Consider the following 144,179-nt stretch of genomic DNA (forward strand, 5'->3'; position numbering starts at 1 on the left):
TTCATTTATGGATTTTCAGATAATTTCTGGGATTACAACAATGAGCCTTGAGAGACATCATGAGTGACGTCATTCACTGACAAATATCTTTTTAACTTTTCAAATTTATTTTACTCTTTTAGCTCGCTTTAACGTGGAAGCTTGTTTCCACCACTGAAAGGAAGAACTCAAATGAATAAATCAAAATTATCTTTGTTGTTTTCTTCAAATTTGGAGTTACTAAGTTGCAGTTAGGTGTACCAATCAGGAAGCTCCGTGAATAACATCATTTCTTTAGTACCTGGAAACAGATGGTTCAGATACAGGCGCTCAAAATCAAATAGTGATGGCATTAGTAAACTAGCAATATAAACATGAAGAAGTTGCTGTTGTGCTAATAACGCCATGCGATTTAGCTAGTAACACAAGGATTACATTATTTTTTAAAACCAGTTTGCTCATTCATGACCAGCAGCTGTAGCACTGATAGCTGATGACTTGCACCTTCTGCTCCTGTGTAACAAGGAAAAGACATACCATGACAAAGCTTCCTGATTGGCAGAGCCATCTCAAAACTTTGACTTTATAACTTTGAAATTTTCTTTTTTTCTGGAAATTATCTTACACTGAACAAAAATATAAACGCAACACCTTTGTTACTGCTCCCATTCCCCATGGGATGGACGTAGAGACCTAAAATTCATTCCAGATACACAATATAACCATCCCTCCCAAACAGTGGTCACAAATCAGTCCAAATGTGTGGTAGTGGGCACATCTGCCATATTGAGATAATCCATCCCACCTCACAGGTGTGCCACATCAGGATGCTGATCTGACATCATGAGTAGTGCACAGGTGTACCTCAGACTGCCCACAACAAAAGGCCACCCTGGAATGTGCAGTTTTTTGCGCTATTGGGGGTCTGGGGACCCAGAACCGGTCAGTATCTGGTGTGACCACCATTTGCCTCATGCAGTGCAACACATCGTCGCATGGAGTCTATCAGATTGTCAATTGTGGCCTGTGGAATGTTGGTCCACTTCACTTCAATGGCTGTGCGAGGTTGTTGGATATTCGTGGGAACTGGTACACGCTGTCGTATACGCCGGTCAAGCACATCCCGAACATGCTCAATGGGTGACATGTCCAGTGAGTATGCTGGCCATGCAAGAACTGGGACATTCTCAGCTGCCATCTGCCCTGAACAATGTGAATCATGATTCATCCGTAAAGCGCACACCTCTCCAACGTGCCAGACGCCATCGAATGTGAGCATTTGCCCACACAAGTCTGTTACGGCGACGAGCTGGAGTCAGGTAAAGACCCCGATGAGGACGACGGGCATGCAGTTGAGCGTCCCTGAGACGGTTTCTGACAGTTTGTGCAGAAATTGTTTGGTTGTGCAAACCAATTGTTCCAGCAGCTGTCTGGGTGGCTGGTCTCAGACGATCTTGGAGGTGAACCTGCTGGATGTGGAGGTCCTGGGCTGGTGTGGTTACACGAGGTCTGCGGTTGTGAGGCCGGTTGGATGTGCTGCCATATTCTCTGAAACGCCTGTGGAGACGGGTTATGGTTGAGAAATGAACATTCAATGCACGGGCGACAGATCTGGTTGACATTCCTGCTGTCAGCATGCCAATTGCACGCTCCCTCATTGCTTGTGGCATCTGTGGCATTTTGCTGTGAGACAAAACTGCACATTCCAGGGTGGCCTTTTGTTGTGGGCAGTCTGAGGTACACCTGTGCACTACTCATGATGTCAGATCAGCATCCTGATGTGGCACACCTGTGAGGTGGGATGGATTATCTCAATATGGCAGATGTGCCCACTACCACACATTTGGACTGATTTGTGACCACTGTTTGGGAGGGATGGTTATATTGTGTATCTGGAATGAATTTTAGGTCTCTACGTCCATCCCATGGGGAATGGGAGCAAAAACAAAAGTGTTGCGTTTATATTTTTGTTCAGTGTAATATATTTAAGATGTAAATTAATCCAATGATTATATTTGAATTTCAGTTAAAAAAAATGTCTGTTCCAGTTTGAGCAAATGCCCTCCGCTCTATTCCTCTGTTCCAGGTTGTAAACGCCTTCAAACGTTAACATTAAAACATCAGAATCAAGCACAATGATGTTCATTTATGAAAAAGAAACTTTATTCCATATTTTGTGGTCCTCAGTAGTAATGCACATTTTAGATATAAAAAGAACCGTGGGTATGAAAATAGCATGAGCATCGGAAATGGACTGTAGATGCAGTGGAGCCAAAGGAGCAAAAACAACAACCCAACAAAAGAACCCAACTCACAGGACACCACGCTGCAGAGGAGTACAGTCTCAACACTTGCACTTGACTATACCACTGAGTAATGAAACATCTATTGTATGTCACACTTGAGCCACAAATCTGAAAACCTAAAGCAGGAGAAAAGTGTACAGTTCAATTTGTGTTAAATAGGAGAGACGACCAAAATATGAAACCACTGCTGAAAAAAATCACTGGCGAGAGCAAAAACGTGGCTGTAAATGAAAGCTTGTGGTAGAAAAAACACTGTGTACATCAGCAGAGACTGAAGCCTCTTCAGCAATTACAGAAGCTGTTAGTGGGGTTTCTGCTGCAAATCATACAGCTGTGGACAAACTGGAAAAAAGACACAGACCACCTCAGAGCATTTATAGGCTAATTATTACTGTTACACTCATAGATTTCATTCCAATGACACTTCACTGTACTGCACTGAGCACATGGAAAGCATTTATCAAAAAAGAAAAAAAAAAGTCCAGCTTCCTTGAGCATTATTTCAGCCGTCGGAGAAGAATATGAAACAGAAATGTCTTTGGCTTGTTTGTCGCAACAATACTCCGAATGTGGCTTTGAGTAAGTTCGGTGGTTTGATATACTTCAGCTCATCAAAGCTGCGCCGATACTGCAAAGATTTTGACACAGCTTTCTTTGCAAGAGCTTTCCCAGCACATTGGTGACGGATACGTTTCCTGTCTGTCACCAGCTCAGCCTCCCCATCTGCCTGAGACCTGCTCATCCTCAGATGACACAGAGCCCAGAGCTGGTTCACCGGTTCAGTGTGGAGTCACACACATGCCAGTACTGGCCCAGCATCAAATCACAGCCTGTAGCTCTCCCTGTGTTTACCCCTTTCCTTTCCAGCAGGCTCAAAAGTTAATACCAAATAATTTGGGCTGTCCATGGAAAACTAGAAAATATGACATTGATGGTAGAAATTAGAATTTTTCAAATGCCACTGGAGAGAGCACACGGTAGAGTCAGTGGAAAATGACGTCTCAATTTAAAAGGGCACACTATCCGGTCGTTAAGTGATGACGTGACGAATCCTACTTCCGGGCCTAAAGTAGTCTGCGTTTAATATGGCTTTTGTGTTAACATGTTTAATGTTTTTATTACCGCTAATCATTTATTTAAGCTCAGTTTTTAAAACCTTAGGATGTAGCTACAGCCCAGCCCATGCAGCAGTATATGAATGACTAACTTCGTATTGTGGATGGATTATCTCAGTTGTTCTCCTGGCTGACGTTTGGTCCTTTTACAGCATCCTGCCATGCGATTACATTTGTTCCTGACCCCCGAGAACACTCAAGTTAACTTTTATCGAGTGGAAAAAAAGTTAGCGTGTGTATATTATGCTAACATAGCTGTGTCGCTAGCGGTCACGTAGCACATCATTATATACCAGCTAGCCAAACTTCAGTAACCCTACAAACATCACTGCTTAGTTTTCTGTCTTCATTTATGTTGGAAGTGATAACAGAGCTGTACGTTTTAATTTGTTTCCAAAACCCCGCAGTCAGGACATGCTATATTGTATTTAGATAGAAGCTACCGAGCAAACTTCCTGCTAACTTCTAACTCCGTTAAATGTCATAAATTCCGTTTTCATGGATGCCTGGATGTTAAACTCAATTGTTACACCTGGTAGAGCAGAACGCTGATCATTTTATTAAAGATGAAAGACTTTAGACAGTTTTTCAACTCTCAGTAATGCCATAGTGATCGTTTGATATATGGACCTGCAGCGGAGTTTAGGCCCAGACACGGCTAGTGACGTCAGACTTAACGACCGGATATTAGTTTTCATTATGCTCAATAAAATCATAGCTTTGTGCCTCATGGAGACTCATAAGTGTTTTATCATGTATATCATGAAAAAAAAAAGAATTTCTTGATGGTAGACAATTCTTCAGAAGTGAAGCCAAAATATCTCAATTATCTTAGTGGTGACACGGCCAGCTGGAGTTTAATTCATACATGAGCCAAACAACATGTTTTCTGTCATATTCTTCATTTTTCCACATGAGGTTTGTTTTGGGCAGCTTTGCTGCAGAAATAAACGTGTTTACAGCCAGCCTGGCTTAAGCAGCTGCTATTGTTCCATAATAATTGCAGTGGAGTTGTTCTTGTTTTTTTAATTAAGGCTTGAAGTTGTACATTATTAGGTGTGTGGCTGCTTTGAGTGGCTGGTGATTGCTGATTTTGCCACTAGATATCTGCTAGATTTCACCTCAGCCAATTTTGGCCACTGAGTTAGACCTCTATAGCATGTTTGTGCGTTTTTAAGGCAAATATCAAAGAGATTGCCCAAAATGTCTGCGCTCCCGATTTGGTAAGTAAAATTGTAGTATTTTATAGTGTTAACTGATAACTCTGCAAGTTTAACATTTTCACAAATACAACAAAAATTTTGTAAATTAAGGTACACATTAGAGTCAAAAGGGCCAAAAAACTATTTATATTTTAATGTGACAATTTATCATTTGCCTGTAACTGTAAATGTCTGACTTTTGACATCTGCTATTTAAAAAAAAAGAAGCTTCGATCGAGGCTTCACTATCCAATGGGTGATGGCAGACATACGAGCTCATACGTTCATACATTGAAGGTTAACTAAGTTACTGTTAATATTATACCTAGTGACCTAAGAGCTCAGTGACTCAATGCAGCCAGAAACTTACGTCCTAAAAATATTTTTCACTAGAAATGATAAAAATATGAAATATTCTGTGTTAATTGCAAACTGTCATGTTTTCCAGACCCAGGTCATTACTGCACAGTTACAAATGATCAGTACAAGATGGCTCTGCCAGTATTTTGGCTTCACATTTACAGTTTAAAGAACATCTTCCATTTTTATGTAAAGTCCAGAGATGAGCTCTGACATAAGTAGCAATACACAACCCCTACAGAAACGTCCGAACATCATACAGAGCCAAGCTCACAGTAACGTTTGACCTGTTAGTGAGTTAAATGATACCACTTCCATGTCTGTTTCTGTTGTTTTAGTTTCTGTTGCCTGATAATACAAAGCGTGGAGAGTCCATGAACAGGCAGATCTCATCTGGCAGGTTAAACTGACCGACTGGTGAATCCTGGTGATTCTGCCGGTGAAACAGAACTAGCGTGAGATCCCCTTTACATGTCCGCCTTTTTTTCAATCACCTGTTTGACAAAAGCAAAGCGAGGCCTCCAAGAAGCAAGAACTGAAGCATGTGTTTGTTTGTTTTTCATCTTTACATGATAATGTAGTGTAAGAGTGTAAGGTAGAGCACCACTCAGAAAATCTTATTGCATCGCCCTTCATGTGTCAGCAGAAGGGAGTCGGGGCACTGTCACATCTGGGCAGCTCCGCTAACACAAACATGGATCATAAAAGTACATTTTTGCCCCCAAATTAGGACAGAGAAAATGATACGTGGCTGTTCAAGTTGAGAAATAAAAAGATCAAAAGAACTGCTTTCAGCATTTTGTGTTTGTTGAAGAAACACATTGAGCACGCAAACCAACATTTTCATTTTCATTCATTTTAGCTGCTGGCATAGTGGGCGGCACTTTACACCATTCTTGACATAGTTTACCCTTTTTCTGTGTGGAAATCCTGAAAATGTTCTTTCAATATTCTTTTGCAAGTTGACATTTCCCATTTAAGATGTCATTTAATTAAACTGATGCAAATAAAGAAATAAGAAAAGCTCTGAATTCATTATTCACGTATGCGTTCCTGTACCATAACTCAGTGTCAACGCCGGTAGAGTGTTTTTCCAGCATACCACACCGTGCTGTTTCCTCAGTATTAAAACATTAAAATAACCATTTTAGGGTTGCTCAGGCGTGTCTGAATAAACAAATGAGAGGGCACCTGTGTGAAATATTTGGCACAAACATAGCAAATATAATTAAAAGAAAAAAGCTGAAAAAGGGATATAAAAAGTTCCGACTTGGTTTACTGCCAAAAGCAAAGGAGTAACCGTTGCTGAAGTGAGGTCTTCACCACGCTGAGGTTATTTATCAGAGGTAAATACGTCTTTCTGGTGTTCGTCTCAGCTCAGGGTGGGCTACACTAAGGCAATTCAACGGTCGCTAATGCCAGGTGGAAACACGGAAATCAAATTATGATACAAACAGTCCATATTAAAACTATAACTCTATTTCTAACATAGCCTCTTCAGCGTAATTGTAACTGTTTATTGCATGCAAACAGAGATTGGTGATTGTAATAAGCAGGATTATTGTATTTGTGCCTACAATTATGTACCAGTGACACCCATTATATTGAACCTAGGCATTAGTTAAACAGCAGAACAAACACTATTCTTTGCCTAGTTACTTTATCTAGTGTGCGCTAAGAAGTGGCTGCTGTGTGACGCCAATACACGGTGTGAATATGCTCATGTAGAAAAAGAACACTTCCATTATAAGCATGGCTGCCTCGGCTCCCAGGGTGTTTCATCTCAAAGGAGCCCAATCTGTGACAATCCAGCTGGTAGACATAAACAGTTTTGTTGCGCCTGCTGCCTGTAAATACATTTAACCCCAAAATTTTCCACCTCCAAAGCCTCCACATCTTACTGCAAATGTAAAAGAAAACTTCAGGTTCATTCCATATGTGTGACTCACATTGATCAACAACAACTCACTGCTAAGGTTTCTTTTAAAGGAAAAATTACACATTCTAGAATATTTTGCCTCCGTGTCCAGAGTTAGATGATTGATTGAAGCAGGTTCTGGGTTTCGTTTGGCCTGTTATAACCTGACCTGCTGTATTATTTAAGCTCTTTCATGTTATTGTTATATGCTTTATGCTACTGTTTGGTAGGTTGCAGTCTTGTATATTTTGTCTGTGCTGTCTCTGGGTTTTTATTAGATAAGAGGGAAGCTGGTTTTTATTGTTTTGGTGGGAACTTAAAATGAGTCTAGGTCAGGCCTAGCATCCCTGGATATTATAAATGTTATTTGTGTTAATAACTGCATATTATTAATCTGGAGCTGGCATAGCTTTATTAGATCCTTCTTGCATTAAAAGTTGATGAAGTTTTACTTTTTTATGACATACTTTATTTTGTACCAGGAATATGTATTTAAATTCAACCTTAGAACACGAGTGTTGGGTGATTTTAACTCACACAATGAATAAATATCATTTAGTGGTAATGTCCAATAGAATTTTTATGGTAAAAAAAAAAAAATATTAAGCAGATCATTTTCTCCTCTCAGAATAAGTGCTTTTGTGTTTCTCTCGCTCACTGTTTTCTGTAATGCAGGGAGACTGTGCCTTCACCAGACAAGGCTCACATGTCTCAGGACTGGGTGGACCGAAAAACAAGCTCCCAGTTCCATTATTTGTATTTTTTGTTATTCATTTTTTTTAATGATTCCTAAATTTTTGACTTATTCTAGAGCCGTTTTATTTCATTAGATCATAGGGGAAATAAAGGAAGAGTACTTCAATTTGTTATGTATTGTTGTACTTTAATATATTTTGATGGAAAGTATGTTTTATACTTAAATATAATGTTACAAAACTGCACATTAGTGTTCTAGAGTTAAATGGGATAATTTTAACTGAAGCCACATCTTTGTCATGTTCCTACAGATTTATTGGTGTGACTGATGTTGGTCCTGCCAAACTAAGTGAAGCAGAGTAGACTTATTCTCGTATGTGCAAAAACCAAATTGCAGGGAGGAAAAATTCATAAACTCCAAGACGATAGTCTTTATGCTAACCTAAACGATCCAGCTGTGAGCTCTAAATTCATATATAGGTCCTGGAAGAAGTCTTCTTATCTAATACAAGGAATTCAACAGGTGTATTTCGCAGAATATAGTAAAAGCACGTCTTTCAAATGAAAGTATTTTTTTCATAAGCGCATACATGTGGTTGTTGATCTCTGTTGGCTGGTCTTTTGTGCCAAAGACAGACTTTTCTTCAGTAATTTAATTTTCCTCTCCCCTCTGGGTTTAGAATAAGTAAAACCCACAGTTTGACTTGTTACTATAGTAACACAAACAGTATAAAGAACCATTGAAAGAATTGGTTTAACACCATAAAATGTATTAAAAATATACCAGTAAAGCACACGCTGTTATCTTGGCTGTCAAGTTCATTTGAATCGTCCTTTTACCAGCCTGATCTTTATAACATACAGAGAACTCAAAGTGTTGTGACGAAGGAGGGATGAGCCATGTCTAGTGGCTGAAAGTCATAATGAAGTGATAAGAATCTAATAATCCTTTGTGTTTTCCAAGAAATGGCCATTTTTTAAATGGGGTTCTGAATGAGAATAGCCATAATCAGTCAAAGCCAGGCTCTTCTATTTTTCTTAATAAATCATTATTCCCTGATTATTGTAGCAGATAGTATCTACCCCTCCAGAGGAAGGCACTATGAGTGGTTTGAACATCCTTGGATTTTCATCATCTGGATCTGACTGATGACTGGATAAAAGCATTCCCTACAACACAAGCCATCCTCCTGACTGAGGAGTCTGGGACACATTTTCTTCTTCGTCTTCAAGTCGTCGTTAGTGCACTGTCCATCCTGACATCCCTCTGTGTACAGCATATGAAGAGAGTCACTATTGTGATGTATTCTCATACCTGAAGCCACTGAGGCTGAAATCTCTGCCAGGCACAGGGCTGCACACACACACACAGACACAGACACACACACACACACACACACACCACAAACACACAGTCCTCCTGACTGTGTTTTCATCTCCAGGTAACTTCTTCAGGGTCCACAGGAAAGAGTTTATTTGGTGTTACCTTTTATTCAGATTGAATTACCTCTGTTAAGCTGCACTGTCCATCTCCTGAAACCAAGCAGGCACCCTCAGTGTGCTAAAGGTAGAGATAGCCTACCCAGTAGACGATGTTGAAGAGTAAGAAGGAGGTGGGGAAAAAAACGCGGGAGTATGCGTCCAGTTCATGTACATCTATGTGGACGCGGCCTCTCCTCCAACCGCCTTCTTTACACTCCTCGAAACAGCAGAAGAAGCTCTGGCAGTCTTTTCCGTCCAGACACTCGTAGACACAAGGGTCTTCAAATTCCTGCCAGTACATGGAGTTGTTTAAAGCGATGACTGTGTGTGGAGGAGGTCTCACATCGAGGACTGAGTAGTTCTGAAAATACAAGAAGTCTTTTGAGTACCAAATGCTTTCCCCCCATCACATTAGAAGGTTTTTTTTTCTTAAAGCAGAACATTGTCCAGAAAGTTTGATGGTTACAGATCTGAGGTCCAATTTGTAGCCATTTAGTCTCAGTAAGATTAAAGTATTCTGAGGGAGAATAACTTACGTCTTTATATCCATTGATTATGTTTTTCAACTGTGTGTTTTTGTACCCTTGTTAGGGCAGCTCAGTCTGGACAAACTCTTAACATGTCTAATATCTACATGTTCTCCAGACATGAGGGAAATAGTGAGTGCAGCAGTGGCAGTAAATCATTTTTGCCATAACACGGGCAGTAGCCTCTTAAAGTCCGAATTAAAATGTCTTTATATCTATTTTTTAAATAATCGTTCATAATAACCTCCCCTGTAAGGAAACTTTGAGGCAAAATGAAAGAGTAAAATTCAACAGCTTTCCACCTGTTGATTAATCTGCAAGCTGTCAGAAATGATGTCTAAAAATCTGACAGGGAACGTTTTCACACTGCAATCATGATGCTGATAAAAGAAGCTGAAAGATACTTTGTAGATACTTTGCTGACATGAGTGGACGAACTAAAAGAACATCTGAGTCTGTTGTGTGTCCACTAACAGTGTCTGGAAACATTTTCATGTGCGACACTAAGTGTAAGATGAGAGCACAGGACATGAGGTAGACTCTGTTCTCGCTGTATTTGATGGCCCGCCTGTCCTGTAAAATAGTGATGGTCCCATCAAAGCGCGTAGATAAGGCACCATCACATCATCTCATCTCTGAGCACTTTTCTTACTTCAATCCTTTGATAACAGAACTGAAGCACTATCAGAAAAAAACTACTTTTCTAACATGTGACAATAATCCTGTGCATACATTTTACCGTTTTTTTCCTCAGAGTTCACCGACCTAACTCAGTGAGACTATTTAACACATCTGTTTGAAATGCACAAACTAGCTCACCAGTCTTTTCGGTTCCATGTAGCTGGGTCTTCGAACGCTGTACGAGTAGTAATTTAACGTAGCGTACTCCATCAGAGCAGCAAAGACAAACAGGAAGCAGACGGTGACAAAAAGGTCCATGGCGGTGACATAAGACACTCTGGGCAGTGATGTCCTGGCCACAGTACTGAGAGTGGTCATGGTCAGAACTGTGGTTATACCTGAAGGACAAACAAAAGTCGTCTCAGTCAAACACAAGTTTTTTGGATCTGTTTCCACTTGGAATGTGACTTTGGTCCAAACTGAGTTTTGTTGTTTGCGCTTGCTAACCACATCACTATAAAGTGACACAATGCCGACATTAAAATCTCTACAGACACTTGAGCTGGTGATGCAGAATTATAACAATAACTGTGGAAAAACAACTCAAAAAAGCATTGCGTGTTCAGTGTCTCAGACAGTCCGGCAAAAGCCAGGCAGGACGAGGATTACACAACCGAGAGATTCTCATCGACATAAATATCGACACATCTGTGAGGTGATTGCCTCGAGATCCTTTATGATCACATTAGACGCTGAGACGCAAGAGAACACTGATGGTTTCATTTCAATGAAAGTGCAGCACTGAAAACACCGATGAGTACACAAAGACAAGGTAGTCGCAGTGAAGAGATCAGTGATACTGTTGCTTTAAACACAACAGATCACCACAAGCAAAGAACCCATTTACCCATTCGTTAAAGTTGCCTTTCAGTGCTGATCACCAGCTCCACATATTTAGTTTTGGACTCTAGAGTAGCTGTGCGTGTTCAAAACAGGCCTCTCAGTTCATCCTCTGTTTTAGTTCTATATATTTTCCTAGCTCCATCTCGATTTATGGGGTGTAAGGCAGGTGTGGGTGGGTTGGAGCTGGAGCGTATCCCAGCTGTCACCAGGTGAGAGGTGTACAACCCGTTTACCAGTCTATCTATCACAAGGTTAACAAAGGGACAATGAGAACCATTCATATCCAATTCAGAATCACCAATTTATCTAACATGCATGTCTTTGGCCTGTGGGAGGACGCCAGGAGAACGTGCAGACTGCACATGGAGAGTTCCAACTCAGGAACCTCGTGTTGTGAGGAGACTGTCCTAACTCCTGTACCTCCTCTGTATTATAAATAATAATAATCATGAGCAATCATACTAATAGCACGTAAAAACAAAAAAAGTGACAAAGTAGGTGACTGAATCACTCGAATGTTTTTGATTAACATATCCTTTGTCAGCACCAACAACAACACTTGTGTTTGGGGTTTGATGCGACTGATGGGCATGAAGAGTGATAATGAGCAACACGTGTGGGAATTCATCCCATGTAAAAATTACAGAAGCGTATTTACGTGCAGTCCTCCAAACACACAGTTATTTCTTATGTTGTATTAATTCATATTTTCCTATTAATTGTCGTGGCTCGCTCTGTATTAAATTAGTTACAGTAGGCCTTTATTTTATTTTGCTTGTGCTATTTAGTCGTGTTAGAAGCCAAATGTGTCATTTATGTGACAAACGATGAATTAATTAGATATAATGAAGACCTCTATCCCTCCAGCATCTCTGAATAATTTCATTTCTTCGCTCGCCAATCTCGCTCCTCTGTGAGCTTTAAAGAGATGCCTTTAAAGGAAAAAAAAAAACATCCGTTACTGTTTCACTGAGGTTCCTATGGTAACAGGCTGGCCCCATCTATTTTAGGCGGACATCTCGCACTTTTCCTTTAGCCTCTGCTTGCCACAGTGATTACTCTTACCTGACTTCTGCTGTTGCTGTGACACAGAGTTTTTCCTCTAAACAACAGCATGAAAAGCAGGCTGGATGAGAGGAACGTCTCGGAGGCATTTTACTTTTTACTGACAGCTTAAAGTGTGAAACTATGAGGTTCTGTAAAGAAATGTTCATAGAGTATAAGCATGCTACTAAACAAAGTTAGAAGTGTAAGTGTTTAAGTCAGCTGAAAGGTTTTCTGACCTTGACTGAGTCCTAAAGGGGCTTTATCTTTACTCCCACACTGGCCTGGCTTGCCAGATACATTTACAATCAGCTTACATCTAAGATCCATTCATTATCTTCATTCTTCTTCCCGACTTGCAAGCGATTGATCGGCATGCTTTAGAGCAAAGATGACAGATTAAAAGCACTCGTTCATTTTCTAACTCTGTGTGAGCGAACAGTATCGAACACGGTGATGGTGGGCGATACAGGGAGCCTTGTGACACCGAGCTGTAGCATTTTCCTTTTTAGCTCCAATAACAGCACATTCATCAGCAAAAATATAATTTCACACAACAGTGGTAAAAACAGCTTACACAGCTACATTTAGAGGGCTTATAAATTTGAAATTTTAGTGGTTAAACTCAGCATTTTATCCAATCCTTTAACTCAAGGCTGGGTCAATATTTCCTCACTCAGATGTGAATAATGGAGAAAAAGAGAGCAAATAAAAATTGTTACCTTCACAAAAAATGTTCCACAGGACTGCACAACAACAGAAAGCATGCACGAAAGAGAAAAACACAAAAGAGCAGACAGATGGAGTGATTTTAGTGACAAATATCTGAGAAGCACATAAAGATGAATCCTCAAAAACACATAACCAAAAAGTGCAAACTTAAATCTTGTAAGTGGGATGTTGAAGTAATGCTTCCTGTATTATTTCCATGTATTTAATGCGGTGCAGTACTGTTCCTTTAAAGACAGACCCTCAGGTGTCATCAGTTCACTGTACCTAAAGCTGTTCTGGCTGGAGTGGCATCTTTTTTAATCCAGAAGGACACCCAGGACAAAACCACAGTGAGGATGCAGGGGATGTATGTCTGGATGGTGAAGTAGCCCATTCTTCTGCTCAGGTCAAAGTACACGGTCATCACCACGTAGTCGCCTGTGTGTGAAAATAACAACCATGTGAAACTTCTGGATGGTTCAATCAGTTGTTCTGATCATGTAAAAAATTCCACACAATGGGGTGGTTCTTTTCATTTCGATATTAAGTGCAAAAAATAAGACATGTTAAATACTGGTGCAATTAACCATTAACTACATATCGCAAACCTTTGGTAAATAAGTTTACAAGCTTTATTTAAATATTCTCCCCCCTATATGTTGCGACTTCAGAAGGAATTTCATGCAACAGGGTCAGTTGTGAAACTGTGACTTCCCATACACTCTGTAAATAGAAAACACTTTTTTTATGCCAAACCCAGTTTGTGCCGGGGCAGGGCATTAGTAAATCTGGCCAAAGAATGCAAGCTGAAACAAAGATTGTGGAAAAGTCCACAAATGTCTTCTTCTTCTTTCTTTTTTTTTTGTTGCAATCCCTGCATTGTTACCATTTAAATAAGTACATAAATGGCGATCGTGGCTCAAGAGTTGGCAGTTCGTCTTGTAATCGGAAGGTTGCCGGTTTGAGCCCCGGCTCCGACAGTCTTGGTCGTTGTGTCCTTGGGCAAGACACTTCACCGGTTGCCTACTGGTGGTGGTCAGAGGGCCCGGTGGCGCCAGTGTCCGGCAGCCTCGCCTCTGTCAGTGCGCCCTAGGGTGGCTGTGGCTACAATGTAGCTGCCATCACCAGTGTGTGAATGTGTGTGTGAATGGGTGAATGACTGAACGTGTAAAGCACTTTGGGGTTCTTAGGGACTAGTAAAGCACTATACAAATACAGGCCATTTGCCATAAATGTCCCAAACAAACCAACAAACAGCAGTGAGTGACAACAGCTCGCTGTGAAGCAGCTAAAAAGATTAATAAAATAACCTTTAAGGTCACTTATCATACACGAGTTACACAAGTTCCGTTTAAATGTGCAAACAGTTTTTCAACTGCATTAAAAAAAAATGGTCTAAAAAGTATATCAAAAGTGCCCTAAACATGCATTTATTTTAAAGGCCACCAGAGGGGCGTGATCCGTTGTTGCAAAAATACTTTCTTTTTCTGTATAAATAAATACGTACTGTTTCTGGTTTATGGGCTCAGTAACTTATATCAGGTAATGCTGATTAAAACATCAAGTTCATTTTGTACATTTCGGTCATTCCAAGAGGAAGATTATCCAGGGTATGCTCACTGGCTAATGACTTCCCGCTTTCCCCTTCCCCTTATCACATCTGGTTTAAAAGCGCAAAGATGGCAATGGCTAAAAAGCTGCTATCGAGGCTTCATAACAAGACTTGATATACAAGCCAATATGTGATTTCTTGTATGCTGTCTGTGGTTTTACTTCAGTCCTTTAGATTTGGTGCAGTAATACATTATTTGTATATGATTTTAACATAAATTTCTAATTAGGATTAGGATTCAACTTTGTCATTACACATGTATAAATACAGGGTAACGAAATACAGTTTGCATCTAATCAGAAGTGCAAGAGCAGAAAATGCTATAAGAGTAGATTATATACAGATAAGGGTAGTATAAATTGTGGAATAGTTATGAACAGATTATGTAAAAATAAGTTAAGTATACAGATGTTTATATTGCTATAGCATTAAATACTGGTTTTACAGTTTGGCTGCCTAATCTGTCCAATTATGGCCCAGTATAGAATGGATGAAAACCAGTGGTGGCTCTCCAACACAAATCCTGTAGGATTAATATTGACTACTTGACCAAAAACCAGTGTGTGACGATGAGCAACGTAGTCTGCATTTCTACCTGCACATCAGATTAATCACTTTGAAGTGTTTTTTTGGCTTATTCATTTATATATTTATTTGTGTGTGTGTAGTTTATACTGTTAATGAGTAATTATGTGATAATGACATTTCAGGCCATGTTACAGAATAATAACTAATAATAATTAATTTATTATTAAATAATAATTCCAATAAAGTAACAAGTATTAACTTTTCTTTTCTTTTTTTTTTTTTAAACATGGCAAATGAAAAGATACTGTTGCACATGTAGCCAGGTGGAACTGTGAGTTAGGGTAACACGAGAACTACAGACCAGAATCATAATCATCACTTTGTTTTCCACCTGGCTGACAATCACATGTCTTTAAAGACAGCAGGCAGGCAGCGGGGAGTAACATGTAATCTGTCAGCCATTAAAAAACAAGATCAGGTAATTCTACTGTTGAATCTAATAAAGGCAGCACTGTGCAGTGAGCCTCTATTTCCCAGCATCACAGTCAGTGTACTTGCCCTTGCCCTCAATGGGCAGTATCACTGTGAACATGTATAAGGATATTTAGATACGTGACAGTTAATGGAAGTCTGGTCATATAAAATGCAACAGTTCCAGTTAAAATTTCTTCATTGATGGTTTTTGCCATTAATTTATTTTCATTAAAGTTTAATGTTCTGAGAGATTGTTACTAATTATCAAATTTATGTTGGCACATATATAGATGAATTATAAATTGCTTCGTTCGGATGATAAATGAACGCCTCCAGAGGAAATCTGATAAGCGAATATTGAGAATTTATTTTTCCTTTCAGGTATTTCTACAGTGAGTAATGAAACTTTCCTCAGTTTGCCTTTGAAAAGAGTCTCACAGCTGCTTGTGAATTATTTGCCTGCACACAGACCCCTGAATACAACACCACAGAGTCGAACATAGATTACATATGGATTACACAAAGACACAAAACACGGAGACTAAATCCACGGAACAGCTGCAGAAAGTTCCACAAGATGCTTGGAACAAATGACCTGCCTCATTTTATTTCTGCTTACTGCATGTTGTATGAAGTATCTTTACTTTTGGAAGAGTTTTTACTTAATTTTAAGAGCCAAAAACCTCTGAACAGTACTGTATAGCATTTCTAAAAATACAAGAGCTGAGTCAGCCTTATGCAGATCACATACAGCTTCCTGTGAATGCGGGCCCTTATAAATTATTTCTCTCTACAGCCGATGTTTAATATTACTGAGAGGAACACTGAAATACATTAGAAAAAGTTATGCTTTCAGTCAGTGATAATCCATGAAGTTAACTACTTACACCCTAAAAGAAATTTGCTGACATAACATCAGAACCCGTTTTCGATACTACATATACATCATTGTCATTTCTTTTTTTTTGTAAAACCTTTTCATCCGTTTACACTCTGTAATTGCTTTTCTGTATTTTAGTATCAGCGTCTGTGGTAAAGTAATTCCAAACGTTTTCATTTACTGTCATGTTAGTGACATCAGCCTCATCTCCCAACCACACAGGCAGTGAGAAGTGTGAGTGGTGTAAATGCTGGGCTTCATCGAATATGTCAAAAAAAAAAAAAAAAAAAAAAAAAAAAGATAAAAAACTGTTTGTGGACACAGACGTTCACTATTCCTACAGTAACTGGCAACATTAATGAAGGCAAGTAGGGCTGAAATTAAATATATAAGAATATATATAAGAATTTTATGAATATGAAAAAAATAAGTTTTTTTTACTGCCATTATGTCAGCAGACTGTAACAAATCTTAAAAGATGAGAGCGTCCTCAACGCCTCTGAAAGCCTGTGAATGCGTTTCAGCATGAATGCTGTTTTCTGTGGTACTGATGCACAACAGCAGTTGCCCCTTGACTCTTTATTTTAGTTAAAAAAAAGTTATGGAAGTTTAACACATGTTATGGAAATTGATTTTTTTCCAGTGGAAATCCAAACACTCTCAAGTACCGAGTCCACCAAGTCAGCAGGTGACAACACAAACTGCACACAAGACAAAAAGTAATAGTGACGTGGCTTCGAAAGCGTTGGCAATAAAGCACACTAACATTAATAAGCTGCTACAGTAGCTAGTTTGCCATACTTTGAAACCTTCTAGATGCAAGTGTGATAATGGTGTCCTGGACCTCATGCTGATGAAGCATTACTTCATCCTCATGGAACATCCTGCGCGTTCTTCTTTTTATTGATTGCTGTTATCTATAGTTTGCAAGATGATGCCAATTAGTCTGCAAACACTTGCCAACTAACCACCAACTGGTTGTGAAAGAAAACCAAAAATCAAACCAGAAACGGAAAAAGTGCCTTTGAAACCAACATGTTTCAAAAGGTGTCGATTTTAGTTTGAAGGTGAAGGGCCTCTATTTCCTGCTAGACTTTTCAGTTTCTTTACCACTTCACGAGGAGTTGATGAGTATATGTATTATATACTTATACATAATATTATATATTTTTCCTATGGTCATCTTCACCCACTTTGGGAACCACTGGGCAAAAACGCGTTCAGTGAACTGTATTTAATGACAGATGGAGAAATAAAGAGCTGTATTTTGGGGACCTTTACTGTTTGTAATCTCAGTGTAAACAAAAAGATAACAGTAAGTGGTCTAACTAATGAATATGTATTTATCTTAGTAGGGACCTCCCAGGGACAGCAAGAGTTTGACTTTGCAGTTTAAACAGAAAGAAGTCATTTTTCATTGACAAACTGGATGAAATCCCGCAGTGGGAGTGGAAGGCAGTGAAAGTCCTGTGAATATTTTATCTGTTGTTTCTTGCCAGATTTTCTTATTATTGTTGCCGTTTCTTTTCTGAGCATGATAGTCATCTAATATCCCAAATTAGTCTCCAAACAGTTTGGCTAAACATGATTTTGTAACACAAATCGTTGCACAATAAAAGAATGAAGGAGTGGAAATGAAGCGGCACTGTCTCAATGCACGCTGACTCCAAATATCAACCCATTTCCAGCCTGTTAGCAGCAATGTTTACGAATGTTAAACAGATGAATTTGTGCTTCTTTACCTGCTGTAGTCTTTATGACGTCTGTAGTGTTCCTCAGGCCCATAAAATCAAACTGGTACAGACGCCAGGACTTTTGGTCAGCCGCCTCCACAGAGTTCTTCCTCCACTTGTAAATCATTTCATCTTGTGGGTATCCATCTGCAATTACACAGAGCATATGTGTGTGTGACCCTTGGCACTACATGTCACATCCTAATGATGGATACCCTGTGCAGACAGACCTAGGGCCACCCGGAGCAACATTTGTCTTAAGGTGGATGCTGGCTAATGAAAAGACTGGGATGAGGCAGAGGCAAAAATAAAGCAGATTAAATGAAAGCTTTGGTTCAATAAGGTAGTGAGTCCATCTAAATGTTACGTCTGACCTTCACGAGCTGCACACAGAGCCTGGAAGCGCTTTTACAATTGATCATGTGAGGTTAACGATGGGTTAATGATTCCATTTCTGCTCTGGTGTCATGCTAGCCTGAATCTTTAACACACACATAATCATTTTAAGTAGAAAGGCTAACAAAATTATGATCCTGCCTGACAGCAATTTGATTTAATAGGGTTTCAATTAACAAAAAACATTAACCGTGAGGGAACTGCTAATTGTTTTCAAACATGCTTGATGAATGACTTCTATTAACATTTTCCACAAGTCTTCCATTCGCCATTAATGCTGTCATTAAATATTTACCAAACCCTTCGTAAAACTAAAAATGTATAGAATACAACATCTGTTGAGAGCACCGTTTTACCCAAACTAACTTCATTCATGGCCTCCTACACTGGATTTGCATAAAGCATTAGTAATGGCTCGAAGATACGTAATGCATCTGCAAGGGAACAAAATCCATATAATGCACATCAGCAAGAAAGGTTACAATAGTTAGCTAAAAGTATATCATAACAATGTAAAGCATAATATAATTCAACATAAAACAGGCTGATTAAAAGCTTGACTCTATAAAAATATCTTCAGCTGCTTCTTTAAAAGAGGAAGTAGAGTCTGTGCTGTGTAGAGAGAGCAGAAGAGAATTCTACAACCTTGGTAAAACTGCCTGAAAAGTCCGATCCCCACAGGTTTTAGAGCTGTTAGTGGGGCCAGCAGCAAAAAGTCTGAGGTTTCAGCAGGTCATGATTTACTGGGGAGATCCACCATGGAGGTCTTAAAAGTTAAAACTAAAAATTTAAAATTAATTCTAAAATGTTTGGTAAAACATGAAGAGAAGCCAAAACTGGAGTGGTGAGTGATCTTCTGTTGGCACCAGTTAAAAGTTCTGTGACAGGATTCTGCACAGTCTTAAAATCTGAAGTAAAAAGACTGTTACAAAAATTCCAAATACGAAGAGATAAAAGCATGAAAATTCATCTCAAGTTCAGCCTTTGACACCAGCATGATTGAACCGAAAAGTCTGAAGAAGCTGATATGCCATCTAATTTAAAGCAAAAGAATCAGACCCAAAAGAGATCCCTGAGGTACTCCACGAGGCAGAACGGTTGTTTCAGACGTCAGCTGTTTCATACAAACAGTAACAGATTTATCCGAGAGATATGACACGACAAGAACAACAACAAATAAAAATGTGTTTAATTTAAATCTGTGGTTATTTGGTCAAATTAATCCCATAACCAGCAAAAGCAGGTATTGATCCATATGCATGTTTTCAGAGACTGGGATTTCTAGATGACTGTGGGTTCACTGTTCACATTGTAATATATCATCATTAATATCAGTATCAGCAGCCACTTTAATCGGCAGTGTTGGGGAGTAACGGAATACATGTACCGCCGTTACTTATTTAAAATACAAAATATGAGTAACTGTATTCCGTTACAGTTACCGCTTAAAAAGGTGGTATTTAGAATACAGTTACTTTGTTGAAATAAATGGATTACACAGCGATATTTGTTTCATATTGTGGCGGGTCAGGACTGTTTGGGTTTTGTTTGACAGCTATGTTCTGTTACAGTTGCCATGGTTACAGGGTGAGGGTGTGTTTCCTGGGTGAGAGAGCTGTTGTTGTTGTTGTTGTTGTGCTAAGCTAATCCGGTTGTTCAGTGATGACGCGACGAATCCTACTTCCGGGTCTAAAGTAGTCTGCGTTTAATATGGCTTTTGTGTTGTTAACATGTTTAATGTTATGTATTTTCTTCTATTTGATCTCAAAAAGCTCCTAAAACAGTCAGTGATCCCTGTTGACCTCCTCGGCTTTTATTACCGCTAATCATTTATTTAAGCTCAGTTTTTAAAACCTTAGGATGTAACTACAGCCCAGCCCATGCAGCAGTATATGAATGACTAACCTCGTATTGTGGATGGATTATCTCAGTTGTTCTCCTAGCTGAAGTTTGGTCCTTTTACAGCATTCTGCCATGCGATTACATTTGTTTCTGACCACCGAGAACACTCACGTTAACTTTTATTTATGCTGGAAGTGATAACAGAGCTGTACGTTTTAATTTGTTTCCAAAACCCTGCAGTCAGGACATGCTATATTGTATTTAGATAGAAGTTAGCGAGCTAACTCCCTGCTAACTTCTAACTCCGTTAAATGTCATAAATTCCGTTTTCATGGATGCCTGGATGTTAAACTCAATTGTTACACCTGGTAGAGCAGAACGCTGATAATTTTATTAAAGATGAAAGACTTTAGACAGTTTTTCAACTCTCAGTAATGCCATAGTGATCGTTTGATATATGGACCTGCAGCGGAGTTTAGACCCAGACACAGCTAGTGACGTCAGACTGAACAACCGGATAGGCAGAATGCTACAGGCATAGCCCTAAAGAATGTAGCCTCATGGGCAGTGTAGTCCATGCTGCAGGGAGAATGGACTGCCATACACGTTATGTGTCTGTGAGCACGAGGAGGGGGAAAAGGGAGAGTGGAAAAGTAGAGTTGTCATTGAGCAGAAATGGGAGCTGGAAGCATGTAAATATAATAATAATCACAGCAGCCAAGAAGAGTGCCTGACAAGCCCAGTTGTAAGTAAGCTATTAAGACTCGACTGTACACTGTGTTCGTGTTTTCCTCCAAAAACAACAAGTTCCATTGGAGCAGCCTTTCAAAGCCTCTCTCTGTCTCTCGCAAGCAAAGTTGACCCAGACAACAAGGTAAAGCTAGTTTTCGGCTTCGAGCCCAACACGAACCCAACGTATTAGCCAGAGGTCCCTTTACCACGGTTCGGAGCCGCAGACCTTCAGCAATAGTAAGAAACCACACAGCAATAGTACATTCATGTAGTTGTAAAAAGCATGATAATATATTAAGTAATCCAAAGTATTCAGAATACGTTACTCTCATTGAGTAACGTAACGGAATACGTTACAAAATATATTTTGGGGCATGTATTTTGTAATCTGTAGTGGAATACATTTTAAAACTAACCTTCCCAACACTGTTAATCGGTACACCTTGCTAGTAGCGGGTTGGCCCTCTTGTCATCACACAGTTGCTGCAGATTTGTCGACTGCACGTGTATGATGTGAATCTTCTGTGATGACTGTGGAGGCTGTGAGTGTGGGTACAGTCATTCAGTCACTGCTACGTTCAAGAAACCAGTCTGAGATGATTTGAGCTTTGCAACACGGTGTGTTATCTTGCTGGAAGCAGCCATCAGAAGATGGTACACTGGGGTCATAAAAGGATGGATACGGTCAGCAACAATAGTCAGTCAGGCTGTGTGTTTATATGATGCTCAGTTGATACACGAGCAGCAGCCAGAACCTTGGACACAAGGTAGAGCGAATGCTTTCATGATGTTTACACCAAATTCGGACTCTACTGACAGTAGAAGAAATCGAGACTCATCAGACCAAGCAAAATGTTTCCAATTTTTAATGCACCCATGTAAACTGTAAGCTCAGTTTCCTGTTCTTAGCCGACAGCAGTGTAACCCAGTGTGGGATGCTGCTGTAATCCAGCAATCTGGCCTTTCTCCATCTCTCCTCTGACCTCTGACATTGACAAGGCAGAGAACTGCTGCTCTTTACACAGGTGCCTAAAGAACGCAGAGTTACTTCTTTTGGTCAGGTTGGAGACATTTTGGTGGTGGTTACCAGTTCAAGAGCAATGTCTCCAAATTTTCTGAATCATTTCCAGGTTTACATGGAAATATTTATTTGAATTCCTTTTTGGAAATCTGTTAAAATATTGGTTTGGTCTTTAAGAAAAAGAACTTTATTAAAAATAATAAACAAAACCATCAAAGTATTAGTATTTAAAAGTATCAGTGAGGGAATTTTGTCTTTAAAATGCTAGAAATTTGACATGGGAGTGAGGACTCCTATTTGTAAAAGTGTCATGCTCCTTACCAGAGATTAGAGCTGGGCGATAGAACGATAACGATATGTATCGCGATATAACTTTTACTCGATAGAGAAATTAAGCTATCGCGATAGACCTCGTCGCTCTTGTCCTCTTAAAAAAAAAAAAAAAAAAAAAAGATCAGCCAATCCAAATTAAGTAGCGCAGAGCCGAACCAATCACAGCCGCAGCGTCACGTCGCGTGACTTGTTACGTACAGCACAAGTGCCAAGCCGCACGTGTGTTTGTTTGGGAAGCAGCCAGCGGGTAATGGAGCCAGCGCGTAATGGAGGAAATGAGTGTGCCGACTAGAAAAATCAACCGAGCGTGACCGAAGGTTACAGAAGAGAAAACAGATGATGGTTCCAATGCCGGAGAGATTGTCGAACGGAAGAGCCATAGAAGTTCCGTAGTGTGAAGGTATTTCGGCTATTTCAAGTCTGACAAAAAACAGTAGCGTGCACTGTAAATTGTGCCGAAAGCAAGTCTGGAAATACAATAAACTGGTGCATGCGTCACACTGTGCGCCACGTTATTGTTTCGGTGAAATGAATTTCTACAATACTGTTATTGTTAATTCTACTCTCTGCAGTGTTTAAATGCTTACATATACACACAGTTACTGTCCGTCCACACATACGACTCTGTTCTGCTTCTATGCCGCAGCTTTGTTTACTTTTTCCCACCGAGGCTTCTAGACTTCTGATTGGCCAACATTTCTGCACGGTTAGGAATCTAGCGCCACCTGCTGCTTTGGCATGTTCATAGCAGCGTTTTCCTTCATTTCTGCCTTTATGTGTGGACGGGATTATTTTTTAAAACGAAAACGGAAAATCTCCGTTTTCAAAAATACCCGTGTACGTGTGGACGTAGCCTCAGTCTCTGACTGGAAGCGCTAATTCGTCATTCGGCTTTTGTCAGACTAAAGTAACTGTTACAACTGTTTGAAAAGCTCAGCTATACAACAAGGAGAGATCGAGAATTTCCTTTTAGTTCTCAGTTTATTTGATATTGACAAAGGTTAGTCAGTTTTGTCTGTTCTTCTGTAAAACAAACTAAGATTTATTTTTAGAATTAATATTTTGTTTCTAAGTGGAATTGACAATTTAGTCTGTTTCGTTTGTTCTATTTTGAAACTTAAACGCTTTAGCGGCTGCCTTTTGTGTAGTTTGCAATATTTGCCTTTATCTATCTGAAAAAGTCTCATGTTCCTTAAGTACATCTACCCTGTTGAACTTATTATGGGAAATAAATATTTAAATAAAAACAAGCTGCTGATTATTTCACATTTTACTTGTGAGCAACGGCACATTTAAATCTTACAAATATAGTTATTTGGCTTATATCGTGATAGATATCGTTATCGCCTGAAATGAAAAAAACATATCGTGATATGAAAAAATCTCATATCGCCCAGCTCTACCAGAGATTGTATATTTTTTCTATATACAGCCCATGCTCCTGACTGAAAGTGCAGTGTTGTGGTTTTTGCATCTGCTGCAATTGGAGCTGGTATCTCAGTCTCTTCTACAATTGATTTTTCCCCGAGCTCTGGTGTAAAATTGCAAGTGTGCAGATCTATAAAGCTGATTAGCTGACAATGACGAATGAGGTTTGTCATTGGTATTGTTTTTTCTGTTTAATTCTGTTGTAATGAAGCCACAGTAGCTGCACCTGAAGCATCTGGCTGTTTCACAGGTTCCCAAAGGAGAAAAATAGGTCAGTAGCTTTGCGTGATCATTTCTGCAGGAAATCCAGTGAAAAAGAGATTATCAGGATCATACAATAACACTACTCATTTAAAACTGCAGGAAATTGGATAGCTCTCAGTAATGACCTGGAAATGAAGGACTCATCTGAAAACATGTAATATCCTCAGTAAACAGTTTTTATTACCAGGAGTTACAATATTCCCTCCAAAATGTTAATTTCTCACAAAAACATGGAGAAGAACCGAGTGATAAATTCTTTTTTGGAGAGTAATGATCTACAGACACATTTATCAAATAGCTGGTAAACAGAGTGCAGTGGTTAAAAGCATGGCAATGACCAAAAACAGAATAACAACAGAATAAGAGTGAACACTAGTTTCTAATAAGTACATTCGCCGGATGTGTAAGCTCCTTATGGACATGATTTTGGAAGTCAACTAAAAAAGGACAATAAAACAAACTCTTAGGAAAAAAGTGTGAGACTAAACAAATGGAGGAAGTTAATGGTGACTTTAAGGTTGATGAGCAGTTTTCTCTGATAACTTTCTCACCTAATAAATTCAATTCAGTTTTATTTGTATAATGCCAAATCACAACAACAGTTCTTTCAAGGTGCTTTATATTGTAAGACCAAGACCCTACAGTAATTGTGTAGGGTCTTTATTTCAGTAATTAATGAAAATAAAACTATTATATATAGTTGATATATTGCACAAACCAGAAACATTCAAAACATGAATAAAATAAATGAAAACAATATTTTTGGATACAAAGTTTTAGTGTGATAAGAATGCATAACTTCAATCAATCCAGCACGTGTCTATGAGATAGTACTCTTTATACAGCTTTGCAGCTCAAAGTACTTTACAGAACAACATATGCAAAACAGCCCCTAGCATAGTCGCGCGCGCACACACACACACACACACACACACACACACACACACACACACACACACACACACACACAAATAAAAAAAATTAAAAGAACAATAATTGAGAAGATTAAAAAGTACAATAAGTAATTTAAAAAAGGTAAAAAGTGTGAGCAGAATTAATATTAATTCTAATAAAAGTCAGGTCAAAAAGGTCTTTAGGTCTTTAGCTCAGCTTTATGCATTAACATTAATGAACAGTTTCACATTCTAACCTTTCTTACTTTAGAGTAAGTAACTTTCATAACACAGACGGGTAAACCACACCTGCTTAAAATAAGTTATAAGCTGTATTCCTCCTCACATGGGTGGGTAACAGAAACATACACTGGGCTGTTTTTGCTTAAACAAATAGTAAGAAAGCTTAAATTCAAAAACTGTCTCCATCACCCTTAATTCAGCCAGAAAGCACTGATTTATGGATGTACATAAAGTTCAAATTAAGGATGATGACAGCCTGATGTTACTGAACAATTTAGTTACAAAGAGCAGCTAAAAAATATGTTAGATGGGGTGCTATCAAACTCCCTAAAAATATGAAGGTACATCAAAATATTATGACAAAAGTTATGTTAAGTTTGTGTTTCCAGCCAACAGGTATTACACCTGCCCTTCCCTGTGCTCACTATTTACTTCCTCACTGTGTGTCTGCTGTCTGTTTCCACAGGCTGTAAAGAGCAGGAAGTCAGCCTCCTGAGTGCTTGGAAAAAAGGTTGCTGATGGGTCTGAACAAAAATCAGAACAACGAGTTGAAAGACTATAAAACATTCCGTAAAACATCTGTGAAGTTTACATTTAAGTTTAGGATTAAACTTGACATCAGAGGAAACCCCTTGCATGTTTTCTGCTTCTCATTTGCTGAATAGCTACAGAATCTATATCCTGCTCTCTTCATCTGTGTGCACTGCATTGAATCATGTGCCGTGTTGATTATTCTAATCCTCCAGAGGCATGATGGCTTTTAAAATAAGCAAATCTGACTTAATCTAATCTTAAAACTGACACATCGTCATGGAAACCAGCGTAATGTCAGTTGGTAAGAAAGTGGGTTTATTGGATCACAGCAGGATGGGTCCACAGTCGAGACAGATCGGCGAGAATATTTTAAACCCTAATAGGCAACACAGGGCGCAAGGTCTCATCACACCAATTCAATCCTCTAATTTGAGAGGCCACTGAAGGTCCACTGCAAATAACACATCACAGACACCTCAAGCTTCAAGTTAGACACGTTTCTACATTCACTGTGAGCCAGGTTTACTGGATGGTAAGGGAGGAGCGAGCCTGAAATCAAGACGGAAACTGCGATGTAAACATCCACAGCATCATATCATTGTTCCATCTGATGATATCCTTGTGAAGCTGTAATTGTTAGCTGAGGCATGCTAGTCTGGTGAAAGCGGTAATGTTTAAAGATCCTTCAGTTTGGCCTGTGGACAAAACAAGTGGCCAATGACTAGAAGTATAAAACTAGACCGTAACATCTGTACTGGGTGATCTGCTACAAGTAACAGATGTTTAAAAGCCACCAAAAAACACACAAGCACAGACTGTAATAAAATATAGATGTAGCCACTGTGACATCCCCTCTGGCTGCCAGTTTCAAAGCATCGGTTTTAGTATTTTGAGGACAGAAATTACTAAATTATGCTAAATAATCAGCTAACACTGGTTAGCTATGTTCATAAACTGTTGTGTATGGTGACTTGCTCACTTTTAAGCCAGCCTCAAATGGAATCTTGGATGAACTGTTATTTTTGGCCCTGCCATGCTTTATGGCAGGGGTCGGCAACCTACGGCTCTTTAGTCCGTATAGTGCGGCTCCGCGTGGCTTGGGGAAAATAAATTAGAAGTATTTAGCTGAAGTGTATTTTATTTATTTTAGATCTTTTTTAACTTTAACTAATGTGGATCAACAGCTTCCTCTCGGGCCGTAGACAGAGAGTCAGAGTTGGCCATCACACATCCTCAGCCCTGAGTCTCAGCACTGGCTCACCCCAGGGCTGTGTGCTCAGTCCACTGCTCTACTCTCTCTACACACACGACTGCACTCCTCGCCACCACAGCAACATCTTTGTGAAATTTGCAGACGACACCACAGTGGTGGGGCTCATTTCCAAGGGAGACGAGTCTACGTACAGAGACGAGGTGAAGCAGCTGACGTCATGGTGTAAGGCCAATAACCTCCTCCTCAACACTTCAAAAACCAAAGAACTCATAATAGATTATAGAAGGAAAAAGGCAGAGATCCAACCACTATTCATAAATGGGGACTGTGTAGAAAGGGTGGCAAGCTTCCGCTTCCTGGGAGTCAATATAGAGGAGAACCTTTCCTGGAGTGTGAACACCTCCGAGCTGCTGAAAAAGGCCCAACAGAGACTGTACTTCCTGAGAATTCTCAGGAGGAATAACATCACACAGAAACTGCTGGTGTCCTTCTACAGAGCCACCATTGAGAGTGTTCTAACTTACTGCATATGTATTTGGTACACTAGCTGTACAGGGGCTCAGAGGAAAGCACTCCAAGGGATCATTAACACCGCCCAAAAGATCACTGGCTGCCCTCTCCCCACACTGGAAGTTCTACACAATGCCCACTGTTTTAAAAAGGCCCAAAACATCATAAAAGACGTGATTGCGGGTGCCGCTCAGGTACGTCCTCCTAGACCACGCCCCGCCACACACATTAACCAGGTAAAATACATATTTAGGCAGAATTTTGCAAATATCTATTTTTCTTTTTTCAGCAGAAGAGTGCTTTTTTCCCAATTATTTTTTAAAAGCCAGGTCAAGGCTCCAAAAGCCCAAAGGCGATATAAGGGTGGCGGCTCACAACAGTTTTTATTTGCTACATGGATCGTTTTAGTTCAGCTGGGTGTCTTTCCTTTTGTTATATTTCTTTAAGAGTTCAAAATGTGTTAATTACATAAATAAAATGTAATTTTCTCTGTAGCACTTCATGGATTTCATAAGCAACACACCTTAGTTGTTCACACAAAGCATAAAGGTAAAAAACAATATATACAGTGTTATCTTGATTTTAGATGTCAAAAAGTATTTGCGGCTCAGTGTTTTCTTTTGCGTGGAAACCAGGTGCAAATGGCTCTTTGAGTGTTAAAGGTTGCTGACCCCTGCTTTATGGCATGCTTATTTTCTTTAAAATGTCCAGGCACTTCTGTATGAGCTTACCCAAAGAGATGTTGCTCAAATGTTGCCATGACTACTTATAACCACACTGAAATGAAAAGCGGAGGATAAAACCTGCTGCCTCTCAGAAATACCTAATTAAATTAAAGAGTTGTGGTAACCATTTGGACAACAGCACAACAATTCTGGGACATGTGATATGGGTCTTCATACTCTCTTTCACACACATAGAGTAATCAGTTAATACAGTTTTTCCAGGTGGACGAACGCATCTGCTCTGCCAAAGTTTTAAAGCCTTTGTAGAGTCAGGAATGTTCCCACATTCTGGTTCTTATATAATGCCTCTCAAAACACTTTATACAACTTGCCTCACTTACCCATCCACACAAGCTCTTTTTCCTACACCTAAGTGCTTTTTATCTAATACTCACAATTCAATGAAAACATCATTGAATTCAGTTTCTTACCCAACGATACTTTGGCATATAGACTGGAGCTGCCAAGGTTCGAACTACCAAACTAATCGTTTGGTGGTTTTATGGTTCTTCCTTGAAGTATACTACATCCTTTACATTAACTGTAAGAAATAAATGCCCAAAACAAAACTACTAACTGAACAGAACAACTGCTTTTTGGAAACATGATATGTACAGGAAGATTTAACGCAATAGGCCACTGGATGCAGACATGTAAAAGTCTTTGTTATACCTAGGTCATTTTTGGTCTTAATTGTTCTCCGTGTTTGTTCAATTTATGTATTAACACATGTTAATATATCCCAGTATACAAAGCAGGATCATATGGATCCTGTGTGACCCGTATAGCTCTGCTCATGGTGAAACAATGCACATAATTTGAAAATGCAGAGGAGTAAAATACATCCTGTACTTCTCATAAACATGGAAGATACAGGAGAAGATGAACACTGCACTGAACACAGCGTACTCACAGCTGGAGAAGATGAGCGGACATGAATGTTCATCCATTGGAAAGTTGTGCAGCTGCAGCTGGCACTCTGCGTTTATGGTCAACCTGCAAAGAGAACAAGATTTTCTTGTAATGAACCTCTTCTGCTTTGCTCCAGATGGTGTAAATTCATATTCAGGTTTTCAAAGTATGATCTCGATGGAATCGGTGGAATGTGAAAGGAGGAACAATCATTTAGCTATAAAAGCGTCCTCGCAGCTACATATTAGGGATTCAAGTATGATAATCAGCTAGTGTGATGCAGCTTCAAGTGTGAGAAACGTCTAAATCACAAAGCTACTGCACACTCGGGCAAAGAAGCTACTCTTCCATTTCAGTTTCAGCTTGTCCTTTGTAACCCCTGTAAAATGCTTCTTTATGCCCTTCCATGGTCATTTCTACCCAAAGAAAACATTGGCCATGAAACAAAACATCTGTGTAACATAATGTTAATACTGAGGGTTGACTTGATAGAAAGTGAAAGAAGAGAGAAAGTATTTTGTTTCTTCACATACTCATTTAATGATTTACAAAATCTCAAAAATGTGCTCAAATCCTTTTTAGACTCAAGCATATAGAGCACTTCATGTTATGTATTTTATTGGATTTTACTTCCAGTTTGGTTTAGTTTCCTATGAGGTTTCTGGCCCACCTTGTTCAGCTATACAAGCTGAATGCCTCGTTACTCTTTGCAGTTAAGCTTTCCAGCTTTGTTAAAACAGATCTTCAGATTTTCCTTCTGTGTCAATGTTGTCCATTCCTTAAACTCTTGCTTCAGCCTGTGCCTCTGGGAGTCTGATTGCACTGTTTGTTTTGGGGGTGTTTTTTAATTTTATTTGCTCTTTTGCCTGCATATTGCTGGCTTCAGATTAAGCCCAGTAATATAAATTAGAAATTTAGAATAGCCAAAATTATTATTTGATCCAGGGCTGAATCGCTAAGTTTGCTCACTTACAAAGAAACAAACAGACTCTTCTAGTTTGAAAGACAAACAAAAAACTAAAATCAAACAAAAACAAATATTATAAAAGTTGCATATTAATTTGCATGTCATTGAGTGAAATAAGTATTCAATCTCCTAGCAAGACTTTGTACTTGGCGGGTAAACTCTTGTTGGCCCGTTTCTTATTTTCGGTCAGCAGGTTAGCCCACATCTCACTTATGCGTTTCATATCCTGGAAGCGAAGCTCTAACTCTGTTTTGCTGTTGAACTCGCTGACGTATTTCAGTCATTAATTCTTTAAGTTACTTTACAATGAAAAACTTGGAAATTCTGTGATTGCAACTGAGACTGAATAACATCTGAAGATGCCACTCTGGACTCGTTAATCTGTCATTTTGTCTGTTCACCTTTGGGGCAAAGGTCACTGTTTCAGGGTAGACAGCCGATACAATAGACGAAACATTATATTCCTTTCACCAGTCAATGTGTATTAGTGGAGGCAAATTTTAAAATGTAAATTATAAAACCAAGCCCCTATCATCAGCCCTCCACCACCGTGCTGACAGTTGGTACGAGGTGTCAGTGCTAATGCGCTGTTTTGGTTTGTGTGTTCTGGAAGGACATCCCTGTTTTGGTCTCCTCTGTCCAAAGGACGTTGTGCCAGAAGTTTTTCCAAACCTTGCTGTGGTGCCACGTTCTTTTTAGACAAAAGAGACTTCTCCTGCCTCCTTTCAAACAAACCATACTTGTTCAGTCTTTTTCGAATTGTACTGTAATGAACGTTTACATTTAACGTGTTAACCGAAGCCTGTAGAGTCTGAGATGTAGCACTTTTTTTTCCTCCAGTTTCCGAGGATTTCACGGTCTGACCTTGGAGTGAATTTACTGCGACATCCACTGCCTTGGATGTTCTTCATTTATGAATAATCTTTCTCATTGTACTGCTCACTGTTACTGCCCATTCCAGATTAATGGGCAGTAGCACAATAACTGCTCAGGACTGAGATATCTCTCTGAGAATAGTCCATCTACAGTGGGGCAAAAAAGTATTTAGTCAGCCACCGATTGTGCAAGTTCCCCCACCTAAAATGATGACAGAGGTCAGTAATTTGCACCAGAGGTACACTTCAACTGTGAGAGACAGAATGTGAAAAAAAAAATTCATGAATCCACATGGTAGGATTTGTAAAGAATTTATTGGTAAATCAGGGTGGAAAATAAGTATTTGGTCAATAACAAAAATACAACTCAATACTTTGTAACATAACCTTTGTTGGCAATAACAGAGGTCAAACGTTTACTATAGGTCTTTACCAGGTTTGCACACACAGTAGCTGGTATTTTGGCCCATTCCTCCATGCAGATCTTCTCGAGAGCAGCGATGTTTTGGGGCTGTCGCCGAGCAACACAGACTTTCAACTCCCGCCACAGATTTTCTATGGGGTTGAGGTCTGGAGACTGGCTAGGCCACTCCAGGACTTTCAAATGCTTCTTACGGAGCCACGTCTGGCACTGCGGGATTTGATTCCCTGCCGTTGTAGTGTGTTACTGATGGTGACCTTTGTTACTTTGGTCCCAGCTCTCTGCAGGTCATTCACCAGGTCCCCCCGTGTGGTTCTGGGATCTTTGCTCACCGTTCTCATGATCATTTTGACCCCACGGGATGAGATCTTGCGTGGAGCCCCAGATCGAGGGAGATTATCAGTGGTCTTGTATGTCTTCCATTTTCTGATGATTGCTCCCACAGTTGATTTTTTCACACCAAGCTGCTTGCCTATTGTAGATTCACTCTTCCCAGTCTGGTGCAGGTCTACAATACTTTTCCTGGTGTCCTTCGAAAGCTCTTTGGTCTTGGCCATGGCGGAGTTTGGAGTCTGACTGTTTGAGGCTGTGGACAGGTGTCTTTTATACAGATGATGAGTTCAAACAGGTGCCATTCATACAGGTAACGAGTGGGGGACAGAAAAGCTTCTTACAGAAGACGTTACAGGTCTGTGAGACCCAGAGATTTTCCTTGTTTGAGGTGACCAAATACTTATTTTCCACCCTGATTTACGAATAAATTCTTTACAAATCCTACCATGTGAATTCATGGATTTTTTTTTCACATTCTGTCTCTCACAGTTGAAGTGTACCTCTGGTGCAAATTACTGACCTCTGTCATCATTTTAAGTGGGGGAACTTGCACAATCGGTGGCTGACTAAATACTTTTTTGCCCCACTGTAACTCTACTCCATGTTCCATGTTCTAAATGTCCCACTGCCACACATGACAGGACATGATCTTTTTTAGTGACACAAGGTGAATGTGCATAGTTTTATACAGTTTTCATGGCTTTCTCTGGCTGACTGTGCACTTGTGACAGCCTTTATTGTCCTTCAATGGATTTATAAAACTCAAAAGACAGTCATTTAGGTTGCTGTATCCCTCTCCCCAGGTCTATGTGATTGTATGCACTTTGACATAAAATAATAATATAATTAATAATAGAAAGGGGTAAAGCTGTACTGAGATATAATTAAAATAATAATTAAAAAAAAAGACAAAACCAAAAAGAGCAAATGGCATTTCTTATTTCACTGAAAAAAGAGGCTACAGGAAGTGATCAGGATGCCTTGACCTCTTTTTACATAATGGAATTGGTTCTGTTCACACATCAAACCATGTGACTGAGTAATCAACCATTAAAATAAGGAGAAAAAATCTTAAAGGATTATATTGATTATTCCAAAATGGCTTTCCCAATTTAGTTACAGTGAAGTATAAAAGGAATGCTCTGTACGTGTAGATTACATGTGTCACATTAACAAAAAGACGGTAAAAAGCGAAGAACAGCAGAGAGAAGGATCTTTGCAGAGTGACTCTGGTATGATCTTTCAGCCTCATTAAGGCATGGAACTGGGACAATACGATGCATGTGGGAGAGGCATGGATATCACAAAATGTCATCTCTGTTTACTCCAGCCAAGCCAGTGCACAATTAATACCAAATGACATTTCATAGCCTTCTCTCATGCCATCAGCGGATATTACTCCTCAAAGTTTGCACGCTTCTGAATAAAGCTTCATGAGGACCAATCTTTGTTTATGGCTTGACTTGGACACCGAAATGCAGCTACTTCTTTGTTGGATTTACTACTCTGTGTGAATAAAAAAAGTCTGATAGCCTTTAAAGACACTACGTGTGGAATACTTGGCAATACAGTTGCCTCAACAGAAAGTGTCAGTTAAAAAATGTGAAGATGTCAAACATAAGGGCGGCTACAAAAAGACCGAGGACAGTCGAGAGATGCTTATTAGCGAAGGAGCATTTTATTATAAATGTGAAGTGCTGCAATTACAAAGAGTGCTCGAGGGTACGAGGGTAGATGCCTCTGTAAATTGGTCTTATATCTCAAGCAACCAATTTGCACTTACAATAGTTGAAGATAGAGGCTAATTGCTCTTGCACTGCTCTGTTTGGACAATTGTGCTGCCTTCATTTTATTATTAAATAAGGACGCTAAATTTCCTTACAAGATGAAATGAATGGATGTTGCTGGCTCAAAGGTGACACAGCACAGAAAACATCAAGATCCAGAAAAGTAATTACAAAAATCATATGGAAAAAAATGTTGATATGCTATGTACCATAGGAATGATGTCACAGGGTTACAGAAATCCCACGTTTACGCAGAGGATTAATGTGCAGGTTTTATGCAGGCAATTTTCTGGACTGGGGAAAATTTTATGTTCTTGCAAGGAGTTAAAAGCAGACAGAGGACATTTGTTTTGCATTGCTGTTACATGCTGTGCAATAAAATAAAATGCCATCACATACTGAAGATGAAACATCCGATCACTTAACGCCTCTTCCTGCTAACTCAAGCAAAATTAGCAGTAAGAACAGTAACATTATCTTAACAACTGAAAGAATAAAGCCCACACTGCAGCATTTCTTCCTGTAATGAGGGAAGTGATATTTGGTGGCACATCAGTCCCACCTAAAAACACTGAAACTGGCTCAAATTACAGGATAAATGAGCACAGTGAGAATACAAAGACCCTTATAGAGAGCACATGTATCAGAAGCTTAAATGGGGCCGAATGAAACAACATACATTTCAAATTTTATTTATAAGCACAAGTAAATCTATTGTTATACTATGTTCACTATGTTATACTTTAACTATTTGTGTACATAATACTATATTGCCAAATTATGATTATGTGTCCAGTATTAAAACAAACAGAACTAAGAAATAAGCAAATATGGGGACAGACGTAAGAATGTGGGTATGCCATATGCTATTTATGGCACCTCATGCATACTTAGTGGATATACAAGTTTATGCATATACAATTAAGCCATGCTGAGAAGCATAGAGGCAAAAGAACACAAAAGAATGAGAATCTCTGTCCTGGAGTTGCCCAGCAAAAAGCCCAGACTTAAAATGCACCTGAACACTTTGACTCAATGCTTCAACTGCTCTACAAAGTCCAGCAGTAACGGTCTAAATACCTTTCAAAGTTTTCAGTTCAAAACTTCAAAAGGTGGCGGTTGGTACCACCACCTCGCAGCAGCCTAATAATTGGCTGGGTGTGGAGTTTGCATGTTCTCCCTGTGCCTGCATGGGCTAAATGGACTGAGCTTTATACAGTCCTTTTCTACTCTGCTTGAGTACTCAAAGTGCTGAACAGAACATGCCTCAATCACCCATTCACACACATTCATTGAAGCACTTGTTTCTACACCAAAGTGCTTTCTAGCTAACACTCACATAACAGAAAGCAACTTGGGGTACACTATCCTGCCCAAGGATACTTTGGCATGCAGATTGGAGCATCAAACCACTAACCTTTCGATTAGTAGATGATCTACCCTCCTGAGCTATTTATGTAGACACACTGTAGCAAAGTGGCAACCTGTCTGGGATGTACCCCATCTGGACAGCTGGGATATGCTCCACCCCCAAGTTTAATAAGCGGCTACAAAAATTAACTGAAGAATGTATGGATTAAGTACAGGGAGGTTCATCTTTGAATGCATGTAACTGGGGCATGAGTTTCACAGAGGCATTTGCAAGTGAAGAAGCGTCTGTGGTTAGTGATCGCACTAGATTTTTAGGGCATGGTATGTCTGGACACTGAACTGGACTTTGGGGGTCAGGTCAATTCGCAGGATTAAAGGGTTCCTTACACTCTCTGACTGTGTCTCCATATTTGTCCGGGTACGCTGAGGGACAATTCTGCATATCTTCTGACTGTGTTGTATTACAGTAAAACATGAACAGATGTCTGTGTTGAGTTCTGTCTTTACCTTAAGGTATAAAGTATCTTCCCATCGTTCCATATCCTGAGCAGCTGGTTAGGCATTGTAATCCAGTGAGAATCTGCAGTCTTGGAGTTTCTGAAGATGGTGTCAGGTAGCCAAATAAGTCCAACCATGTTGCTGTTCAGAGTCAGTATTTTCATTGTGCTGTTGTATCTGAGGCGACTGTCGGTCCACGTCTGGGCAAAGATGATGTCAATTTGATATTCCTAGAAAAACAAAACCAAACAACGCATCATTTTTTTTGCCATATTATAATCCAAACTATTAAAAAATAAAATACTAATGCTGTTCTGTGGCTATGGGAAGAAAACAGGAGCGATGTCACCTGCTAACCAGGATTATTGAATTTCTGTTTGTGAATGACTCTTTATAGGAGTATTGTGTGTGTCAGAAACACATGAGTCTATACCATCAATCATGTGTCATTTTCACCGGGGTCAGCGTCTATCATTTTATGTATTCACTTGGCCATATGTGACCAGTGATGCTTATTCCATCATTGGTCTGACCTTTCAAAGGCTACATTATTTTTTATCAATTTGTATTTTTTTGAATAAAATGGTAATTTACTACAATTAATGTGAAATATGTAAATGAGAATGAGACAGCTGATGGACAGACCGATGGCACGGCTGTGTTAACCAGCAGACCTGTGAAATGTAAAAAAAAAAAAAAAATCATATTGTTAAACACACTGCTGCTCACTGTATTCATTAAAATACTATATACTCTATTAGTTGTCCTTCATTCAAGCCTGAAGAGTAGGATGGACAGAGCTCTTCATCTGCAGCATCAAGACTCAAGAACAATTTACCACTTCAGCTCCATTTAGCTGACTCTGTGAAGTCTTTAAAAGAAGAACAATTGAATGGCATTCATTTTAAACTACAAAAACCCGTCCATGACTGTCTGTCCATCCATCCATCCAATTCAGGGTCGCAGGGTGGCTGGAGCGTATTCCAGCTGCCATTGAGCAAAAGGTGGGGTAGACTCTGGACAGGTTCCCAGTCTATGTCAGGGCTAACACGGAGAGACAGCCCACCATTCAAACTCACATTCACACATTTTTCTGCATTTTTTTTTTTAACCCTGAGAGTTTCATAAGGTGATATCCACATGAAAAATGAAAAAAAAAAAATCAGGCATGAAAAATGCATTTGAAACTGACTGTTTTCTAATATTTTACTGGAGAAAAGTACAAAAAGTGCATTCTGGGTAAATTGTCAAGGCTCCATATCACCAAGTGCAATAGGTGGCTGCTCAGTACAGGTTAGAGCAAATCACAGGTCTCCTTTTACCTACATTTGATACCACGATCATTTTGTAGCCATTATTTCTTCTTAGTCAAATTATTTTCGAATTTTCATGGTAAAGTGAAAACTGAACCTCTGACATTCTCTCACTTATTTACATTTTTAGTCTTGACTCACTCTACTTCTTATCTAACTCTCAAATACATTATCTGAATCTTATCTCATGTAGGTTTTTAAATTCTCTCCTAATTTTAAAACTACTTACTAACTCTGCCAAGAGTTATTATCAAAAAGCTTATATGCAGGTTACAGTCTTCCATTTAAGCAGGGAGGAAAATTTGAAAATGAATCCAGTAGCATACCACCGAAGAGCCGATGATGCTGTTGATATAAAGTCTTTTTTTTTCAGGATTTAAAACCAAACAAATATACTGTTATGACACTTCCTGGTATTTGTGGTGGTTTTAGCACCTGAAGGTGTAAAGTGGCAGTGAAAAGCCTCCTGCATTTCTCATGAGTAAATATATGTTCTCCATGTACAGTTCGGCCCAGTGTTGCTCTTATAAGCAAGCACGACTTCACTCAGTACGCTGAAATCCTGCACTCTATGGTAGCAGCACTCATGGAGTTGGAGGTTTTCTTGGTCTGCAGATGATGCTTAGACATTCACTCAGTACTTTTTAAAACCTAAGAAAATAAAACTAAAACAAAAAGTTATTTAAGACACAACGTGATTAAAGAACCACATCACTATTACATTAATTGCACATAGGATGCAATTTAATCAAGCTAACAATTGACTGTTATTCAAAAGATACAGTAACTATCCGTGTTGTGACAAGAAAACATATAAATCATGTAGATGAGCAATGATGAGTTGTGCTAGTGCGATCTGCGATATGCCAAGCTAAAATCCTCCTCAGCAACAGCTGAGTTCTTACAGTCCTCTGGTAACAATACAGACAAAGAAGTGAAGCATAATGAAATTAATGATAGCCTGCCCTCCTCCAGCAACCTACATCTTTTTATTCTGCTGCCACCGCCGGAGATGCATTTGACCTTTTACCCAGTCTCTGCACCAGTTTGAATAGCTCACCAATTAGAAGGAAGTCCATAATCAAGAGAACCACTGGGTACTCATGACCTTTAATTGTGTGGTGCTCAGGGGAAAAAAAATGTAAATAATATCCAGCACTTAATGACCAGTGAAAGAACAGAGCTGCAGATCAAACAATGAAACTTAATATGAGCTGAATCACATCTGGAAACAGTCAGCTGCAGGTGGAGGGAGAGACGTAACCCTTACCCATCAGCAATTCTAGCTTTGAGTGTGTTGTATAATTTCACATTAGAGGTAATTTTAACTATTCTGAAGGAGTATCGATCACACTTCCCCTCCCTGCTGCTTGCAGCTGCTTCCAGTCATTACAGCAGGTGTTACTGTGAAGAAAATGGGTCTTTCACCTCAAATGCCTCAGAGGAGCAGCTATATTAAGATTGCTGATGTAGAGATACTGTACATACTCATGTTAAATTTAAAGGTGCTGATGTGCATTACAAATGGACTCCACATGATCATTTCATTCAATATAAAGTACAGAATAAAAGATGTTCATCTTTCACTTTAACCAGCAAGGTTTTGATTTGCTGTCCAGTAAGAAAAAAAGAATAAAACAGCGTTTCCAGCTTTGTGTTGGCAGTTTGGGAAATGGCCCACCTCATTTCGATATGGCAATGTCTCTCTACAAAAAGACAGAGGCATGAAAATAATGATTTTCCCAATTTGGTGTGACCTTCATCCCATTTAACACTATTATGATTAACTGCAATGTCACCTGTGAGCCAGGTGTTATCAATAAACTGGAAGAGTTGGACCTCGTTATTGCTTCTGTGGCTAAATGGGACCAAATCTCTGCGACCAGGCTTGAGCACCTGTGGAAAGACCCCAACTCCCCTCATTGTGTGTGAGTAAACCATTAAATTTCAGTTTTTGGGGAGTGGGGGAGCATGTAGTTCTTTTGTGCCGGCCGACTTCAAATTGGACAAACTTTGACCAATTGTGAACTGTCCCAACAGCTTGTGGCATTCGAGTTCCAGAGAAAATGTTAAACTAATAGGGCAGCACGGTGGCACGGTGGTTAGCACTGTTGCCGCACAGCAAGAAGGTCCTGAGTTCAATTCCAGCATCAGAAAGGCTGGGGTCTTTCTGTGTGGAATTTGCATGTTCTCCCCGTGTTTGCGTGGGTTCCCTCCAGGTACTCCGGCTTCCTCCCACCATCCAAAGACATGCAGCTTGTGGGGATAGGTTAATTGGATAATCCAAATTGTCACTAGGTATGAATGTGAGTGCGAATGGTTGTCTGTCCCTGTGTGTTGGCCCTGCGACAGACTGGCGACCTGTCCAGGGTGTACCCCGCCTCTCGCTCTATGACAGCTGGGATAGGCTCCAGCGACCCTGAAAAGGATAAGCGGATGGATGGATGTTAAACTAATTTCTTCAAGTCAGAGAATGGTGCATATAATTTAATTTTTGCTTGATGCATAAAGTTAAAAGATTAAAACTGATAAAACAAGTTTAAAAAAAAAGAGACTTTTCCATTTGATTACTTTTTGTATGATGGATTATGCAGAAAAAGTAGAATTGGGCTGAAAGATCTATCGCTTTATCACCTATTCAGGTTGTAAATTATGTTTTTTAAAAAGTAACTAAGTAACTAAGTAATTAATTACCTTTGAAAATAAGTAACCAGTAAAGTAACAAGATTACTTTTTTGGGGAAGTAATCAGTAATTAGTTACTGATTACTTTTTTCAAGTAACTTGACCAACACTGGTTACAACTGCTGTCATAATGTTGGCTGATATGCAAATTTGAGTGTGCAGGTGCCTCTCCGTGATTGGTGCATACAGGGGGCGGACAAGAAAACATGTACGGATTGGCTAACTACCTGGAGACAACGTATATGATGACACCGCCATGGACTGCCAGTCATATATCCTCAGCTCACCTTAACCGACCGCTGTTTCTTTATACAGGAGCATGTAGGGGTGGACTGCCTTTTTATTTGATGACCTTTTTCTCATGTTTTTGTTAGTTGGTTTGATTCTTTTCATAGATAAGTTTGGTACATCCTTTAGATAGGCTCCCTTTTGTTTGTTGTTTTGGCGTTAGGTCCACCCCAAAGCTATAGTCCGTTCCTTTTGCTTTGTTAAAATTCACTCACTCTAAATAAATCACCATCAAAATTGTACTCGTTGTGTGATGTGCTGCTTGGGGTCATACGGGGATGGATCACCCTTATGTTATGGTCTGGCCACCCCTAGACGGGCCATAACATTATGCAATGTTTTGGTTTTTTTCATTCAGTGTATAAGAGTTATCACAGATGATGGTGAGTACCTAACTCTTAAGCTTTTGTGTTGTTTGGCTTTTGAAAATTGTTCTCCCTTAGAAACACTGACAAACATCAAAAACTACTAATTTTTCACAAAAGTCCTTTTGTTGTTCTCCAAAAATGTGATTAATTGTGTTTAAAAAGGTTACTATATTCTAAATGTAAAAAGTGCAAGCTACAAGCTATTTAAAAGCATGTGCAGAAGTGCAAACATGAGGTTTTTATAGAGGTTTTTGGTAATTGAAGATAATAAGGGTATTCTGTTCATTTGCAGTTTTGACATGTAGACATGGAAAATGCTTGACAAAATAAGTGTAGGTTCATATGAGGCACCAGTGTAAATTTACTTTTTTAAATACACTGTGGAGAAAGCTAAATATTATCCCATCATTTCTCATTCTGTCCTGTCTGACAGAAGTTAAGTTAGGTCACGCTGACCACATTTACTCTCATAATGGAATAATTCCTCATCAGCTTTTAAATCATGTGGACAAATGGGAATATTACTCCTTATTGAAAACATGCACATGGCTTAATGTCGAGGAATTATTCTGCCACAGTTTACCCGTTGTTTAAAGTGGCCAGAATGCAAATGAGACAGCCACCGGGCTGAATAATGGCTCAGGAATGAATGTACAGCTGAAATGTGAGGCAGGATGACACCTCTGCTCTGAACCGCCTGCAGTGGTTCAGCTGTTCAGGGCCATCTTCCACTAACCTTCCTGTCTTCTTATGTAAATACATCTTTGTTAATGACTTTTTTAGATGCAAAGCAATTTATAGAATAACCTTGTTCTGCACTGTGTCGCCTCAAATGGGTGGGATATGCCTAATCACCACATTCTGCCTATGCAGAGGAATACTTGAAATATAAAACATTAAAATTGCCTCTTTGACCCCTGCATGGAATTATGCATCTATAAGCTCTGCAGTAAGACACGCACACACGAGTTGTTTGATATATTATAATTTGTGGTTACAACTCAATTCCAAAACCGTGGGACACTGTAAATTGTAAATAAAAATGTAAGTAAAGTGAGTAAATTATATTTATATAGCGCTTTTCACAGATAAAAATCACAAAGTGCTTTACAACACAAGAAATGGAAATATAAAACAATGTAACAGTAAATAAAACAGCAATGCAAAACAATAAAAACACCATAAGAGGAAATTAATCAAATGCTTTTTTTTTTTTAATAAAAATGTCTTCAGCTGTTTTTTAAAAGAATCAATGGAGTCCGTGCAGCGTAGAGACAGTGGAAGAGAATTCCACAACCGTGGTGCCACTGCCAGAAAGGCCCGATCACCATGAGTTTTAAAACGAGTGTGTGGTACCACCAGCAGTCTCTGATCTTATGACCTTAAAGCTCGAGACGATGAATGTGGTTTCAGCAGGTCAGATAAATACTGGGGAGCTTGACCATGTAGGGCCCTAAAGGTTAGAACTAAAATTTTAAAATGATACCTAAAACTTAAAGTGAAGGGAGGCTAAAACAGGATTTTCCTTTGCTTCTCTGCTTCCCCTTGAGGAATGCATTTTGGTTTTTGGACTTTACGTTAAGTTTTTCTTTATCCTGCCCAACTGAGTCTGAATTTGGGACCTTCCATTCAAACCCTGACATAGGAATTCATGGTAAATACTTACACTCAGAGTGCAGCCAGAACCTTGTGGATCTGAAACTGAAATTCCTCCACTATTAGTGACGCATTTGCTGCAGGATGGTGATTTAACTACAAAATGGGATATCTGCTTGGTAGTCTCAAATCTAAACAGAAGTATGACAAGAATACAACCAGTTGGCAACCAGATGAGCTGAATCCCCTACTGCAAAAAGACTGGACACAGACGAGTTGTGCTCATTGGTGCAGACTGACTCAGATCGATTGACTGCATTTACAATTTAGATGGCAATTATTTGCAAACCTCTACTAATCTGACTGACAGTGACTGTGTGTGATCAGAACTTGGCTGTTTGGGGTCTTCCACCAGGTGGCCTGTGCAATCACCTCACAGTTAGAAGTGGTTGAGGGTGTGAATAGCAAAAAAAACCCCAATCATCGATAAACACGGTTGACTGAGCCGTAAGAGAGCAGTTAATTTAATCAACACCCAACTGGCATTTCTGTTCAGCTGGTTAGCTTTTGTGTGTAGACCGTGTTTCAAATAAAATAGGGCAACTTAGGTAACATTAGATGAATACATAAATCTTGCTTCTTTGTATACTATTATCAAAAGTTTGAGGTCAGGCCTTATTATGGGAGTTTCTCAGAAAAGGTGAACAAGACTTGACTTTTAACTGGACATTAAAAGGCAGCAGTAGAGCTGGCATGCTGATATGTGCCAACATATGAATATAGAATTGAAAATATAGAATAATGGATAGAATAAAAGAAAAATGAGAGCAAACTGCATTTTCACCCTTGGGTATTCATCGACTTTATTCCAAAGATTGTGGTTGCACTATTGGTGCCCAACTTCAAGTTCTTCAAGGATTATAAAGTCTATATTTTACTTCACATGAACTGAACTGAAGCACTTTCAGAACAAGTATTTCTTCTGAAAATCACAAATAGCTGTATCTTTCATTCTTGCCACATCCTTGTTTTCAACTACCTAGCAATTACCTGCCTGACTAAACATCGTCCTGCTAAAATCTGTAGCCTTTTAGAGTTGTATTGTTAATTTCCAATTCGTAAGTTCAGCGTGGGTCACTGCACCAAGAACGATAAACTAGGGCAAAGTGTACAGCTTCAGCCCTGCAGTGTGAAGCTGGCACTTAATGATTATGCAGAAAAAGGCACAAAGTACATACTGTATCTGTCCTCTGCTTTGAGTCATCTTGGCACTCTCCTTCCCGGCTAAGGGTTTTCTTCTTGTACTTATTAAAGGCAGCAAAAGGTTACATGTAAGAAGGAGGCTAACTTTATCATCCATGTGGTAGGGCCTAGTGCTCAAAGTGCACAGATACAGTAGGTGAAGGCTGAAAACCAAATAATTCACACTTAGATTCAGTTTAGATTCGGGGCACGCGTGATCACAAGCATGTGATAAAACTGACTGCGCATACTGTTCTGGGTTATCTGGTTTTCACCAGATCTTTGCCATTTCTTGTGGTGTTTTCTGGACGTGTTCCCTGTCTCTGTCATCATTTTAACTTGAAGTGTAGTTTCTCATGTGACTTTTGTTTATCAGGTTTTCAGCAAACATCACAAGTTCATTCCCGTGTCTTCATCTGCATTTGGGTCAACCTCAACACATTGACGTGGTATGTAAACCTGTTTCTGCCTCACTCAGTTTTTTTTCTCCCACTGAAAGAGTCTGCTGAACGTAAATGGACTGAGGATGGTTTTAGCATGGATCGCTAGACCACGCAAACAATGGTTGTTGTGGTTTATTTTGGTTATCATTCATGTTTCAGAGTTGAGTTAACTTTATCAGCCCACAAAAAAGCTATCCGGTGTTTCTGTCTTTTAGTCTGCTTCAGCCAATTAAAAAATATATATTTCAAACCTTCTGCTAACACTCAACAGCCTTAAGTCCTCTGAACATTACTGATCATAATGGCCAGCATATCCAGTTAGCAGAGAACTTATCAGATACAGGTGACACTGGTAATGAATTAAGATTTTTAATTTCATCAACTGCCCAGCTACAGCTGATAATTCTGAGACCGCATCCCAGCGCATGCATTCCTCCGGTATTCCTGCATGAAACTACAACCTGCCAACATGTGACTCGTCCCTGAAACTTGGACTAAAACCAGAGAAAAGAGAAAAAGGTGGACCAGTTCTGCTTTTTTTGACCTTTTCTGTTGAGTAGCAATGGTGGCTGCCAGTATTTTTGTTACTTCCTCTTAAATAAGGTAGTTGTTGACACCACACAAATGATCAATGATGAGGTCACTGTATGAACAAATAATTCCTAAGAGACTAAAGCTCAGGTTGCAGACAGCTCAACTTTTTTTTTTCTACTGCCAAATCTGTGTGAAGATGTCTGAGCTGTTCAGACCTTCTGCTTATGACCAATCAGATGAAGTTATGTAGAGAGAGAGAGAGAGAGACATTATTTTATACACAACTCCTATCATTGCACAAATTTGAATGCATGTTAGACATCATGACTGTTAGTGCTAAAAGAATATTTTACTAAAGCTGTTAAAGCGGAATGAGGAATATTAACAAAAGACTGAGTAGCAGACTGATGAAGTTAGCAATGCTGTGTGTCTGAATGGCTTCAGGGTCATTAAAGAAATTGAATATATGCCAATAAAAGGTTTTCTCAAACCTTGATTCTTGTGCTGTTAGTTGAAGTTTCTTTCAGGGGAGAAAAAAAAAAAAAAAACTAAAAGTATGGATGGAAGGCACTTTCTGAAATACAGTAATGTCAAGGACAGAGAGTCACATCACTGGGCCAGAACGAGACCTGGAAAAACTCTAACAGAAGCTGAAAATACCTGCCAAGTAGGGCTGGGGGATATGGCCTAAAATCCATATCGCGATATAATTTGAAGCACGTGCGGTAACAATATATATCGCGATATATTCTTTTCTTCTGTATAACGTATTTTCCACACTATAAGGCACACTTAAAATCCTTTAATTTTCTCAAAAATCGAGAGTGTGCCTTATGTATGAATTCTGGTTGTGCTTACTGACCTCAAACCGATTTTGGTGTGCAGAAATCTGTTAAAAAATGTTTTGATGGATTCTCAGAGTATTACGGCTGCCGTAGTAAGGAGCTTCGTGGAGTAATCTGGGTCCAAAACTCCGTCCGTTTCAGGTCCCAAAGTCAAACGAACGGTCTAAATTCTTTCATCTTTAATAAAATCATCAGCGTTGCTGCTTTAGCAGGTGTAACATTAAGTTTAACATCCATGCATCCATGAAAACAGAATTTATTAGATTTAACGGAGTTAGAAGTTAACAGGAAGTTAGCCTGCTAGTTTCCACCTAAACATTTCATACCATGTTCTGACTGAGATATTTTTGAAACTAATTAAAACGTACAGCTCTGCTACCACTTCCAACATAAATGAAGACAGGAAACTAAACAGCAGTGGCGTTTGCAGGGTTACTGAAGTTCGACTACCTGGTATATAATGTTGTGCTACGTGATTGCTAGCGACATAGCTATGTTAGCATAACATTAGCACAGTGAAGCTGGAGGATGAACGCCAAATTTTTTTCCACTCGATAAAAGTTAACGTGAGGGATTCTGGTGGTTAGGGACAAATGCAATCGCGTAGCAGGATGCTATACACGGGCCAAACTTCAGTCAGGAGAACAACTGGGATTATTCATCCACAATACGAGGTTAGTCATTAATATACTGCAACAACATGGGAACAGAACAGCTGCGAGAGAATTCAACATTAATAAATCAATGTTACGGAAGTGGAGGAAGCGCAGTTTTTGGCTTTCCCCACATTTCAAAAGTGCTTCATCTCTTTGCTATGACTGTCGCCCGCCATAATTTGCAGATGATAATGGTTGTAGCGCTGCGATGCTTTCGACCAAAACAGGCGCAGCTTGATGACATCATCAACATGCGCTATCACGATAGAGCGGTATAGTCAAAATCTCTATCGTTGGCCAATTTATATCGTTTATATCGTATATTGTTTATATCGCCCACCCCTACTGCCAAGCAAGGTTACTAGGTAGTCGCTGACTCTTAGATTACTTAAATAAACTGTGAAGAACAAATATATTAGAAAAAAACCAAGGATTATTTGTCTTTTGATACAGTGGCTGTACATTAACTCCCAAAAACAACACACTGTGACATCCCCAGAGGTGCTCAGACTCTCCCACATAACTGCATCACTGAAACTGATACCTCAGGTTTTGCAGATTTTATCAGACAATCTGCCCTGCAAGAGAACAAACCAAAAACACACTGAATCCTTCCTTCCTACTAGGAAAATTTGCTTCTGTTAACAGTAGGCAAGACAAAGAGGATCCTTTGTACGCACAGGTATCATGAAAATTATGAACACTGCTAAAAACAGAAAAGATATTTCTGAGTTCATTAAATACTAACTGAACCACACGTGAAGAATATTAATATTCCAGAGACCTGTTCTATGTTGTGTTACCGAGAGCCTCATAATTTGATCCTCATGCTGATGGCTTAATTTCCCAAATCTTCAGCCACAAAGTAAAAATAAGAAATGCAACATTCTCTTTGTTCAACTAGACGCTTTGTAACTGTTAAACCATCAGTTACAAAACTGTTCTTTACACCATGGATGAGAAATGATCAAGGTCATTTTGTATTCTAGCAGGTGTGAGCCAAACAGTTACAGTGACTGCAAACTGCAGGGACATTACAAATTAATGTTATGGTGGGAGCTAAAGAAAACCACACGAGCAGGGATGTTGGAGGAGCTCTGCCAGCAGCTTCTTTCTGCAGCAGGAAATGAGCTGGCATAAATACTGTGTTTCTCTGGTCATCCAGTGTATAACAAACAGCTTGTGAGTGGGAAGCTCTCAGTGAGAAAAGCATTGTTGGCTTTTGTTTGGCAGGAATTCCTTGTTTACAGGAGGCTTCCTTGGACACTGCATTCCCAGCAAGTTCTGTATTAACACAACTACTTTATGATTACAAAGATTTGGTCTTCTCTGATTAAGCATATTGTTCACTGCTAACAAAAACATGTCTCAGAGCTTTGCTTTTTCTGATTAGCTCCTTCTTGCTGTGCTTCACTGTCACTATTTTCAAATTAAACAGCTTACTGGAAATCGGTCCCCATTTAGATGCTTTCCTTTTCAACACCTTTTCTCTAAACCACATGACCCTGATTGTTTTACACTCGGCATGGGATCTGTCCTGGTCTGTGTTTTCTGTTGGGTTCTTTGTGCAGTGTTGTACTGCCTGTGCTCGCCTGCATTTGTCTACATGTTCACTGTTATTGGTCTTTGGTTTCTTGTTAGTTTTCTCTTGTGTTGTGGTTAATTTCCCAACTTTAATTAAATATATCACAAGATAACCCTAATCCAAAGGGGAATTTACAAGTGCATAATGTTTAGATGATCTGACTGAACTAATTCTGGCTGCTGGTTAATGTGGTGTGGTGTGATGGTTGTTCTTAACATTAGTCTGAAAATACAATGTACTGAAGTTTATATAATAAACTATGAAATATTTATAGAGCACAAAATTGCAGCAGTTGCCTCAAGGCGCTTTATATTGTAAAGACCCTACCCCTCATAATCTTGATTTATGCACTTCATAAAATGCTGATTTTATTGCATTAAATACCTTACACAAGAAGCACATTTCTTTGGGACTGACATGCAAATACACTAAATTATGACCATAAACCAGCACAAGAGGAACATTTGAGAGATCCAGGTGTATGACACATTGGTGTATGGTATTCTAATTCGGGAGCATCAAACACATGGCCCTGAAAAGTCCAGTCTGATCGACTCTTTCACTTAGGAACACATGGAAATTACCATGTCAGTTTACAGTTTACCTCCGACAAAGTTTTCACTAATGGAAAGACCATTACTTGGACAAAAAAAAAAAAACTGGGGGAGCAAATCAACAGTTTAAAATAAACAACTTATGGAAAAGAAGTCTGCTTATAATTATAGGACAAAGTCCTGGTAACAAGCTGCCAGTGGTTTTTCTGTAATATTAAGTCTTCAATTCTTAAAGTTTAAGCCCCAAAAGCTTTTCTCCTCATGCTGTCTTTAATTCATTTCAGCAGCATTTAGATCATGTAGAAAACCACAGAGGTATTATTGAAATTGTACTTTTTAAATATAAAAGTTTGTTTCTGTTTGAGGTATGGCTGAGTCTTGCTGTAGTGGGCATCGGGGGGATAAAAGCAATTCTAACTGTACTTTTCATCAACTGATTAGCGCCGCTTGGTGATTTCCACCCACCAGGCTCAGGAGAGCAGTTAGGAGCTCATTATATCTTAATACAGCACAGTGAGGTAAAGAAGACACGACAGTCACTTGTTTTCTTTTCAGAAATAATATGATCACCTTTTAATAAAAAAACAAAAAACCTTTCTTTAGTGTATATGCATATATAATATAATATAATACAGTACTCTGAAAAGCATTAACCTTCCCTCTAATTTCTCATTAAACAGATTTTAATATTAGACAAAGATAACCCGAGTGAATACAAAATCTCTTTTTTAAAATCAGTTATTTTATTAAGGAAAAGTGGGTTATCCAAGCCTGCCTACTCGTCTGTGAAAAAAAGAAACATGCACGTGTTGTGCAACCCTTGGCAGCAAGAACTGCAATCAAGTATTTGTGATATCTAGCAACAAGTCTTTCACATGCAGGAATTTTGCCTTTGCAGAATTGTTTTAATTCGGCTACACTGGAGGTTTTTTTTAGCATGACCATGTCACGTCGGTGTGTGGAGAGAGAGAAGAGGGGACCCAAATGCAGGATTCGCAGGCTGATTGAGGATGTGGACGGTGTTTATTATGAAGACAGAATGAACAGAACATGACAGATTGCACTAAACTGAATGACTGGACTGGACTGGAAACACACGGGGAACCAACACTGATGAGACAAGGAACTAAGAGAAACCGAGGGCTTAAATACACTGGATGACGAGAATGATTAGAAACGGGTAAGAACACAGCTGAACTAAATCGAACTAATGAGACAATGGAAGTAGAACTTGGCGTAATGCACACAGACAAAAGGCTAACACAACAAAACAGGAAACATGCATGTAAACTAAATACTGACAAAAGTCCAAACAGAAAACACTGACAGAACAGCCTGTTTAAGGTCACGCCAAAGTATCTCAGTCTGATTTAAATCCAGGCTACTTCACAACCTTCATTCGTTTTTTGTTTTGCTTTTCTTTTTAGGACCTTTTCCTTCACTATTTTCTGGTAGAGAGGGGAATTCTGATGTTCCTTTTCCTGCTGCCGTTACTTGTATGATATGACGGGACTCAAACCTTCCAGAAACTTCAGCTTTTTTCTCATCAGGTCACAGAAGATTTTCCAAAGATCTGTTATTCAGTTTCTTTAGATTGCGGGACGACATGTTGCTTTTTGAGATCTTTTAGCCTACTTCACTTTGTCAGGCAACCTCCGTTTAAGTGATTTTTTTTCCTTTATTCGACAGGTCAGGCAGTAATCAGGTCTGGGTTAATCACAGTTAATTCATGATTTAACAAGAGTGAGCAATTATTTTTCCACACAGTTTCCCCCCTAATTAATTAAATGATTTAAAAACTACATTTTGTATTAATATTTGTTTTCTTTGTCTAATATCAAAATTTGTTTAATCTGAAACATTTAATTTGATAAATATGCAAAAAAAACCAAACAAAATTTAAAATTAGGAAGCAGGCAATAATTAACTTTTTCACAGGAGTGAATATATATAAACTCATTTCCAGCACCTTTGTTTAGCCATTACATTCAGCTTTTAATAATAGCCGGAATACATACAAAAAATGAATAATGATAATAAAAATGTAATAACTTTTAATTTCTCTTCAGATTTTGGTCGAATCTGAATACTCTGTCTTTAAAGTGGACGTGGAATTTTTAGTCCTTATCTCCTGACACAGTCGTGCATGTTTGAAGAGTCTGTTCTTTAGTTATTACAAGTCACTTTTTAAATGAAGTTGTTCAAAGTGGAACTTCATTGTGTTTGCAAGACAGGGTGAACTTTTGGTACTGTAATTAAATCTTACATGTAGAAGTCCTTGTCCTGTCCTCACTTTTTCATAGCAGCTGGGACATGACATGTAATATATTGTCTTTTGTGGACTCGCTTCCTTCTGACAGGTTTAGAAGACAGGCAATTTATCAGGTATACTATTTCCTCAGGAGATTCAATAAACAGCCTACAAAAAGCTGTTTTTACCAGCAACATGAACAAGCTTTTAGTAAGCACACTATTAATCAATGTTAGACAAACATTTAAGTGTTTTCTGTAAAGATGAAAGTTTTTTATCTGTTCTCAGATAAAACTTTAGTGTGAAAATAATGCCACACATTTCACCTGTATTCAGTGTTAACTCATGATGTTCAAGATGATGACAATACCTGATATCTTAGCATTTATGCCAATTAGCATTAAGCATAAAGTCTTTCCAAAATAGAAATACATTGATCAAATTTAGGGATTGTTGTAAGATAAATAATCTTCAAAGACAGTTTTTCAAATTGACCAAATTGACCTCTTGTAAAATTCTGGTTGACTAATTTCTCATAGACTTCATTTTAAGAATAAAAATAAGCGTTAACTGGAAAAATAATAATAAAGTTCAAATCTATACAACTTGGACAATGTCTTTTAATCTGTGCTTGCTGGATTCATGCGTGAAGAAATAAAATTGTGCTGCTTGCTTTGACAGGAGTGACTTTGGTTGGCAAACCTCTGAACGCAGATACAGATACGCACAAACTATGCTTGAATGGAAGAACGTTAGCATCTCGGTATGAATGTTTGAGATTCAGAATGAAGGGTTTCATTTTGTCTCCGGCAGTACTTCGACTTCACGAGTTCTACGTAGGCGCTGCCAGCTTTTCGTCACAGGACTAGGCATAATGTATAAGGGAACAAATGAACACTAATCGGGCCATTGTTAAAAATGTCACCACAGGTGTGCAGAAAAGTCTTTGACATGTGAAAACGGTCTGCTGAGTTTCTTCAGAAAGGAATTAATCACCACCTGTCTCTTGGAGAAGTCATGGCACCCTGAAATAAACGTTGCATTGTAATTAGAACCAATACAAGTATGACAACTGATGTGACCACATGAACTGCTCTGTGACTATACGATTTACAATACTGTAAGCTGGTTGCACAGCAGAGACGGTGCTTTACAGCCTATAGAGCACTTTATAAGCAGTAAAGCTGATTCAAGGACAAATTACATATTTACAAATTAAATACTTATTTGATCCCTTGCTAAATTTGTGCATTTGCTCACTTACAAAGAATCCAAAGATCCAAAAATAAAAATTGAGAAATTTTATGCAACTTTTGCATGTCATTGAGTTGAGAGAAAGTATTTGATCTCCGACAACCCAGTCAGAATTCTGGCTCTCAATCAGTCAATTAATTATAGATGCTCCTGATCATTTCATTATCTGCATGTACGACACCTGTCCATAGAATCAATTTCTTCCATTCAAACTTCTCCACCACTTGGAAAAAGCCCAAAGACTGCCTCACATCAGGAACAAGATTGCAGGCCTGCACATGGGCTACAAGACCATCTGCAAGAAGACTGACAAGAAGGTGATAACTGTTGGTCATTTTATATTTCTCCTATTTCCAAATAATGTAACCATCAGTTACCTTCGGTCTGCAACTCCGTCAAAGATCTTGCCTCTTTGGGTGAAGATAAAAGGCAGTTGATCAGCCCAACACTACACAGCAGTTGAGACTGCAGTCACCAAAAACATCGCTGGTAACAAAGTATGCTGTAATTGAGTGAAATGCTGCAGTGCAAAAGAAGGCGCAAAAGAAAATGAGCGCACCGCACAGCTTTGTATTCAAGCTGTTTGGCGTCAACTTGACCCACTGTGTTGGGAGGAAATGGAAACATTAGGTTTGGGGCTGTTGTGTTTGATAAGGAAACAGGGCGTCTTCACTGCATTGGGGAGACCAATGGACAGGGCCATGTACTGGAAAATCTTGGACGAGAACCTCCTTCACTCAGCCAGAAGACTGAAAATTGGTTGTGGATAGATTTGCCATCATCACAATCACACAAAACATACCACCAAATTTATAAAGGAGTGGCTAAAGAAGAAGTAAATTAAGGTCATGGAGTTGCCTAGCAAGTCTCCAGACCTCAGTTGCCAAGCGGAAGCCAAGAAACTTGAATGATTTAGAGAGTTTCTGTAAAGGGGAGTGAGCCAAATTCTCTCCCAAGATGTATGCAACCCTGGTGACCAACTACAAGAAAAGGCTTACCAACAGGAGTTTCTCCACTAGGTAATAAATCATATTTTGTTTCAGAATCAAATATTTATTTGTAAATGAATTTTTAAGTTTTATGAAATACATTTTTCTGGATTTGTGGTTGACATTCTTTCTCTCGCCAATAAAATGAAAAAACCATAAACTTTAGAAACTGTTCATTTCTTTGTTAGTTAAGCATACTCACAAATTAAGCACAGGGTCAAAAGATATTTCTCCCACTGTCTCAAATATCCCAAATATAAACTTCAAGGCTTGCTTTTCATTTACTGAAGTCAGAACATCAAAGCAACAGTGAAACATTCAGCATGACAAAATGGATCAATACAGGAACAAGTAAGCATGTCACAATGATTCTCCTCTGACAGGAGGATTTGGTTTGTATCTGAACACAAGCAGATCTAATTTATTTCCTGCTTTTCTTCTGGGTCACACAGGTCTGTGCAAGCACTGCACTTTCCTCTTCCAGACACTGTGACAAAAAGTAGCTTTCAGTTTGCACCAACAGCAAAGCTCGAGAGCTGTATCAGGTTTGAGGAAAACGCTGATGTCTGCAGCTACAACGAAATCTTTTTTTCTTTCCTCTTTTTTTTTTTTGTGAAATAAAGTGACTAAAAGCGTCTGTACATTCATCATCTGTGACAAAGTCACTCAAGTGGCAACAGTGATGACAAGGTTAAAGCCCGCGGCTAACCCATGGTGCAACCACAGAGGTGTTTTTGCCTAATTTTGCTGATTAGACTTTGGAAAAACTGTGTGTGGGTGTGTGAAGACTGTTGAACTGACAGCCAGCAGAAAAGTTGATAATGGATGGGTGGAACAGCTTACACATGTATGTTACACATGAGATGGTTTAACCACCCAGAATAACTAAAGACACGTGCTTGTTTTAGAAAACTGAAGCGAGCTAACACTAGCATTTAGCTTTGAGTACATCTGGGCCTGGTTTAGGCTATAGCCGAGACAATACTGGATATGGTTCTATCACAGTAGTTTCATAAACATAGTATTTAGTCTTTCCCAAGCAGGTTTGTCATGGCCACAATTTGCTGCAGGATTTCATCCATCAGCAGCAGTGCATAGCTGGTGGCATGGTGTGTTGGTCCCGGGTTTAACCTCTTCCTGCTGGCATGTAGCAGAGTGTTGTAGTTTTTGTAGAGGACCAAAATATGGAGATGGAGAAGTCCATCCTGTCACTGCTTCAACTCCTCTCCACTTTCACCTTCAGATGAGTCAGAGTTGGATTCTAGATGGTCTGTTTCTACCACTGAGGCCTCCTCCATGTCAGCTTCAGTCCTCAGAGGAGGATGAGGCATCACCTTCACAAATATTTTGCACAAGCATTTCCAGAGCCTCCTGTGTGCTGCAAAGTCTTGCAATCTCCAAACTGACAGCTCTTGCACTACTGACCATACTTTAAGCATGGGTGCAGTGCAAAACACTGTCAAATTTTGTTTTGGTTCTTGCTGCTAAGAGATCTTTAAAGCTCTGACAGGTTACTGATCATTTACTGTTATTGAATTATTTTATAAACCCGAGCGTCACCTTCTAAGAGAAAAAACTTGAAGGTGAACATCTCTCTCTCTCTCTCTCTCTCTCTCTCTCTCTCTCTCACACTCTCACACTCTCACACACACACACACACACACACACACACACACATTTTAGTAGCAAGGCACTCTTGCAGAAAATAGAAAAAGTGTGAAATGTGCATGCTTTGAACGGTAAAAGGTGGAAAAAATAAAAATTAAAAATTGAAGGCAAGTAGTCCAAAATAAAATCTGAACATAAAGGAACGCATTAGTTAATGTCAAAATAAATGTGGGATCATGATTGATAATTTTCAATGGGGCATTTTTGGGCTTTAGGATAAAATTTGGCCGTTTTTGCATAGCTTAGCTATTTTAAGCTAATTTAAGGAACTGAGGCAACAATTCTAAAATGAAAAACAAAAAACAAATCACCTGGAAAAAATTATCTATATTTATTCAGCACAACCAAAACAGCATGAAAACAAAAAAAGAAAATGGAGTGGCACAAAATGTCCCCAGGCTCATCTGAGGTGTAACGGAACTAACCGTGCTCGTAAAGAAGACCATATTTATCTCCATCCATCCATCCATTCACTTCCGCTTATCCTTTTCAGGGTCGCGGGGGGGCGCTGGAGCCTATCCCAGCTGTCATAGGGCGAGAGGCGGGGTACACCCTGGACAGGTCGCCAGTCTGTCGCAAGGCTAACACACAGGGACAAACAACCATTCGCACTCACATTCATTTGCACATTCACACCTAGTGACAATTTGGGTTATCCAATTAACCTATCCCCACAAACTGCATGTCTTTGGACGGTGGGAGGAAGCCGGAGTACCCGGAGGGAACCCACGCAGACACGGGGAGAACATGCAAACTCCACACAGAAAGACCCCGGCCTGATGTTAGAATTGAACTCAGGACCTTCTTGCTGTGCGGCAACAGTGCTAACCACCGTGCCACCGTGCTGCCCTACCCTATTTATCTACTGGGTTATATTCCTTGTCCCTTCTTTATTAATGAAATAAATCAATATTTATTTACATTTAACAAGAGAGCAAAGAGTAGTTTGTGTGAAATAAGTCAGAGATAGACAAAGCTCATGAAAATACATAAAAAGGAGACTGATTGTTAAAGCACTTAATACAACATTAAAAGGGGGAAAGTTAATAAAAAAGGAAGTGATGTGGTTGTGAAGCAGTAAATAAAATGCTGATTGATTGACATATTTTGCTGTATTAAATATTAGCCTATAGCTGGCAACCCGTAGTGTTGGCATCAAATAGCAAACTTTGATGACTGTTTAGGCAGCAAAAGATCGATAATTTGCTTTTCTGCAATCTCATATATGCCAATGCGTTCAAGCAATTGGCTGAATCAGTGTATAAAGAAATTGATAGATTATGTGTTAATCATATCATGTTATCAAAAATGAGAGATTTGGATGGATTTATTGATTGGCACGTGCTGACTGCATTCCTTTTACAATCAGGACTGGAGAGCAGCAGACTGCTGAAACACCAAAGGAGGAGGAAATATGGCGAAGAGGTGAGCCTCCAAAAGACTAAATAGAGGTAACACATTTTTTAAAGGGGCCATTATGGCACAATGGAAGCAGAAGCTCTGAGACCAGGGCTGTGAAAGTTTACAAACCACATAAAATCTCTTGCATGAATGCTTTGTGAGCATCACAATTTAAATAATTTTTTCCTCAAGGTTTTGCTAATGCTGCTTAAAGAACAGTAACAAAGATGAAGAACTAAAATTCCTTATTTCAGTGTCAATCTGTGAACAGACAGCCTAACACACCTGACTAAACCAGTAACAGCAGTAATAGTATGTCATACTGGCATTAGAAAAAAACTACAGTAATTAACCAAACGATGGATTTTATGATGAAGCATTGCAGGCCTTACCTTTGTCCTCACTTACTTCTCTTATTTTACAGACTTAATGCCACACAAACAGAAATGATCCTGTTTTTTGTTTGGCTCAGCAGTTCTTCCTTTTTGGACTAAGCAACTCACATCCCTCAGCTTATCAGACCATCAGTCCTCTCTCTATCTTCTTCAGAAGCCCCTCCCTCATTCTTCACATACACTCTAAGTGTGTTAAAAGTGCCCATCTCTCACCTCTCTTAACAATTTGTATGCTTTCCTCCTCTTCCTACATCCAAACTGATCTCATCCCTCTGATTTGACAGCATTTAAGCCTCTCATGCTGCAGGCTCCTCAGCCTTTGGGAGATGAGGTTTTATTTATTTATTTCATTTTCATTTTTCTGTGCTGATTTCTTGTGATATTTGTATGTTGTCCTTGTACTTTTTCTTTCTTTTCTTCTTTTATATTGAGGATTGGAGGAAACATAAAAGATAACGAGCAAGGCTATGCTTTAAGCAGAATTATGCTGCGCATAATACATGCAGAAATGTAAGGAGAGAATTTAAACTATAAGAAGTGTTACATTTATTTATGCAAGTTTTGGAATAAATGTCAGATTAAATTTTAAAGCCAACATGTTAAAATAAAATATAACCCTTATACTGCACAACAGAGGGGGGGAAAAGTGCTAAATACGGCACTAAATGCTAAAATACTATTATATACTGATTAGATATGTTTGTACATTAAAATCATCAAAGTGGAAAGTTACATATATTCATATGTCGCTGCTTGAAAAGATAACAGTTAGTAAATAACTGTTAAGTAAGTAACTGCTAAATAATAAGTTATGGAAACAGATTTGACAGATAAATGAAGTGGTGATGCTTTAAGATGAAAGATAAAGATGTTGTTCTGCATTTGTTTTGGTACCAGCAGGAGAATTAGACCTATTACGCTCATTTCCCGAGCGCACCGCACAGCTTTGTATGAGCACAGCTCAAAATAATCCTCATTTACTTTATCAGGGACTCGGTCTCTGAAACAAGCTGTCTCCCTTTAAGGTAGCGTTTATCTGATTGGCTGTCCCCTGCAAACCAGCAGGTGACTGGAGCTTATGTACTCGCAGCACTGCCATGCCCTGAGATGACCATATTAGGAATATCCACTCTCTATTATGCCCGACAGATCCATTAGGAGAAAAAAAACAAACTCTCGGAGATAAATATTAATATCATTCAAAATTCATAATGAATTTTGGCCATGCTGTATAAGCTGTTCCAGTGAAATTATCTTATAAATGGTGAGTACCAAAAACAGGTAAACATATTTGTGTTAGGATGGACCTAAAATATCTTTATCTGCACACAGACAGGTAAACTGTTCTGAATTAGTTCAAGTGTCAGTCGCTGACATCCAAAAGTTTGAATCAGCTGCTGCTGCTGAGACACTCTCACCTTTCAACCTGTGTTGTATTCCTCATAAACCCACATGTACATATAATTTCATGTAGATTAATGGAGAAAGGTCTGACTTACCATATTTATTGAAGAAACTGGCCCGATACTGTTCACGTATATATCAACGTCAATGACAGTTGGTTTAACTGCAGGGGAAACAGAAGAAAAAGGGTAAAGAAAATCAGTGCTGATTGAGACATTTAAAAACCATACCTGCCTCTTTGTAAATCAAAGAGAAGCAGAGCGAAGATGCATTAATGAAAATTTACTGTTCAGAATTATTTAAAGAATGAGCAGCTGCTGAGAGAAGCAACCCTCTGGAAGTTCTGGTTGTTAAAAATCTTTAATGCAGCAATTATGCTGCGTTTTCACCAACGGGCCACAGACTGCACCACAGTGCAGCGCAGAATTACACTTTAATTTCAGACAAAGACAACTCCATGTAGAATATCAGAGGAAAATCAGAAGTAGTCCACTGGGTCTTGGTCCCACTTTTCCCTGCAGGTTTTCACCCTCGCCAGCTAATCGTGAGCTGAATTACACCCGAGACACCAGCTAAATGCAATTAAGTGATAAACCATTGGAGCCTCCATCTCTGACTGGACCAGTGGATGTGGACTGATGTTTCTATATCATATGAAGGTAGTAAATGACAAAACAAATTAAAAATGCCAAAATCTGACATGAGGTCATCAGCACAGGTAGCAAGAAGCTAACAGAGCAAAACGGTTAGTTTGTAAGCTACTAATCTAATCACAGCATAATATAATTATTTAACCACAGACTTGAGGAGACACGTCACACAGTTTTACCTTCACAATATTCCTGAACACAGTTTGTTGCTATTTATATACCAGTGACCTACTTAGATTGACTCGACACGGTTCACCACAGTTTTCAGGTTTTTCCATTAGGTACCTGGTACCAGGTACTTTTTTAGTTCCAAGCGATCCGAACAGGTACTAAAATGTGGCGTTGTCAGACTGCATGCCACCGATTGGCTGGTCAGTAGCATCTCTTAATGAGTCATGAGAGTGTCTCCTTCATGAAAATCAAAACCGCCATTTTTGAAACCCGGCAATGGGAAAAATGGCTTCAAAAAATAGTAGGTACTAATGGAAAATAGGCTTAAAAGACTTGTGTTTGTGTGACTGTGGTGACCTTAATTCACAGGTAACATAAAATGTTTCTCAACTTAAGGAAATCATTAATATAATATTATATAATATGATTAATATTACACATGATGAGGGTTATCTATGTAACCACAGCATGTCAGTGACTGTGGCCTGCAAAGAGTATACACTATATGTAAACAAAGCTTAAAACATCCGCCCACTGTGCAAAGAGATGTTGGATTAATGACAGAAATTATTTCAATGTCAAACTTAGGCTCATTTTAGATGGCACTTTTATACTGCTTCTAGGGGCTCTGTAGTCCCATGTTTCCAGAGGGTGGAGGACCTGTTCCCCACCCCCTGGAAACATGGGAAACAGTTATGTGTAAAGGAATGCAGAGTGATGGTCCATAATCAGTGGATGGTTGGTGCGGGCTCTTGATGCTAAAACAAAAGTGAGCAGCTGCACGGTGAATTTGGAGCAGAAATGTCCCCAGCTTCTCACAGGAAGTTTGCACAATGGCTATATCAACAAAGACTATCTAGCAGATTGTGCAAGTGTTTGTGTATGAACTGGACTAACTCTCATACTTTTTGTCGCAACTTCTCTCAGTCTAGCTACTGATCACAACCACAATCTTCATTCATTCTTCACAATAAAACAGGATAACTGTAAAAAATGAACCATATATAATGCAAATGTTCTTTTAAACTTATTTCAACACATTTTAATAAATTACAGTTTGACCTGGTTAAAAACAAATAAGTTGATTAATTTAAATGAATAAACCACAAAATACCCAGTCCAAAGTTCAAATGTTGAACATCATATTGACCTCCAAGTTGGGTCATGCTTGGACGTCCAATTTGTGGACCTAGTTTGGACATTGTATAGATGTCCAGAATTGGTCATGGACTGATGAACCCAATGCACGTCTATCCCACGTCCAGTGTTCAGTGGGTGGTGTTTGTATTTGCTTCTTGTTTTCCAAAATTTACATCCAGTCTAATATTTGATTGATCTATGGATCCACCAAGCCACCTAGAAGGGCTCGTATTAGGTGATATGTATACAGCAACTGATAACTTACTAAATACATGCTAGGCTTTCAAATAAGATGAGATTGGCTGCATCTGTACAATCTGGTAATTATGGCTGTAACACACTGAGCCAACAATTTTCACACCAGGAAGTTGCCTCAGTCTTCATTTTTTTGCAACCACCATCAATATACATCGATACACACATTCCAAACACAACAACTTAAAGGACTTCCTTTCTTCAGAATCAGAATCAGAATCAGAATCAGAATGGGTTTATTGCCAGATGTTGAGGTTTACAACATTAGGAAATTGCTGCGGTGCTTCAGTGCAGACAATAAGAATTAAAGTGCTATGTAGAAAGAAAGATATGTGCATGAGATATACATGAGATATATACATGAGAATAAGAATTATGAGTGCTACGTAGAAAGATATATACATGAGTGCAGGTGGTGATCAGTGCCAGACATGAAATGATGCAGTGACACAGCGTAGGGTCATGTGTTAGTGGCGGGGACAGTCATGTGGTTATTGTTCATGTGTCCAACAGCAGAGGGGAAGAAACTGTTCTTGTGGCGAGAGGTTCTGGTGCGAATGGACCGGAGCCTCCTGCCTGAGGGGAGCAGGTCAAACAGACTGTGTCCAGGGTGAGAAGGGTCAGCTGAGATCCGGGCTGCACGCCGCAGTGTCCTGGAGGTGTACAGGTCCTGCAGAGATGGGAGTCTGCAGCCAATCACCTTCTCAGCAGAGCGCACAACACGCTGCAGTCTCTGTTTGTCCCTGATAGTGGCTCCAGCGTACCACACGGTGATGGAGGAGGTGAGGATGGACTCGATGATTGCAGTGTAGAATTGCATCATCGTCCGTGTTGGCAGGTTGAATTTCTTCAGCTGCCTCAGGAAGTACATCCTCTGCTGGGCTTTCTTGATGACGGAGGTGATGGTGGGCTCCCACTTCAGGTCCTGGGTGATGGTGGTACCCAGGAAGCAGAATGAGTCCACAGAGGTGATGGGGGTGTCAGTCAGGATGATGGGGGGGAGTGGGGCTGTGTGCTTCCTGAAGTCCACAATAATCTCCACTGTCTTCTGGGCATTCAGCACCAGGTTGTTGTGGCTGCACCAGGACACCAGACGTTCAACCTCCCTCCTGTAGGCAGACTCATCCCCGTCAGAGATGAGCCCAATGACGGTGGTGTCATCTGCGAACTTGATTAGCTTGACAGACTGGTGGGTGGAGGTGCAGCAGTTGGTGTACAGGGAGAAGAGCAGAGGAGAAAGAACACAGCCCTGAGGGGAGCCGGTGCTGATGGTCCGGGAGTCCGAGACATTCTTCCCCAGCCTCACGTGCTGCTTCCTGTCCGTCAGGAAGTCAGTGATCCACCGGCAGATGGGATCAGGCACATTCATCTGGGAAAGCTTGCCTCGGAGATGGTCTGGAAGGATGGTGTTGAAGGCAGAGCTGAAGTCCACAAACAGGATCCTGGCGTAGGTTCCTGGGGAGTCCAGATGCTGCAGGATGAAGTGTAGGGCCATGTTGATGGCGTCGTCTACAGACCTGTTGGCTCTATATGCAAACTGCAGGGGGTCCAGGAGGGGGGCCGTGAGGGTCTTGAGATGGGAGAGAACCAGGCGCTCAAATGACTTCATGACCACAGATGTCAGAGCCACGGGTCTGTAGTCATTTAGTCCAGTGATCCTAGGTTTCTTGGGGACAGGGATTATGGTAGAGGACTTGAAGCAGGCAGGCACATGACATGCCTGCAGTGAGGAGTTGAAGATGCCAGAAAACACTGGGGCCAGCTCGTTTGCACAGTGTCTGAGGGTGGCAGGAGACACACCGTCTGGGCCGGGAGCTTTCCGAGCATTCAGATTCTTAAACTGCTTCCTCACATCTGCTTCGTGAATATGAAGAGTTGTGGTCGGAGGAGGTGGTGTGAAATCCTCTTTTGTGTGGGGTGAGGAGGGGGGTGTTGTAGGTGAACAGTTTGAAGGTGGTGATGGCTCTATGGAGGGGGGGAGAGGTGGGGGAATGAGTGTCCAAAGTGCCTCTATTGTTGGGGTCGTTGGAGGTGTGAAGGCTGCCTGATGGCTCGTCAAAACGACAGTAGAAGTCGTTGAGGGTGTTGGCCAAGAGCAAGTCGTCTTTAATTAATTTACACCAGCCTGCCTTATTCATGGAGGGACACCCCTGGCTTTCCCCGCCTCTGCTGCTCTCGGTCATTTCATGGACAGGTGTAAAAGTGTCATTTAAACCTCAAGCTTTAACAGCTAAGTGACAGCTGTGACACACTGCTGCCACGAGTGTTCACATTTGCATAGCAAAGAGCTCTTCCATCATTTTACATTACCTGTCTTTAGAGTCTTCATGTCTCAGCCAATTAAATGCACAGCGAGAATTTTTTACACCTGCCAGTCTCCCTTCCAGCATTCGCTTCACATGCTAACAGATGGCACATGAGAGAACATTTCTGGAGAGCTCCCGCTGAGGCAGCTTTTCAAGGCCACTATATTCATAATGGCACAACACCTGGTGAGCAAACTAAATTGATCTGAGGTAAAATGTAAAAATATCTGGAATATTTGTCCAAAACCTCTCATCATAACTTTTTTTAACACCACCACCACCACATAGGCCAGGCTGCAAGTACTTACACTCCTACAGGTGAAGTGTGTGGAAGCTGTCAGATGATTATGTCAGTGACTGCAACAGGATACGTGCTGGCAGCAGAGCGACCGCCCAGTAATTGGACACAATTAACCCTGATAGTTGGGCAGCAACACACTCGTGCTGCTCGTTTCCTCACCTGTGCTAATCGCTCCTGAACAGCACGCATACATGAGAAACACCGGTCAATTTTCTTTTTCAAAACAAAAAACTCATGAGGTCAGTCTTCAAATAAGGAAGAGTCACACTCTCAGTATTTTATAACAGTCAACAGAGATGGAGACAAGGGTCAAACAAGCAGAAAAACAATGACTTAAAGTGACCCCAAAATTTCCCCTTCTTTTGATTGCACACGTGAGTCATAGTACATCTATCATTATATAAAGGTATACTGCTGTGTAACTGTGCTTTTCTTATGCTTAAATGGATCAGCATGAATCACTGACCTAAAAAGTTCAACAGGAAGTACTGTGATGTCATACTGTGCAATGAAAAGTATGTGGAGGTCGAGGTTTTCAAAGGGCAAGTGAGCATTTTGATTACAAATTAAACCCTCAAATGTCTCGAGCCATTTAGCAACTAAAATGATTGTTATATTTTATAAAAGAATATTGGTTCTCTGTTTGTGCTTCTAATATTTGTAATGTATGAAAGATTCAATACTGTGCTTACTGTCTGACCACTTTTACTCTTCACACAGCCTGAGCTGTCTGAACCATAAATTCCACATTTGGATTCTTCACTTCATCAAACCTGTTGTCACTGATTTCAGTCCAGTTCTTGTGTAACTTGGCATACCACAGCCTTTTTTCGCTGTTTCCCTAAGAATGACTCGTTGACAGCCGATATGTCTTCAGATCAACTGAAGGTCCAAATGCTTCTCTCAGCTCCTGTGTCAGGTCTCTGCTGTTATCTTTCCTATTTCTTAAGTGTAATGATAGTTGCTATTGTTGAAGCTACCCACAGGGGGCGCTCTGTAATCAATGACATATACAGAATAGAAGAAGAAGTTATCGTGGTAGAAAGAATAATAAACAGCTAGCTGAAGCTAGCACCAGGAGCAATTCTTGATGTTTTATTCATAGAGGAATAAGAACATTACATGGTACCAGGAGACGGGTTAAGAAAAAGAAGCAACGCAACAAGATGGATGCAATAAAACCGCCAAGTCCGTTGAAACTGACTGGAAACGTGGACGCAAGTTGGAGGACTTTCAAACAGCAGTTCAAACTGTATATTGCAGCTGTCGGAGTGGATCGACGGGCAGATGAAAGAAAAATAGCCATGCTGCTCACCATCGCCGGCACAGAAGCAATAGAGGTCTTCAACACTTTTGTGTTTGCTCAGCCCGAGGACAAAGATAACTTTGATGAAGTCATGAAGAAATTTGACGAGCACTGTCTGTCAAAGAAAAATGAAACATACGAGAGATACGTCTTTCGCTCACGCTTACAGCATCAGGGTGAGTCATTTGATACTTTTCTCACAGACCTCAAGATCAAAGCTCAGTCCTGCAATTTTGGTGATCTCAGAGACTCTATGATACGAGATCAAATAGTGTTTGGAACTAATGAGAAGAAGCTCCGAGAGAAACTGTTGAGAGAAACAGAACTAACGCTGGAAAGTGCTATAAAGATAAGTCAAGCCAGTGAGCTAGCACGACAACATGTATTGACGTTTAGAGAGCCTGTTCAAGGAGCAGCGCAACAGGAAAATGAGGCAGTGAATGCAGTGTCGATTAAAAGAAAGCCATGGAGTAAATTCAAAAACAATGACAACAAAAACAGAACGTGTGACAATGAAATGTTCACTTGCAAGAGATGTGGAGAGAAACACAGACCAAAACAATGTCCCGCATATGGAAAAAAATGTGCAAAATGTAAAGGACAAAACCATTATGCAAAAATGTGTCTCTCCAAAAACAAGGGACAAAAAGTACACACTGTGCAGGAAGACACAGATGACAGTGATGATCTAAGTGAAACATTTTTCATTAAGATGGTGTCACATGAAGAAGATGTCAATGCACAGTCTTCAAGACATAACACTGGCCAAAGTGTTAGTTCAGTCACAGATGATAAATGGACTGCTCCACTGTTAGTCAATGGGACATTGGTAACATTTAAAATTGACACAGGGGCCAAAGCTAACTTGATCAACGAGAAGGATTTCAAGGCACTGACTGAGAAGCCTAGAAGATTTACAGAGAAAGTCACGCCGCTGAGGGCCTACAATAACCAGCCAATACAAACAAAAGGTGGATGCAGACTTAAAGTGACAGCAAAAGGCAAACAGCATAACATTTTGTTCACCATCGTGCCTGATGGACACGAGTCACTTTTAGGAGATAAAACATCTGAGGATTTGGGACTAGTAAAGAGGATCTATCAGATTAATACTGACACCATGAAAGAAGCCAAACAAGGCAAAAGACAGGAACACCAAGGGCATGAAGGAAGTTCAGACATTATCAGTAAATTTCCTTCAGTCTTCAAAGGACATGGAACATTGCCTTACACCTACAAAATCCAGCTCAAGGATGATGCCGTGCCTGTGGTGCATGCCCCAAGGAGAGTGCCTGCTCCATTACGGACAAGTTTGAAAAAAGAGCTTGAAAGAATGACTCAAATGGGTGTCATTGAACGAGTGGAAGAGCCCACAGACTGGGTGAACTCTATCACTTGTGTCAAGAAAAAGAATACAGGTGCCTTAAGAGTCTGCCTTGATCCCAAAGATCTAAATGAAAATATTAAAAGAGAGCATTATCAGATCCCTAAGAGAGAGGAAATAATGAGTGAAATGGCAGGAGCTAAGTTTTTTAGCAAACTGGATGCATCACATGGATTTTGGCAGCTGAGGCTAGACCCAGAAAGCAGCAGGTACACTACCTTTAACACGCCATTTGGGCGTTACTGTTTCCTGAGGCTCCCATTTGGAATTAAATCAGCACCAGAGATCTTCCACAGGGCAATGGAGTCCCTGATCGAAGGGCTGGAAGGCACCAGAGTCTACATAGATGACCTCGTAGTCTGGGGAAATACAAGGCAACAACATGATGAAAGGCTGGAGAAACTTTTGTGGAGAGTTAACAAGAATGGACTTAAACTGAATAGAGACAAGTGCCTCTGGTGTTTCAGAGATGACCTTCCTGGGAGATAAGGTTACAAGTGAAGGGGTCGAACCTGATCAGTCAAAGGTACAAGCCATATTGGATATGCCAGCACCCACTGACAAAAAAGGTGTCTTGCGAGCAATGGGGATGATCAACTTTCTGGGTAAGTTCATTCCTAATCTTACCTCCAAGACAGCATGCCTAAGGGAGCTGCTACAGCACAACACAGTGTTCGAGTGGACGGCCCGGCATGAGAAAGAGTGGAAAAAATTGAAGGAAACTGTAACTACAGAGCCGGTCTTGACATTCTTTGATCCATCAAAGCCAACAAAAATTTCAACAGATGCCTCAAAAGATGGCTTGGGAGCAGTTCTGCTCCAAAGGAACAAAGACAAGTGGCAACCTGTAGCATATGCGTCCAGATCTATGACAGAAACTGAACAACGCTATGCTCAAATTGAAAAAGAGACTTTGGGCTTAGTGTTTGGGTGTGGAAAATTTCACAGCTATGTATATGGATTACCAACCTTTACAGCAGAGACTGATCACAAACCTCTCATCTCGATCAGAAAAAAGAACCTCAACGACATGTCACCCAGAATTCAGCGCATGATGATGGTGTTGCAGCGCTATGATTTTGAGCTGATCTACACGCCTGGGAAATATATCGTACTTGCGGATGCTTTATCCCGAGCGCCAGCACCAAGTGGTGACAGGTTAGTCAGCGCTACAGCCGAGGAGGCTGAAACACATGTAAACATGGTAACTGCCTCACTCCCAGCATCAGATGTCATGTTGCAGCAAATTGTGCAGGAGACGACAAAAGATCCAGTGCTGCAGAAAGTATCCCACCTTATACAGAATGGGTGGTCAAAAGGAGTCTGTCCAGGGTTCTACTCTGTGCGAGCTGATTTATGCATGGCTAATGGGCTGGTGCTGAGACAAAACCAGATTGTCATACCGCAATCCATGCGGAAAGACATGCTTCAGCGTATCCATGAAGGACATCTTGGAGTGGAGAAATGTAAAAGGAGAGCGAGAGAAGCAGTTTACTGGCCAGGCATCAACAGGGATATTGAAGAGATGATACAGAAATGTGAAACATGTCTCAAACATCACTACAAACAAACAAAAGAGCCAATGCTGGCAGCAGACCTACCCACTGCACCATGGCAAAAGGTAGGCACGGATTTATTTCATCTGGATGGCAAGGACTATGTTTTGGTGATTGACTACTATTCTAATTATCCAGAAGTGGCACAGCTTTCCAGTACATCAGCACAGTCAGTCATCACACACATGAAGGGCTTTTTTGCCAGACATGGAATTCCACAGTGTGTCATCAGTGACAATGGTCCACAATATGACTGTAGAGAATTTAGTGACTTTGCAAAACAATATGGATTTCAACATATCACCTCTAGTCCCTTGTATCCCCAAGCGAATGGACAGGCAGAAAAAGGAGTCCAAATAGTAAAGAGATTGTTCAAAAAAGCAAGAGACAGTAAGACCGACCCTTACCTGGCTCTGCTAAGCTACAGAGCTTCATCCCTGGAGTGTGGGGCATCACCTGCTGAGCTACTCATGCATCGCAAGCTCCGCACCACACTTCCACACATTTCCAAGGAAAATGACAATGCACATGACAACAAGCTGACCGACAAAAGAATGAAACTCAAGCACAGACAGAAAGGGAACTATGACAAAACTGCAAGGCGTCTGGAACCGCTTCAGGAAAGAGATGTTGTGAGGATTGCAGGTCCAGATTTCTGGGACAAAAAAGCAACAGTTCTCAGCGAAGTAGGGCCCAGATCGTTTGCTGTTCAGACAGAGAATGGACAAGTGTTAAGAAGAAACCGGAGAAGTCTGTTAAAGACACAGGATGTTAAACATCAGGACACAGAGACTGGAACTGAACAACGAGGTGCTAACCCTGTTGAGCACCACAGTGAGCCTCCTTCAACTTCCCCAATGTCTGAGATACTGAGAAGGTCTACCAGACCTAAGAAACCTACAGAGAGGCTCATAGAACAAGTGTGAACTGTTGTGGTAAAGAATTGTTAAAAAATAATAATAATAAATCACAAGTAAACAACGGATAATAATTCATTTAGAATAGTAATTGTTCACACTTAATTGATACCTGCTGAGTTATGTGTTATTGACTGTTCAAGCTGTCAAAGGTGAAGAGTTCTAATGTGCTTGAGGGCTGTATGGGATTCATTTGGTTCATTCTGGAAGATGTAAGGTATACATTTGGATTTATTTTGTTTGACTTGTGCTACAATTTTTGGTTATAAAAAAAAAAAAAAAGAATACTACTGAATGTAGCTTGTTGCACAATTTATAACATGTTGAATGTTAGACAAGAATGTTCAGATGTTACCGAGTAACAGTTCTCTTTGGAATTGTGCTTATTATAACACCAACCTGTTTGGAAAGGGGATGTAATGATAGTTGCTATTGTTGAAGCTACCCACAGGGGGCGCTCTGGAATCAATAAGATATACAGAGTAGAAGAAGAAGTTATTGTGGTAGAAAGAATAATAAACAGCTAGCTGAAGCTAGCACCAGGAGCAATTCTTGATGTTTTATTCATAGAGGAATAAGAACATTACATTAAGGACATGACTTTCAGATACTGTTCATCTGCTTTAGATAATTTTTTAGGCCTGCTACTTCTGCTTTTGTCCTCTACTTGTCCAGTTCCTTTATTTATTTTTAAAGGACACGCTGCACACCATGCTGAGACAGGCCAAGTTTTGAGCTAATAGCTCTTTGAGAATCACCTTGTTAGTCCAAAAAAACCTGTCGAGCTGCATTATCTTTGGCATTTTTCAATGATTCAGCTAAAGAAATTAGAAAACTATTTTTTGTGACATACTGCTTGTAACAAAGTCCCTAAAGGTACATTTTTAGAATTGGTTCATACTTGTTTGTTATGTTATGTGGGATTAACAGTGTTTCATTCCTTTTAGGCGCCTTTTTTATGCTTGAATGATTCATAGATCAGTGTAAAATGGGTTAACAAAAATAAAAAAAATAAAAGAAGAAAACATAAAAATCAAGACAATCAGCTACATAATAAAAAGGACACATTATACACAAAAATGAAAAAGAACATGTACCAGAGTTTTTGCAGAATTACAAATACAACCCTCTGAAATGTTTCAGTGAAGGAGATGCAGCTTCATAGTTTTTGTAGCTCAATGCAAGTTCGTTTTAAAAAAGAATCACAGCTGACCTTAAAAATTTCGATCTGTAAGTTCTTTGTTTAAATTCAATCAAGGAGCGGCGGTAAGGAGGCAGTCATTGCAGCAGAGCTTTGTCACTGACAGACATGCAATACATACTCTCTTCGATTTGCTGGGGTTCACCATCCTAGCGAATTGAGATCTGTTTCTATAAAAATATCCTATTTTCAGCTTTAATTGTCTTTTAATATGTTTTTAAAAGTGTATCATCCAGAAAAATCTGAACATACAGGCTGGATAATTGTAGGTGACCTTGTAAATGTCATACTTAGACTTATTTTAAAACTTTGATAAAACTATGTGTGATCAGAGAAAAGCATAAGTCTGTGTGGTTGCAGACCAGGTGCATGTCTTTGGAATAACCATTTCAAAGGCAATGCACACCATCACAATTTTGGTTGTGCCACTATTTTCCCTTGTGTGACTACAAAAACGAGCCAAAACGAGATGCCTAATTATGGAATAATTACCACCAAATTACAACCAAATCAATGATTCTAATGTTTTAAAAAAAAAACATACATATTTTCAGGCAATTTTCCATAATCCTGGAAACCATTAGCCAGACTAACAGGCCAATTCCTGCATGAAAAGAAATATATTCACAAATTCATGGCAGGAAATAGTTATGAAATTTAAAATATTCTAATGGCAAATAAAATGACAGGTCATAAATGGGCCTCCCATGTTTAGTGGGTCATGTCTCCAGTGTAGGTTTGGTTCTGTCTTTATGTTTATTCATCTGTTTCCCAGTTGTGTCTCTTCCATATGTCACAATGTCAAGTCTGCATTTTTGTGCACATCTCTTGGTTCCTGTTTTACTTTAACAGTCTCGCGTCCCGTGTCCCGTGTTTTGAGTTTCCCCTTTGTCTCGTCATATCAGCTGTCTTGTCTTGTCTTGTCAAGTCAAAGGTTCCATCCAGGTCTCAGGTTATCAAGTATTGGTTTTCTGTGTTTAGCTTTCTGCAGTTTATGTTTTTATTAGTCATCCCAGTCTCCTCTTGCCTTTTGCTTTGTAGTATTTTGTGCAGCCAACAATAAAGGCTTCCACCTCTCCGTTGTCTGCATTTGGTTCCACCTCTTTCTCTTCACACAATCTACCCTTGCATATCATGACACAAACAGGTGAATCAGCATTTGTACAACTTAAAAATTTTCCAATTCTAAAACCTTGCTTCACGACTCATCGGCGGAGATTCTTCTGGCAATTTTTCTGATTTTGCATAACCAGTAGGCGCAAGCGACAAGTCTGTCAGTCTTGCCTTATCAAGAAACGGCTAGTTCTCCCAGAAATGAAGAAACCACAGTTTTGAAATAAGAGACATTCACAAAGTCTGCCACTCATATCATTATACACACAGAATTGAGCATAAATGGAAAGTTTTTCTTGTCTTCCACTCCAGCAAGAATAGATCGAACTGAGTGGGCTGTAAGAGACTACAAACAAAATCTAGTTCAGTATTTAATTATGTCTCATTGAAGATGTGTATCTTTGGCAGTGAAGCTGCATTACATTACTTTCTTCATTATGTACAGTATAATTGGGTGGCAGGCTGTAATTCAGCACCTGCATACAGTACCACTTAGCAACAGTTAGGCTGTGACTAGTCAATCAGTAGATGGAGACAGCTCATTAACTTTAGGGAAAGAGATGGCATGAACTAGAAATTAATTAGCATTAGTGTGTAGGTTATTTATCCATGCAGCCATCAGAGAATACTATCTGTGGTTCCATTAAATATGTTGTACTGTTCAGATCAAATACCAACACATTAAAAAGTGTGCGATCAGCTGTGCACTGGTGAACGGGCACTTGGAGACATTTATACGCTCCTCCAATGAAGGGAAGCCTGTTGTGAGATTTATTTGCCATTAGAGTGGGCAGAGCATGATGAACAGGTCTATAGAGACATTAGCTAATCTTGCTTCAGGTTTGCACTGGAGCCTGGCCCTGTCTGTACATGAGCCGGCGGTGACGAGCGGAGACAAACTGCAACCTCGTCTCTGTGTTTGACACACTGACAGTGATATTTACGGCAAACAAAAACGTGTCACCGTAGCTGCATATTTGCCTTTCTGTGGTAAAACAAAATTAGAAATGTCCTTGTCAGGCCGCGCTCGGCTGTCAGCTCTATTCAAAGAGAACGGATTTGAATAAAATAAAAGACAAAGGAATGCCAGGACGGTACTCATCTATAAGTCCATGTTACTTCTCACCTCTCTTTATCTTTTGCTGCTTTAGTCTCCATGAACTGTCAAACGATGACAAACAGCACTGAAAATGCATTTTCATTATCTTTGCTTTCACTGGATGTAACATTCGTAACCATCCGAGTTTATTTAAATAGTCAAACTGATCAGTTCTTCTGACCTCCTGTGTTATTCTGAGGGAATTTGGCTCTACCCACCAAATCCTCTATTGAGTGGCTACCTTCTGTTTTTCAGTAATTTCTCAGGACTTATCACAAAAAGGTATAGAGCAAGAAGTGCGTGCCATGGTTCCCAGGTCTTTGAGAAATGGTTTTTAGTTTTCTGAGTTTTAGTTTCCTTTTGAGATTAAGTATATTTAATGTTTGAGTTGTTTCTTGACTCTTTTGTTATCTGGTGGTTCCAGTTTGCTGTTGTGCTCGCTTTGTTTAGAGCTGTTTTAATACAGTTCTTCATATTATGAGATTTTCAAGTCTAATTAGTTTGTGTTGTCACATTAATATCATTACAAAGTATTTGTTAAACTTTTTAAATACATATATTGCAAAATTCACATCAGTTTTTTCTAATCTTGGTAATTATTGTGTTTCTTTATTTCTAATTCAGTTGGATTCTGATCTACACAGTGATGTCAAAGTGTTATCATAATTATACTATACTTATAAAGACTCATAATGTATAAACCTACCATAAAGTATATAAAACCGAAAAAGTTTGACTATATAAAAATGAACCGTATTTAACTACAGACTTGGTGAATATAAGAACACTGGATATTATGATTTTGATCTAGTTATTAACATTTTATCTTGCAATTAAAATTGTAATTCTGTAGTTAAACAAAATGTTATATCATATAATCTCAAGTGGAAAATGTCTGTCTTAATTTTCTGTCATTTTAAAATTGTGAAATAACTCAAATGTTTAATTTTAAAATTAATCATAGTTTTGAGTATCTCTTTTCAATCTAAGTCACAATGTAACATGAAATATAGTTTTTCTACTAGTCCTCGTACCACAACATTATTACTTATGTTTATAATCCTTTCATTTATCAGACAAAGAAACTTTGATTGAAATATTAAGTTAAAAAAAAAAGATCTTTTAACTTAACGTAAACCGGCTTTAACAACTCATTTACCTTGATGACATAAGTTCACTTAAAAAAACTTCTCTTACAATCTGATTATTTTGTCAAATCAAATGTTTGAATAACTGTTCTATAATCCTGCTTCAGTAAGTCATAATTTTGACTTATGATTATAATAACTGACCAAAAAACTTGTTCAAATTCTGACTATTACCAAGAAACATTTTTACCAACCAATCTTTTTGACTAGATACCTCACACACGTGACTACATAATTTATTAAGTATCTCAAGCTTTAGAAAAATCATTTAAAAATTATTATTATCATTTTTTTCTTGTCCTTCCCCATAGTTGGAGTAGCTACTACCCACTGCTGCATATTTTAGTCTGGTTGTTAATCACATGAGCTAGCAGGAACTCCTGATGACTCCTGGGGGCTCAACCCGGGGTAGCGGTCATGTCCGGTTAGGGGCTCTGTTGGCTCTCAGGTGACTGTTTCCTCGTGGCTGCGTGCAGCGGGACTAGGGGAGGGTCTGTGCTGACGGACGTGGGTTACTGACCTGGTAGCCTGGCTGCCCCTGGGTGGGTCCGGGATGGGCGTGAGGTTCTGGGGGCGCTCTGTCTCTGGGCTGGGGCCCGGGCCGGGCCTCGGGGGCTTGGGTCCTGGTTGGTGTGTTGCCGGGGTTGTGGGCGGGTGGGTGCATGGGGGCCCAGCCCTGGAGCAGGGTGCCGCCGGTGCATCGAGCCACCTGGGGGGCTCTTCAACTGGTGGGGAAGATTGTCACATCTTGCAGGAGCTTTCCTCTCCTCAGGGGCTCTCTCTACAGGAGGGGGAGATACAGGAGAGGTGGAGGAAGATCTCAGCCTGGGTGTTTATTGTCTTATGTAGTCTGGAAGAAGAGTGGATGGTGGGGTGGGTGCAGTTTTCTCTGTGGTGGGGTTGGGTGGACTGTCCTGGGCTCTGTGGGGCCGGGAGGCGCTGCTGCGCTGGGCCCCGGTCTGGATGGGCCTGGGCCCCCTTTCCCTGGCGGGTCGCGGAGTGTGGGAGTGCCTACTGGGGTCAGCGGGGGAGCTGGCCCCAGGGAGGGGTCACTTGCCCCTCCCTTTCTTCCCTCCCCATCTCCAGCTGCCTCCCTCTTCCCGCTCCACCACAACCACCCACACATGCAGGACCTTAGAGTAGGGGTATGTCACCAGGGTGCGGAGGAGGCCACCCCCCCCGTCCCCTTCTGGCTGCCTCTGCCTCAATTTTATCCCACAACTTAGACATTTACATTACTCACACTCTCATTACACATACATATAGGATCTTGGGGGTGGGCACGATACACGGAATCCAAAGTACCATCAGGGTGTACACCCCACCCCTGGCGTCGTTGCCCACCTCTCAATGTTAAATACACGTAGACATTGAGGGCTAGCAGGAGGGACTATGCGCTTACCTGCTGCTCTCTGGCAGGTAGCTCCATGCCCTCCTGGGTTTTAAATGCACCTTAGAACACACATGCATCAACACTACAATGAGCGGGTGGAGGGAGGTTTGGAGTCTTCTCTCACCCCCATTCTCTGCGACCTGCTGGAGCGGGGGGGCTAGGAGGAGGAGTTGGCTGTCCGACTGCGGTCTGGAGTGTGGGGCCTCCCTGCTGCTGCGGAGTCGGGGCGGTCTGCCTCCCCCCACCGCAGGGAAAAGGGTAACACCACCTGGGTCTGGGTGCAGTTCCCCCCCTCCAGGGGCAAGGGTACCTAGACCCGGGGCTTAGAGTACGCTTGGGGAGTGTGATCGTGTGTACAACGTCTCTTTATGTCTGTCTCCACGTTGGTTGAGTGTGGAGTAAGTGTATATGAGAGCATGAGGGTGGGAATGGATGTTTGTATATGTGTGTGCCTGTATTTCTGTGTCTATATGTCAGGTTGGGTGTCAGGCGCCACCTCTCTGGGGACATCTCAGGCCCTCCAAGGTATGGAGGCCTATCTCCCCCTACCACCACTTCCCCTGCCAGTGGCGGACTCCCTCAGACATCGGTGCGTTGGTGGTTCTTTGTGTCCGGGGATGGGCGTCCAGGTACACACCGGCTCACTCCTTGGCGGCCGCTTATCGGGGCCTGGAGCCTGGGGCTTGCTCAGGCCACTTCTCGGCCTGGGGCTCGGTCACTCAGGCACGGCTGGCTGCCGGCGGAGCTCACGGGCGCGTCACTGCAACTCCCCCTGGCTTCTGCTCCGCGGCTGCTGAGTGAGCCCTCATCTGGGACTCTCCTCAGCTCTTTCTGGGACAGTGGCGCGGCTGCCCCTCTGTTGGTCTTCCTTGGTCTCTTGTGTTCTGGGGGCCTCTGGATGTCTGGAGTTTTGATCTCCTCCATACCTGCTTCATGCCCTGGAGGACGGGGCTGTGGCCCCCCCACACCCTCTAGCAGATCATTACATGAAGGAACCTTTTAAAAAACAAAAAAACAAACGCGTCCATGCTCACAGGTGTACACACGGGTGATCACACCCACAAACTACACCCTTTTTGGCTCCTACCTCAAAGCACACTGTGTTCTGTTGATCTTATGTGCTGCACAATAATGTTTAATATTTAGTATTTACTGTCATATTCCCATATATCATTGTGATGTTGTTTATTCTATTACTCTTGTTCTCTTCTGCTTGTTTTCTTTTTTCTTTCTCAGCAGGTGACCCAGGTGATTGATATATGCATTTTTTTTTCTTTTTTTCTTCTTTTTTTTCTTTTTCTGCTCATTCTGTTGGTTTTTGCCCTTCTCCCCCGTCCCTCTTCTCAGCTGTTTCTCTTTCCCTCTTTCTTTCTCCCCTTCTTTCCCCCAGTCAAGTCTGTCCCATATTCAGTAAGTGAAAATAAAATAAACAATAAAAGGTGAATCAAATGGACCATTGTGGCAAGGCTGGGATGGTCAATTTGGTAAAGTAAATCCGTTGGGCATCTTTCTTTGCCTTTAGACAACAATTCTGATGGCAAAAGAGCCAAACGGGACAGGCAAAAAAAAAAAAAAAAAAAAAAAAAAAGGAACTCCTGATGACATAACCACACATGGGATAGTCCCAGCCTCTCGGTTGGCGTCTGCATACTCTAAGCCACAGCATAAGGACTGATGGCATAAAGACTTCTACTCTCACTGTCTGAGCTCATTGCAAGAAGAAATGCCAAGGGCTCTGAAATATTCAAAAAGCAGAACAGATCACCCCCTTCGGGCTAGCTGTACCACGGCTGATCATCTGTCACCCAGTAAGTAGACACCAGAGCCAGTTTAAGGAGGGCCCTTTAACGAAAGTGTGGGAAAATAACTGCAATACAGCTGCAATCAAGGCCAACTTCAATCTAAGAGTTGTACTCACACCTTAGTGCTTTTAGCACTTTTCAGCTGTCTCTTGTTGCACGTATAAAGAGTGCATCACAGATTGTGACCGTTAAATGTATTTCGACAGAGCCCCTGATTTAAATTGAAACAATAAAACCACTGACTTTAAAGTTATGCCTATTAATCATCTTGTTAAAGTGCAAAGTTCTGCTATGAAACCTTGGGTCCTGGTGAGTAGGTTGTTTTGACATGTACCACCCTTGTCATGGTCCGTGGCCCTGTGTCTAAGGAGTGTGTGGGATGCCCCGGTGGCCACACCCCCGGGCTGGACCATCACCATCACACCTGCATCCCATTCCGGGCAATTACCTGGAGGACTATTTAACCCTGCGCTGACGGATGCTCCACGCCAGTCCGTTAGTCACCCCTCAGTGGTAACTGGGCTCCCCGCAAAAGCTTTGTATATATGTGTTACATGAACTACGTCAATTTGTGTCTGCCACCTGCCTGTCCTTCAGCCTGCTCGGATCACTAAGTGCACCATCTGTCCTCATCACTGCCTCCTCGGGTTCGCTTCCCACGGACACACTTCCCCCTTCTGAGCCCCACGGTCCCGCTCTGATCCCTCCCACGGTCCCAATTACGGCCTCCCTGTTTCGTTTGTCTTCGTGGTTTTCTTCAGTTCCACATTTTCGCTAACTTGGTTGTTCAGCTGTTCTTCAGACTCAATACGCATTAGGTGTATTGAGTCTGCTCTTGGATCCCACTTGTGTGCATCCACTGTGGTTCATGACAACCCTCCTCAGCATTTTGAACACCAACTGTGCTGCAACCCACAGGACCTAAAAGATCTGCTGCCAATGACCCCGAGGCAGAGACCACAGGGCACCTGCACAAGTCCCGAGTATATTCCCCTATTGGTCAAGCAAATGGTTTTAATATTGTGGCTTACTGGTGCACATTGCAGTTACTGAAGTAATACTATAAGGCTCTTTATAAATGGCCACATGAATCACCCTGACAGAAAAATCTAAACTTGAATTCTAGGATGCTTTCAACCTTATGTTATAGTTAGAAATATCTGTTCCTTGGATCATGATCAAACTTCCAACCTAATTGCACAAAAATCCTTTAAGCAGTATAAATAAAGATGTTTAAGTCTAAATCCACAAACAACAGTAACAATAACTGGTTGACTTGATTGTGACAGACTGCCCCGCTCATCTCCCACATTATACAAAGGAGGCTTTCTCTTCTTCCCAGACACTGAGACAAATACTCGTGATGTATTAGAGTGAACCAAACGTACAATGTGTAAACTGGATCAATCAATCACTGTCACTGCTTTCAAAGCTGAGTCTGACGCATCCTGACAGGAGCCAAAATAGTTACTAGGTAACAAATGTCTAAACAAATGTCTCCGTCATTTTTCTGTGTGAATGGGCTCCACTTGAAGCTGCACATTTCTTTTGTACTTCTTCCTCTTTTGTCATTTGAAAGCCTCTTATTTTACTGTAGTTGTTAGCTTTAAACCTTTTGTGCACATTAATGAAAGAAAACATTTAAAGTTCATTAGAGGGCTACGTATGTGCGCCTGTTATTATGCAGCACTACTTTTATTCTTTTCATCCATCACCCCATTGTTTTTAAATCGGACAGGGGTTATGTTCCTGCAGATGCAAACTACTGCTGTTTCATGTTTAAAGAAAAAAATAAACGGGGCGCCTTGACTGTGAAGCAGTCACAGAGAACAGTTCATTTGTCATAGATTAGATGACTGCCATCGTTCATCACAATTTGTCACTTCGAGCGGTCTCATTACTGTATAACGTAATTTTTCGTCTGGTAATGGAGCTAGAAAAAGCTGCCTGAGGAAAGTGTGACAACATGTCAATCCAGAGGTGTTGTAAACACAGCTGTTTGGAATTCTTATACAGGAATATGTGCTAAACTTGACCAGTCCTCTTCCATAGACTGGTAAATGGTAAATCGCCTGTATTTGTATAGTGCTTTACTTAGTCCCTATGGACCCCAAAGCGCTTTACACTACATTCAGTCAGCCACCCATTCACACACTGGTGATGGCAAGCTACATTGTAGCCACAGCTGCCCTGGGGCGCACTGACAGAGGCGAGGCTGCCAGACACAGGCGCCACCGGGCCCTCTGACCACCACCAGTAGGCAACGGGTGAAGTGTCTTGCCCAAAGACACAATGACCAAGACTGTCGGAGTTACGGTCCCCTAAACCCTTAAGCTTCAAATGAAACATCACCAACCATAACTATATTTATCTTTCATATACAGTTAAGTGATTTCTTAAAGTGTTTTACGTAAAATTGCCTGTGTTTTAACATCTAAAGTGATAAGTTATTATCATGTGTTTATCATACCTGTACCATTTCCTTTATCTGCATGTGACAGATATTACTAACTATTCAAAAGTCATTAGTTATAGATTTCAAACACTTTTATTTCAGAAGAAGTCAAACACACTCTTTTGTCATTTTAACAACAAAATCTAGATGACCTGGTGACTTCGTAATAAGATGTAGCTGATCAGTGTGGTGTTTGGACAATAATATGGATGAACTTGATTAGATTATTAAGACCAGAAGAGTTCATGGATCGTTGCACTGAGACTGCCTCACTCATCAGCTTTGAGACTTTTCAGGTCGACAGAGACGTAAGAATAAATGTGAAGACTCCACCTGTTATGTCTAAAAGGTACGGGTTCCAGTACCATGTCCTTGTAATATCAGGAATGTTAGTGAAAAAGCCACGTTTTTGGGACCTGAATGCTGAACTGCAAGCTGTTGGAATGTGTCTCTGTTACTCACCGAGGGAATTCATCACTGTTTGAATCAACACCCTGTTTGGATTCCTCAATCAGCTAACTCAGAGGTTACCCAAATGGCTGTGGTTAATGGATGTGGATAATGAATGGATCCCGACCCCCCACCATTTGCTGGAGATGCAGTGGAACACGAAGCTGACACACTGACACAGATGTTAGAGATACCTGCATTTAATTTATACTGAAGCCCCTTATTGTATCATATTGAGATTTTGATTTATTGAGCGCTTTTCTATATTTTCTATTTAACTTTTTCTATTTAAATATTTTAGTGCTTCTTTCTTTAGTGTAATGTATTTGTTTTTCATTTTTTATTTGTTATGTTTTTGGCTGCTGTAACAGTAATTTCACAACTTTCTTCTTCTTCGTATCTTCTTCTTCGTCTTCTTCTTATCATTATTATTATTCATCCTTTATAACTCCCATTCTTGTGTATTAAATTAAATCTGAACAAACATCATGTTGGTGTCAAATTTTTTTTTTTCAGCAGAACAAATCAAAAGCGTCTAGGTTATTTAAAAAAACTGCTCCTTACAAAATGTAATGCCTAATCTAGGGCTGGGCGATATAGCCTAAAATCCATATCGCGATATAATTTGAAGCACGTGCGGTAACGATATATATCACGATATATTCTTTTCTTCTGTATAACCCATTTTCCACACTATAAGGCACACTTAAAATCCTTTAATTTTCTCAAAAATCGAGAGTGTGCCTTATGTATGAATTCTGGTTGTGCTTACTGACCTCAAACCGATTTTGGTGTGCAGAAATCTGTTAAAAATGTTTTAGTACAACTTTGGTAAGCCGCACTGCTTGATGGATTGTCAGAGCATTACGGCTGCCGTAGTGAGGAGCTTCGCGGAGTAATCTGGGTCCAAAACTCCGTCCATTTCAGGTCCCAAAGTCAAACGAACACTGAGAGTTAAAAACGGTCTAAATTCTTTCATCTTTAATGAAATCATCAGCGTTGCTGCTTCAGCAGGTGTAACAATTAAGTTTAACATCCATGCATCCATGAAAACAGAATTTATTAAATTTAACGGAGTTAGAAGTTAACAGGAAGTTAGCTCGCTAGTTTCCACCTAAACATGACATACCATGTTCTGACTGAGATTTCTGAAACTAATTAAAACGTACAGCTCTGCTATCACTTCCAACATAAATGAAGACAGAAAACTAAACAGCAGTGGCGTTTGCAGGGTTACTGAAGTTCGACTACCTGGTATATAATGTTGTGCTACGTGATCGCTAGCGACACAGCTATGTTAGCATAACATTAGCACAGTGAAGCTGGAGGATGAACGCCAAATTTTTTTCCACTCGATAAAAGTTAACGTGAGGGATTCTGTATGAACAAATGCAATCGCATAGCAGGATGCTATACACGGGCCAAACTTCAGTCAGGAGAACAACTGGGATTATTCATCCACAATACAAGGTTAGTTATTAATATACTGCAACAACATGGGAAGAGAACAGCTGCGAGAGAATTCAACATTAATAAATCAATGTTACGGAAGTGGAGGAAGCGCAGTTTTTGGCTTTCCCCATATTTCAAAAGTGCTTCATCTCTTTGCCATGACTGTCGGCATAATTTGCATGGTTGTAGCCGCTGCAATGCTTTCGACCAAAAAGCATTGCGCATGTTGATGACATCATCAACATGCGATAGAGCGGTATAGTCAAAATCTCTATCGTTGGCCAAATTTATATCGTTTCTATCATGTATCGTTTATATCATACGGAGCCCCGCAGGGGACATGGGAGAAAAAAAAAATTAAGACGGACTTTTGCGAGATCTCGCAAAACAAACTCGGGATCTCACAAAAGTTTTGCGAGATCTCGCAAAAGTTTTAGCCGCATTCTTCGATGGCCGCCAGCTCGAAGCCGACCGGGAGGTCGAGGCACAATGTGCCGGGAAAGCGGTGTCCCTCCCGGCTGTAGAAGCTAGCTTCGAGCTAGTGGGTGTCAGATCTCCGAAAACATCGGAGCACTTTTGCAAATATGTGATGTCTTGTAAACCGAGCAGGTATCTGACGTTTACACAACTACATTCACGCCTCAAAATATCTTAAAAGTGTATTTTGTGACCCAGAAAGAGTAATATTACAACTAAGTAGCTGCCGCCATTGTTGGAATTCAACTTTTGCGAGATCTCGCAAAAGTTTTGCGAGATCCCGAGTTTGTTTTGTGAGATCTCGCAAAAGTTTTGCGAGATCCTGAGTTAGTTTTGAGAGATCTCGCAAAAGTCCGTCTTAATTTTTTTTTCTCCCATGTCCCCTGCGGGGCTCCGTAATATCGCCCACCCCTAGCCTAATCACTGAATAATTACCAACAAATTACAATTGAATCCACAAGTCCAAGTCCACAATGTTAAAAACACATATTTCCACACAGCTTTCCATGTTTTAACCTATACCAATGATCAGAAGTTACAGGACAAGTATTCTGGAAAATTAATTATAAGGAGGGTTTTTATGATATTTCACATTACTACAGTACATAAAAATATACAGCTGGGATCACAACTGATGCCACTCAGACAGTTAAAGGTTAAAAAACAATACCAGGTGGGAAAAATATCAAGTTTACTTAAAATTCACCTTTTCTTTATATTTTCCTCCTAAAATCATAACCAGTGAAGTACAATAACAGGAAAAAATGACATTTGGACATTTAAAGTTGACTCTCACTCCACAACATCAACAGAGGCATCATTTTACATTCAGCCCATGTGTTGGAAACGCCTCTTGTTTAACTACGAGTTTAAAAAGTCACATTCATTAATGCCAGCAGGACAAGGTCAAATGACTTCAGCTCACCATCTGTCATCAAAGGACCCACAACACAACAAATGGCTTTCTAATGTACTTATCTGTGGTGTGTGGTCAGGGGAATTACAAAAAATAAATGCTAATTGCCCGCATCCTATTTATCGTCTCTTCTTTGAAATTATCCATACAAGTTAATTTAGTGTGCTGTGGCTGGGCGGCCAGGAGGAATACAGATCTCTGATACACTATAGAATAATAATTTTCCGTGTAAATGACTCCTCGTGGGTGCGATGGAAAAAAAAAAAAAACAGCAAAAAAACCCACCAGAAAAATAGTCCCTGAAGAAGCTTAGTGAAAAGGTCACTGTGTTTATTACTCAGACACGAAGTCTGGACTCATACATCCTGTGGGTGACTGCTGAACAGTCTAGCACACACATCATCCATAAAAAGTGAAAGTCCCGTTCTATTCATGACTTTCACTTGTTTGCTGTTTCAGTGCATCCATCACTCCCATACAGGGAGTGCAGAATTATTAGGCAAATGATTATTTTGTCCACATCATCCTCTTCATGCATGTTGTCTTACTCCAAGCTGTATAGGCTCGAAAGCCTACTACCAATTAAGCATATTAGGTGATGTGCATCTCTGTAATGAGAAGGCGTGTGGTCTAATGACATCAACACCCTATATCAGGTGTGCATAATTATTAGGCAACGTCCTTTCCTTTGGCAAAATGGGTCAAAAGAAGGACTTGACAGGCTCAGAAAAGTCAAAAATAGTGAGATATCTTTCAGAGGGATGCAGCAGTCTCAAAATTGCAAAGCTTCTGAAGTGTGATCATCGAACAATCAAGCGTTTCATTCAAAATAGTCAACAGGGTCGCAAGAAGCATGTGGAAAAACCAAGGCGCAAAATAACTGCCCATGAACTGAGAAAAGTCAAACGTGCAGCTGCCAAGATGCCACTTGCCACCAGTTTGGCCATATTTCAGAGCTGCAACATCACTGGAGTGCCCAAAAGCACAAGGTGTGCAATACTCAGAGACATGGCCAAGGTAAGAAAGGCTGAAAGACGACCACCACTGAGCAAGACACACAAGCTGAAACGTCAAGACTGGGCCAAGAAATATCTCAAGACTGGTTTTTCTAAGGTTTTATGGACTGATGAAATGAGAGTGAGTCTTGATGGGCCAGATGGATGGGCCCGTGGCTGGATTGGTAAAGGGCAGAGAGCTCCAGTCCGACTCAGACACCAGCAAGGTGGAGGTGGAGTACTGGTTTGTGCTGGTATCATCAAAGATGAGCTTGTGGGGCCTTTTCGGGTTGAGGATGGAGTCAAGCTCAACTCCCAGTCCTACTGCCAGTTTCTGGAAGACACCTTCTTCAAGCAGTGTGTTACGTCCCCCCCGAAGGGGTCTAGGCATGCGAGTGAGGGGACCAGTAACAAATGAGTCCAGAACAGAATGAAAGGAAAACAGACAGGTGTTCTTAGTAAATAACATAGTCTTTATTATAGATAATCATAACATAAGGAGCCGGCAACGCCGTATTACCAATAACATGCCGAAAAAGGTTGCAACAACAAAGAACACAACAACCAAACAAAAACTCCACACCACGAGGAGGCACTTCCAGGCACTTATTTTCATGCAGGACAATGCTCCATCACACGCGTCCAAGTACTCCACAGCGTGGCTGGCAAGAAAGGGTATAAAAGAACAAAAACTAATGACATGGCCACCTTGTTCACCTGATCTGAACCCCATTGAGAACCTGTGGTCCATCATCAAATGTGAGATTTACAAGGAGGGAAAACAGTACACCTCTCTGAACAGTGTCTGGGAGGCTGTGGTTGCTGTTGCACACAATGTTGATGGTGAACAGATCAAAACACTGACAGAATCCATGGATGGCAGGCTTTTGAGTGTCCTTGCAAAGAAATATTGGCTATATTGGTCGCTGATTTGTTTTTGTTTTGTTTTTGAATGTCAGAAATGTATATTTGTGAATGTGGAGATGTTATATTGGTTTAACTGGTAAAAATAAATAATTGAAATGGGTATATATTTGTTTTTTGTTAAGTTGCCTAATAATTATGCACAGTAATAGTCACCTGCACACACAGATATCCCCCTAAAATAGCTCAAACTAAAAACAAACTAAAAACTACTTCCAAAAACATTCAGCTTTGATATTAATGAGTTTTTTGGGTTCATTGAGAACATGGTTGTTGTTCAATAATAAAATTATTCCTCAAAAATACAACTTGCCTAATAATTCTGCACTCCCTGTATCATTTCCACGACAGGGGAATGATAAAAAAAACACAAACGATAAACTCGTTATGCAGCTGCTAATTTAGATTTTTTAGTATGAACCGTGTTCAACCTGATATTCAGTGTAAAATTATAAGTGATGTGATGTCAATGTTTGCATCACAATCCTGATAAAACAGGATTTTTAAAAATATACATTTGTGTGCAGAAAAAGTGCTGAGAAAGTTTGTCTGAGCTACCGTCAGTCTAAGAACATTGTTGAGGCTTTTTTTTGTGTGCGATACACAAAAAAAGCAGATTTGTGACTCTTCAGGCTCTTGAAATGCTCCTCATAATTGCACTTAGCATTTTTTAGACGGTCCTATTGACCATTTGGCTCAGCGTAAATTCATGGCTGTTTCTTTTCCTTTTCAGAGTGAAAATTGTGCTGTTGGATGTCAGTTATGTTTATATAATATGTAATTGTAGCCATTCCTTTAAATGACCGGAATGCTGTTATAGTTTGTGCTAGAGACAAAATTCAAACAAAGAAGCGAAGACAGGGTTACAGGTATATTTCGTATACCATGGCATCATAAAGCATTCAGCAAAGTATTGCTGTCTGAACACACACAGAAAAATCAGCTATGCCTCAATTTCACCATGTGGGCATAATTCTTCAATCCTTTTGGGCCTTGTGAACTCACTGTCATGCGATGGACACGGTCAGCAGCAATGCTCACAGCTGTTTTTCCAATCTTCTGTTGTCCAGGTTTGATGAGTTACATCAACAGTAAGCTGAGGCTACATGAACTGTAAGCCTCAGCTTACTGTTCTCAGCTAACAGGAGTGGCACCCGGTGTGCTCTTCTGCTGCTGTAGCTTATCTGTTTCAAGGTTTAGCGTGCATTCAGAGGTGCTCGTCTGCATGGCTTGGTTGTAATGTGTGGTTAGAGTTATTACATTATTTGAGTTACAATCTGGCTATTTTCACCCAGAGAACTGCCGATTATTTGATATTTTCTCTTTTTTAGACCCTAGAGATGGTTGTTTGAGGGTAAAGTTCCTGAAACACTCAACAGATCGTGTGACACCAGCCATTTCAAAGTCATTTAAATCTCTTTTTTTCCTCATTCTAATGCTCAATCTAAAGTCTTGAGTATGTCTGCATGCCTAAATGAATTTAGCTGCTACCATTACTGCTGATTCAATAGCTGAATGGGTGTTCCTAATAAAATGGTCGTTAAGTTTAAATATATTAGTGTTTATATTGATGCAGGCTCATAATAAGCATGAAAGCTTCAAATAATGAGTTCTGACTTAACAGTCAGGTAAAAACTGGTTTAAAGACACAGGGATGAGACAGGATGAACTGATTAATGTTATTGTGAACTGTGACTCATGCCAAGCTTGATCGTGGCTCAAGAGTTGGGAGTTCGCCTTGTAATCGGAAGGTTGCCGGTTCGATCCCCGGCTTGGACAGTCTCGGTCATTGTGTCCTTGGGCAAGACACTTCACCCGTTGCCTACTGATGGTGGTCAGAGGGCCTGGTGGCGCCAGTGTCCGGCAGCCTCGCCTCTGTCAGTGCGCCCCAGGGTGGCTGTGGCTACAATGTAGCTTGCCATCACCAGTGTGTGAATGGGTGGGTGACTGGATATGTAAAGCGCTTTGGGGTCCTTAGGGACTAGTAAAGCGCTATATAAATACAGGCCATTTTACTCTGATAAAGTCATGGAATAAACGAAGCAGGAAATTAGCAGAACAGGTCGCTTTTAAAACAAATCTCTTTTGTTGATGTAACTCATCAAACCTGGACAACAGAAGATTGGAAAAACAGCTGTGAGCATTGCTGCTGACCGTGTCCATCGCATGACAGTGAGTTCACTGAACTCAGATGGCGTCCACAGTCACCAGGACTTATATCTGCTTCAGAGTCTAATGGCTTCACTGCTATCACCTCCCATATCTACATATATCTGGACTGGATCTGGACCTGAGCCCTAACTGCTGTAAGGAATTAAGTAACATTACTGAAAGCACACAAATAAGCTACTAAATGGACCTGTTTGAGATTTTTTTTTTTGTTATTGTTATTGTGGTTTCCAGGGAAACTCAGTTATATTACTGTTAGATGTTACCAGGTTATAATGAAAAATAGATTACCGAGCTACAGGGAAATTGCACATTATTTATCCTCTCCAATATGTTATTCTTGAAGCTTCAGGAAGCTTAGATAGATTAAACTGCAGTGAAAGCACATGAGTAATAGCAAGAGAAAACAAATTTACATGACATTAATGTTTGGATTAAAAGTAAGCATCCAGCTGAACACTGGATAACTCTAGAACAAGCGGTATTTATGTAGCTCTGACAAAGGCCATCGTTATGCCGTATGCTGATGGAAAATCTAACCGATCCCTTGTTTGTATGAATCACAACAGTCAGGAGAGAATTTAAAACACCAAGAAAAACAGTTTAAAAAACTGAAATTGACCACAGGATGAGCAGATTACATAGTAAACTTTAGGTTTGTTCTATCAACTGAGGAAAGTGAGAGTTCAGGGTTATTTGCTGGAGTGAAACATTGAGAAAGTAACTCTAATAAAGTGGCACTAAGGATGTAAGAACGGGATCATCTCTCTCAGGAATGCATTGAAAGGGCTTTTCCAGAGCATGTGTGAGGTCATCTATACGTGCCACTGAGTAACACCTAGCGTACCAATCACATTTCTTTCTTTTGTGCCCTTTATTTTTTCCCAGACAGGAACAACGGAGCTTGCGCTACTTGGTATCCATAGTAACAGAGATATTATACAAGATTCAGGTTGTAAAAATCCTGTTTGCTAAAGCAGTGACTGAAGAATCTCAAAGAGATGCTGAAGGATCCACCTACTTCGTTGTCCAAAACAACAAACTGTATACAAAAGATGGACGTAGCCACTGTGACATCATCTGTGGGTTTCTCCCTTTTTGAAGCCAAATGGTGCAGGTGCCGACAATAATGGTCTCTTCTTCTATGGATCTATTAACTCATTCACTGCCAGCCGTTTTCAAATCAGGTAACTCCCCACTGCCAGGGTTTTTGAGCATTTTTACTCATTTTTGAAGAGCCACAGAAAACTGTGTGTTATGATCATATAAACGCTGAACCTACCAAAATGAAGAACAGACTCTCTTCTTTCATCCAAAAAAAAAAAGCTTGTTTCTACCATTTTCCATTCTTTAGTAATCAGCTGTAGAAGAGAGGTGGGTTCCACCAAAAATGCCTGTTTTGACCAAAAAAAGGGAGAAAACGAGCTTTTTGTGAAAAATACATTTCAAGCAGAAAAGTGCCTTTGACACTAATATTTCTTGCTTTGTGACACCTCTAACATATAAAATAGTTTTTCACTTCTATAAAACAGAAATAACACTGAGAAAGGTTATGTTTTATCAAAACAATTTATTTACAAATATATGAAAAAATAAAATGTACATAGTGAAACATTTATTCACAATGAATAATTCACTTTTGTGTGGTAATCATTATAACACTTTCCAGGATGCAAGGGCACACAACAAGACTTGCACCACATTTTTGTCTCACTGCGCAATCCCTTACGTGCGCAAACCCTGCACCTCCTTGCAGGTCTACTTTTACTGCTGGTGGGCTTCAGTTTTTCAAGTTGGTGCCTGCCTAGGTCACCGTCTAGCCTGCTATCAGGGTCGGTGTTGTAAGGTGCCCTTGAGGTTTTTCTGCCTTTCCAGTCACCTTCCCCTTCAAATCCCACACCTGCCCCCTCCCATTGAAAAACGTAATTGACGTCTATAGACGTCAATGGCAGTCAACGTAAGTTTTTCAATTGACGTCTATAGACGTCAATGGCAGTGAATGAGTTAAGACTTCCCAATTAGGTTAAAGAGAAAACTTGGGCCAGTTTGCATGCTTTGAGAACACTAATTTATCTCTTAATGCAGTTCTCCCCAAATGAATGATTAATCTTGATCAGTAGATCTACATTTGGAAATGAGAAGAGTTTCGCTATTGGGTGTATAAAAAGCTTGAATATAGCCACTGTGATGTCATCTATTGGTTCTGGACTCAGCAGTTCATCTTGAAGCATCCAAATAAAATCCTAAAATTTCACTCATCAAAACTGCAGCACAGACTTCTCAGATGGTCGGTTAATACAATGAACGACGCAGCAGCCATCGCCATATAATTGCATCAAAAATGCTTGAACAATGGAGGACAGTGCAGAGCTCCTGTTGAGTGACTCCAAAAACTCAGGTGAAGCCTAGCAGACACTTTTGTAGCAGGCTGATAACATGTTTAGGTGGTTTTGCCATCTTTTGGCTTTTAGCTCCGGAGCTTACAGCTTGCATTTGAAAGAACTTGCACAAGTTTTTTGACACTGTTGGTTCATGCTTACTTTCCATTGTCAATAGTCTTCAGTCAGGCTCCGTTCCCTCCGACTTTAAACATGCTGTTGTGGAACCTATCCTTAAAAAGCAGAATCTGGACTCAACAGTTTTATCAAATTACAGACCAATCTCTAAAGTGCCCTTTTTTCAAAAGTTCTGGAGAAAATTGTAGGTTTGGCAGCTCCAGGCCTTCTTAGATAAATATGACATTGGTGAAGTATTCTAGTCTGGTTTTAAAATGCACCACAGTGCTGAAACTGATCTTTTAACTTTTACTGACTCAGGAGATTCTGACATTTTAAAATTATTAGATCTCAGTGCTGTTTTTGATACAATAGATCATGGGATTCTTATCTTTCAGCTGCAACTATGTGTCGGAATTAAATGAATTGTTTTGGAATGGTTTAAATCCTACCTATCTCACTCTACACCTACGACTGCACAGCCACTAACAGCTCCAACATCATTGTGAAGTTTGCGGACGACACTACAGTGGTGGGTCTTATCACCAACAGTGATGAGACAGCTTACAGGGAGGAGGTCAGCGGCCTGACCCACTGGTGTCAAGACAACCATCTCACCCTCAACGTCACAAAGACAAAGGAGTTGATAGTGGACTTCCGGAGGTGCAGAGAAGTACACACCCCCATCACCATCAGCGGCGCTGCTGTGGAGAGAGTGAGCAGCTTCCGGTTCCTTGGCGTACACCTGGCTGAGGATCTTACGTGGTCAGTATACACAAACAAAACAGTGAAGAAGGCGCAGCAGCGCCTCTTCTTTCTCAGGAGACTGAAAAGACTCGGCATGAGCCCCCGCATCCTCAGGACCTTCTATCACTGTGCCATTGAGAGCATCCTCAAACAATTCTATTCATTGTTTACTCTATTTAACTTGTAAAATATGTGTACACACACACACACACACAGAAAAATATTTAGTATACACACATCCAGAAATGCATATACTATTATATATTGTACATATATTAGTTTCAGATGTAGCCATTCTTGTATTTTGCTTGTTTACATTATTGTATTTTACACAACTCTGTTGCTTGTGAAGCTCGCACACAAGAATTTCACTCACATGTGCTGCACCAATGTACCTGCACATGTGATGTGACAATAAAAGTGATTTGATTTGATTTGCCAAACAGTTTTCGAATTGATTTTAAGATTTTAACACTTGTTTTTAAGACGCTGCATGGACTAGCTCCTACATATGTTTCTGGTCTTCTAACCTGGTATACTCCTGCAAGATCTTTGAGCTCTGCGGACCAAATGCTACTAGTTGTCCCAAGGTCCAGATTAAAACACAGAGGAGACCGGGCATTTGCGGTGACTGCTCCTAAACTCTTTGCCTCTGCATATCAGGACATATATATGTGTACACACACATATATATATGTACATATACACATATATATTAGGGGTGCAACGATACACAAAATTCACGGTTCGGTTCGATACTTTGGTGTCACGGTTCGATATTTTTTCGATACAAAAAAAAATGTTCATGCCTTTTTAATTTGTCATTTATTAAAATTATAAATATATATTTTAACACAAAAGTACAGTTTTTAAATTTAACCCTAACCCTTGTGCGTGTTGTTTTTTAGCTCGTCATATTGCAGCCACAGAAATTCTTTTGTCCATGAAACCATAAAGCTGCACTTTCTTTTTGCCTTATAGTCTGATTTGTCATAACTTCTCCGTTTTGTGGTAAGCTTTTCTTTGGCTGTCACTTCTTCACCCTGACCTGTCTTATTTGGCTCAGCAGAACTAAAATATATATCTGTCTGTGAAGGTTCTCAGTCATCCAGGTCATCGTAGTGAAATATATATCCTGCCGCACTCACATAAGCTCAGCGATTCTCTGCGCGATCAACCTCTCACATGTTTAAGCTGCGGGAGATTTCACTTGTCATGTTTGCATAGTAAGCTAACAATTAATAAGACGATGTCAGAGGAATTGGTGCACAAATTATCATCACTCACAGATAAGTGCTGTCGCTCTCTATACACAGTTCGCGCGATTGCAAAGTGAAAGCAAAAAAACAAGCGCAAATTCAAACGCGATTTCAATATGTCACATATTGACAGTGGCTCACCCAATGACATAATTACCCAGCTACATTTCTGAAAGAATGCAAAAGCATTGACATATATTTTTCCTTCCTACAATAGCCCGACAGGCAGGGCAGAGATAGCCCCGGGACGTCGGGCTAGCGATATTGCGAGCCCTGTATCTGATTGAGGAATCACTCATCTTTGGAAAAGAGAGTTTATTACAGAGAAATGTCTCTTTCCAAAATAAAAGCTATACTATCCGCTTCTTCTGGGCTATATTCTCAGCAGCATATTAAACATATCAGGTCTCCATAAGGAGAATCCTGTGCTAACAGCTGTCTAAATGACTCGGCTAAAGTTTGTAGCATGCATGCTTGTTGTTTTTGTCTTTGCACTAGGATGATGTCGGTGTAAATGTGCAGTCATATTCGTTGTGTTCCCACTAGTGCTTTCAGGTTAATCTCGTTGAAATAACCTTAACGCCACAACACGGCAAATCTCCGTTAACGAGCTACCCTATACAGAGGGGCTAGACGGCCAACACGTTAACGAGCTAACTGCGCTAACACACTAGCTCCCACCCATGTAATTGAGCATTGCATGGCACATCCAACATACTGTTTTACTTTAGTCCATGACTTGCTTACCTTCAGGGTCATACGTCACATGAAAACCAAAATAATTCCAAACGCCAGATCTGAATGAGGGTGGGGAGGTCCACTTCTGTCTCGCTAGCTTGCCCTGCGCTCTTCCTTCTGACCATGCTGTCTGTGTTGAGCGCTCAGTGAATCTGCGTTCGACTACTCCGCCTAGGCTGCACTCTCGAGCCTAGGCGGAGTAGTCAAATGCAGATTCACTGAGCGCTCAACACAGACAGCATGGTCAGAAGGAAAGTTGATAAAATAAATTACAAATTTTGTATTGTTCTTTTTTTTTTCTCCCCTTTGGTTTTCTTTCTTTCTCTCCCCCTCTTTCTTTCATTCTTTCCCCCTGTCCTATCCCACAGTCATGTCTGTCCCGTTTGCAACTGAAAATAAAATAAATTCATAATTATAATAAAGGTCAATCAAATGGACCAATATGATGATCCACTTAAAATAAATCCTCTTGGCATCTTTCTTGGCCTCAAGACAACAATTCTGATGGCTATAGATCCAAACGGGACACAAAAAAAAAAAAAAAAAAATTGAAAAAAATTGTATTGTTCGATACATATGCGTACCGAACCGAAAGCACTGTATCGAACGGTTCAATATCGATACGAATATCGTTGCACCCCTAATATATATATATATATATATATATATATATATATATATATATATATATATATATATATATATATATATATATATATATATATATATATATATATATATATATATATATATATATATATATATGTGTGTGTGTGTGTGTGTGTGTGTGTGTGTGTGTGTATATATATATATATATATATATATATATATATATATATATATATATATATATATATATATATATATATATATATATACACACACACATTTCATGAGTCGCAAGCACTCAACTAACTCTCGTCACTGGGTGTATGATTTATTACAGCAGCTGGTGATGATTATGTGATGATGGTAAAGTGCTGATATTAGCATGAAATGCCTACATGTCCCAAAGTAAGAATCCAGTGTCATTATCTGTCGGCTATCATTGCAAAAAACAAAACAAATTCACATTATAAAAAGTCATCTGATGCACTGTTACGCACATCTATAGCAACTGCAGCACCTTTAATAAAAGTATGATTTTACCAAGACTACTGATCCCAGGCCTGCCAGCACTAGTTAGATATTTGTGGACAGGTTTTGTTAGCAAGGTGCCATCTACATCAAGGCTACAAATGCAAACACCCTCCATCAGCAAAGAAGAAATCGTGATCACGAGCTGAATCTTGGTCACATCTGAGGCGACGCCTGCTGTTAAACACAACAGGCTGTTAGGTGTCAACTGGATGTCGCCTGCTGCTGCTGCTCGCAAAGCAACTCGGCTTTGTCAGATGGTTAACGACTGACCTCCAGCTCAACCATGTCTTGCTTGTTCTTTTTGCAAAGATGAAAGTTGTCCATTTTTAAGTTAATACCTAACGAGCAACAACTCACAGAAGTGTGTTCTAAGAAGCCCCTCTTTGTTATGCATTGATTCTAACTACATTACCATATGGCAGCAGCCTGCCACCAGAGGCCACTTTGCAAACCCTGAACAAGAACAGAAGCAGAGCCTCTTCAGAGTCTTCAGAGTTGACAAACACATTCACTTTATCCAGGAGAAAATGAGTCAGGGAATTACATATCTCTCTCCTCCACTCAAAGTTTCCACCTTCAGATGTAATTTATATTCATGAGGACATGCTGATGAGTTACACCTTGACCCTTTGTGATCGTGGGTCAGAAAGTAAAACCACTAAAAAACTTTACCTGCCCATTAAATGCATGAAATAGTGTCATCTAATAAGAAAGAATGTCCCTAAATTCATTGCTTTAAAGTTATGACCACAAGAGTAGACTAAGGGAGCACTTCACAGCGAATAGCAAGAAAAACAATATTAATAATATCTTGATGATAGTGGTAGCAACAGAAGAGTGTCTATAAGGAGATGTTACCACATTATATGAAACCCATAGAGGGTGGGAATATTCTGGACACGTGCACTGAATCAACGCCACTCTGACCATGGAGAAGCAGCACTCCATTCTTCAGAGACATGTCCCACCCTCAAGTTTGGATTTTTGTAATGAACGAGTCAACAGGGTGATGAAGTCAAACACCTCAAAGCTTTTCAACAACCACAAAAAACCCAAAGAAGACCAAGGAGAGCTGACCGTCAAAGACTTTCCTGCAGAATGGTCCTGACATCCTGGAATAACACCGCACAATCACATCTGCTGTAGGAACAAATAAATTCTACAATATTCAGAAATTCCCTGGCATTGTCACTGCTATTGAAGTTAGACTTTATAAAGTGCTACTCCAACACCTCTATCAGCCAAAGAGAGATGGAGGAAATCACCTATCCCCTGTGCTTCATGTGTGGATGTCTGAAGATTGTAGTGTTTAAATAGCTGATAGTAAGTTCACATTTTAAAATGTCAATACTTTTAGTCCTTTTAAAAGTTTTGGTTTACTTAGTATTGCTGTTTCATTATAACGGCTGGACAGTTTTATGGAGTCTTCAGAGAGGGCATCTTTCATTAATGCAAACCTTAAAAAAAAGACTAATAAAAAGGTATTTTATGTACATTTGTACAAGAACATTTAAGCTTGTAAAATGTTCGGAACAGACTTTTTGGGCTCAGTGTTAGCAGTGGCGACAAACCTGGGAAGGCTTTAGCTAATATTGACACTTAAAGGTTTTAGTACACAGTTCGTGCGTACAGTGTTATGTAGGTTCTGAATTAAACATTACATTTATCTGATTCTAGAACTAATAGCATCCCCAGGTTTCACACAGGTGTGGTTATAAGGAGAAAGCTGCTTTGCATTCAAATTCTGTGATTAGTTAGCTGAGAAATTGGGACAGAAGTAACCCTTACCTCCAATATCCGGTCGCAGTTTCTTGTCATATTCTTTCAGTAAATTATTGAGTATTTCCGTGGCGTCGGTTTGCTGGGATTTAGGAGCCAGCATCTGGTTCACAGTGACATCCTCGTAGTCCTCCTCGGACTCGATTGTTAGAGAGCTACAGGGACACAAATAAAAGAAGGTGGCTGGAAACAGCAGGAGCAATGACACTGACTTAAAACATGCAGCGCAGTCTGCAGAGTGCATGCACGCAAAGACATCGTTAGTGTCACTGAGTCCTTCACGCAAACTTAAGAGCCAGCCACAAAGTTTCCTGAGCATTTAAAGCATCACCAAAACGCATCACGCGACCAAAGGGCGCCACTTACCAGGTATGAAGGGCTGAAAGAAGTAGGATATAAGCCAGTAGCGGGGATGTCATGTTTGTCGCAGGAGGACAACAAGTAGAGATGTGTGAGAGGACGGTGCGCAAGGTGTCGGTGTCTGGACGCGACGGTCACTGCTGCTCAGGGGAGAAAACGTAAGAGCAGCCCTTCGTAGTTTGTAATCCAGCAGAAATGTCATTCATTGTTGTGAAATAGATCCTTCCTCGTGGGAGTGCCTCCTCGTATAGACGGAGGAGCAGCTGGTCTCACCTGTACAGGGTTGCAATTCCTGGATAGCGGACGCTGCTTGTGCTTTACGCAGGTGCGCACACTGAATGCGTCCCTCTAAAAGCCCCTGGTCCACCAAAAACTCCTCCGTGGCCAAACCTGCGTCACTCCACTGTAGGGGCTACTTTACAGATCTTATTAGAGCTGTTACACCTGTTCTCTTTAGTGGTGTTTTGCTTTCTTTCTAATTATCCGTACAAAGTGCCAAAAGAACGCATCCCTTTGTGAATACAGTATAGATTATTTGTATGCAAGGCAGGAGCGTCTGTGTGCATAGATATGATTATTTTTATGGCAGGAACTAAAGTTTCTTATTTTAGTGGATTTTTAAAATTTAAATGGTGCCAAAAACTCTGACAGAACAGTAAAAGTGATACGGGTGATGTCATCTTATTGCCTCTTATGTACGACCAAAAAGTTCTATATATAAAAATAGAATTTATATTTATTTAATATTTATTATAAGCTAGATATCGATTATCAGATAACAGCCGTTCTCATTTGTCTACTGATTTGCTTTTATTGATCGACTAATTGTTGCATGTGTTTTAATGATGCACCTGTGAGGCAGCCTCTTTGTTGTTCATTTGAAAGCTTGCATATCAAAGTGCAGCAAGAGCCCCTTTAAAGCTACCAAACGCTGCTAATTGGCATGCAGCCTCTTAGAGAATGAAGCCGCCTTTGTGGCCGTGTTTGAGATTGTAATTGAGAGCCCTTGTCATGCTGTGTTTACAGCCCCTGTCTTCTCCCTGTGAGGATGTGATTTATTTAAGGCTGGATGCTTAAGGTGGTGCTCCACTGAATGCTGTGCCTCCATAAAGGACTCCAAAGATGGAAAAAAGGCTCAAACATTATGATATTTATTTTCTAGTATGGGTCAAGTTCATAGGCTGTATATCAAAGATGGAGTTTGATTATTTGAAGGCTAATCCTCAGATAGGCTAAACTGTAGGGGTGAATCAGGAGCAAGCAGACATAACATACTTATATAGTCCTAGAATTTCACTCACCCAAACTGGTGCTCAGACTTCTTGGATGTTCTTTTAGTACAATTAACTGCACATCATCCATATTATTAGTCAGATAACGGCAGAAGTAATGCTCCAAGAGGCACTGACACCACTCAAGAGATCCATTTCTAGGACATTAATAAGTAGATGCCTGCTTTGGTATCCACGTGTCAATCAAAGCACCCAAAGAGGGTGAATTTTTATTACATGCACCCCCTGTCCAGTTGTCAAGAAGGGGGACATTAACTATAGAGCCCAAAACATTTTTTGTAGTAGGCTGTAGACATGTTTATTTCTCCAGTAAAGTTGGACAATTTAACAGGGGAGTCTATGGGGACTGACTCACTGCTGGAGCCTCAAGTGGACATTAGAGGAACTGCAGTTTTTTTCCACCTCTGTGATGATTTAAATTTTTTAGCCCCAGAGATTGCTGCTTAGTCAGGCTTTGTTTCCCACAATGCAGCTGCCTCCTATGCTCACACCTCCAAAACATGCCTGTTTTCAGTTTCTGTCAGAATAACCCTGATGACAAAACGGATGACATCACCAGGATGAAACTGGGGACTAGAGAAAGTACTGAAGTGTACCTTTAAAAAATAAAAAACCAAGGGCATGAAGCCCCACCGATGACAAGGCATAAAACAAGCAACCCCATGCTGCAGGTAAAGGTGTTTTCTGACAGTTTTATGATTGACCCTCTTCAGGAGCAATCATAATTTTCCTTCAAAGAACACTCTGATTGGTCCTTGGTGGCATTGATTTCAAATGAATGGCTGGACAATAGAGGAGGAGTTGTCCAGCAAGAACACAAAGATAAATAATCCCTCTGTGCCAGCACTGTAAAGCACGATGAGCAGTGAGCCACAGCAGCCTCACAGGACTCACATGCACGGGCCTGGTTGGATGTGCGCTTTAACAGACCCATAGTGAAGCCTGTCTGCAGTGCTGCTGTCACCCTCTGCTGGTTAAAAGTAGATCTGCACACTCTAAAACACTGAGTGCTGCATGTGCTCCTCTAATTAGGACTGTTCCATCCAAACAAGGCTACAACATAAATCGTCCTCATTATCCTGCTGCTTTAACTGGTCACTAATGTGCTGCCTACTACAAACATACAGGCTCAGTAGACCCAAAGGAAGTGATTAAGGACATGCTAATTTGTATTACCTTTGGCATAAATTGACTTTCAGTGTGAACATCCACAAGAGATATTAATTAATTTGAAAAGTGCTTTACAAATACAATATAGTCCACATTTCAGTGTAGAAAAAATAACGATAGTTTAATAATGCCTAAGAGTTTTCACTATTTTTTTTCTCCGTTTAAACCTGCGAAACTTGCCAAAGTAATAAGACAGCATCTATGTGATTTTCATCAATCTATTAGTTGGTTATTAAACAGATTGTTTCCCTTTGTAAAGTAACTTTACAGCAACTCTCGGTTCATTGTCACGCAGCGAAAAGTTCAATATTTCCCTCACAGGAAGTAAAGCAGGACTGTGTTATCTGTTTTTAGAGTTTTAGCGCTACTTTGAAACGTTTCTTTAAATGCTGGCCTTTGCTTTCAGTGAAGTGCACACATGCAGATTCTGGTGGTGAGATGATTGACAAGAAAGCGCTGATTTCTAGCATTTTTTGTGACAAGTGGGAATTTGTTGTAAAACACAGCAAAGTTTTAAAATTCTTTGATGAAGAAAAAATGAAACCTGTTTTCAAATCAAACAATTTCTTCCTCGTTCTGTCAGAGGCAGCATAACCTTTGTTTTTGTACACAGTTTAGACAGTTTATACCACTTAGAAGTTTTCTGCTTACCTTTCATGGTGCTTCTTTCATGAACTATGCATCAGTGCAGAGACTCCACGCCTGCAGGATACCTGTGATATCAGTATTTTAATGTGTTGTTTTCTTTTTGTTGTTGTTTTTTAAGTCATTTCCTTCTCTGCATACATGACTGCACTGTGTGAGCATCCGTCCAAGCTCTAAATTAAAGTTTGCAGTAAGGCACTGATGTACATTGATTAGCAAGGGAGCAGGATATTGTGCTGACGAAATCAAAGGTCGCACAGAAAATGTCAGAATTTGCAAAGATGTAAAAAAAAAAGCATTGTGGGGAGAAAAAAAAACCCTCAGAATATCTTCCATACAAATCCTTTAATCAATCCAGCAGTTCAGCATCCTGCAAAGCCTCAGTGATTCATGTTCCTGGTGATGTGAAGATGACTTTGAAATACAATGCTGAAAAAGATGAGGCTGAATAATTTGCTTTAACTTTCACTCTTTTTTACTGTCCTGTTTATGGCTGTTATCCTCTCTGACCTCCATTTAACAATGTTAGCTTTGTTATCTTCATTTTTTATCACTTTTCTGACAAATGTGTTTTTGTCCTTTGTCTGGCACGTTGCAACTATAATATAAAACGCTGTATTATTATATTAAAAGGCTTTTGTTAAGCACATGCAATTTAAAACCTGTGAGTCAAAGTTAACTAATGATTTTTTTTTATATTACACTTCACTTCTATAATATTTCTTCTGAAAGCTTTTTGTTGATTTCATACTTTATCTAGCTCAACACAATGCCTCCACCTGACCCTGAAGGTTGTGCAGTGACTGAATTTTTTTAAAGGTGGAGGAAAGATAAGTGAAAAACAAAATCACAACCACTTTAAATGCTCTGATGTTACATTTTTTTCGTGTTGCTGCAGAGGAAAGTTAGATTCACATATGAATCTTCTAATCAAAATGCACATTCAGCATTTCATGTATCAACTTACACCAGAGAGCTATAAGCACGGGCTATAGATATTTTGTATGATGAAAAAGTAGCTGCATTATATGCCCGAACATAAGGTACAGTGAATGTGTCCTATGACCAAGCAGTTTTGGAGACATGTCTTATACAGTATGCATAATGAAAAGAATGTTTATTTTTTACTTGGCACAGTAAGTTTCTTTAACTTTTAATAGTTTCCACTTCTGATGTTTGTCCACCATGAACTGTGCCAAACCAAATAAGAAGAGCTTGCAAACAAACAGTTTTAAAGGGCTGAACATGAAGATAGGTTTGCATGCTTTCTGCAACTGAATGCTATTTCCAAGCTGCAAACTTGTATTCATGGTTATTATAACAGAACGTGAATGCAGCCTACACTTTAAAGTCAAGTGTATCGCATTTGATACATTAATATTATTTTATTTCATCAGAAGGATCAATAAACATTTGATTTCTTTTAAAAATCAAGATTTTTCTGGGAATTATTTCATGTTTCAGGCTTTAAAGGCCTGTGATAGTCAATATTAGAGAAAAAGCTTTGATATAACCTGTAGAAACGTGAGAAGGTTAGTGATGGAAACACAGATGTACCTGACTTTCAGTCAGGTGACTGCAGCTCAAATCCCGTTTGTCTCAGTTCCTTCGACTGAAGGTTTCCTCTGTTTAAAAATGCATTTCCTCCTCACTGTTATTAAGAGTTTAGTCATGAAGAGTTATTGGGTTTGTAAGGCTCTTCCAATATAAAGTCTTAGCATACATTGATGCTGTATAACCAGAATCCTTGATTAACCCGGGGAAAGCGTTCAAAGTGCAGAGCAGGCCAAGAGTGCACCTAGGATCTTCTGATCAGTGGTCGGATGCGTTATCCATTCCACCAAGGGAGAAGTCTACTTGTCGTGTTTATGCTGCTATCAATAGTATACAGCGCCACAAAATCAAATCAGAAATCAGTGCTTTGAATCCCATGTTGTCCTTAAACAAAGCTAATGACTTTCACATGATGGGTTAGCTTGACCTACAGGTTGCAGGGAGTGCCACTGGCCCAGTTCATCAAGAAAATGTCACTTTTTCTTTAGTCTGGCATTTAAAATGTGTGCATAAAGGGACAGAAGGAATAACACATTCTTTAAGCATGGAGTGTGGTTTGATGCTGTGGACATGTGATGTTGGTGACAGCTTATTGTGACTTAGAGTATGGCCTTGCTGAACGGGAAAAGCAACTTAAACAGAGCTAAATCCTTGTTGAACAGATGTGAGCCAGATGTTACTGCCACAGAGACCCCCACGATAGATTTAACAAACAAGTGGACTGCTACACGAGCCAGATATAGATGTATGTATTCAAAGGAGGAGCAGAGGAACATGCAGTTGTTGTTCCATCAAGCAAGATTAAGCCATCGTCTCTTTCACCACGTCGATGTAGCAAAAAATTTATTCACTCAATGTGCGTATTTATATGAACGGATGAAACTGATTAAGCATCTTGCACTCATCAGATTACATTCCATACATGCAATGCTACAGCCGAGATGATGAAGGTTTTTCATGCTTTATCATCGCTGATATTTTGGAACTAAAAGCAGTCGGATAGAGTCTGGGAAGCTTTAGCAGAGGCAGATGTGTACCCATGGAAAAAGGTGTTCGTAACAAACAAATAAATAAAAACATTAACCAGATGAAGAAAATCTGAATGAAATGAGAATCAAATGGTAATAAGAACAGCGTGGTGGTACGGTGGTTAGCAAGAAGGTCCTGAGTTTAATTCCACCATCAGGCCGAGTCTGATGGTGGGGTCTTTCTGTGTGGAGTTTGCATGGGTTCTCTCTGGGTACTCTGGCTTCCTCCCACAGTCCAAAGACATGCAGTTAGTGGGGATAGGTTAATTAGAAACTCAAAATTGCCCATAGGTGTGAGTGCGACTGGTTGTCTGTGTCTATGTGTTACCTGTCCAGGGTATACCCTGCCTCTAGCCCTAAGATAGTTGGGATAGGCTCCAGACCCCCTGGGACCCTGAAAAGGATAAGTGGAAGAGAATGGATGGATGGTAACACACTACAATAAGCAGAGGTCATTATTCATGAGCATTATTTATTGCTTCAGATCATTGCATTTAAACAACAGTACAGTATGTATCTAAAATCTCAAATGAATCCAACAAATGAAGTAGTGGCAGGCCACGCAGGCATAAAGTCACATGATTCTGTTCAGTCTGCAGAACTAACTCTGCTGAAGTGAGTGTAGAGCATGCAGCTGCTGTGGAGGACATCACATTATATTCTATTTAAACAATAGTACCTTTTAAAAACGGGAAATGGCTTTCTTGCAAAGGGTTGATGAGAAATGTGAAATGTATTTCATATGAAACAAATATAAAGAAAGGGGTCGGTCATCTTAGCTTAGCATAAAGACTTAAAGTAGAAGGAAACAGCCAGATTGGCTCGGCTTGTTTGTTTCATTTTCTTGGAAAACTTAAAGTTTCCTCAAAGTTCGTTTTCCTGCCCGTGAAACATAGACTGTATAGAAAACACAAACCACTATGATGAAACTCCAAAAGCCGACATCAGCTCATCACACATTTCTTTACATGGTAATCTGTAAAGAAATGTGCACAGCTTACAAGCTCCAGGTGCTGCCCTTCAGCAGACTTCCCCAATGTAGCCAATCAGAATGAAATAAACATCATTCCCAGCTCTAGTCTTTATGCTAAGATAAGGTCTGAACACTGGAGAGCGTCACTACTTACTGCACAGAGAGAGCAGCGTTAATCTTCTCATTACACTCTCAACAAGAAAGCAAATAAAATATTGCCAGAATATAAAATTATTCATTTAGCTCATCGGAATTTTATTTAATGTAATGTGATGAGACCCTTGTCACTGAGACCCTCGTCTCTCATGATAACCTGATTAGTTCAAATCAGTCTTTTAATTACATGACAAAGAGTGACTCTGCTCAAAGCAACCAGATATTGGTTAATAATATTTGCTAGTTATTATCAAAGCTTAGAAACAACAAAGTAACCTAAAAAAATGTCAACATCTCTAAAGCTTAAGCTACTTGGATCATTTCCTAATCCAGTCAATAAAGCGCTAGACTAGAGTAATACTGGTGCTGTATATGCTTTACATAGATGAACCTTACTGGCTTAGTGGTGCCTTTCTAAAAGCTGAGCGTATATACATTTTTCCCAAACTACTACCACACTTGCATACATACAGGATTCTCTACACGAGGACTTGGTAACAGAAGCTGCCACTATCACGTTAGCTTTAAATCGTCCCCCGTTTTATAGGACCAACGGAAACAGGAACAAAACAGTAAATGAGAACTCGCCGTACGAAATGGAGAAAGTCAGCGAAAGCAAACAAGAAGCAGAAACGTTCAAGTAAAAGCTGAAAAACTGGCTTCTGATAAATGTAATAGCAGAGGATTTCAGTGCATTCATAATGAGTTATCACACTCTGAAGGCAACATATTAAGCATGGCTATTCATCTGCTTTTAACAAGGAAGCAAATTTCCATGTGCCCGGGCCCAGCTTCGCAATCCCGGACCTCCGGCCCATTTGTACAAAGTTCGAGTTACAAAGGAGAAAAAAGCCGAGTTCGAGTAATAACACAGGTGCATCTTTTGCATAGCATTTGGCTTTTGCTGAGCCATCATCGAATGTAGACTCAAGGAGAAAATATAAATGCCAAATGCCAAAAAATTTAAAAGATCACAATGTGGCAGAAACGAATCAATAACTGAGTGGTAAAGTGTGACAAATTAAGCTTTTTTTAATCATGTACAAACTCTAAGCAAACATGGCAAAATGTTCTTGAAGCAACGCACATGCAATGTTATCGAACTAGCTAAAAAACATGTCAATGACTCAAGGACTAAGGACTTCTCTGCTGATCTCTGCTGATCACTGGCTCCCTATTGAGATACGTAGCCCAGTACACCAGGTTGAAGGTCCCAAACAGCACGGGGAACACTATCCTGGCCATCTTATCAATCTTGCTGACACTGTTGTAAGTCTTTTTGGGGTCTGGCGCCTTGGTTTCAGGCAGTTTGAGCTGGACAGCCGTGCTGTTTGAAATAGTTGAGATGGACGCGTCCTTCGTTAGGTTGGTTGTGTAATTCACACCAGCTGAACAATTGTTGTTTGGCTTCTTAGACAGAGTTAAAGGGTCTTTCTTCTGTAGAGAAGCAAAATAAAACATTGATTCAATATGCATAAGAAAAAGTGGCACATTCATCATTGAACATAATAAAACAGGTGGATAATATCACAGGCACTCACACACATACACAAGAGCTGAAGGTGAACAATAAAAGATGGCTGGTGAGATCTGAAGGCAGGGATCAACGTCCTTGGGCAGTAATGAACTGGCACTGTGCCACAACACCGGCACACTGAGCAGAGGAGATATTGATCCGGCTTTTTCAACTTCTACGCATCGCCCAATTCATCTCTTACTTTATTATTATTTGGGAAATAAAAATTTTCACTGCGCCCCCTTTTTCTTCTCTCTCCCCACAGCAGATGAAAGCACGGTTTGGCATACCGTGAACAAACTTCAGCGTTTCTCCAATTTTATTCCACTGAGGCAGCACTGATAATAACTTATTTAAACATAATTGACTAAAGAAGAAAGCTGTGTAATTGCTCCTCCTAATCGAGCCAAATGTACTGCCTGAACCATTATCTGTATATAAAAGATGGACAAGCTGAAGCTGAAATTCTTCTAATGATCAGCAGGGGGCGATAATTTTCTTTGGGAAAATGACAGAACATTTTATTTGACATATGACCTCAGTAAATGTTTTCTGATGCGTTTATGGTGTCGGGCGCTAGTTTCACGTCAAATCTAACACAGCATAAGTGGATAATGTAAATCATGGTCTTTATTAGAGTCAATATGTACAACAAATCAGTGTCTTCAGTTTCTCTGTCACATCAGCCCCTACCAACCTGTCACTAATGCGGAAAACCAAGATGATGGTCAAAATCAAGTTAAGGCTTCACGCCAGGACCTCATAGACCAACCCAAACCATCACAGTCTTTTATATACAGTTTATGGGCTACACACAAACATGCAGTAAATTTACACACAACGCATTATGTCTTAACTAGTTAGTTTTTCATTCAAACATATCAAGGGATCCCCTAACAGAGGCATGTTGTACAGCAGCGGTCCCCAACCTTTTTTGCGCCACAGACCGGTTTAATGTAAGACAATATTTTCAAGAACCAGCCTTTAAGATGTCGCAGATAAATACAACAAATGAAAATGATACGACTAAGACAAAAACAATTCATAACACAAGGGAAAAGACCCAGAGAAACCGAGTTAATGATAAAAACCTTGAAAACCATAAATTTCACACCCGAGCCTCAACTCTCGCGGCCCGGTACCAAACGATTCACAGACCCGTACCGGTCCATGACCTGGGAGTTGGGGACCGCTGTTTTACAGGACCTTTATTTTTAAATAAAGTGAGCTTGGCTCTATCAAATATATTGAGCTGTAACAACCAGCTGTAACACTGAGAATACAGGCCAACTTTATGTGAGGAAAAAAATCAATTTTCCAGCCTTCAATATTGACTTTAAAAACTACATCAAGATCTGAAAATGTATTTTCAGTTTTCCTGTTCCAAGAATTCCACTGTAGTTAATCAACAAGAATGTGAGTCGAGGGCAGGTTGGAGCACAGCACGTACCTTTGGCATCTGGGCCTCCATTGCTTTTTTCCCATCCCACGCCCAGCTCCTTTTGGTGAAATAATTAACTGTGGCAAATTCAATGAGGGCAGAGAAGACAAAGGCATAGCACACCGCGATGAACCAGTCCATGGCAGTCGCGTAAGCCACTTTAGGCAGCGAGTTTCGAGCGCTGATGCTGAGAGTGGTCATGGTGAGCACTGTGGTCACACCTGGTGGTGCAGAAAACTGGGTCAGTTTTACTCACCACACTTGCTCTTCAGTTTCTATTCCAGCAGATTAAGTCATAAAAACAGGGCACGTATCAAAGTATTAAAGGCAGATTGTGAAGCCGAGTCACAGAAAAAGACATTTAGGAATATTCACTGCACTCATTTCCCAGCTTTATATTCCCACAGCACATGAAATTTGCTAACATTATGTAAAATATCTGAATTCATTTGATTTCTCTCCTTTTTTCAAACGTACCAAACACGGTCCGTGCTGGCACCGATTCGCGGTTTAGCCAAAAGGAAACCTGTGACAGGATTACAGTCATGAAGCAAGGCATGTAGGTCTGAATGACAAAGTAGCCGATCTTCCTCTTTAGGTAAAAGTGAGCCATCATCACGGTGTATTGACCTGTGGAAAACAGCAGAAATTAGCAATTAGTTATTTTAGTTACTCAATTCCGTATTTTAAAGAAAATAACATGGAGTAAAACTGAGCAAAAACTTCTAAACAACACAAAGAAAAGTGGCATTTATATTTAAAATGCTCTTTTATTTGGAAACACAAAACAAAAAAACGAATTAACCCAAAAAAACTTTTGGCCACTTGGGGGCACTGTAACCTGTCAGTGCAACACTTTTAGGATAAACAGTTGCATTAACCTTCTATTTGAAGTCATGTTATTAGCCACCTGAGAATGCTGGTCCAACCTCCCGTCTTCTTTTAGCTTTTGTTCTGGTCTCCACTAACTTTGGTTCTGCCTACCACAGCTGAACCACTGCAGGCCAGAGGTTCCTAACACATAGTTTATAAATACATTTTTCTCACATGTATGTTAGGAGTTACTTGCGTCGGGTATCACGTCTGACCCCTTAATCTCTGAGACCTTTTACCTTTCCTGAAACATGTGGCCTGTGAGCAGTTGCTACATCGTCACTCTGCACTCTGTGCTCTACATCAAACCACCCGACAATGCCCTGGCCATCATCCAAATGTGTGAATTCGATTATTTAAAGAAAAAAGGTTTGTGGGGAACTCATCATATCTCGTTAACCAACTGAAGATTTCATTTGAAGGATTTTTTATTTTTTTTTCCAAAAATCCTGTTGAGCCATGGAGTCTGATAAACTATAGAAAATCCACAGATGACTGCTGCTTTCTCCTGGCAAAATCCGATTTTTCTGTCTCACTAATCCCTTGTCACAATCTGCATCCTGTATATCTCTCTCTCGCTTCCTCCCCCTCTCTCTCTCTTTCTATGTGCATGCATGCGTGTGTGTGTGTGTGTGTGTGTGTGTGTGTGTGTGTGTGTCTCTGTGTGTGAAAGACAGTCCATCCCATTCTGTCAGGCCAGGCCTTTGATTGGGGACGTACATCCTTGCCTTTGCTGAGCGAGAACACTAAAACAGACCTGGATCAGCGGTGATTACAAGCAGGTGCACAGATGACTGAAGCAGAGGGGGGCTGAGAGGGACCGCAGGAAGGTTTTGTGAGATGCAACAACGAGCATCATGTTCTTAATGAAAAGGGCACCTGTGCTGCCTTCGCTCCGAGGACTAGCAGTGAGCAGCCCTGCTCCGTGGTGGCACGGCCGGGCGAACCCCACTCTGATCTGACCGCCTGCTGGGATTGGAAGTGGATGGAAATCTCCGAGGCGTGAAAAAATGCAGTTGTGGTGGATTTTACTGTTTGGTTTTTGGAGTGTCTGTGGAGAACTGCCATTCATAGCAGAGAACAACGCAGCTATGTTGGTCAACTGGTGAGTACATTTCGAAACCATCTGTTGAGCTTTGCCGCTTTTAATTGTAACCCGGTGTCTTTAACCAAGTGAAATCACAAGTATTCTCAGCTCAGCTCCTCCTCCTCTTCTCACATCATCCTCAGCTTAGCTTGTGAGGTCAAAGGTCATTTCAGCTATTCTCGGCTTGTTAAAGAGGGCTTGCACCCCAGAGTAGTGATACTAATTAAGGACATGATGGCTTTGTGTGTCTGCCCTCTTTAACCAGTCTGAGCTGCAGGGGTGTGTAAAGACAGAATTGCTGTCTATGGCAGAATCTCATCGGTTACTGAGTCTCGGTCTTCCTCCTGTGTAAGCATAGCTGGCTTATTCTTTTTACCATGTAAGAAGCATGTGACGTGCCTCTCGACAAGTGTTCACTTTTCATACACCAGCCAGTGTAAACACCGGCTTGCACCGGCAGATACTGGATCAAGATAGCTATTTCTGTATACATCACACTATAGGAACTCCTCCTCTGTGACAGACTCTCCACCAACAAGCAGCAGAATTGTATTATTGTACTTCTTTACATAACAGAATTAAGCAGATGCCATTTGCCCCCCACCCCACATGCCTCCACTCCAGCAGCCAATCCCTGCGCTGTGACGTCACTTAGTAAAAGCACAACTGATGGGCCTGCAAACGGATTAACCCTACAGACCCAATGGCTCAGACCACGGATAAGTGGTTTTTTTTCACCCCCCCTCCCCTTCCCAGCACCATCCTATCTCTTCTCTTTGCAGAGACAGCTGGCTATGTGTGGGAGGCATCCTCAAATCCTTGTGATTCATTCATTGTCTCTATCCTGCTTGATTTGAAAACAGTTTCTTCACACAATATCTTTGGAACACTATAATAACACGGATAATAGGGTGGAAGTGAGGGCTTAACACAGCCTGAAGCTGGGGTATGACCGCTGCAGTAAGAAGGGAAATAACGGCGAGAGCTAAGACGTAAGAGGTCGTGTGTGTGATGCTGTGGGATGGTTCATCTGTAATCTGAGTCCATTTACTCTTCGCTTTACCTCGGCTGGTGTAGATGTCCTCTGTGCCCGCGTCCTGACCAATCAGGTGATACTGGTTGAGCCGGGACCCTTCCTCCGCAACCACCACCGAGTCAGCCGCTTTCTCGGTCCACCTGTAAACCACCTCCGAGACGGGATAAGCATCTAAGAAAACAAAACACAAAGATGTGCAGTCTTTTAAGACTTTGTTTCAATTTTATTTGGATTTATATCAGGAAGTAATTTTATCCAGTTTCATTAACCGCCATGTTCACAGTTGGTTTCAGGGCAAACAAAAAAGGACAGAAAAAAAACACTACAAACTTTTAAAACACCATTTAAAGGACTTTTCAACACCTACGCATTTCAGATTAGGCGTTGAACGCAATACTTACTGTTCATCAGAGAAAAAAGAACTTATCTGATATTCGCCTGGACTCAGTTTTAATTACATCGCAAAAATATTCTTGAATCTCCCATTTATGAGAAACAGTCCAATAACTAATATCACTCTTTGCTTCAGGAACAATTCTTTAAAATAACATAAACATCGATAATGTCTATGTCCAGATTTGACCTTTAACCTTCTACATAAACTCCCCGAGTCTTCCAGTTTTATAATAACTGCTGAATGAATTCTTGAGTTGTGATCAAAAACACGATTTGTTTAAAATGTGGACACATGGCTGAACTCATTAACTGCAGGTGAAGAGTGTGTTCATTCTCTGCAGCTTTGTGGAGACTCGATAAAAGACATCGTGATGTTGCTCACTGGTTTTGGAGCTCTACATTCTGAAGCCTCGGTGCTAATATGTTGGCCGTGGTGTTCTTTCGGCAGCAGAAAGTGGCCAAGGTTGGGTACAGAGTTTATAGGAGCGCCACACAGACATGAATGCCTGCTAATTAATTCTCAGTAGTAAGTAAATAATTAAGTAAAATCCTAGAATTCAGTCACCAAAACTGGAGACTTTTTGGACGTGCATTAAACACTACAGCAGCGATGCATGTCTTTGTAGCAGCCTGTAATAACGCTTACTCGTGTCGACTATTTTAGCTGGCTTTGCTACTTAGCTTGTTTTAAACACGGCACTCTGAATATCTGTAATAAACAATAAAACTACCATCAGTGATATCGCTGAGGTGAGACATCTGCACAGAGTCCATCAAAGACTCAAAGAGGTTTGAGATGACTAAACTCCAAACCTCATTACAGAAACTACCTTTATGTTGCCAACATCATTTATATTTCTTTAATTTCATGAATAAAAGGAACTCTGAAGCATGCAAGCGTGAGAGTAGCACAGCTGTTTCAGTGGGTCTGTCATTAACTTTAGTTTGCTTCGTCCTTCCTGTCCGTCAAAGTGAAAAACGCTGAAGTGACTGACTGCTTCTGACGCTTTCAGAAAGGATTCGAATATATTATTAGAACAGAAATAAACGGTCTGCTGAATGAATGTCATGTCATGGATTAAACAACACACTCGCACACATAAGCCCCCCCCCCCCAAAAAAAAATACAACAACAAACAAAAAAAAGAACAAAAGTCCTAATGCCACACGAGCCGTCCACCCACGGTGCATGTTCACAATATTATTTTGTGTCCCCTGTGAGCTTTTACTTCCTGTTAAGCAAAGATGAGTTTGATAAATGACATGTTACGTGAATGAAATTATGTAAGAGCTGCATTTTTAGTCACGTCAATGTTCAGATACAGGTGCTGTTTAACAGGAAAAGCAAAAAAAAGTTCCAAATGACTGACAAATGCTAACTTACTGAGTATGATCCAGAAATCCAAAATGTGCCACAAATATCCAGCAGTGTTCATGCAGATGCACTAAAAGGGCCCCAGTCCCTGGATTTTGAGTTCATAGTTTCTTTCTTCTCGAGAATGATTTATGTGATTTATGGACTCTTTATGAATTCTTCATTCTTCTTTGCTTTAAGTTGATCTCTTTGTGTTTTTATATGTTTACTTTACTCCTTGTCAGGTTTATCTACCGATGATTTTGTGGAGTTTGTTTTTAGTTAGCTTCCTCTCTCTTTCTCCTCGCTCTTTTGTATCTTATGTCCAAATTTGCTTCGTTTTTATTTTCTTAACTTATTTCAGCTGCGTCTTTTTTTTTTTTTTTACCTCTGGTGTATGTACAGCCTCAGTCTGAGTCAGAGTGTCTGTTTGTCTTCCTTATAGTTGCACCTCCATTTGTTTAGCTTCTGTCTGAAAATCCTTCATTTTTGTTTTCTATTCATTGTGTCAAAAGCTACACTTGCAAAACATTTTTCTTAATTTATCATGAAAGTGTCCTCATGATGAAAGTCAGTTACTTAGCTAAAATAGTGATAATACCAGAGCTCTTTGAAAGAAAAGTCACCAGTGTGACTTCATTACACAGAGATTAAGTTGAAGTCGCTGTCAAGAGCTCGTGTGTGGCTCTAACATAATCGCCCTGATGTTATATGTGGCACAGTGAGGGGGATTGCTGTGACACGTCAGACTCTTCCTTTTGCTGCCACTACCTCTTCATCCTCGTGCATTTCAAGCTCAATCTTTCATTCATAGCTTCGTTTTAGAAACAAGTGAACTCTGCAAAACGCAAAGGCGGCGATCCCACGCACGATCCCAAGTACAAACTCCACACGTACTGTACAGTAGATGCATCTGTGTGTCTTTCTCTCTCAGTTGTACTGCAGTGCAGAATCCAATCTAACAGTGTTGCACTAATCCAGCAACTGTGGTGTTAGAAGACTTCACTGTAATTTAGATTGACCTCAGTCAACCAGGCTGTGGATTATCGTCTTAAAGAGGCTCCGCGTTGCCTCGAACGAATCTTTGTACATCCGAGTCACAGAATACATTACGCGCTGCACCTACTGTAACACTTCACCCACACTTAAACAGTTCAGAGAGCTTTGTCTGTAGATCGAGGCTTATACACTTGTTGGGAGACAAAAGACCTTTATATAATGACTAAGCCATTCATTGCTCTAAAATAGAAAAAATGAACTTTAAGCCAGTGTCATCACAGACTGAGGGTTATATATGGCACTTTGCTCAAAACCGCTTTCTGCACAGGCTGAAAAGGAGTCTGTGCTTTTTTAGAGAGTTTCTTAAAATATAAAAACGATTCAGAAACAACAGCCACAACGTCGCTGTTTTCCATCCTGCAGGTTGGAGGACTGTCACCTCGTTCTAAAGACTGACCTCAGAGTTATCATTAAAGTGGAGAGAAAGCCCAAGATACCGTAGATCACACTGGTTATGAGTCTGAAAGAGGTCGCTGCTTTAGACTAAAAGTATTCTTGAAAATAAAGTTAAGCCACAAACTGTCATCTTTTACACTCTTTCCAGTCTTCAAGCTAATGGTAATTCCCCAAATCAAACTACACTGCAGTCTGGAAACTCTAAGTAGCACTTTTTGCATATTGGCTTTCGTAATGAAAACTCACCCTTTTCTTTTTCCATAAATCTTTATGATTGAGTTCCAGTTTCTTTGTTTGTATCTGCTATTTACTAGAACTTACTCACTGTCGGAGCCTCAAGTGGGCATTCAAGGAACTGCAGATTTTAGCTTTCTTTTTTTTTTTAAGCCCCAGGGGGTGTTGGTTGTTTACAACAGCGTACCTTAAAGGTCAGTGTGAACAAACCTAAAAACAGGTGAAACACTTCCGTTGTGTCAACCCTGATACACTACAGTTCTTAATGACAATGTATGCTCACAGTGAATACACTTTATTCTCTGTAGCCACTTCTACATAACACAACAAACACACAAGACAGCAAATAGTACTTTAAAAAGGTTAAATATGAAAATTTTCTTGGCCACTCATTTCTCTTAAAATAATGCAAAAAATATATATTGTTTTTATGTTATTGATTTACAGATATGTAGGAAGATTTGGACCTGATTTGGTTCACCAGCTCGTTCCACATAGTAAAAAACATTTTTATTTTATGGTAACTATGAGAGAAATTCAAACATTTATTACAAATATCAGCTATAAAGTTTAAAAAAATGTTATTGCATTACAGCTGTTGCAACAAAACCACAAACCTTACTGCTCATCACAGTCGGCGAACAAGCTCAAACACTCAGAAACTTCATCTGTAAAACATCTTTACATACAGGAAGTCACTGTACATGTGGCCCATAAAGCAGCCAGTGTACTTCAGACATGCCTGAGAAAATCAGAGAGACCCAAAGGGTTGAAAACACTCATTACCACTCAGACGGGTGGTGGCGAGGCCACTAGTCTCGTGTGAGTATATTTTAAGCATAGGAGATTTCTTTATTAAAAGACCCAAACATTGAGACGCTTCTGCATAAACTGCAGTGTTAACGGGAGCTGTATATCACAGTAATAGAATCAGGCCTACGTCTGTCTAAAACCTATACAGATACACGTGGACATATAAATACATTTATTAGTAACCAAATTAAAAACATCCTTTTCAAAGGTTTATGTCATATTTTCAGTTTAACTGTGACTCTGTTCCCTGTTTCGGTCCTGATAGTGTTTTCTGCCCATCATTAAGTGCAAAAAAGAGACAAATGAAAGTAAGAAATCATCCTGATAAATGTGGTTTGTGTGCATATATCTGAACATGGAGCACTTCTATTTATCACCCAGAGTGTAATCTAAAATTAGAAAAAACAGCCTTTCAGACTGAGTAAGAACGTTCGTCTTACTTTGTTTTGTATTTGCATTTCGGTTCATTTACAGGTGCATGAATGATCTGAGCAATTACTTCAGCTGTGAAAAATTGAGACGCCGGCAAGAACACGACTCCAGATTAGCATTTTCCCATGCTAACACTCAAACATGAGGACAGAATAGTGTCGCAAGAGTCCAGCACGCTAGCGTGCCATGTTAGACTTTTTCTTGTATTATGATGTTTTTTAACGGCGTTTTTACTGAGGTACAAATAAATCTTTGTAAATTCAGGCAAAAAGAAACCATCTGTTATGGCGAGTGAATTGTAATTAAGGCTGTACGACAGTTGGCACACACACTGAGATTGTGAATCGACTGCTGTAGACGAAAACTTCACCAGAATTGTCGGCTCTTTTTCAAAAGTTGGTTTGGAATTTTGGAAGTCGTATGTAAGGAGGTACACTAAGAGAATCAAAGAGACTACAGGTGTAATGTGACTAAAACAAATTAAGATATATACGCATGGTCACGTGGCCACCAGTGTGACCACAAAACAAGACCTGCGTGTTGCTCTGGTGTATTTACATCAGGTAAAGGCTTTCTGTGCATCACACACTTCCTTTAAATTGTGTCACAGCGATGAGCGACAGCAGGCACACAGACACTGGTGGTTGTACATTTCAGTCCATGAAAGGTGATTAACACAACAGCAAAGGAAAGGTCTACTGTAGCTTTGAAAGCTTTGAGCTCACGGGTGAGTGCTGTCCATTAGGTCAGAGGATTAGCTTGGGTTAATGGAGTTGGAGAAAACAGGATGTATCGCACGTTAACTTTTACAGCTCACAGCCTTTCACCTTCATCACGATAGATCACAACTTAGCAAAGCTACAATAATACATACTGCAGCCACACTTCCATCACTGCTTTTGTTGAGCTTAATTATTTGTGTTATTTGGACAGTTTGGAACGATTTCCACTTATTTTATTTTTGTAGTTAATACTGATGGTTAACATAGCTTTCAGCCTTTGATGGGTTTTCACATTTTTCCATTCAAGGATATCAAATTTTAAAAGAATCTTCACAAAATTAAAGAGATTCTGTTGCTTTTTTGTTACAACTTTTATTGTCAGTGTTTTTTCTTTGTGTATTTGCAATGAGCTGCTGTATGCAATAGACTTTGTCTGTTACACTAAATCTGCAAGAAACCAAGCAACTAGTGCTGTATTTAAACTTACATAATTAATTTAAAGTGGCGCTTTTATGCATTTCCTTATTTCCTGTCATAAATCTTCTGTTCCAGTGGACACTGGCATTATAAAAAGGCTCAGTATTTACACACAAACCCCCTGTGAGCCCAAAGCTCCGCCTGCCAACTGATCTCAGTTCACTCATTTCATCACGGGTGTTATACTGTTGGATCTGTGTGATGTCAGTGAGAGTAGATACATGGCCATTCCCCTTACTTTCGGTTTTAACCTTCTGTTTATGACTGACAGCCAATCAGAGCAAAGCTCGCTTGCCTTAGAATGGAGAGGAGGGGTAGCACTAAGGTCCACCTTGATATGAGGAAGAAAACCTTGATCTGTGAATCATACAATATTAAAAATATGGAGCTAAAAATGAGAAGAACAGCTCCTCTGTGAGGAGGTTTCGATTGTCAGGGATCCCTGATGGACTTCAAGTAGAGTTCATCAACTTCACAGCAGTTGTTCTCTTAATTAGCTGCTGCGATTATCCCTGCACTTGGTTTCACCTGCCGGTAAGGTGACCAAAGTAGCTGTGGGAGCAGCTAAGTGTCAGCATGCGGCAAGCGCACTCATGAGGACTGCGATCACTATGTCATGTCAGTGGCAGGGAAAGCCTCAAATGCTAATCTGAAGCTTACAGAACAGGAGCTCCCCAGATATTTTTGGACCGTGTGAGACAAGCTGACTAACATAGAAGTCACATGGAAGGTGGCGGTTTGGCGGTTCATGTGCAAAAGTATGTCCAGATTTCTAAGGTTACCTTGGTGGTAAATTTAGATTTGGTGTGTGTGTTTATGTCTCTAGCTGCTTCCAGTGTGTGTGCATGTAGGGTAGCTGTTTCAGAAATTTCCCATTAAATGTAGCCGAGCCAGTGAAGGGTGCAGAGGAGCAGCCCTGACATGTTGATTAATGGCTTCATCAGGAGGAGTGTGTCAGTGTCTACATGGCTCTCCTGCACCACCGCAACAATAGCTTTACACCTGAGGGACACGGCCTGTCAAACGCACTAACGTTCATCCGTCCCTATGCCCTCTGCATGGAGAAAGACACTGAAACCGATGCCATGTCAAAACTACATGCTGCTTTTCTTTCTGGTGTACCCCCTTTTTCGAAAAGTTTGCTAACTATTTTAACATCACTCTAGTTCCGGATGCTGACATAAAACATTTACATCACACCTTTTCCTGTATTATTAAAGACTCATTATGTGCAGTGGGCATTTGCTTGAAGGTGCATTTACTTACAGCTTCCAAATTTAAGGGGACAAGCATGAGCATCCATTGGAAAGTCCTCCAGCTGCATGGGACATTCAGCAGAGATGGTAAGCCTGAAAGAAAAAGGCAGAAAATGAACTGACTACATCATTATCATGATCACCTCGTTCACAATTAAACACAACCCCTTATTATAAATTGTGTTTAATGTTGTAAACAGCCATTTATAAACAGAAATCTCCCTTTGTCTTCATTAGTGTCTCAAATAATTAACGGTAGAGCGAAAAGCAATTTTCCCAGTGTAGAGCAAAAAGCATCTGAACCAGCAGAGGGACCCGTGATGAGCTTTGGTCTGTGGAGAAAGGATGCCACCTGTCTGTGGGAATACAACAATGCAGCAAATGAAGCTTCAGTGGAAATAAAAACGGGGAAACAAATGATCTAAAGTGTGAACACAGCTCAGCCACACAGGCAGCCAATGGACCACCAGGTCTTATATAACACTGCCATCTGCTGGTCACATGGAGAACAATGAGAGCTGCTACTATTCAAATGAATGCACCATGGTAACAGGACGTGCTATATTTCACTGGGATGACATATTTTCTATTTCAGTATACAAATCCTGTGATCACTTGATTAACTTGATTTCTTGTGTACATTCACCTTGTTTCTACTTTTGTATTTGGGGGGGGCGTTGTTTGACGTTTCTTGGTTGTAGTCTAGTTGTGACCATTTAGGAAAGTTTACTAAACTTTGCCCCACGGCTGCTCCTGATCTGCTTGCCTTCATCTGTATGACCCAAACGTTGGATTTGCTCTCTCTGGTGTATTTTTGTCTTACTTGGTGATCATTACAATTCCAGGTGTGGTTGTGACTCTCACATTGATTTAAATAATGGATCATAGTATGTTTTCCACCAAGAATACCTCACAAACAGGGCCGTCAACCTCCGTTAAGTGTATGAATCACATTCAGTCCAGTTGATCTGTGCAACCATTTCAAATATCTAATTTTCCCTTTCTTGAGTAAAAATGTGTGAGTTCACTCGCATTTAATGAACCCCTCTTTTATGAAACAGATGATCAGTCTGCTGCGAGTACATGTGCAATTTATCGCTCATAGTTGATCTTGTGAGGTGTCAAACCTCCACAAATCTAAGGAATTATATATCTAAAAAAACACAAGACTCCAACAACACACTGAAATCTACAGATGTGGATGTCCATATATTTTTATAACAGTGCTGATATTATTTAAAACATGTGCTTATTAATCACATTAAAATAACATATTCTTATATTGTTATACTATATTACTTTTATTTCACTTTTAATACTTTGACACTTGCGCATTAAACATTGTAACGCAATGCAAAGTCTCGATTCAAATGTGCAACGACACCTGCTCGGTCTTGTTGTGCTGAGCAAACTGACGGCAGACAAAACTAAAGAAGATATTTCTGCAATATTTTGAAGTTACTGCAGTTACTTTATATGCAGTACAATATCAAATTAAAGTTCATTTTATTTTTTCCTCAAAGTTTTTAGTTTTGCCACCAATTTTTTTGCAGCAAACGTTAGTTTTGAGTTTTAGTTGACTGTCATAATCCTGCACAGCAGAAGGATTTCTTCATTTTGAACCACATCTGCTGTCTCGGCTGTTTCGTGTGAATAAAATCCACACGGCACAGAGCACGAGCCTCGATGTGAGAGAGAGAATCAAAGATGAATACAGATAAGCTTGGGATTCACTGAATACATCACAGAGCAAAATATACTTTCTAAAAAATTGTCACTGCTCGCTGTGTCTGAATAGGACCCCCTAGTGGTGATTGTGTTATATTGTTACAGCCGATTATCTGACTGGAGGAGTTGAATTTAGGTTTTGTTGTTATTGAAACATGCGACATATGCTGGAAAATATAGTTGTCCTTCTTTTCAGTTTTTTGCTTCACTCCTTTCTTGAACAGAGAATAACATCTTTATGGATTTATAAACCAATGTGTCTAAATGACAGCTCTGAAAGCAAAAACATGCATTAACTATCGTAGTCAAAGGAGCTTGCAAAGAAAAGCGTCTGGACTTCTTTAAGTTGCTTGAAGACGTTTCACCTCTCATCCGAGAAGCTTCTTCAGTTCTAAGGTCAAATGGTGGAGAGTCCCAGATATAAACCTAGTGGGAGTATCCCCCCACATAGGGACAAAAGGACCCCCTGATGATCCTCTAGTCGCCTGAGCCAAGGTGGGAAACTGAGCGTGGGTCCCAATCAGCCAGAGTTTCGGGTGTGTTCATTGTGAAACCTGGCCCCACCTTATCATGCGAATTCCTGAGGTCAGATGGCCCAGGATGTGAGTGGGCGTTAAGGCGTCTGGGAAGGGATCTCAAAACTGGATTATAGATGGAAGAGAGTTGGTGTCGTAAACCCCCGCCTCTGTTCAAAGATGGTCGCTCACAGAGTCAGCTCGCTGACTGAGAACCTTCACAGACATGCATTAACTATCACTTTTCATGGCATTAAATAGATGGAAAACTTGAGAAAGATTATTGATAAAACAGTTTAAATAAATTAAACGTAAGGTAAAAGCATCACTAATATTATCCTGGTATTGTTTCTGCTGATTGCCATGTCAGCACTTACAGTATCGGTACAACAGCAGGTGTTTAATTCTGTCCTGTTTTAGATTAATTACTCCTAAGTGAATCATGTTTGACACACAGCGTTTTGTTTTGAGACTTCTACATCATCAGATCATTTAGTTAGTCAAACACATACAGATGTTAATAAATCATACTGACCAATAAAAAGAGTGCAGGTAAATTACCAGATGATTAAAAGGATGACTGATGCTTTCACTATGTTATTTCACCGAGGTCCATGTTATTGGATTATTAGGAAGTTATTGCGTGTTTTGGGCCATATTGTGCATAATGTGGCATTGCACTGTCTGGAAGAAACCTTCATGTTTCTCTAAGGGATCTTTTCATCCTACAGCAGCTGGGGCACTGCACACTGCAGAACGACGAACGCAGGAGAGGAGAGTAAGACATGGCTAAAATGTTCCGCTAATAACCTCGTTCCCAGAACACAAATGCATTAATGGGCTGCCTTGAACTCGTTTCTAATGGCTCGTAGCGTTGGAAAATGTGCTGTAGATTTGTAGCAATTTCAAAGTAAGAGGATCGATAATGATTTTTGACACGCAGCCATGTCCATTTCCTCAAACTTCCTTTGTTAATATTTGATTTGCAGGATTTATTGACCTGATAAGATGATGACGCAGCACTGAAATGAAAGTGGATGTAAATGAGATGGTTCTATCTAGAATACATTTCTTTCCACAGCACAGAGTCTAATGTATTATGCATCCACAAGCCATTCTCTGAACTAATAATGAGTGGATTAGTATGCTTTATGCAAGGAAAAAATCTCTTTCCAGTTGTTAAGGCGGCACAAACTGAGAACAAGACGCATTCTTGAACTGTATGCATCCTTTGAAAGAGCCAGAGCATGTGAAATCTGGGCTGCGAACAGCTTGTGCTGTTTTCAAAGTAAAGCTTTCTGTGACGTGGTGACAGAGTTAGTTAATAGTAGAGGAGAGAACAGAGCACTGGGTCAAAGCAAACATTTCCAGTTCCCCTGACCTCCAGTTTACAGTGTGAGGACAACATGATGACGCATCAATGCACCACTGAGACACAGAGTATAAATGTGTGGGCTGTATTAGAGCAGCGGGGGTCTTAAAAACCATTACCAAAGGAATATCGCAGACTGATAGAGGTTTCAGTCATCGCTCCAGGTTTAATTGGATTATACAATATCTTTAAACATGGCTAGCCAGCTCTTATGAGTCAAGGTTTGTAATGTAAGACTGGCTGGAAAAGAAATGCTTTCAGTTCAAGCTGGATAAAACGTTTGCTTACCTCATGGTGTAGAGAAGAGTCCCATCATCCTTCAGCCGCAGCAGCTTGTTAGGTGTAGTCATATTATGTGCAATGGACTTTTTCCCGTTGAGGAAGAAGGTGTCAGGGGTCCAGATGTTGCTGGCTAGAAGATTATTCAGGGCAAGCATTTCCATCGGGCCTTTGAAGCAAAGTCGCTCATCCTTCCAGCTTTGGCGGAAGAATACGTCGATGGTGTATTCCTGCAGGAAAACAGCTCAAACCCATGAATATGAGAGAAGTCACGTATGCATCTAAACAAATTGATGGAATAAAGAAAGTTTATGATGATTAACTAGTGCTCAGTCCTGAAATTGTCTGTTTCTCCTACAATAGTTCAACAATAGTTCACAGTTCTTACAGGAATTGGTACATTTTGTTCATATATTTTGTGAGGTTTTTTTTCACTCCTTTTTGCATAAAAATGACTAAAAACTGTGATTAGAAGATTATGGAATATTTGCTTCAGATAAAGGAAACAGTATTTGGCATGAGAAACACAAACAAAGCCAATAAAAAGTCATCCTTTGTAAAATATAACAGAGTTACGTGTGATCGCACTCGGGCTCATTTGAGGGTTAAGAAGGAGCAGCAGAGTGATTAGTGAAATCTAACATCATGCAGCTTAGGTTCAGGTGTGATCCCTTCACCAAGCTGAATGTGTGATCGTTGCCTTTTATTGGTGTGTTCAACAACATTATGCAAAAATCAAGCCATATTTCCTGAATCGTGGTTAAGAGGTGAAAAATGGAAACATTTAAATCTGTTCAATTCTGGCACAATTTGGATCACTTTCTTCAAACCTGTGGAACAGGACGGTAAAAAAGTAGACTTGTAATTTCTGTAATTAAAGTTCTGATAAGGCCAGGTTTTTAACTTAAAATATGTATGCATTTAGTATATTTGCAGTGTGATTATTACCATTTCGGTGTCAGAGACCGGACCAAAGCTGGTGACAAAGATGTTGGTTTTGATCTCCGTCACCTTCTCTGTAAGAAAACACAGAACACAGTGAGCCTCCAGAGCAGACATCAGCATCCACAACATCATCTGGTCTAAATATGAGGGACTAGGTTCTTGCTTCTTTGGGCAGAGATTAAAGTTTAACAGGCCAAATCTCTAATTTCATTTTATCTGAAAAACTAATCCAGTGTGACATTTGGGTTTGTAAAATTTAGGTTCTTCCACAAAAAATAAATAAATAAAAATAAAATTAAAAATGGCATATCGTGGATTATTTGATGGGGTGACTGCAGTCCATCTTTTGAAAAGTCACTTCATCTCTGCTATGTTTAATACTGTTTAAGCCACGGTAAGATTTTTATGCCTGCATATTGTTCAGTAATTAATGCATGACACCTTTGAAGCTGGGCCAGTGGGCATTCTCTATATTTTAATGTTTATGTGTTTACACATCAAACCAGATTTTTTTTTTCAGTTTGATAAATATAATTTATGGGAACTTAACTTTACAGTCGCTGCAGAACAAAGGACCCACCGTCCAACCAGAGATGAAGTGGTTCTCTCAAGGTCACAGTAGCACGCTGCATACTTCACAGTGCCATTAAATCATACTTAGCTGAGGTCATAACAGCTCGTCATGTGTCTCGTGAATACAGACTAATTTTCTGGGCCGAGCAGAAGGCAGATGTTGCGGTGCGGAGCATTTTTTCTCTGAGGGGAGAAAATTTGTGTCGAGGTTTAAACATTCGCTGGGCTTACCTCCCAATCCGGGCCGGAGTCTGTTGTCGTAACCATCCAGAAGTCCGTCCAGGATGCGCGTGAAGATGGTAATATTGTCATTTAATTCTGCCTCTTTTGGAGTTATCTCCTGGGAGAAGCTGGAGGAAACACAGAAACAGAAAGCTGATCCTGGACACGGGTGGATTAGAAAAAAAAGGATGTCATATAAACACCTTTAACTTTCTGTAAAATTATTTAAAAATATTGAACAATCAATTCCTATTTATTAAGCAATGAGCTGTGAAAAATGTGCCATTACAGTGTGCTAACATTAAGAGTCAGTTCCTTACCTCAGACGGCAGGTGATGCTCGCAAGCAAGACACAGAACCACAGACGCCTCATTGCAAAGCTGCAGCACATTCCATCGCCCATTCCTGAAAAAGACACACACGCAGTAGTTTAAAACTTGAATACCTTTTTTTATTATTACTGCCAGGGCTAACTCTTAGTTCAAAATAATCAGAACTTAGTTCCGTTTGAGAGCTTTTGAGATGTGACCTTGTTGGCACATCATGTTGCCTTTTTTGGCAGAGGAAACTAAGTCAAATATTAGATGATCTGCACACTGTCCCCCAGAAACTCTGCACTCACTCCAAGCCTATGGGTTCAATAAATCTTTAACAGCTCCACTACAGGAAATGTGTGACAGAATCAATTCAGCATCTCGCAGCGCAGTGGCCATCAGCCTTCCTAAACACTAGGCAACATCTGTAAGACATGCAGATGTTCAGACCTTCAGCGGAGGTGTGACAAGAAAAAATGAAAAGCTGATAAATATCCAGTGCAGCTTTCACGGCTCAGACATGCAAACAGTGAGTTCCTTCTTTGTTGGAGCCCCTCTATACCCACCCATCTCACTGCAAAAGCCTCTGTTCAAAGGACTGGCGCTGTGTGAGCTCTGCTGCGTGTATATCCAGGTGAAATGCCTCCACCTGTGCTGCATCTACAAGATTCCTTTCTGCACCACAGCTGGACTCTTTTAACCCGCGTCTGTGTTGCTGTGACTGAAGGTACTCTTCACTGAATCATCTGAAGTCCGACACAGATCTCTACAAGCTGATTAAACTCCCGTGAGGAGGACGGTGTCTGCGGGTCCTTCGTAATCAGCAGCAGCAGCAGCAGCAGCAGCAGACCTCGGGGATACTCTTTTCTTTTCTAGCCTGTTCACTAATCCGTGCTACTACATCTCATACTGTAGTGGCCTAAAATAACGCGGTGCTGCACAGGAGCCGAGACGCAGTTACCAAAGCTTACCACACAAGACGATGCGCAGTCAAACTTCTCCGCAGGTCTCTCACACACACGCAGACTGCACTGTTCACAATTTGGCATCAATTCCTAAGGCCGACACCTCCATCCGCGCACAATAACTGTATGTTGGAAAGAGAGAGGAAGAAGATGTGGACTGACTTCACTGTCAGCGAGCTTTATTTCTCCCCAGAGCGATTAAAAGGTTGGCAGCGAAAAAATAAAGGCTTCCCAACACTTGTGCTGACTGACCATCCTTTAGTTTGGTCTCCGAGGAGCCGCGAGCACAAAGCCAGCTTAGCAAAAAATCCAATAGTGTATCCAAAGGAAAAGCTGAGTGCAAATGTAGAGTTTGGTGCGAAATGAGCAGGCGAGCGTGCAGAGAAGCGGGAGGATGTGTGGCCAGTGAGCGGAGGAGAGATGCTGTAGAGGGATGAGAGACGGAGAGGGGAGGGAGGGGGAGGTGGCAGAGGGAGGCAAAAAAAAAGAGGCAAAAATCAAAGTGTCCGTAGTAATAATCCACAGCATGAGAGCCATCAGCAATATTAGCCGTAAAAGCTTTACTTATTTAATGTGAGGTTAAAGCTACACAAACAGAAGTGGCTTATTTTCATTTCAACGCTGTTCTATTGTTTTAACAGGCAGCTGCACTCATGGTATACTGCACTGATCTACTGCTCCCCTCCAGTGCTCTAGTGTATTTGCAAACTACAAATTATTTGTATTTTATCAACATCCAGTGACATCCACCGTACCCACTGTATCTAGACTGTAGTAAAAAGAAGGATGCGTCTACTTCCAATTTATTTATTTAAAAGGGACAATGCAGTTCAACATAGTTCCAATATAGAGCACGAAACTCTGCAATGCTGCACATCACAGTTTATAGCTATTGCTCATTTCCAACCCTTGTCCCTCATTATATATAATACATTTATACTATGTTACAACATTTAGTTACATAAAACCGTAATATATCATCAATATAATATAAAACTATCAAAAATTCGCAGTGTAAGATAAACCTTTTCTCTGTTTTTATAGTGTGTTTTTTTCCGAGTCTGAACAGTAAAGCTGAAGCCCCATGTTTCAAAAGGACAGCAGAGGGCGACTCTTTTTGGTTCGTCTATAGAAGTCTTTGTGAAAAAAGAGCCTACTGCTATCAAAATCTGACCCAAGTAAAGACTTTCCCGATGAGTTTATGTTCTCAGTCACCATTTCCATATTTTATTAATTACAATAAGATTTCCACTTTGTAAATTATGGCCCCAGTTAGAATGAAAAAGAGCAATCAAGCTAACTCTCCTTTAGGGAGGACCCTTTTAGATAAGTTGTCAACTTAAAAAAATTAAAACTCAGTTAAATAGCCTCATTAAGAAGTCTAGTTTATTTTGTATGCACAGAAGCTAAAATATACATTTAGTGTCAGTTTCTGTGCCCCACATACTAAAAATCAGATTCAAATAAATAAAATGAAACAAGTTAAAGACGCAAATGAGTGAAACAGAAAGTAGAGATAATCTAATATAAAAACTAGTACAAATGGATTGAAATCCATGCAGTATGGCACAGTTTCACAGTCATCACATCATGGTGACAGTCAACATGCTCACCTGAAGGCTTCATAAAAGGACCTTACTAACCAAGGGGTGGCGTCACAGGGGCTGCATCCATCTTTTATATACAGTTTATCACTGTACGGGATAATACAGGATAATACGGGATGATACGAGACTGTGAATTATGAACTGAACAATTGTTTTTGATTTGTCTTGTCAAACAATATTGCTTGAGAATGGTTTGCATGAATTTCCAACAGCTGTAGATACCCTGAGTGTAGAGAAACCTGGAAAACGATGGTGTTGGCCTCAGCCTTGTGTTATGAGATTCAGAAGCATTACACTGACTGAAAACCATTTGAATGGTACGTTCTGGTACTGCTTACTGATTCAGAAGTCATTTCTTTAATGTGGGATTTTGTGTATTTATGCTTTAGTCGGTTGTGCCTCTCACTAGTGTTTTGTATTAATGGCTCGATTCATGTGCTTTATTGCTTTTCAGTGTGCTTACTTACATGGAGGAGGCAGTGGTTAAAAATAAGCCATTTAGTTTGGACTGATGCTTTCTCCATTTCTCTGAGATTATTGTGGTCCTGACCTAAGTGGGACATTTTAAAAACTGGATCCCGGTTTGGTGGTTAGTGGTCCAGACTACTTGAAGAGACAACATGTCACTCTGTGCTTCTCAAGGAGGCACAGAGAACCCTCTACGACAGGAATCTGCATTTATTTCAAAGGGTTACGGTCGACTTACTTCCAAATGACTGGGTTATTTTAAATTCCACAACACAAGTACAAGTAGAAAGATTGGCTTGTGATACTGCAGCAACAACTGGTACTTGCGTGTTTCTAACAATGTGCAATAAAACTGGATCGGGAACAAATCTCCTGTAGGGACATAGAACGAGTCTGTAAAAGTCACCGTACTCACACGGAAAGTAATCTTTTCTTTTCTGTGTTTGCAGGAATGCTGTTGATGGAAACAAAAAGCTGTATGCCATCTATGATACAAGGTAAGAATCAATCCCTAAACACTGCTTTCTTGAGGGCTGCAACAAAAGGGAAACTTTATTAGAAAAAGTTGCAGAGTGTTCATTCTGAAAAGTGGCAGAAAACCAGAGCGGCTCTCTTGAATAAATAGGAGAAATCTTTTGGTAGGCGTCCAACTAAAGCACAATCTCATTCCCTGCAGCAGTATTGAACTTCTTCCTCTACGGCAAACACTGGAGCAGAGAGGGAAAAAAAAGAGCTCAGTGAGCATTTTCATGAAATCTTCGCTAGAACAACTTAAACTGATTGGCACTCGTGGGGGTGCGAACATTGTTTTCATTAACAAGTAAGGCTGAGTCAGATCTTCTAAAATTAGCATTGAGCTTTTAGATCTCCAACCTGCTTTTACCCTGTAACCAAATCTGGAAAACCTAAGACAATTAGACCTGCACACTCCACTACTTAAACTTAGCAACAAGCACTGTGTTCAAAAGTGGTCGTTTTGGAGTATCAGTAAGTGCTAATGCACAGTACAACATTAGCATTAGCATTAGCATGTAGTAGCTGCAGTAAAAAAAGCAAGCTTATCAAAGCAGGTGAAGCACAAAATACTGAGGGACTGAGTATTATCAGTTTATTGTTGTAAGCAGCTGGTGGTCATTCTCCACTCAGGTGCTTTTAAACCATTGCAGAAGATGAGGCCGCACCAGTAATGATGACTTGAATTATTTCAATCCAAACTCTTCAACCTTTTCAAACCTTCATAATCTTCACCAAGTACAATTTTTTTCACATTTCTATTCAAAAAGAAAATGAAACTGTGTTGTTAAAAATTTGCATAAAAATGGAAATGCACCTTCTGCTAATCAGATAGTTATTAGCTACAATTTTCCAGGTTAGCAAGTGAAACTGTAGCATGTGCATTGATCTTGGTGAAGAAAACTCCATAAACAGTAGCAAGCAGATGACACGGGATCCTATGGCTACGTCCACACTAATGTGTTTTCAAACGAAAACGCATTGTTTTCTCTCCGTTTTAGCCTCCCGTCCATACTGAGACGGCGTTTTCACTCAAGGAAAATGCCGCGTTTTTAAAACGCTCTCGAAAACGCATACATTTGAAAACGGTGCTTTTGCATCGCAGTGTGGACAGCAAAAACTGAGACTTTTTGAAAATGATGACACATTTTAGTCATGTGATGCTGTCAAGTAACCAATTAAACTACGATAGCGGAGGGCAGTACACAGCAGTGGTTTTGTTTGCTCTCAATTTTGACAGCCCTATTAAAGATTAATATCAGTTTGTACATGCTCCAGATAGCTTTTCTTCAAATTCTTTAATTCTCACTCGCTTTTGCAACTTTGTACTTTTGTGTTACTCGCAGCAACAACTCCACCTCATCGTTAGTCCATTTAAAAAACTCGGTGCTTTTCCTCGACATTTTGTTGCAACGTTTCAAAGAGCCGGACAGTAAACAAATGGCAGACAGAAATGAGGCAGGTCAAACCGTCTTGCGTTTCATGCATGCGCAGTACTGGAACATAAGCGTTTTCAGTGTGAACGCACAACTCTGTGAAAACGACTGAAAATGATAGTGTGGTCGCGGAGCGTTTTCAGACAAAAACGCCGTTTTCAAATCTATCCAGGCTAGTGTGGACGTAGCCTATGTTAGGGTGAAAAGTACTTGTGGTGCTGAACTGAACTGTTGCTACCCAGACAAAGGAAGCAGCTTGGAAAGCAACACCCATGTTGAGAATTATCACACCTAGAATTGGACCAATAAATCAACATAAGGTGCTAGCAAGCAGTTGCTCTGTTGTGTGGTGATTTATGGATTTGTTTGAGAAGTGAAAGGTTTCTAGTTCAAGTCCAGCCAGACATTCAAGGCTCCTTTTCGGTTGTGTCAGGAAAAGCATAAAACATGCGTAGCTATCTGCTGTGTTGATAAGTAACATTTAGCATCAACAAACATATGCTTATCTTTTACCTGGTTATGAATGTCTCACCATGCTATGACACTGCATTCCACTAGGGCAGCGTCATAGTTATTTCTGGCATTCATTAATACTTTGATTAAAAAGGAGAAGGAATCTGACTAACAGACTAGTCTAAAAAAGAGGGAGAAAAAAACCCCAACAACCCCGCATTCAAAGGGGGGGGGGGGGGGGGGGGGGGGACTGTGAGATTATTCAGTTAAAGAAATGGGCAGGGGTCCCCCGACCTCAGCACACCCTTCAGCACGCCACTGCGTCTGAGCGTAGCTGGGCCGCCCCAGTCTCCTCTGTCAATAGAACCACTCAAACAAGCTGCTACTGTTAAAACAGACAGTCACGTGCCCTGAAATCATCCCCATGACACTCGCGCGTACTGACATGAAGAGTCATTTTCCAAGCAGCTCTGCCAGGCTGAAGCATGCAGTGTGCTTTAACAATGCGGACCTGTGGATTTCTGCGGTATTTCTATACATTTCTATAGTATTGGGCACTTTGTAGTTTGTGCTAACTGGTGAAAGGCTAGAGGATGGGGATGCTGGGCAGCAGCAGCAGGCTGTGCGAGGCTTTCCGGCTCCGCTGCTGTGTCACAGCCAGCGAGCAGCACATCTGGCAGTGAAGCCTGCGCCTCCTGAAGCCGCACAGGCTGACAATGTGGAGGGCGTCTCACCTGGTTTAGGGGGTGTGTGTGAGCACCGCGGCTCACTCTTCATTTAGTCATTTGTCGGTCGCTTGACTGCAGCTGTGCACCCAGACAGCACCCGAGGGATGTGGGGCAGCCAGGGAACAGGTCTGTTGGACGCCCTCTCTGTGCCGCTGGTCGTGGCCGTGATGTGCTGCGCCCAGAGGTGAGTGTGTCTGCGGGGTTAAAAGTCCTGGCGTCCGCTTTCAGGAAGACTCACCGGGGGGGTTATTCTCTTTTTTCAGCGTCAACGAACCGGGGAACATGTCTTTCGTCAAAGAGACAGTGGATAAACTGCTCAAAGGATATGATATCCGTCTTCGGCCAGACTTTGGAGGTATAACTATCACTGTTTCTTTGCTGTTTTATGTGACTGAATTGCTCATCCGTAGTTAACTTTATTTTGCTCTGTTTTAAGGTCCACCGGTTGCTGTTGGCATGAGTATAGACGTGGCAAGTATAGACATGGTGTCAGAAGTCAACATGGTAAGTATAGCACACAAATCCTCCTTCAGATCTGAGCCATTTGTGGCTGTGTTTGACTTCCTTTTCTTAACCAATGAAAAGTAGCTCAGATTTGTTTTGTTTGTTTGTTTGTTTTTGCTTTTTATTGCATATAGGTTTACAAATATAGATCACATATAAGTTTATGTGAAGGTGGTTTAATTTGTCCCATAAAAATGTCCTTCTCTGCTTGTATATATGGTTGCCTTCCTGTTAATATGAATTTCTTTCTCTCCACCATCCCCACCATGCTAGATGTCTCTCTCCAGTATTGCATTATCAAAGCAGCTAATTACCAGCCCTTTATAAAGCAAAAACGTGTTGCCTGTTGTTGCAACTGTATTGCATAGACTGTGCAGTTCATCTGCTGAATTAGATTATAGCTAGTTGTGCTGTGTGGTTGCACACCCTGGGTCACTGGCTGTGTGCGTGTAGCAGTGATGCCTTAGTGGTCCTGTTAGAGTAAGGTCAGTAAGTTCTGTTACTGTGTCTTCTCCTTTTAAACAATGATGCAAATATAGTGAAGCTACTTTGTTGCAAGTGTGCGCCCGTGTCTGTGTGCATGTGTTGAGTACAGTTTATCACCTTTACGCCATCTATCAGGGCTCTAAACTGCTGACAGGGCTCGATGTCTGATCACATGCTACAGAGAGGAAAAAGCCCCTGACATGCTGTCCTGACAAGTCTGTGTGATGAAATGTATCCGTGGTGCATTTTAATGCATCTCCACACAGCAGCAGAGTGTGGCTCGCTGAGACATTTTTATTGTGGAAGTGAGTTAGTTTCAGTTTGTTGCGTTAAATAGAGTGGTTTCATCAAGAAAATGCAGAGCGAGGCTGTTTTACACTCACACACAGTGCATTGTTAGATTTTTACCAGGGATAAAACTTGGACTTTCTTAGTGTTGGATTTGGATTTTCATTGAAAATCAAGAGTGGCGAAGACAGACACAGTGCAGACACTTCTTATGCAATGCAATCTCTAAATCCCTATCATCATTGTTCACTTTAAATAAATGTCCACGAAGCTGCAACTTGCCTGAGAATCATCCTGTTTCTCAGACTCCATTATAATCCAGTCATGGCTGCCTGTATACCAGCGGGAAAAAACTGCAAGCAGGAGCTGCTAATGGCTCCTGCAACATATTTTTAATGGTGTACTAGTAGTTAGCTTAAATTTATCTGTTTTGAAAACTCCTCAAATATAATAATCAGTTTTATACACAGGAGAAATACTGCAATTGTTAAGCAGTGTCAGTGTTCTATACTGCAGATGAATAATACACCAGCCTAATAATGTATGCACCAGTTATTGTGGACATAAGCACAGCGTTTGGCTGCTTAGATGTAAGCCTTTGGTTGCACAGAAAAAGAGACAAACACATCATTTTTCAGTGTCATTAGCTCTGAAAATCTATGATCTGTTAACTGAATTTTAGCACTTAATGGGCCAAACATAATATCCGCATTAGAGACCACGCCTGCTTTTAACTTGAGAGTTTATGTCTGCCCGGACCATCCTGCATGAAAGCATTTAGCTTCTTCATATCAGACTGTCTGTGTTAGTAGCTGTAGGCATGCAGATGGGTTCAGAGTTATCTCCTCCTCAGGCTGGAGGAACTGGAAACCTCTAGAAAAGAAACAGTCCCAGTGGCACTCGTGATAAAAATGTTCTGCTTGTGATAAAAAATGATGGGACACTGTCTCTACGAGGCATTAAAGAAACACTCACTTCTTTGAGTTGTGAGACAGACAAAAATATCTGCAAATTCTCAAAGGAACGTGCATCATTGAACCCACAGGAACACGGTCCTAAATCAAGCACATGTCATTCATTCAATGACATTTGAAACATTTGACTGCAGCTGTTGTGCTATCATCTGCATTGTGTGACTGTTTGCAACATGCCGTAGCCCTCACCATGCATGCAAAAACACTAATCAACACTATGACACAAGTTATGTGCCACTACTGGCTGTTTACCTAGTTAGCACTGGCATAATTCTGGTTACCGAAGATGCATTCTTCTCCTGCTTTTTGTCGCTCCCTCGTTTTATGCTACATTGCTAGATGGCAGCCATTAAGGGTGAGACTTGTACAGGGTTCACACTTCACTTCTTGACTCTTGTGATTGGATAGAGTGAATCACTGATGCCCTTGAAATATAGACACAGCATTGCAGTTCATCACACTGCTGGATTCAAATATACAGCATGTTAGTTGCTGGAAATTTGGAAATCTAGACGTGAACTGAAGCTCTTCTTGCTGTGTTTTTTGACACAATTTGATTGGTCTTATTCGCTGCCAGTCATCATGTTTAATAGCAAAGAATGGATTGCTGAAGAAGCAGCCAAGTTTGAACCTGATCATCAGTTGGGACCTTTTTTGGTAGAGTTTATATGGCCAAAAATATGGATGTGAGTGTAAATGATCATCGTTGTGTCTGCGTTAGCCCTGTGATCGACTGACACAATGTCCAGAGTATATCCAGCTTCTCACCCAATGTAAGCTGAGATAGACTCTGGTTCCACCACCTGATAACTTGTTAGGAAGATGGATGGATGGATGGATGGACCAGCAGCCCAATGGGTCAGAGAACCTGCCTAAAAGATTGCAAAGGGATTAAAGTAATATCAAACAATTGCAAAGAGACACAAAATGCCCAGAAAATAAAAAAATAAAATCAGAAACGTAAAAAGACCACAAAGCTCCTTTTAAAAAGGAATCACGGCAGCACTTTCTAAAGGTTAAGGAATTTTTGGGATGGGGGCTTGCAGTGCTCAATATCAGTCAGCTGCTATTTTTTAAAAACGTACAATTGAATTTTTGCCCTTCCACGTGAAGAAGAAATACTGCCATCGCATGACCATTAACAAACTCAAGGCCAAGTTAAGCATTTATGCAGAGAAAAACATACATCAATGCAGTGAAAAGGCCTTCATTAAAAACTTTTAAAGGTAATCAGTTATGCATAGTAGTACTCTAGTATAGTAAAAAGAAGGATGATTTTGAAATGTAAATCATGCAAAGCTACTCTGGTGCAGGCTAAGAATAAAAATGTGAAACTGGAAATGAGCAAAAAAATTCCTTCTTAATAAATATTACAAAAAAAGTGCCATATACAATTAAGCAACACTTAGAGGAGCAGATACATTGAGCAGCAGTAGGTTTCTCCTGCTGCAGTGTCCTATAGCCTGACACAGACAGGTTGTAAACAGACTGAGAGGCAATTTAATGTTACATGCAGTTATTACAGGGTAAATTTAAAGTATAACAAACTTTTGGAATCATTATCTTATAAATTGATGAGCAGGACATCATGTTCAAACGTACAGCCTGATTTCCACTGTTTTCCTGCACCTGTAGCAGCTTTAGTTTTACTCGCTTCTTGTCTTCTGTTGCCTCTTTTGCGTCTCTGTCAGCCTCTAAACAGCTCTAACCTCATTTCTAAAGCCTTTTGAAATGTTCTCTGAGCAATTTAATAAACTTAGGTGTTAAATATAGCCACACAGAGCCCATGCTATATTTTACAAGTGATACAAGGCTGAAAAATATCTTCTTAGTGTCAGCTGAGCCCAAACAATGCATTTCCGACCAATCAGTAATATAGGGGAACCTGTTAAGATGATGAAGTGACTCAAAAGCATTCAAAATCCTTGAAGCTTGTCAACTAATGCTTCAGCTAAATGCCTCACTGCCTGAAAGGCATTATTATCATGAGTGGTTGGTGATGGAAATTTGACATTTCCATAACAGCTGCCGTGTCACTCCAGCTTGAAACATGAAGCAAAAACTAATGGCAGCCCGGCGAGTGGCGTGTCCAGAGTCTGCTCAGATCATGAAGGGCTTCTATTTTTTTCTGAGTGAAGAGGAAAACTGTCAGTCATCTATTATACCGCTTTGCTGAAGGAACACCCTGTGTGAATCCCTACTGAGCATTACCAAACCACAATGAAAGAAGCTTTTACTTTAGGCTATTTATGTGACTGCCAGTGTTGCTAATTGGTTACTTTAAAGGTGTGTTTGCTGTGTTATTTGGAGCAGCTCTTAATCTGCTTACAGGATCAGAGACTGCATTTAGTAAATCAGAGACCCTCGGCAGTGCTGCGCTTAGAATCGTACTCTAAGAGAAGAAGAGTGTGAAAACCGAGAGATTAAACCTGCAATGCAGTGCACGTCTGTCTTCATGTGTTTCACCATTAAGGTGCTGTTAGTGGCAGGTCTCTCTTTCCCTATAAATTGTACTGAGAAACCGGAAACTCGTGTCTCTGTGAATTATCTGCAGTCTAGTAGCACCTATCGCACCCTGCTGTGATAATCAACAGATCAATGCCTTTTGGGCAAAGCCAGCACAGTTGGATTGCTGCCGTTTTGGAAAGAAAATGATCAAGGAACAGGTGATTGCTTTTGGTGATCGCGCATGTCATCCGTCTAAGCATTAGAAACAATACTGCTGAAAAAATTTAGGGAACACTCATTGCAGTATAACACAAAGTCCATGAAAGTTCAGGGATATGAATCTGTCCAGTTAGAAAACAACGTTTTGTGAGTCCATTTAATCTGTTTTGGTCCAAACCATAGTGACAATAGGTGTACTGGAGAAGTGACAACAAGGCCACCCCACTTGAAAAACAAAACCCTCTCTGCTTATCTTTACTGACTGATTTTCTCTAGTTTATCTTTTTGGTTATTGTTCTTTGCTAATATGAGGAAATGGTACCTGGACCCTATTCAAGTTGCATAAGTTTCCCAGCTTTTTCAGGAGGGCATCCATATGTGCCAACACAAGAAGGTTTGCTGTGTCTCCCAGCATTCTAAAGAGTATGAAGGAGATACCAGGAGAAATATAAGGAGAGCTAAACAGGTCGTAGAAGGGCATCAACCCAGCAGCAGGCCCAGTATCTGCTTCTTTATGAGAGGAACAAGAGATCACTTCAGAATGACCTCCAGCCAGCTACTCATGTGCATCTTTCCTACCAAACTATCAGAAGCAGACTCCGTGAGGGTGGCATGAGACCCCAGAGTTCTTTAGTGGGACATGTGCTCACAGACCAGCACAGTGCAGGTCAATTGGCATTAACCAGAGAACTCCAGAACTCGCAGGTCCACCACCAGTACTTGTTGTCTTTGCAGATAAGAGCACATTCAAATTGAGCACATGTGTCAGCATGAAAGAGTCTGGAGACTCAGGCAAATATTATGCCTCCAATATCATTTCTGAAAATGGTACGTGGTGTGATGATTGTACAATTAATATTTGTGAGGCAAAAGCTCAGACTTTAAGCTTGTTTCAGACAGATGATGAACTGAGGGGCTGCACTGAGGCACAGTATAAGAAAAAAAGGCATACAAAACTACTCTAGTAGAGTCCAAGAATAGAAAAACAGAGCTGGAAATGGGCAATATAGTTCCACTTTAACTAGGATTATAAAAAAAGAGTGCATAGACCAATAAGCGATGCTCAGAGGACCTAAAACAATGGCTAGCAATTAGTTTCTCCTGCCGCAGTGTCTTATACTCTGACACAGGCAGGTTGTAGACACACGGCTGGCTCAAGCTCTTTTCTGTCTTAACTTTTAGGAATAGCTGGATGCTTACGGAGTCGATTAATGTAAGCTCATCCACCCGTTATAATGCTAATTCTGTGGCACAGATGGAACAGCGGAGGTGTGAATGGTGCATTCCTCAAACCACACTGGGTGACATGAGAAAGAGAGATGGAGGGTTTATTTCCCAGCAATGAATGAGCTAGCCACCTGTAATCTGTAATTATGGGATGGAGATCAGCTAAACAGGTACAGCTGTGTCAGTCATAACATCTGCTTTGTTCTTAATTTTTCTTTTTTCTTTTTTTGTAGTTTTTGTTCCCTGTTTTTTATATGTGGAAAATGGTAGGCATTTTTAATGTGTCAAATTCTGATTTAAAAATCATGATAAAAGAATTTGGTGACCTACAAAGACAAAAGGAGAACTTGCCGTCTTTCCCTCTGAGAAGGAGTGGAGAGCAGAAAGGTGCTGGCAGCTTTCAAACAGCCAGAGTCACACGAGGCTTTGGCCCGTTATAGACTGTGTGGGCGAGCTGCAGAGCTTGTTGTCTAGGAGATGAGATTATTAATATTTTTCTGACTTTCCTCTATTTTTAGAGGAAAATTAAGATTACTCTGTGTCCACTTCAGTTCTGTCGTTATTTTTAATATAGCCTCCTCCCCACGGCGTCACACTGCACACAAGTGCACTCCAGGAACAACCTTTAGAGCTATCACTCCTTCATGTGAAGAGCTCTTACACTTTGCAGAAAAGCACCTGCGAGTGCACAGCGGGTCCTCTGACCAGTGCAGTCACACATTAGTTCGGTATCCTCCGCATGAGTCAGCTGGAAAATGAATTCATCATGTCCTAAAACTCCCATTCTTTTTGACACTTTAACATTATCCACCTTCTGCCTGAAGGAAGTGTTACCCTTACAAAACAGATGTTCTCCCAGATTTATATTGAAGGGCTTAGTTAATAAGTCAGCTATAAAACATCATTAAAAACCTCAGGTCACTCAGAAGGTAAGAAGAACTCAGCAGCAAATACTAAGGTAGTTCTCTTTATGGAGCAAGCAGCGTTTCACACTGTGCTGCATTCAGTGGAATATAAAGGCCGTGTTTGCCACTCTAACTGGACGCTTTGAATAAAAATAGAACTTCAAGGGCTTTTTGGGAGCGTAATTCTAGGTTAAACTAAATGAGAGGAACTTTTTGACTCGTTCAGTCAGTTTGAAGCATTGAAAAGACCAAGATCACCCAAGTTTGGGGTTTTTTGTTTTGTTTTTTTACTTTAAGGTCTCATAAATGTTTTAATTACTGAGTTTCACGGTGTGTGAAGAGCTCTTTAAATTTCTTTTCATTATAAATGGCTCATAGTTAACCGCAGAACCAACAGAAGACACTGTGTAATTCATCTTTTTTAATCTTGCTAATAGAGCATGAATCTCTGTCTGTGTGTCTGTCTGTTCTTCCAAAAACCATTCATCAGATCCACTTCAGACTTGGCGGTTTTATTGTTTGGGACCTGAGTGTGTGCAGTGCATTTTTGGAAGCTTGTCTGCCAGTCAGCGATGCCAGCATGTTGCCTCCATTGCTGGGCATTACCATTCGAGGCAAATGAATGCTGCACCAGTGGCTTTATGAAAACGTGTGAGTGGGTTGAGACGTAGCTTCATGCACTGTGGTCGTGGTCTTTGTGTTGTCATTGTTGTTTCCCTGCCTTTGCTTCCCTCCGTCCTGTCCATGTGCTGTATGCTTCTGTGATCCCTTGTGTTTCGCTCTCTTCTTGTTTATGTCTTATTTTGCTTCCCGTTTTATTTCGATAGATCCTTTTCTCATTATTCCTGCCTGGATTTTACTTCCTGCTTTTATAAATTCCTACATATTTTTATTTTTCATTTGTGATCCCAGGACGATGAAGAGATCACATGTATAAAACTTTGTTTTCTGCCTTCACCGTTTGTTTTCAGCTGCAACTGCACATTACTGTGAAAAAATCATTTTATGCTGCCTGGCCAGCATCAAAAGGCAGTTAAACTTAAAGCTAAATCTGGTGGGAAGTCACTAATACCCCATTTCTGCTGTATGCTCATATCACTTTCATAATATGTCGATGTTGTTGTGCTCTGTTGTGTTTTATTTACACAACGTACATAAAACACATTGTGTGATTTAATACATTTCTGGCTCTTTGTTGTGCTTGTTGCCTTTAATTGTCTATTATTGATGTATTGGAGATGTATGTTGGGATGATCCATTATGTTTTTAGGCCTTACACGTTCACCAAAGACACTTAAATGACTTAAAGCATGGTTATATCTCCCCTCCACAAAAGCAGCTATTTAACAGCTTTTCTTTCATAATGTAATAGTACAAGATTTTTGACAGCACAACGAATAAATCATTTAATGAACGGCTTGTTTGCTACAGCGTGGGAGGATACAGAGGATGAAACTATTAAATGGATAGTTTGTAAAACACATCTAGCACACTTTGGAAACCTACTGGGAACATCTAACTGTCTCATGGAGTGATGAAAAGCCCCCCGATTGCACGGGGCGAGATTCTCAGAGTGCCATTCCTGCACTCCCAGCAGACATCCTGGTGTTAGGATGACGTAGACGATGTTTGACTGGCACACATTAACCGTGTCTGAGTTTGAGACTGCGATCGCTCCGAGCCAAAAGTGACACAACAGTCTCAACCTCCCACCGGGCCTCATTTACTCAATGGTGCTGAGAATAAGCGCCTTTATGTCTCTTGTGGTCTACGTGATATCTGACAGCAAACAACAGCACCCTTCAAACCCAAACCAACGTGACAAGCATTGCAGGTATTTTAAGAATTTTATCATGAGTTGAGTCATCGTATGACGGCAACATTTTGAAAACCTCCGTGGAATGATCTTTGAGAACTTTTTGAGAACTTTTGCTGGTAGATTCTGTCAGTGAAAAAGTGTTTGGCATATTATGACCTCAGTGGTGTAGAGTAAGGTAGTGCTGCAGTATTGCTGAGTCGTAATTCTGTATTGTCCTTTAAGCTGATTGATTCTTATGATTTAGTAAAGTAGCTTATGATTGACTGTTTCTTGCAAATAGAAGGTTTGAATAGCAGGTGGGTGGGGCTTATGTGTTTGTAGCCATAACCTTAAAGTACAGCATTTGTGTCCATTCCCAGAGGCATTTGCTTACAGGGAGCCCACCTGTGAGATTTTCAACCACTGGACACGTGATCTGTGCAGTTGTGCAAAATCCCAGCTGTACAGTGACTTATGTGGATGATGTTGGGCATCATTTGAATGCTGATTGGTTGATTAGTTGACCAGGAAGTGAATTCACCTGGAAAGGGAGAAGCACAAAAAAGATTTTTTAAAAAAAATAAAATAACAGCAATGAAAGTAGCAACATTAGCTGTGGTGGACACTTTTCAGTGCCTTTAACTGTCTTTGTATGTTAGAACTTTTTCCATAGATGCTTGGTGGCCCAACAGCAAAAGCAGGAGTAGCCTATGGAGACCGGTTGTACCACAAATTTTTGACACTGCCCCTATCTGACAATAGATTCTCTCTGCAGTGGACGGCAGTCCAAGCTGCCAGTGGACTGCCCACCATAATGGAACGATGAGTAGACAGGTGGATCTCTTCAGAGCAGTTTGAGGTCTGAACTCACGGAGATTAATTTCACATTCACTTGCTTAGTACGAGCATCCACCAGGAAAAGCATAACAGATGGCCAGATGGTAAATGGCCTGCATTTGTAAAGCGCCTTTCGAGTCCTTAAGGACCCCAAAGCGCTTTACACTACATTCAGTCATTCACCCATTCACACACACATTCACACACTAGTGATGGCAAGCTACATTGTAGCCACAGCTGCCCTGGGGTGCACTGACATAGGCGAGGCTGCCGGACACAGGCGCCACCGGGCCCTCTGACCAAACAGGCTTACTTTAACTGCTTTTATCTTAACTCTGATAAGATTCTGCACTTCCAATAGCTGATTAGCTTTTTCCTGCTGCACAACCACTCATTCATATAGCCATATTACTCATGTACAGCGTGGCCATTTTTTTTACTATCTGATGACAACTGCCGAAGCTCCCTCCACTCCCCCACAACCTCCTCAATATATGTTGCTGTTTGATCTCTATTCGCCTCTAAAAGCTGGGACTCATCCTTAAAAAATAACTTCCTAACGATCTGTTATTAGTGGACATAAGTGCCTCTGATAGAACTGGGAAATGTATTTATCAAAGTTCTTTTTGTTTGATAAAGATAAATATAAGTAAAGTTGCATTAGAATTTAACAATTTAATTTTGAAACCATTTCACAATATTGATCTTATACTAGTGAGTCTTCAGATTAAAATATAAATTATGTTATGACTTGTTCAACTTTAATTACAGTGGGGCAAAAAAGTATTTAGTCAGCCACCGATTGTGCAAGTTCCCCCACTTAAAATGATGACAGAGGTCAGTAATTTGCACCAGAGGTACACTTCAACTGTGAGAGACAGAATGTGAAAAAAAAATCCATGAATTCACATGGTAGGATTTGTAAAGAATTTATTCGTAAATTAGGGTGGAAAATAAGTATTTGGTCACCTCAAACAAGGAAAATCTCTGGCTCTCACAGACCTGTAACGTCTTCTGTAAGAAGCTTTTCTGTCCCCCACTCGTTACCTGTATGAATGGCACCTGTTTGAACTCATCATCTGTATAAAAGACACCTGTCCACAGCCTCAAACAGTCAGACTCCAAACTCCGCCATGGCCAAGACCAAAGAGCTTTCGAAGGACACCAGGAAAAGTATTGTAGACCTGCACCAGACTGGGAAGAGTGAATCTACAATAGGCAAGCAGCTTGGTGTGAAAAAATCAACTGTGGGAGCAATCATCAGAAAATGGAAGACATACAAGACCACTGATAATCTCCCTCGATCTGGGGCTCCACGCAAGATCTCATCCCGTGGGGTCAAAATGATCATGAGAACGGTGAGCAAAGATCCCAGAACCACACGGGGGGACCTGGTGAAAGACCTGCAGAGAGCTGGGACCACAATAACAAAGGTCACCATCAGTAACACACTACAACGGCAGGGAATCAAATCCCGCAGTGCCAGACGTGTTCCGCTGCTGAAGCCAGTGCATGTCCAGGCCCGTCTGAAGTTTGCCAGAGAGCACATGGATGATACAGCAGAGGATTGGGAGAATGTCATGTGGTCAGATGAAACCAAAGTAGAACTTTTTGGTATAAACTCAACTCGTTGTGTTTGGAGGAAGAAGAATACTGAGTTGCATCCCAAGAACACCATACCTACTGTGAAGCATGGGGGTGGAAACATCATGCTATGGGGCTGTTTTTCTGCCAAGGGGACAGGACGACTGATCCGTGTTAAGGACAGAATGAATGGGGCCATGTATCGTGAGATTTTGAGCCAAAACCTCCTTCCATCAGTGAGAACTTTGAAGATGAAACGAGGCTGGGTCTTCCAACATGACAATGATCCAAAACACACCGCCCGGGCAACAAAGGTGTCACGGTTCTGGGTCCGTCGGACCCAGTAGTTTGAGTTTTATTATGTTTTGGTTTTAGTTTGCATCAGGGGTTGTTTTCTTGTTCTCTGGTAGTGTTGATTATGATGATGTTTATTATTTGAGTTTCATGTTTCTGTGGTGTTTAGGATTTGTTCTTCAGTTGTGTCTGCTTAGTATTTGTCTAGCTCCATGTGCCATTTTCTGTCTGTCTCTCTATGTCGAGTTTGTGTCTTAGTGTGATGGTTGCTTGTTCCTGTTTTATTGTGATGGTCTGCGTCTCATGTGAGTGTGTTCAGTTTTACCTTTGTCTCGTCTTGTTGATTATTCCCAGCTGTGTCCACCACCTGTGTGTAATTCCCCTGTGATTCTCTGTGTATTTAAGTCATGTCTGCCGTCATTGTAGTTGCTGGTCCGTCTGTGTATTCCACCCTGCGTCATCTGTGTGTTTCCCTGCTGTCAACCGCCAAGTGTTTCTGCTCATGTTCAGGTTCGTGTTCTGTAGTTAGTTTGTTCCCAGTCTAGTTAGTCATAGCTCCCTTTGCCGTTTGTATTTACTTTCATGCTCAATAAACCACCTTCACACCTTCACGACTGCCTGCGTTTGGATCCTCCTTCCTTGCCTCCACACGGCTCACCTCACTCGCCGTGACAAAAGGAGTGGCTCCGTAAGAAGCATTTGAAAGTCCTGGAGTGGCCTAGCCAGTCTCCAGACCTCAACCCCATAGAAAATCTGTGGCGGGAGTTGAAAGTCCGTGTTGCTCGGCGACAGCCCCAAAACATCACTGCTCTCGAGAAGATCTGCATGGAGGAATGGGCCAAAATACCAGCTACTGTGTGTGCAAACCTGGTAAAGACCTATAGTAAACGTTTGACCTCTGTTATTGCCAACAAAGGTTATGTTACAAAGTATTGAGTTGTATTTTTGTTATTGACCAAATACTTATTTTCCACCCTGATTTACGAATAAATTCTTTACAAATCCTACCATGTGGATTCATGGATTTTTTTTTCACATTCTGTCTCTCACAGTTGAAGTGTACCTCTGGTGCAAATTACTGACCTCTGTCATCATTTTAGGTGGGGGAACTTGCACAATCGGTGGCTGACTAAATACTTTTTTGCCCCACTGTATATGCTCATTTTTAGCAACAAAAGAATGGCCAGCAAAGTTTTTACCAAGTGGAAGATAAAGATAAAATTTCTTTGGTATCTGGAACGTGATCGTCCAAAAAGAAATTATCTACTGAAACTATTTCGTTCCTCAGACGTGTAAAGTCTTAAACTGCTTGCAGTGTTTGATTCTGTTTTTAAGGGAGGTCTAATTAATGAGGAGCTCTGTGTCACATCCTGTTTGGATGGCTTCCACAGGCAAATCTGAGCCTGGATTTTAAGAGCTTAAACAGTCGCTACTTTGTACAAAGGGTGGGAAACATTTCTCTCCAGAGGGCCTGACTGACACCGATGAAGGAAGACAAGGGTCACATGTTTAATAAAAAAAATCAAAACTTATGCTGCAATGAAAACATTGCCAGCATAAAGGAAATACGTAAATGGTACATAATCATGTACCATTACATTGCGACCACATGCCGTGCAGCCAGAAAGCACAGTCCTCATGCATTGATTAATCCAATTACAATCAGATTTCTAACCTTGAATTTAACTAGTTGTTGCATGTATTGTGGCACATTGATATCTTTTTCATTAGTTAAATATTGTATATGTAATATGTAAACATAACCGTTGATGATAATCTTTAAAAGAGACAAAGTACAACTAGTTAAACACTGGTGATGTTTCACATTTGGAAGGCCTACCAGCCTGTAACAGTGTACAAAGTCTTTTTGCTCCAAACAAATGAATTGTGACATGATCTGGCATCTGAGTCTCTTTCTTGAGTTTTCATTGGACAAGAGCTGACTACGCTGCCCTCCACTGTGGCTGTCTGACTGTACACAAACTGAAGAGCCTCTGTGGGGAATTAGCCGAGGCCTAGAATAGATCCCTGAGGGAGCCTGCAGGTTACACAGGGTGCTGGGAGCTCGAGGGCGTACAGTACAGCGAGAGTGATGTGGTATAAATTTGTTTCTGAGCTGCTTGTTTAAAGTAGTCAAGGATAGCTGTGAGATCTGAAGATCTCAAAGAGACTAAAATAGCTGTGGTCCAGACATGGAGGGAGCGTGTTGGTAGATGGGCACCATCGCTGTAGTAGAAGAGCTGTTGTGTAAAGCTGATTCACCCATCCCACAGCTCTGCTGCTTGTGGGAGGAAGCATAATGAGGGCATCTTCTGTTTGCAGGGGGGTGAAAGAGAATTGGGAGGGTGAAGGCATCTCAGAAAATAAAACAGTCAATTCGCAAGCCAGGGATTTTCTGAAATCTAACTCACCACAGTTCACTACAGAACCTACACCCAGAACCTGACGAGTTAAAAATGTTTCCTGTACGGCAAACAAATGAAAAAGCCTCACACAGTCACAGTAACGACTGTGCAGCTCTTTGAAATGAATATCTATTCTGATTATACACACACGCTGAATTATTCATTGGAATCCATGCTGCATTATAATATACTGTCAAATCACATACACAAAACAAGCTTATTATTTGTCAGTCCTCCAAAACCCAGGTGTCTCTTTGCACTTGTATACAAAGTAAAAAAAAAACGCAGTTCTTTCATCTGTTGCGATCAGATCAGCAGTTTATAACGTGACACCACAAAGACCATCCTAAGCAATAATTAGTTCAGCGTAGAGATAGAAAATACCACTGACGCATTTTTGAACACTTTATTGTGAATATGTTGTTGCACCGGAGGATAGGCATTTTGAGCGTGGACAACTTTTTGTTTATTTCCTGTTTTATTTATTCACGAGAACATAAGTCAGCAGAACACAGCAAAGAGAGATAGTAAAGAGCTCCATTAAAGGGCTGAAAAAGCTTTTGTGTTTGATGGATTAACTCGTGGAGCTAGCTGCAAATGAATGCTCAATAAATTATGGATGCCTTTGTATGTATAGCTGGTAATATGCAATGCTATCTAAAAAAAAAGTGGTCAGTACTAAACTGAAACACGGTGTTGACACGGCTTGTAGTAATGGAAATCTATAGTTTGAGGGCTTGTGTCAGTCTTGTGCAGAGAGAACAGCTGAGAAGAGTTTCTTTTTAAGGCAGGTCCTGAAATACGAGCACCCAGAGCAGACTGACAGTCCTATAAATATCGTTTTTGTGACCAAAAAATCCGTCCAGACCTGCGGGGTGCACAAATCAAGCGCTAAACTTGAAATCCTTTTTAGAAATCCTGGCTACAGTTTGGATGGTGTTTGCCTCCTGTTATGTATGCTATGCACTTCTCTGACTTAGCATAGCTACATGACCGTGCTCTTTTACATTTCACAGGACTACACGCTGACTATGTACTTCCAGCAGTATTGGAGAGATAAGAGGCTGGCTTATGCAGGGATCCCTCTCAACCTGACACTAGACAACAGAGTAGCAGACCAGCTCTGGGTCCCAGACACCTACTTTCTCAATGACAAGAAGTCCTTTGTGCATGGTGTCACAGTAAAGAACCGGATGATTCGACTTCACCCGGATGGCACTGTTCTCTACGGCCTCAGGTAAGAACTGCAGTTTAGCTTGACCTTTCAGGGTAGGCTTGTATTCTTTATTCATCAGTTTATACGAGCTTCAGTTTTCTTCCCGTCTTGAAAAAAATATCCCTGTAAAGTGGGGCTCCTCAATTGAGGAGAGACTGGATTTTCAAGTGCAGTAATTCCACCAGATTCTGGGTGTTTTTAACCAAGTATTATTTGCAACCGGCCTTTATTTCAGCCACTGTTGAAAAAGGAAAACTGTTGTTTTAACCGCGTTCAAGTTCTGTTCTCAGCTCTTTGGAGAGTAGCAGTATGACTCCAGCACTGAGCAGAGCTGCATCAGTGACAGCAGATATGACGTTAAGTCAGAAACAGCATGAAAAGAAGCAGCTGGGGTGGGTTGTGCAGTGGCTTGCACATGCACCGTATAAGAGATTGGATTTGTAGGATTTCAGTGGCTGAACCACTGAGATCAGCTCATATGCTGGGATCAATTTCTTCATGCTGATTCTGTCATGTTTCTAATAATATAAGAATTTGTCAGTTATTTCACATTAGTAACATATTGGCTGTGGACAAAGACTTAGAGGTCATTTTTCTTGTAAATATTCATACATGATAGGCTTCCTCTCATAATATACATAATACTCTCTGCAATTAATTACCAATCCATCTCCGGTGCTTATTGGCTGCATCTGGCTTTTACACCATCGCATAGCTCTCCAAACTGCCCAAGATTCATGAAGTGGCAAAAAGCTTTATTTGTTTTGTTGAAGCAATTTAAGCTGCAGTTCAACACAATTTAATGCTAATGCAGGAAGTCGCATCTCATAACTGCTGTCATACGTTTGTTTGGACTAACTCAGAATTGGATCCTCAGTGTAAATGTGCAAGTCTGAAGAGTCTGGAAATGAGAGTGGAAGTAATTGGCAGGAAGTTTGTTTTTCTTCCTTTAATCAATTAATAATAAAAATGGATGCCATTTGCATCTTCCTCAGATGGAACGCATTTCTCCTAACCATCCTCTGCTCTAACAGCTGTCCTGAATCTAAAACGAGGTCACCTCTCTTTTGTTCCTCTTTTGACTCAGAATCACGACGACGGCCGCCTGCATGATGGATCTGAGGCGATACCCGCTGGACGAGCAGAATTGCACTCTGGAAATTGAGAGTTGTAAGTTTAAGCCCTGCATCTTGTGCTTTGTAAAGAAATACAGCAGACAGCCCGACTTTTTTCATCACTTAAAAATATGAACAGCGCTGTAATTCTCATAAAAAATGTTCAGTCATCGGGTGGAGACAAAAACTGCACAGGCTGCTGAATTGCTCTGGATTTATTAATCTGTCATATCCCAGTGAGATTGCTCGCTGCACCCTCTCCAGTTAAACGACTTCGTCTGCACGGAGAGGTTCTGAGCTGAGCAGACAGTGATTTCCATAGTGGAGCACCGTAATGATTAGTCCAGCTTCATCAGTCTAGATGACGTGTTCGGCTGTCCGTGCTGCCATAAAACTCTTGGCGGTCATGGATCTCATGCATTTGGTATCAGCCTGTCTGTCTGCACTGACACACATCCCCATGAAGATTCACATCTCATGCAATCAGCACTTACAGGATCTGTGTGATTCATGAGACTTACTCTAAATCAGTTACAGCTACCGGGCGTCCTGATTTCTCTTAAGGATATAAAAATACATCCAGTGAAATGAGACAGATTCACTTTTCAGAGCTTTTCCACTGTTAAGGACACATCATGTGACTTGTTTTCTTGCAGATGGTTACACAACAGATGATATAGAGTTTTACTGGAAAGGAGGAGAAACTGCTGTGACCGGGGTAAAACGCATTGAGCTCCCTCAGTTCTCCATAGTGGACTACAAACTGGTTTCCAGGAATGTAGTCTTCTCCACAGGCAAGTTATGGCACTCACATTTTTAATGTTTCTTCTTGAATCCATGAAAGAACATTTTAGAAGGTGCATGCTCGCGTTCAGTTGACATCACCAGAAATCAGTTCAGATCTGTTGTCCCTGATTACAGTGTTAAATAACCTCAGTGAAAATAGCTTATAACTGAGATAAAAGCACCTTACCTTGTATTAAGAGTTTGGCACAACGTGTGCTCAGCAAACAATGTAAAAGCAGCACGTCTCACACGCCTCCATCAAGATGCATTCAGATGCATTCTTGCACTTCATCCAATAATCAGTGATCCCAGATTAAAACAGAAGAATAAGACTTTAAAACATGTGCTGCGTCACAGATGAATCTGTCACCTGAACTGCAGAGATGTAAGACTCTGCCGAGGTTGTGTTCTGTTACCTGTCGTCAATCTTGAGACGTCCCAGTATATTAATTCATGACTGGCTGTTTTTTTTCGGTGCATTCTATAAAACTGCTGCTTTAAAACTAGATGGAGCTGCACGCTGCTGCAGAAGGACTGCTTGCTTCCTCCCATAGGTGGAAGTGGGTGTTTGCAGGTTCTGGACGTCTCTTGTACTAAAAGTTCTGCTGCCTACTAAACACATACCTGTTTAAAATGATCCTCCAGTTTGTAACTCTGGCTGAAGACACACAGAGTGCAGGTTGAGAATTTGGAACTAAATTAAGTCTGACATGAGAATGTCTGCAGTCTCCCATGATGCATTTGATTACACTTAGACAAGAACCTGGACTGAGTCTATTTAGTTCAAACATGCCTGTAAAGGTACAGCGGGTGAAGGGTCTTAGTGCTACTAATGGCCCTAAAAAAGTAGAAAATAACCTGCTTTTTGTGGTGTTGACTCACTTTTCTTTTTATGTATCTGAGCCGAGTCAGGATGATAAACTGTCCTTCATGCAATGACCAGATCTGTTAAACTTTATATTCCCATTGCTTGAAATTAAGAGATGCACTGATTGATGCTGTTGATAAAGAATGGGGACTGTTGCATACAGCAAAATAATGCATTCATGAGGCAGAGTGCAGGCAGCATGAATTATTCTCCTATAATACAGCAACAACTCAGAGGCACCACAACAGTGATTATCCTCACTGCTGAATTAATGACATGTAGGATGGCTACTGTCCGAGCGTTTCTATACAGATAATGTAGAGAAACCTATTAGAGCTCATTAGGATCACTGTCACATTCTGATACAATAAACTCTAATAAATGGAGTGTCTGCAGATGCTTTTAACTTCTTCTCAACATCCTCTTATTGTGTGTGTGCGCGCGCGTGTGTGTTTTAAATTATCATTATCTGTACATATACACTGTGTGTTTGTGTACAAATACTTTTATGTAGAAATCTCTGTCTAGGTTTTGAGATATTTAAAAATTAATATACATATAACCTTTTAAGAATGTGCACACATATTGGCACATAACTTTTACCCCTCAGCCGTAAAAGGCTGATGGGGTATTGTTGTCACTCTATGACTGGTGGGTGGGTGGGGGACATGGACCAGTAGGTTTGTAAATGCAATAACTTGAGAACGTGGCAATGTAGGATTTTTAAATACCCACCCTTTTCCCCAAAGTTTTGTTTGTTTGCATCATGTGAGAATGTGGACAGTGTCTCGTTTTTGCCTGCAGTTCTCGTGTAAATACAGTTGATGAGCTCATCACCACAGAAACCAAATCAAAGTGGAAGGCATCCCCATGTTTCTCCTGAATTATAGAGCCCTGATTTTTACCTGATGTGTTGTCCTGCAGGTGCCTACCCTCGACTGTCTCTGAGCTTCAAACTGAAGCGAAACATCGGATACTTCATCCTGCAGACGTACATGCCCTCCATCCTCATCACCATCTTGTCCTGGGTGTCGTTCTGGATAAATTATGACGCCTCAGCTGCCAGAGTTGCATTAGGTATGATTTTTCCAATGCAGTGAGTTGACCTCTGGATTGTAGTTTAATCTACACGCACTCTGTGTTTTCTAAGACTTGTGAACAGTGACCGGCTCTGTGCCAAAGCTGGAAACCAGAAAGTAACACTAAACTGTGACATTATCAAAGTGGCGATTCTGTAATT

At 40.4% G+C, this 144,179-nt stretch overlaps 3 protein-coding genes and 1 long non-coding RNA gene across 11 annotated transcripts in view; 2 read left to right on the plus strand and 2 right to left on the minus strand.

The window, feature by feature from the left end:
- Positions 1-2,150: 2,150 nt before the first annotated feature.
- On the minus strand, positions 2,151-93,282 carry gabrg3 (gamma-aminobutyric acid type A receptor subunit gamma3). 4 transcript variants are annotated; one of them, XM_076880346.1, is made up of 10 exons: positions 92,964-93,282; positions 92,607-92,752; positions 56,955-57,022; positions 35,399-35,619; positions 29,139-29,221; positions 18,101-18,238; positions 13,150-13,302; positions 12,876-12,899; positions 10,405-10,604; positions 2,151-9,419 (listed from the first exon to the last, which is right to left on the minus strand). In XM_076880346.1, the coding sequence occupies exons 1-10, from the start codon at positions 93,014-93,016 to the stop codon at positions 9,138-9,140; spliced, it is 1,368 nt and encodes a 455-aa protein (XP_076736461.1). In that variant the 5' UTR covers positions 93,017-93,282; the 3' UTR covers positions 2,151-9,137. The 4 variants fall into 4 exon arrangements, with proteins under 4 accessions (XP_076736461.1, XP_076736462.1, XP_004552863.1 ...); XM_076880347.1 differs by lacking the exon at positions 12,876-12,899 and having other exon boundaries at positions 92,964-93,277; XM_004552806.2 differs by lacking the exons at positions 92,607-92,752; positions 92,964-93,282 and adding an exon at positions 61,690-61,778.
- On the plus strand, positions 20,658-25,869 carry LOC143415025 (uncharacterized). Of its 2 annotated transcripts, none has more exons than XR_013095630.1 (3): positions 20,658-21,074; positions 21,182-21,298; positions 25,710-25,869. It is a non-coding gene; the product is annotated as an uncharacterized LOC143415025 (long non-coding RNA). The 2 variants fall into 2 exon arrangements; XR_013095631.1 differs by having other exon boundaries at positions 21,187-21,298.
- A 5,823-nt stretch (positions 93,283-99,105) lies between the features above and the next one.
- Positions 99,106-120,204, minus strand: gabra5 (gamma-aminobutyric acid type A receptor subunit alpha5). Its single transcript, XM_004552812.3, has 11 exons — positions 120,033-120,204; positions 119,787-119,902; positions 118,822-118,906; positions 118,511-118,629; positions 117,710-117,777; positions 116,771-116,991; positions 112,878-112,960; positions 105,756-105,899; positions 103,210-103,362; positions 102,742-102,953; positions 99,106-101,212 (listed from the first exon to the last, which is right to left on the minus strand). Exons 3-11 carry the CDS (start codon positions 118,902-118,904, stop codon positions 100,910-100,912), a joined length of 1,386 nt encoding a protein of 461 aa, XP_004552869.1. The 5' UTR covers positions 118,905-118,906; positions 119,787-119,902; positions 120,033-120,204; the 3' UTR covers positions 99,106-100,909.
- Positions 104,258-144,179, plus strand: part of gabrb3 (gamma-aminobutyric acid type A receptor subunit beta3) — a 47,960-nt gene continuing 8,038 nt past the window's right edge. The window contains exons 1-8 of one of the 4 annotated variants that reach the window (XM_004552807.3): positions 104,258-104,710; positions 122,305-122,352; positions 125,249-125,340; positions 125,422-125,489; positions 139,971-140,191; positions 141,258-141,340; positions 141,942-142,079; positions 143,864-144,016. In XM_004552807.3, coding sequence (XP_004552864.2) covers positions 104,616-104,710; positions 122,305-122,352; positions 125,249-125,340; positions 125,422-125,489; positions 139,971-140,191; positions 141,258-141,340; positions 141,942-142,079; positions 143,864-144,016 — 898 coding nt within the window. In that variant the 5' untranslated portion in view covers positions 104,258-104,615. Of the gene's footprint in view, positions 104,711-122,304; positions 122,353-124,614; positions 125,170-125,248; positions 125,341-125,421; positions 125,490-139,970; positions 140,192-141,257; positions 141,341-141,941; positions 142,080-143,863; positions 144,017-144,179 lie in introns of those variants that run through there. The other 3 variants (XM_004552809.3, XM_004552808.3, XM_004552810.3) reach the window with 3 other exon arrangements.

The sequence above is a fragment of the Maylandia zebra genome, linkage group LG23, assembly GCF_041146795.1.
Source record: "Maylandia zebra isolate NMK-2024a linkage group LG23, Mzebra_GT3a, whole genome shotgun sequence".
NCBI classification, from domain to species: domain Eukaryota; kingdom Metazoa; phylum Chordata; class Actinopteri; order Cichliformes; family Cichlidae; genus Maylandia; species Maylandia zebra.

What these genes read in the sequence shown, in the direction of transcription:
- gabrg3 (XM_076880346.1), bottom strand. Translation starts at nt 93,016, where the DNA reads ATGACATCCCCGCTACTGGCTTATATCCTACTTCTTTCAGCCCTTCAT. An exon ending in CTTTCAGCCCTTCATACCTG is followed by an intron (nt 92,753 to 92,963) that starts GTAAGTGGCGCC and finishes GTGTCCCTGTAG; the next exon opens with CTCTCTAACAATCGAGTCCG. An exon ending in ACTGCGACCGGATATTGGAG is followed by an intron (nt 57,023 to 92,606) that starts GTAAGGGTTACT and finishes TTTCCCCTGCAG; the next exon opens with TTAAACCAACTGTCATTGAC.
- gabra5 (XM_004552812.3), bottom strand. Translation starts at nt 118,904, where the DNA reads ATGGGCGATGGAATGTGCTGCAGCTTTGCAATGAGGCGTCTGTGGTTC. An exon ending in AGCATCACCTGCCGTCTGAG is followed by an intron (nt 118,630 to 118,821) that starts GTAAGGAACTGA and finishes TGTTTCCTCCAG; the next exon opens with CTTCTCCCAGGAGATAACTC. An exon ending in CGGTCTCTGACACCGAAATG is followed by an intron (nt 116,992 to 117,709) that starts GTAATAATCACA and finishes GTTTTCCTGCAG; the next exon opens with GAATACACCATCGACGTATT.